Source organism: Blennius ocellaris (assembly GCF_963422515.1).
Source record: "Blennius ocellaris genome assembly, chromosome: 6".
NCBI classification, from domain to species: Eukaryota; Metazoa; Chordata; class Actinopteri; order Blenniiformes; family Blenniidae; genus Blennius; species Blennius ocellaris.
The window spans coordinates 18,964,532-19,107,175 of record NC_137655.1 but is presented as its reverse complement, the minus strand read 5'-3'; the positions used below and the strand labels follow the sequence as shown (position 1 = coordinate 19,107,175).

At 40.1% G+C, this 142,644-nt stretch overlaps 1 protein-coding gene across 2 annotated transcripts; it reads right to left on the bottom strand.

Moving 5' to 3' along the window:
- Positions 1 to 43,801: 43,801 nt before the first annotated feature.
- Positions 43,802 to 134,594, bottom strand: plcl1 (phospholipase C like 1; the record flags this gene model as incomplete). Of its 2 annotated transcripts, none has more annotated exons than XM_080497723.1 (12): positions 43,802 to 45,505; positions 46,265 to 46,374; positions 47,181 to 47,256; positions 51,978 to 52,181; positions 56,657 to 57,019; positions 64,971 to 65,147; positions 66,017 to 67,157; positions 68,835 to 69,226; positions 70,540 to 70,836; positions 71,143 to 71,430; positions 73,183 to 73,257; positions 134,412 to 134,594. In XM_080497723.1, the coding sequence occupies 12 exons, from the start codon at positions 134,592 to 134,594 to the stop codon at positions 45,308 to 45,310; spliced, it is 3,504 nt and encodes a 1,167-aa protein (XP_080353849.1). In that variant the 3' UTR covers positions 43,802 to 45,307. The 2 variants fall into 2 exon arrangements, with proteins under 2 accessions (XP_080353849.1, XP_080353850.1); XM_080497724.1 differs by lacking the exon at positions 134,412 to 134,594 and adding an exon at positions 133,226 to 133,284.
- Positions 134,595 to 142,644: the final 8,050 nt, after the last annotated feature.

The following is a 142,644-nucleotide window of genomic DNA, read 5'->3' as shown; positions in this document are numbered from 1 at the left end:
AATAAAATAGTGTTGATCAGTAAATAAACAATACAGAAAAAAAGTGGAAATGTGTTTTGAAGTCTTCATAATTGGCATCAGGAATTGGTATTGGGAAAAAGTGACATCACTTGTGTTTTTATGTTTTGTCCGTCTGTGGTTGATTTTAATTTCTTTGGTGCTTTTATTAATGTGATTATTTTATGTTTCTTGTTGATATGTTCATTATTTGGTTACTATGTGACTCATTGTATAAAGTTGATCACTTTGTGATAATTGTATCCTTGTTTTATCTTTCTCTTAATATTTTAGTGGTCTCTGCTGTCATTTGGCATCTCATGCAGTTTTATGGTCTTTTTTTGTCTTTACTTGTACATTTTGGATCCCTTTAGTCAATTTCTAACTTCCTGTGGTCCTTGATGTCATACGTCTCTTGTGCCTGTAGTTTGTTTTCGTTATTTTGTTCATGGTGAGCTTTCTTTAAACATTTTAGTGTCTTTGTAGTTGGTCTGAATCATTCCGTTGTCAATATAAGTGTATTTAAACATTTGTTTTGTGTTATTATTCTCAGTATTAGCGATTCTGTCAAGTTGCTGTATATCTCTACGGGGTTGTGGTTGTTTAGAAATGGCTTCATGGATGTTTTTGTTCCTTTGTAATAACTATGCTCCTCCCTGGATGTCTAAGAATTCGTTTATGGTCATTTTGCTTCTGAATGCAGTCATTTTGTATCTCAAATCCTTTTTATTGATTGTTGTCGTTGTGGTTGGCTTGTGTCTGTTTGTGGTAGGATCACATAATTTTTATGTCTGTTGAACTATTTTGTGTCTCTTTAAAGTTGTTTTGTGCTCTGTGTGTTTCCGTACTTGTCAATTTCTTTTAAATTGCCACTAGGTCCATTATCAGGGGTTGCAGGAGCTATAAAGTCTGCCTACACTGGACTTGTTTGTACAAAGATACATTTCTCTATTATTATCAGTTGTCTTAGAGCTTTCACATCATTATATTTACATTAATAGGACTGGGTGGTCGTGGTTTCAATTCAAAGCTCTCTGTGCTGTGCGTGTATCCACAAGCAGGAAGAATCCTGTGGATCCATACTTTTTCCTGGTAAAGTCCAAAAACCAGAATTCAGTGTTAATTGGCGCTTTTAAGTTGCAAGAAGGCATACATTTGAATTGAGTGTGTGATAGTCTGTCTTTCTGTGTTTGTTCCGTTATGGACCGTTGACCTCTTTAGAATGAAACATGCTTTTGTTTGTAGTCAGCCAGGAATTAAATAAAGTGGTATTATGGATGGAGCGTTGTTTCAAGTCTCTTTGAACTAAAACTGTTTGGAGTAATTTTGCATGTCATAATGATTTTTGGTCCATTTGGGATTTTTTTTCACATCTTCGCACTCATTGAGTGGATTAGCAGCACTGTGTCTTTTTCTAGTGGGGACGTTGCTGGAGACTAATTTCACAGTCGACTGATCAAACGTTTGTAATGTGACCAGTTGAATACTATTTTAGTTCTATAGTATAAGATTTTGCTATGGGCGAAATGGGCAACTGCCCAGGATGCAAACTCAACAGGGGTGCACCATTCCAGAAGCATATACTCGGCTTTAGCATGTACATTTATTGTTAGTTTTTTTGCCGATAATTGTTTTGCACCATCTTTGGTTCCATTTTGTGTCTTTTTGAATTATTTAGGGACATTAATGTGAGACAACGGTGGTTATATCAATCACTTTATGTTGTAATTGCATTAGGCTGTGTGGTATTGTTTCTACATTGTTTGTATTGACTCTTGAGAGTTATTATCCATGTTTCTGCAAATCTTGGAAACTTATTCTGGTTAATTAATGATGATTTTACATTATATTTAATATTTTTGGTGGATTTTTTTTTTTTTTAAGATATACATGCCAGGGCCCTCTGATCTCTCAGGTTGATGTCCTTGCTGTTGGTCTGTTGATGCAGTTATCAGAAATCCTTATTGAAGAATACAGTGCGAGTGTGCGATGCATGAATATCGAGTCCATTTGTACTTCAGCCACAACAATCACTGCAATTAGACCAAGCAAGTACTCAGCATGGAAGCCATCTAACAGCCAGGATCCCAAGTGTGAGTGCCATCTCATGATGGAGGTGAGCTTTTCACACTTTTTTTTTTTTTTTAGCTTCTCGGTTGTATACTCCACATGAGCACGAATGCATCATCGTGTGAAATACTGAATGACTGACACTGGGGGAAGGAAAAAACAGAGAGCAGAAGATGAAAGAGGATAAAGGGGAAGTTAAATTGAGAAACAGAGCGAAAGGCAAGAGCCAGGGTTTAGAAAGAGAGGTTCAAATCGATGCAGAAACTAATGTATTCAATGCCCGGTCTGTTTACAGAGCATGTAGCAGAGCCTGATGATATCCAGACATTTGGCCACGATCGAATGAAAACCTTCCACCAACTGCTGCTCGTGCCTGAAAGCCTCTGCTTTACAAACTCCATGTGAACAAGATTTTTCAGGCACTACATTGTGAGCTGCAGGGGATATATGTCCACGGTAGTCTTTCAATGGAAAACTATGACGGCACATTAGCGCCACAATCCGAATAACAGGAGTATTGTCCTCAGGAAAAGAAAAAAAAAATCATGATCTGTGGACAACACAAGAAAAAATTTTTCCCCAGATTTTACTGAGTTACCCTTTAGACCACATCCAAATCTTCTTTTCAATTTAAGAGTTAAAATAGTTTTCATGTAAAGGTATGGTTGTTTTCTTTATAAACAGCTGATCAAAGTATATCAATGTCTTTTCTACATACATTTTAAATTATTGTTGTTGTATCCAAGCTTTTTCTCATCTCTCCACAAGGACTTACTCAATAATAATACCTGTTGACAAAACACATCTATATTTTTTCAATGTTTCATATGTTATAGTTTTGTCAGGCATTTTTTTGGGAGCAGAAATGAAGAATTTCATATATATGGAAAATGAACACAGGAGGTGACCACAGGGTGATGGCAGCTATATAAACAGTGTTGGTTGACTGATATGTATTTTGGTACAAAGTTCTGTTTCACCAATGGAGATTAATCGATCAGATACATCAAAACCATAAATTTTAACAGTTCAGCTCTTTGGTTAATGGAACATAATCCCATCAGCAGGATGAAAGACGACCTGAGACAAACACTACCTGTCAAATGTTATAGACAAACACGTTTGTGGTTTTAACCAAGTTTTTAATTGAAATTGATGCAATTCTATGTCTCATTGTACATCGAAGTAAAAAGAATACACTTTTTAAGTTTAAAAGAAAAATAGCAATCATAGAATCAATTTAAAAACTCAAATGTAATCTGGATTTGTGGCTCATTAAAGTGGCCACCTTAATCACACTTCTGGTATTCTCTCCATCATGAAATCAGACTTTTTCCAGAATGTTCTTCCCAAGTATTTTGCAGCGGTTCCAAAAAATGCAACTTGTGAGTTGCACATCTTTCACTCCAGTTCATATCAAACAGAGTGGACTCCATGTTTTCAAGTGTACCATCTTGGGTTTTTTTTTCTTCCTGAAGTAGTTCTGGTTCAGTAGCAAGACTTTTATTTTTGAACAATAAGATGAACTCCGGCCAATATAGGCATATACAGTACCAGAAGACACTGCATGGTACATCAGGAATTAATTAATCAATTTCTCCCTCTTCTCGCCTTCAGTTGTCCATTGGCAGTGCCAGAAAAGTCCCCCCCCCCCCCAATACAGCCTGTCTAACCTGTAGCACAATTATTTGAGTAGTTTCAAGTTTACTTCTTAAGTTGTTATTTAAAAAAAATGCAATGAATAGTATCATAGTACATCAATGTTGTCATCGTCATGATGAACTGTGTTACCTTGTCAGACAAAATCCCACTGTCTCCGGGTAAACAACGCCAAACTGCAAGCAGTAGCAGTAGCAACACTAGCAACAGCAGCAGTCCTTCAGTGCAGGCTTATATCCAAATGCTTCACTTGAATTTTGTTTTGCATTGCTCCACTGGAGTGATTATATGCCAGGTTATATCTGACACCACTTACATTAGTATGAAGATTCAAGACTGACTTTTTACCACTTTCTTTCTAACCCTCCATCACATTCTTCACCGTCAGAGAGAATATTATTTCGTGGCCAAACGACCGATTTGATCCCGAAAACATCAAAGTGACTCATATAAAAAATAAATGACAAGTAGAAAATGTAAACAGGATTGGAAAAATAAAAGCAACACTCAGTCAAAAGGTGAGTCGGCCAACAAAGCTCTGTAATCCAAATGGATCCAGGAAGTACCTTTCAGCATCATTAGCTAATTGAATCCAGTATTGATTCCATATCAGTAATAAGTGATATATGGAGCTCATATTAGTTATATTAGGTTAAATAGGCAGCCATAAGGTCATGTGCATAAGACATTTCGCATTCAGTCATAAATTGATCTGCCATGTTTTATTACATTGGTGCGTTGCAGCGGTGTGTGGGATACTTATTAAAAGTACAGTGAGAGTAATGCAGTGCAGCAGGAGGTGGAGGCGTTTCCACTCTATAAGGGGCAGTATCGGAGAGCAAATGCACCTTAAACTATGACAACTGTGGGGAAAAAAAGCTACATTTAAGCAGAATTTTATTGAAAACTAGATTCTATATAATCATATGATCCCTTTCCTGCAGGCTTTGTGTAGTTTTGAACTGATCTTTAATGCTCACGTTTAATGCCTCCCGTTACCTTTTGTTTGACGTCGCGTTGTGTCTTTTGTGGGTTTTCATGCTTTTCTTTGCTCATTCTGCTCGTATGTTTACATGTCATTTATTTTCTCTATTTATTGTTTCCTCTGTGAGTCTGTTGCTTTTTAGTTCAGTTAATTACACCTATTTTGAAAGGTCTGTGGTCAATGTATGTGTACTGTATATGCAGTAATATTTTGTGTCGTAGGGCGTACTTGTGTCTCTGTTCTGTATTAATTTGCTGTAATATTGTGTCATCGAGTCATTTTTCCATGTTTGCTTTAATACAAGTGTTTTCTTTGTGATTGAGTGATTGGTTTGGGCTCTTAATAAATGATGATTAAATTTACTTCTGGCCATCTTGTGTCTCTTTGAGGCCTTGTTCTATATTTGGATGGTTTTGTGTTTCTTTTTGTTCATATTTTATGATATTTATTTTCTGAAAGACTAAAATTCAAATATTTGCAAATATATGTAATGATAAAAAAAAGGGGTTTGCATGCGGATCAGTATTAGCTCTGTGGTTTTAAGCCTTGTGTATTTTGTCTGTTTCTAATATGTGCAATAGAAATCAACTGCATTCAGCTGTTTACAAAAAGTAGGATTTCACTTGATGTTTTATGCCTGAATGTACTGCATTGATCCAAGCTGTGAGGACTAAACTTTATTTGTACAACTTACAAATATCTGACCATCAAAGAAAATGATGTAAGTAATAATTGCTTCCAGTCCCGCTTTGTGTTTTCCATGTCCTCACAGTGAATCAGCAAAATCTGCATGTGTGTTTATAACGTTTACAAATAACCCGCCTTGTTTTAAAGCGTCAGTGGTTAGCACAAGTGAGATTGTGAATTTTATATTTGTATGAAACTGGTAAAAGAAAAAAAAATCTCATAAAAAAATAACTAGGCTGATACTTCCCTTGTAATTTCATTCATTTTTATAGGCCGGTCAAGGTTTAAAGTGCATAATAACCACAGCAGTGATGTATTTTCCATGTTTTTTATGATGCTTGAGTGTGATGTATTGGCAAACGATGCCGTACTTAATGACAGCGCTGTTTTACGAGTGGTGTCACTTGTCAATGCAGAGTGCAACCAAACCCACACTTTGACCCCTGCTGCTGCTGGTGTGTGTGTGTGTGTGTGTGTGTGTGTGTGTGTGTGTGTGTGTGTGTGTGTGTGTGTGTGTGTGTGTGTGTGTGTGTGTCGACGTGTGCATCGTCGCACCCATAATGTCCAACACTGCGCTTTAATCAACGCTGCTCAGTGTAATCTGACCATTTGTAAGCATTACCAGATTAGCACGGCCAATTATCTGCCATCTTCAACGCTGATATGAACAAATGCCGCATCCATAACGTGCGCCTAACAGACCTAGGTTGGGTTGATGTATCGCCCAGCTAATTTCTTGATTACATTTTCAGTGACCAGACCTTTTCCTGTCTGCTAATTGCTGCAGGTTAAGTAGCATGCAAGGCAATCTATTGGGTCATGTTGCAAACGCAGGTCTGCTCTGTAAATGTGTGCAGGCTCCCATCAATCCTCAGTGGTGTGCATTTTGTGGTTCTTGTGTGTGTGTGTGTGTGTGTGTGTGTGTGTGTGTGTGTGTGTGTGTGTGTGTGTGTGTGTGTGTGTGTGTGTGTGTGTGTGTGTGTGTGTGTGTGTGTGTGTGTGTGTGTGTGTGTGTGTGTGTGTGTTTGCAGATCCATTCCCCATGAACTCTTGCCTCATCCTATTGACGGCTCTCACATGTCCACCGTCTATAAAGCAGCATATCCATTAAAATGAAATACACAATCAGCAGGTACTTTTTTTTGTTTTATAACTCCAGTAAAAATAAAAGTGTTTTACGGCGTTATTGTTTTCAGGCCCAGCCGGGTAATGGCGGACCTGAGGATGCATTTTATGGATATTTTATGGGGGTCTTCTTTATAGAGAATCTGGTCGTTATGCATGTAATAAAGGGACTGATTCTCACGCTATGTCCTGACCTGGCGCGACCTGGGGTGACAAAATTCATCTAATTCAGGTAGATAAGGAAATCCTCAACACCAAAAATGTTGGGATGAGGTTTGAAATGGAAATTAAGCTGAAGTTGGAATTCTTAAAAGGACAAAACATTTAGAATGAATGACAACAGATGTCTGGGTTGAGATTTCTGGAGTAGGAATATTGAAACAAAAGAAATGAAAAGCTACATTGAAAAACGTCTGTTGAAGAAACGTTTCTCAATGCAAAACTGCAATCAACTGCTTGTATTATCGACAAAAGATTCAGGAACTTTTTGAGCCCGATGTTGGTTCTCAGACTATGTGGCAGCGCCGCAGTAAGAGAAGCCTTCCTCCTGTCCTGGAAATGACTGCTTGTATTCAGAAACACTGGGAAAACACTGCCTATGATGACAGGTTGCAGGGCAATCTACAAATTGAACTAAAAGCTGCATCAGAGCGCCATCTTCTCTGAGCAAAATGTTCTCAATAATGGACCTGAAGAATTGTTCTGTGGTCAAATGAATCAAAATGTATATATATTTTTTTGGAACCACATGTCCTGCACAATAAAGACGAAAACGGCATCCTGATATCAAACAGCCTGTATGAGGTAGCATTAGTGGCTACAGTGTGGCCAACTTAGATGTCTGGGAAAGCTCTTTCAATGCAGAAAAATAAGGAAATTTGTATTTGGTAGATTTCCCTGTAGTATCAATGCGACTTGGCGATAAATCTTGCCACTGGGAAAATAAATCATAGCACTGGGAAGCCTAATTATTACAGTTTAAACCCTTCAAGCTCCTTTGAAATGACACATCAAATCTTCTTCGAACTTAACAAAAGTTGTTTTTATTTATTCACCACTAGTCAAAAGGATTGCTAGTTTTTTTTCCAATGAGAAAAAAGGTGCAAAGTACATTATTTGCGATGGTGTTGAAAAGTTGAAATTCATATCATTAATTTATAATTATGTGTGTGAGCGAGATGGAGAGAGAGAGAGAGAGAGAATACAAATCCAGCAAAACAAATTATTCCCTCTGACCGATAGATAGAAAGTATTGTTTCAGGCTTTTGTAATGTTTTAGGGGCTTTGTTGTCATGAATCCTTTTTTTTAATGCCAGAAATGATCATATTTTCTAAAAATGAGTTGCAAACTAGATTTATTATGATGAAGATAGTGCAGAGTCATTTGGTGCAATGACAGAATAAAGTGTTTCACCTTTATGCCTCCTCATAAAAGTTTCCTAAAAATCTAATAATAAATGTAATAATATATTGAGATTTAAGGAGAAAAAAAATAAGAACACTCAGGTCCCAAGATGCCTCAAGGGTTCAATGATGCCACACTGAGAAGAAACAGTTTCTCTGATAGTGGGATGCATATGTCACGAAGACCCTGTTCCATCCCACACTGCATGGCTTCACATTAGAGGAGTCTGGCCTTCAGAAAAACCTTCAACCTTCTGGCACAGAAGACCCAGGGCTTGTGAACAATTACAACATGACCTCTGTTGCTACCCCCAAATGTATTTTAATAAATACAAAAATGTCTTAAATTTGTCCATCTTGTTTTTCTGTCGTGGTTCAGGCTGGTTGAACGAGGGTGTGTCTTTAATAAGAGCTTATTATCCAAAGGAGAGGACGGAAGGTTATTTGGTGAAGCAACAATAGCTCGTAGGTGTGTTTGTCTCTCTTTATTATCTCTGTGAAGCACTGATGACCTGCCCAGGGTGTATCTTGTTCTTGAGTAAAGACAGGGATAGAGCCTGATTCAAATAAAGTGCTATAGAAGAGCGGTGGGCGATGTTTTGTGAATAACTTGAAGACCACTGAATCCTCTCTCCATCACATCACTCATACCAACAATTAATGATGTGTGGGGGGGGGGGGGGGACACCAAGGTTGCGCTGCATATCGCAAGTGTCTCGTTATCACAATATTTAGAAGCAGGATATCCATATTATAAAAAAACTGACCTGCAATAAATTACATTTGATGCTCTGCACCTCAACATATCTGACCAGTCAGTAACAACATCATCATCAACTGCCCTCCTGTTGGACCCTCTCAGTATATGTGAAGTGTCTAACTGTACAAAGCTGGTGTAAAAAAGGGGGCAAGAGAAAATTATTATTATTATTTTCAAAGACTAATCTGGAAACACAAACACGCTGACATCATGTATAGAAGTGCTTGTATTTTTTTTGCAAATGATTTTATCATAATACATTATTGCATGTTCACTGGATTTTGTGCAAAGTTCCTTCATTTATCACCACCCTACTCCTTCACTCGGAATGGAATCTTTTAAAATGTTTGCAAAAACACCTTTACATTATTTCTAATTCAACTATTTAATTTTCATAAACTGTGATTGGGGTGATGTTCACAGACCTTCTCTCCATTCACAGGTATCCATCTGCTCTTTTCCAGCGTTGTCAATAACTCCAGTGGTTGGAATAGGGAGTTCAAAAGGAATGAAGGAATGGCTAATGCTGCTATTAATGAATTTATGTATATTTCATCATGAGCATACAGTATTTAAATAACAGGAGTAAATAAGTGGCTGGAAATCTGCATGAATTAATGACAAGCATTGACGCTCAAAAGTCAAATTGAAAGAGAATGCATTAATCGCTCTTAGTTAATTCATATTCATTTATAATGTAGAAAACCAATAGATGATTATGAGTGTCTATCATTAGTTGCTTTTTTTTATTAATTCTGATCGACAGTCATTCATTAGACATGAGAGATGGAGTTGGAGAGAAAATCCACAAACTTTCACTCAAAGATGAAGATCGTTTTTTTTTACTGTAGTTTATGATAACTTCTGTTTCTTTCACTTCCAAGTGTGATGTCTTCCTATTTAAAAAATTTTCAGAAATCAATGTGTTTTGAAATACAGTCATAAAAAGTGATTCTGGTCTTATGGTAGTTTAACACAAATTGAATATTTAGAAATTAACTTTGTGGATGAAAAGCTGTATTTTGCACAGACAAACCAACAGAAGTGATTCACTTTCAGCCTCAGATTTAAATAATCTATTTCCACACTATGTTTGAGTGATTCAGTCAAACCGAGACAGCTCACTAGTGATTAAAATCTAATAATAATTATCCTGGGTTAGACTTTCCAGAGAAAATCATAGTATTATTTAAGTATGGTCTCCTGGGGCTCGGCAAATAAACGTTTTCAGAGTGACCACCAGGTTTTTTTTAAGTGTTCTTTCCATCCGACGGGTAAATGACAAGCGGTTTTTATTCTCAGACGCTGAAGCCGAGGCTGAAATATGAAAATCATCGCGGCTGGTGTTACGAGGCTTTCACGGCATGCTGGTGATTTGTGTGTGCTTGTGTAGCGGTGGGTGTGAGCAAATGCCAAGCGGCACTGTGGTCGGCCCCCTCCTCCTCCCCCTCCCCCCCCCCCCCCCCCCCCTCCCTGGCTCTCCCTCTTTCTCACTGCCTTGTTGTCATCCAGCGTGTTTATGGTCCGCGGGCTGCAACAGGCCAGGAAAGGCCAGCGGCTGGCCCGGACCGAAGGCGCCTCTGTGGGTCAGCCATGGTTCCTGTCCCCAACCTTCATCACACTGACCACAGCCTTCTGCCCTGCCCAGACAGGCCGGGCCTCAGCCGCAGGATTCAGAGACCAGAGCCCGTCAGACCAACATCTGGGAACAAAAGTGTGCTGGTAGGGACAGGGCAGAAGGACTGACTGCTTTGTGTTGAACGTGAAATCCTTGTTTTCACTTTTTTTGGAAGGATTTAAAAAAAAATTATTATTATTCTTACAGCACAACGTTCTGACTCAACCTGACAGACACATTTCACACTGATCCAGAGTGTATGATTGTGCTGAAAAGCCCCGTCAGCCATAACAATATAGCCACCTGCCTCACACTGTTAAAGTCTCGTTCTCGCTGTCAAACTCGCCTTGACCCATCGAGGCATGAAGGCACCAGAGCACTACTTGCCACACATCCTTTACATCCAGTTGGTTTATGCTTCCAGGGGTCAGGAATGTTTGTCCAACACACAGATGGTTAATTAGATTGAGATCTGGGAAATTGTGGGCCAATTAGACACATTAAGCTTGTTATGTTCCTCAAACCATTTTTGTGGAAGGGTGTATTACCTTACTGCCACCAAAGAGGAATATTATATAAGTGATGTGTTCTACTTTGCAGCATTGCTTAGGTAAGGTCGTACATGTCTAGTGCCATCCAGAACCAAGGTTGTCTGACTACAGCTAATAATCTCCATACACAACTAATTGTGGTGCACTGTGTATTCTGACACCTTTCTACAAGATCCAGCTTAAACCTCTGCAGCAGTTTGAGTTACAGTGGCTCATCTGTTGAATTGGATCACACAGGTCAGTCTTCAATCCCCATGTTCATGTTCCATGTGGCCCTGACACCAGTTCACTGCTTTTCCTTCATTAGACCACTTCACAAGCGCTGCAGTTGAGCAGATGCTCTGACACAGTTGTCTATACTGTACATCACAAATGGCTTTCATCATATTTGTTAAAATGCTTATGCTTATCCATTTTTCCTCATTAAAACACATAAAGTATAAAATATCTCCTTTTGCAGAATACGTCCAACCCAATAGCAGATGACTTTCTCAAAAAATACGCTTTCCACTTCCTTTGTCAGTCATAGAGTTATGGTGAATTGATGCAACTGGAGTTAGCAAGTCTAAACTATTAGGCAGCGATTGTGCTTTACTTAGCTATGTGGTGCAATTACTTATTTGAATCTAGTTGATTTGATTAGTTGAAGAGGTAATGGCACAAAGAGCTGCTTTTTCAAGGTTTATTAATCTCATGGGACCGTGTGCTCACATTTTCCTTTTTAGATTTACTCTGACCAGGAAACTTGGCCTCCATGGCCAAGAGGAACTTTTCTCCAAAAATCACCTCTGGCACTCTGTTCGGTTCTGGTATTCTATCTAACAAAGTCGTGTTTGTCTATGACTTCAGAGACTTAGAAACAAACCTTTCAGTCAATATCTATATAAACTGCATATCAACACTTGACAGTGTGTTGTTACCAAGTCAAGACCCTACACAGAGTTAAACAGGAGGGGGAAAAAAACCTTGTATGACTTGGTAATAGTTGTAAACATATTTCTACCATTGTATTTCTATCAAAATTGCACACCACAAGAACACTTAGATAAACAATGGCTTTTTCACAATTTATACCACCATGTCTTTCTTATACCAGATTGGAGGATTTTGTAGGCTTGTTACACAATACAAGGGGCTAAAACCAAAGTAAGGTCTTTTTCAGTTGTCGCCATATTTATAGAAAAAAAAATACAATTACCATTTTTAGAGCTCTAGAATTTTGATTAATAATAATAAAATAAAAAAAACATAAGAAAAAAACAACACTGAATTTAACTTTTTAAATTGAATCTGTAATTGTGCCACTTTAATTTCCAGAATATAAACTGCATCAAAGATGTGTTTCTTAAAGTTTGGCGATACTGATCAGGCCACCTCTGCACATTAATCCCCACTGCAACACAAGCAGGAGACCATGACACGCCTGACAGAGGGGGCAGGCGTCCTATACTTAGCAGGGTAATGACGGGTGCCGTTTTACATGGACATGTATCCTGATTAGACATTTGGAGGGAAGACTGTGGCAGCCACGGGGCCACAAGGAAAACAACAGTGGAAGAAAACAACACATGCTTACTGTCACTCATATACTCACACGTCCATCCGTGAGAGACACCGTTGAGAGACGCCTCATGGTCAACCCTCAAGCCTTCCGCCTCCTTTTCTCTGTCTGCGAGCCTGATTGGAGGAAAGGTGAGAGTCAGGGCAGCAGTGGTGAAGAGGGACAGAATTCTTCCTCTCAGGCCTGGGTCAGTTTGCACAGAGAGCTGTTGTCAGACCTCTACTGCTCCCTGTTGGTCACTCAGGAAACCTTCTCTTGTGAACTCAAGTTTTGGTCAAATCTCATGTTTAGCCTTCTGAATGCTCTTGCTTCACTCATCTATTTCTGACCTATTTCAATAATGATCAATACTATTCATAATATTTGTTATATCTTGCTCATTTTCATATGTTCACTTCTATACTGTATCTTGAGCCTTACTTGAATCAACAGCTGTTATTGTTAGCATTAGAAATAAATATAAATGATCAATAATAACAATATCAATACTAATACTAAAGCTGGTAATAATATCAATACTATCTCTAATACACATACACAACCCTATTCTATGTTTGTTTAACTATTCAGTGGGAACATGTTTACACATATTTCTGAACTGTTCATTGTACTTATGGGGGGGGGGGGGGGGGGGAAGAAAAACAAACAATAGACAAATACAAATCTATCCATTTATGATCCCTGATGACTACAGATGAAGGTGGGTTATACCACCCACAGGTCACCAGTCCATCACAAAACAAACACAAAGAGACAGACAGTCACAAACACACTCCCAGATGAAGTCTCAGATGAACCTAAAACAAATGGTATTGGAACTTTGGAAAGAAACCCAAGTTCTCAAAGAAAACCCACAGACAGGAAGAAAGTGCAATTTCAACACAGAAGATTTGTGTGGAGAGTGATTGTGAGATGTTGAACAACTTTGTTAAAAGTGACAAAGACATTTCCAGAGAAGTTACATATTACCCGTTTTTACTGTACAACTCACAATGATCATACACTACAGATCAAAATGTTGACCTCCCCACAAAAAAAGTCACAGATTTCTTTTGGAAGCAAGGCATGTTTTTACCAATTTGTAACCATATAACTGCTTAAACCCCTGAACACCTGATTGTGTCTATAGGAGGTGTCTAAGTGGAGGTCATCCACAGCGACTGTTTCTATCGTTCCAAACTAGGAAGTACTCACAAAGTTATGATCTGAGTACCAATAAAAAAAAAACAGTCGCGCTCTTCCATTTCTCCAAACCTGTGCAATGGAGAAGTTCATTAATTCATTTAATGGAGGGTTGAGGATTATGAGCAGCCTTTAGAGTTTCAGTACGGAAATGTGAGCATTGTCTGCCGTTACTGCAAAGTCTAAATGTACAGCAGTGGTGTCAGACTTAATTTACTTCAGGGGCCTAATACAGCCTTATTTCACTGGAATGGACATGTCCGTTGGAATTTTAGTATCACAACCAATAAAGAACTCCAAATATTCCTTTGTTTTAGTGCATAGAAGTACCAACACTGTCTGAAAACGTCCTCATTTATTTATCATTATTTAACAAAACCAAGACAAATTGATATACAATTGAATAATTTTGCCAATGTCAACCATGTAATTTTGTGTAAAATAGGGCAAATTTTAAAGTATGTTTTTTGTTTTTATTTTTATGAGTAGCTTTTTTTTCCTCTTTGAATTTTGGTGCATCCACATATGCAGCACATTAAAAATTTTAAATAAATAATAAAAATAATAATATAATTTTAAATAACTGATTTTTATAACTTTTGGCTTCATCTTGTCTGTGTGTTCATATATTTACCATCTGAGTGCAAGTAACTACCAAAGGATTCAGGAATTTAAGGTCTGATTTTGTACACGTTCAAGTTTCATCACAGATTTAAATAGATAATAAAGCTATATTAGGGGTAGGGCTGCATACACAAGCTGCTTCTCCTTACTCCTTTTTAGACAGCAAATAATAATAATAATAATAATAATAATAATAATAATAATAATAATAATAATAATAATAATAATAATAATTTTGAAAAAGAACATTATTGGTATATATTTACGGTTGTATGTTTGTTAACAATAATAATATTGAATATTAACATTATTATTTTCCTCATGTTATGTTGTTTTAGTGTTTTTTATTTGTAAAATGTTTGAATGAAAGATAAATATAGAAACCAAATCAAAAATTCAAATTCAAATTGATTAATGTAAATGATTTCGAAGGTGTAGAAAACGTGACTTTTGCTTTACAAACATACTTTCTGTAATAGCCGGAATCATTTGATGCTTGAAGCTAAATTTGGAGATGATTTTCACTCAGATCCATCCAATCTTGTTTAAATGCCCCGTAATTAAAAACACTTTGTGATGAAGAAATGTCCTCAGGGTAGACGATAAAGCAGTCCAACATAAAAATCAACAAATTACCTGTTCAAGCTAAGATATCAATGATTACTTCATGTATTTCCTTTTAAGCACAGTTCGTTGATTCTCGTTTGCTTCCCAACACGATATTCCCCCAAAACTGAAAACCTGCGGCGCTTGTTCTTCAAAGGCCCCCCCAACAACTGGAGATGCAGTTTATTTGATTGCTGGTCCAAATATGTGGTGTCACTCTGGGGAAACAAATCCTTGTAACCCTCACTGCATCACAGAGAGCTGCACAACACTGCAGATCTGCGTCCACACAAGCAGCTCCGGTTTCAGCTGCCGACCGCCACAACCTGTTATTCAAGCTTTTCTCCTGTAAACACGCCGTGTCTCGATGGCTTTGCCCTCTTTCATCTTGGCCTCCCTCTGATTGTTGTGGAGAGGTGCTTGAGAGACTACCGCCACCCCCAACTCGCACAATAGGAGACATTTATTCCTCTTTGTCTTGAGCAGTACACAAATATATACACACGCACGCATGCAAACTCAACAGGTCGCAGACAGCTGAAGCTACAGTCACATAGTGTGTTTAGACTCTTATCTATCAAACAAAACAACCATGGAGGAGACCGATTGTCACCGTGAAGACGGGCCACTGCACCAAACTCCCTCCCAGAGAGATGAAGACACGTCTCCAACGCACCGCAGACACTCTGAACATTGCAGATACGTACGATTAATTTTGTAGGTTTAAAACAAGATACTACAATTAAGAAAATTTTGTATTTGTGTAGTTGATTTACAAACCAACCATGTTGCTCTCCGTACTTCCAGAATGACCCCAAGTGGACAAAACGGGACTGAGGGTGGACGGACGGCTTGATTTTTTTTTCCCACTGTCATAATGTTTCTTCTGTTGAAGAATGGTGTGATACTATTTGATCATAAGTATCACTCAAAGTTGTAAGGTTCAAAATATAGGATTGTAAAGGTATCAATCTCCAATACCTTTTGGATGATAGATAAAGATGCTTCTCTATTTGTCTGCTCAAGCCATCACAGATAATTCATCTGTGTTGTCCCTTAAGTTTGCATCAGAAACTGTCAGTCAGATCTGGCAACCCAGAATGGGTAGAACTTTCCTTTTGTACAGACACCTTATGTCACGTAATGTATGTTAGAGCTGAATACAGAAGGCAGGATATGAACTGGACAGGTTAACTGTCCAGGTTTTTAGTTTGTTTGTTCTTTTTTAATGGATAACAATTAATATAAAATGTAATAATATTGAACTGCAATGAATTATGTTTCTCTGCATTATGGATTCACACTCCACAAATTCAACATTATACAATCAGGCCTTGTATTGCGCAACATTTTCAAGTGACACACAAAACCTCCGTTGTGTTTAGGGTGTCCATTTATAACAACTATGGAGCTCACAGCCACTGAGAACAAAAGTTTTTGAAAACGCTCCGACTCCGGAATGCGCAACTTTTGTGAAACACTGCAACTGTGCATGCTCACCATGGCCATTGTAAATAGTTCTGCACATGGACTCCAAGTCCATATTCTCCTGGGACTTTGTAGTTTTATGTGTGAGAGTCACTGTGACAGCAAATTTGTCACGTGCCCATAAGAACGTCTGTCTACTCACCATGTTTATAGCATATTGTCCTCTGTGCACATGCATTCGTGGCTTCATTACAAAAGCAAACAGCACCTACAAGTGGACCTACATAAAATTCACACATATTTTAGAAAGTTGCAGTGTGAATCCGAAATTAAACTTGAGTGTAGCAAAAATGCAAAAACAGTGTATTTTCACTTCAAATGCCATGTAAACAGGGACTTAGCTGCAATTAATAGTACAATTTTTGTGAATTACCTACATGGTTGAAACGTTGGACGAGTGCTGTCTCTAAATAGCACATAATCAGGCACAAGAACATTATCATGTTGAAAGACTAAACATTATTATCAAGCATCCATAGTTCAAATACAGTTTTCTAGCCAAGACAGCAAAAAAAGAGAGCTTTTTTTTGTTTTCATAAACAAAGGAATAAAGACTTCACAGCACTTGATTCAGTTCCAAAGCTGAATTTGGTCGTCCTCTGTTGGCAGGCTGTGATTTCTCTCCTGCCTGCTGTTCATGTGCAGCTCTGATCTTATCAGAGGGGCTATCTGAGCGCTGTGTGCCCACGAGAAGAAGAGGGAAGAGGTGCAGGAGGAGGAGGAGGAGGAGAAGTAGGAGGAAGAGAAGGAAGAGGAGGAGGGATGGAAGGTATGACACACTGCCTGGTCTCAAGCCCAGATGCCCAGCTCCTGTTACCAAAAGGCATGACGGAAAGGCACAGTGGAGGTGGCGGGCTGCAGAGAGCGTGGGAGCGCAGAGCATTCTCCGCAGACTCTCCCACAACAGTTCAATATCAGAATCTCCAACTTTTGCATGAATCAAATATATGCTGATCGATCAACGCATTATGACCTTTAAATGTGGATGAATGCACGACCACTCGTGCAACGGCTGTGCTAAAATCAGCAGGGAGCTGCAGGAAAACCATCAAAGGAATAGAAGGGGGGGGGGGGGAGCTGAAAAGCAATGACAGTTCAAAAAAAGAAAAGAGAAAATGAGGGGAGGGTAAAAGGAGAGAGATGAAGAAAGAGAGGCTGAGCGGGAGGAGGAAGAAGATGTCGAGCCGGAGCGAGGCGGCGACATGTGTTATTTATTTCCCCCATGTAAACAGAGAGAGAAGGCAGACATAATCAATTGGAAACTCCAGATTGTAAATAGACGGCTCTAATAGCCTAAACACTGGCCGCTATAGTTACACTCACACACGTATCAGCAGCACTTAGACTGCACACACAGACCAGGAGCGAGGAGGAGATGGAAGAGCTGGAGGAGTGAGAGAAAGAAGGGGCCCGGCTGGGCGGGCCGCCCTTATTTACCAATAAAGAGCCCTGATGAGAAGATAAACACACAGGAGACAGTCTGGGCAGAGTGAGAGAGGGAGAGCAGGGGGGGAGGAGGGTGAGGGATGGAGGGAGGGGACTTGAGCTTTTTATCCTCCACTTTGTTCCACCAATAAATAGGCAGCAGCGGGAGAAAGAGCCGGCGAAGAGGTGTGAGGGTATAGCTACAACACGTAAACAAGGTTTTCAGCTTTAAAGTTTGATTACGTTCTGCGTCAGTGCAACATCACCACCTTCCAAATTAAGAAATATTGGGTTTTTGTCATGTTTCCTCTCAGCAACTTGTCTTGTTTACACTTATATTCATATGTTGGCTAAATGTTTAGGAGCATTTGTTTCGCCAACGTTGTAGCCCGAGGTGGAACAGTAGTGAAACATGTAATTAAAGTACAACTACAATTATTATGCTTACGTTGAACTGAATTAATTATAATTAAGTAAAAGCAATTAATAATCTCAATTTAGATCATTGGTCCTCGAACTGTGGTACTCTATAGAGCTCCCTCTAGCAGTACACTGAGGAATTGATACAAATCAATTTTAATATACAATAAAATAAAAATCATTACAAAAAATCATTATTTCCATCCTTTTCAAAATTCATATTCACAGTATTAATTTATTTAGTTTTGTTTCAATATCGACATGAATGTTCATTATTGTTTCAGATTTGGAATTGTTTTGTTATTTTTGAATAATAGTGAATGTGTGGATGAGTGAATGAATAAATGAATGACAGATAGTTCCCTTCATGCTTTGACTTGCTGTTTATAAGACAGAGATGCTGCACATTGTTAGGGTGTCATAACCCCAGTAATAAGTATCCCTCCAACAAAGAAACATTTCAAATTAAACAAAAATATGCCAATTAAATCTTATTAGAAATTGTGATTTTACTCAAATTACATCATGTAAAATGTGCTTAATATATTAAGCCACATTTGCAATGTGTTAACTTGCCAAGTTTCATCAAAATTGATAAATGTGACTACATAACATTCATAGAAAATATGGTTACATTGTCATGCTAATTATTGAGATAAATGCTGCTGTTTTAGTCGAAATGATCAATTTCATTCACTGCCCTTCAAAAGGTAATCTGGGGATACACCATTACCAATGCCAGTATCAGGTCCGATACCACAGAGTACTCATACTCATGAAAGAACCCTGATACCACTTGACGAAATACGTCAGCAACAACGGCCACGGGTCATAAAGGATGTCCACGATTTGGAGATCCTTTGATATTAGTCACAATGACAAACGTAGATAAGTTTTCCGATGCATGTAGCATGGCTCGGCGTACTACATGTAAAGAGTTTCGGGGTTCACATTTCTTCGATGCTACACACTAAACATGATTAAAGTAAGACTGATATGCTCATGAATAGTGATCTTGAGCGGGTGGTGAATAGCTAAAGGATAGTACTCAGACTTGTTCGGAAATAGTGGTATTGATACATCCCTTGCAAAATACCTACAAAAGCTCTCAAAAAACTATATTACAATAAAGTAAATATTACTCCTGCCACTGCATTTAGTATTTTTTAAAAGATGGTGTTGTATTCAACAACAACAACAACAACAATAATAGTTATACAATTTAGTAGTAACTTCATTATATTTATATATAAATAACAGGGTTAGAATCCCAGTTGCAGAAGGAAAAGCATAAAAACAAGCCAAACCTTGGCTTGTTTTTATGCCAATGCCAACATTTCACCGGTTATAAGAAGGGAGCAGGCAAGGAGACAATTTGACTTCAGCTATCATCCTGACATCAGTAGTATTTCAAATATAGAAGCCACATTTCACAGAGTTGTTCCTGTATAGTTGACTTGTTATGTTGAAGTTTTGGTGGGATCGATATTTTCATTTTGTATCATCGTCTTGTCCTGTTTTCCTGATCTCACATTCTGTGGTTACACTTACCTGTGGAAATTCATAGTGAGTTTCCTGCTGTGATATATAGTTTTTTTTTAGTGTCAGACTGGATACCAAAAATCTTCCACTAGTTTTTGAGAGCCATCTGTAACCTGCTCATTTCACTTTGTTTACCATGTGTTTCTACCACCAGACATTATCAGACATTAAAACGGTCTGGATCGCTGTTAAAAACATGTATTATATGTGATTATGTATCATTTTTAATTACAGCTTGTCTGCGACTGAGACATAACTATTAAGTAAAATGGGACCAGTCTCACTCGGAGAACCCAAATTACTGCTAATTTGGCGATGCGATTAGAGAGGAAACTTCCAGTAAACAGTGTGATGTTGACCCATTAATTGTTCAGCTACTCTAAAACATCTTATCATTTCGGACGGAGTGCGTCTCTGCTCTGTTGGATGGATCCTGACGCGATACTCCAATTTAAATGTATCAGTGCTGCAGTTATCCCCGAGGATGTGGCTTGGTGAAGTCAAATCTTTTTGTATGGATGCGTTTGTGCGTGCACTCATGTGGTTTTGGTTGCTCAAGCGGTGTCAGAAGTCATCAGGGTGAAGCCGAGCTGCGACCCCGTGACCCCCATCAGAGATCAGAAGTGAGGCACTTAGCAGTCACCCCTCCCACCCCCCCGCCCACCCTCCTTCCTTCCTCCACCATCCGCGCAGACAGGCTTCTCTGATTCCACCGCTGCTGCTAATAAAAGCAGCGGGACGCTAATTCAAGGCAACAGTTGAAGGGGGCGTCCGTGAGAGGAGGAGAACAGTTCAAGGCGGCGCTGTCACTCACCTCGCTGCTCTGCCTTGTGTAAACGGCGGAGAATACAGCCGGAGAGATTTATTCTGAAGGGACAAACGTAAAGATGACATCCTTCATTCTTTGACACAGAAGAATGGAACTTTCTTCTTCCTTCCATGTTGACAGTTTTCCTAAAAATTTTTTATCTTCGTTAGGCTTTGTTGCACACGGTCCATAAAGTTTAGTCAAGTTTTCTTCTGTCTGTTTTTTTTTCTTCTTTCCCTCGAGTTTACCCGATGTTACATCAACAGTTTAATCAAACATTATGATATACTTCTCCTACATTGTTCTTAAATCCAACTCAAGTTGTATGTGTTGGTCAGTGTTGCCACAGTTACTTTAAAAAAACGAATCCAACTACTAGTTAACTCCTTTAAACTACTTCACTGATTACTTGTTCTCAAAAGTAACTAAGGTAGATCAAACATTACTTCTTTAGTTACTTTCAGCAGCTGCTGACAATACCCCCTATTGTCTGAACATGAAGATTACAACCGGTTTTATCAAAACTGCTGATCCCTGCCTCCTGCACAATGTTTATACATATTTAACCTTTGACCTTTATTGTATTTATATCTAACTCACTCACTTTTATCAGATGTTTACCATTACTGGTATTTATTTAACCAGAGATGTCGTTGTAGTCTGTTGTTGCATTATTTATTTATTTGCACTGCCTGCTCTATGCGACTTTATTTTCCCCTCTCCCCACAAAAATAAGGTATTTCATTGATTGATTGATTTAAAAAGAGGGAGCTTATTGCAATGTTAAAGTTTATTGAGGACAATGGTTGGTTCCAATTCTTAGGTGTCACCTGAATGCACTGAGAGAGCAGGTTGGCCTGTGATTGGCTGAGAGTGGAGGAGGGGGCGGGTCAGGTGATGCATGTGCTGCATGTCTGTCTCAATTTGGAGGAGGATGGAGGAGCTGCTGGTTCTGTTTGATAATAAAACGGCTTTGCAGACAAGATACTGGTCTTGCAGGACACTACAACAGTAACGCACAGTGACATGTACCTTTACTCTGATTTACTGGTTTGTAAATAGTAATGTGTTAGATTACTCGTTCCCTTTTCCGTTTTTCTGTGTAGGATTGTAATCCAGTTTGCTTTCATTGTGTTTCATTGTGTTTCATTCCAGGTTTCTTTTGTTTTCATGTTAAACATTTTTACATTTGTCTTCATAGCTTGTCTATAAAATTTTATGAAAAGTTTCCAATCATGTTTTGAGTTTTTCTTCAACTTTTAGTTTAAGTTTCAGTTTTTTTACATTTTCATTCTTACCTTAATTATGTTTTCGCCATTATGTTTTTATGAGGTCTTCACTGGACTGATTGGTCAGTATGCCCATGTTACATACTTAATGTAGTTACACTGGGTTTTGTAGCATTTTCTTCCGTTACACTTTGTGTTTGATTGACCATTAGATTGACGAAGAAGTCTTTTTCTGTTATTCTTCTCTGACGTTTATTCTGTTATGTTTTTGTTATCTATTGTAAGATTTGCTGAGATACCTTGCAAATGTGTTTCACTGTTAAGTGTTTATCATTTTCTACTAATTTTGTCAAGTTACATCATCTTTTCCCACTGTTGCTTAAGCCACAGGTTTCTTATTAGTATTTTGTTACCATCTTCAATCTATGTTTATTGAGTTTCCCATCCCCATCTTCCTGCCCATGCAATAGGTTTTACTCTTCATTATTATCATAAGTCTGGTTACCCTCAATTGGGTCTGTCTACAACATGATTGCATTTGTTTTTGGTAACAACTGTGGGAGTTTTACTTTATAATAGAAAAAAATTATTATACGACGCATTGCATTCAAACCCAGTCATTCACCCTCAACCTTACATCGACAGCACAGCAGAATATTTACGATCACTTTGTGACAGTAGGCAGTGACGGTACAGATGACGGTACAGCGAACAAACAAAAAAACAAACATCTGTTGCAATAGGCCCATCTGCTGTAAGAAAATCCCCTTTCTGCTTCCCGGAGGTTGTTGTGTAGGACCATTAATTGCTGGTCTTGCGTGGGGACTGTGGGAGACGCTGTTCCCTCCCCTCCATTTTGAAATGCCTGCTTCATTAAAATCGCCTGAGCAGGACGGCTCCGAGGAGAAAAAGATGATAGTTTCTCAGGGTAATAACAGGCCTCAGGAGAAGCTATGTTTAAGAGGGTACCGCAATGGCTACCCAGCGCTCCCGTGACCCTGGCTGCTGCGGACGGCACTGGCCAGACACAATTAGTGGTCACAGATACCAAGGTGTGTGTGTGTGTGTGTGTGTGTGTGTGTGTGTGTGTGTGTGTGTGTGTGTGTGTGTGTGTGTGTGTGTGTGTGTGTGTGTGTGTGTGTGTGTGTGTGTGTGTGTGTGTGTGTGTGTGTGTGTGTGTGTGTGTGCGTGCGCGTGTGGTGGATGCTTGAACGAATGGTTGAACTTGAATGTGTGTGCATTGTGTGTATTTGTAAAACCCATAAAACCAACATTCCACATCCAGTATCAGTGTCAGTGGGTGTGTGCAGCCCGTCTGTCTGTTTGTCAACGTGTCTCTAAATAACAGCCGGTTCGAACGCGATGAAAATCCATCAGCCACCTGAAGGTTAAAACACACTGATACACTGAACATATTCCTTCAATCAACTGCCGACTCAACTTTTGATTATCACTCACTATAGTGGTGGCAGTTTTCAGGGACGTACAATGTTTCACAGATGACTATTCAAGTGCTGTATTAGTATATTTCCTTAGGTCAAAAAGTGATGCGGTTGCTGCAACAGAAAAGTTTTTAGCAGATGTAGCACCGTATGGAGACGTGAAGTGCAGACGTTCAGACAATGGCACTGAGTTTATGAGTAGAGTTCCAAATGTTACTAACAAAGAACAAAATGAGACATGAGACACCGGCGCCTTACTCACCACACCAAAAAGGCACAGCAGAGATACCAGAGAATACAACACAGAACAGAACACTTCCGGGTTAGAGAAAAAAGAAAAATGCACTATAGGGCAAGACATCGACAGAATTAACACGTGGAGTGAAAAAGAGAGTACAATTTGAGCTTTCTATAAACAAAAAGAAGCTCTGAAAGAAGGTGGTGAGTAGAGTTGGGAATCGAGAACCGATATAGACTTAGAACTGGTTCCAATTGATCAATTCCATCAGAATTGTACACCTCAAATGTGATCAATTCTTCTTTCATTTCCCAGCACGATGTCAAGTCGTGTTGTGGTACGTTGCATTACGTGGCACACTCTGCGAGGCAGACCTCCTCCAACCACAAGAAAACATGGAGAGGAAGAATAGGACTTGTGTGTTAATTGCTAGTTATTTGCTATTTTAGACTGATGGAGACGTTGCAGTCTGACAACTTCAAGAAGGCAGAAGAGTTTGTCCAGCGGGTGCGTGTGCTTTACACATCGACTCTTCGAGTCGATCTCTTTCGAGTGAGAAAAAAATCCAACCAGCAGTCAAATGTTTACCCATTTTGAAGAAGTTGGTGTGTCACTATTCCATCAAGACGGGGGACTTTGCATTTGCAAGAAATTTAAATGAGAAGATCTGGACTGATCTCTCCACTCGTTACCAGGTACCATCCATGACTGATATTAATTCATACTTCATACTACATCAAGATCAATTTCAGACACTTGCAGAGGTGGTCACATTTTTCCCAGGTTTTTGAAGATGAATGTTTCTTTGTTTCCAAATGAAGGATAAAGAGATCCAGAAATTCCTGCAGGAGGCGACAGTGACGTACTAAAGGTTCAAGCTGAAAATGGACAATGATGTTGCCATCTGGGACAGGCTGAGGAGTGCAGCAGCAGCAGCAGCGACGGTCACAGGAGCAGAAGAGGTATTCGAATCACAGTCTGTGCCACATTTCCATTTTGAATGTGATGCTTATATACTCTGCTTCCATGCATGGGATTCACACAATATGTTTCTATTCAAGCTACCAGTGCCAGAAGACACACGGAGCTATGAAGGCATGGAGGAAGAGGAAGGGGAGAAAGTCTATGGAAGCAAAGTTTATTATAATGACCATGTGGTATATATTGATAAGTTTCTATCAATTCAAAACACATACCCAAAACTTACATTCATGATCCTTTTTCAGTTTGTTTTTTTTATCCTTTTAATTTCAGACTGCATGTAAATCACCCTGAGATGGCCTGAGAAGAGCCATTTGCAGAGAAGGAACAAGACAGGCAGCAGGTGACACTAGCCTGACGTTAGCACAAGACCTTAGCCTCAGGAAACCCAGAACATCGGTGGGCATCAAGCCTTAGAAATCTGAATGTAAAGAAGGTGGTGTGTCATTCTCATCTCATCTGACCCGGTTCGGTGGTGGTGGCAAAAGTAGGACAGGTTGCCACTTTTACAGGATTTAGCACAAACGTATTTGTGCGCGCAAGCATCATCCACTCCATCAGAAAGGGTGTTCTCCACAGCCGGAGATACCATCATGGTGGAGCGCTCAAGAATCCTCCCTGAAAAATCTTGCATAAGAATTGTTGTTCATTCTGTGACTCTGAAATACAGTAACAGTATTCTGAAAATGTCACCTAGGCATGCATGCCTGTTTTTCTAAAGAGGATTTGTATATTTGCACGGTTTTATCGCTTTTAGCTTCATTTCATTTTAAGTCCAGTGAAGAAAAGGAGAGTTAAGCATTCATTTAGCATGTTCAAGTGTTAAGAAGACAGTATATTCCGTATTGGGTGTGTTTTTATTTATTGTATCAGTCTACTTTTATTTAGGCTGTATGTTGTTTCAACCTATTCAGTATGTTCAAGTTGAATATGTTTCATGTTCAGGACTTTGTCTGCAATGTAATTGTAGAAACCCGGCCAATACAACCTTGACTTGTGACCAAACTCAAGACAATTATAGTATTTAACCGAAGAAAAGTTGAGTAAAAGGCAATGACAAAAACTGGACTGTATTGGAAATGAGTAAAACCATAATCAAGCATAACTAGGATGCATCCGAACCCTCACGTAAATCATAATTAGCCAAATCTTCAGTTACTCTAATCAAGGAAAACGTCTCTGAAAAGTCACTGGGAACAGCTTAGCTGCAATTATGACTGAGGAAAACTCAAAAGCTGAACCCTGCACTGCACTGTTCGGATCGCCTCCAACTACAACTCATCTACCTGTGAAGAAACCTTGTGTAATAATAACCTTTGCAACATTACTGGCCCGACGCCTGATCCTGTTCAGATGGAAACAAGCTCTCCCTCCTACACACAATAACTGGCTAAAGGAGGTCCTAATCAATATTGAACTGGAGAAGATTCAACTCTCACTCACTAACTCAAATTCTATCTTTCATGAAACCTGGCAACCCTTTATAGAACACCTGTCCAACATTGCGCATTACTTGCAACTGCACAAACATTATTGAAAGATAAACAAGGAAAAGACATTTGAAGCAACCCATAAACACAACCTATAAGAGAGTGACCATAATATACTCTAATGATTTCTCACTGTAATAAACTCATTTTAACTGTAAAGAAAAGTAAAGTGAAAATTACTTAAACATAAAAACTGAGAATATAAAGCATAAAATAAACATTAAGAGTTAAGAAAAGAAAAAGGGACATAGGTAAACTTGATGTTGCCATGAAGTCCAGAAAGTGAGAAAAATAAAGAAAAAAATTGGAAAAACTCAAAATGAAGTGGGGGAAGTATAAGTGGCTTCCTGGATTGAAGCACAATGAAAGAAACTGGACCAAAATACAAACACTTTGAGGAAAGCTTGACTTAAAATTCACTGAGAATTAAATGACTATGACACAAAAAAGCTCTGTGGAAAAAAAACAAAACCCAAAACCATCTGAAATGAATGTAACCAAGAAGAATTTGACTAAACCATTGAAGTGTAACCAAGGTGAACTCCACCAGATTAAAACTGAAGGACAACTCATTTAAAATATGTTTTATTTACTAATATGAACCATTTTGTATTAACATTTTCTTGGATTTCTTTTTGCCTTGTGACACAATGTATATTTACACAGAGAACACAATGACAGATTGTTGGTGGCGTTGATGGTTTGTGTTTTCACCTCCTCAGATGAGGGAGTTCTCTCTCTGGCCCACAGACCTCCTGAAATCAGCGGCGTGGCAGCCATGGTAGAGTCAGCTGCTCCATCTCCATCTCCTTCTCCACACATTAAAAAGGAGGCGGAGTGCTTCATCAATGGATGATGATTCATTGTTTAATTCTGAAGCATCTCAGTGGCACCGGCTTCTTCCAACAATTGAACCCGATGTGTGCGTCACTGTATAAAGAGCTTCGATGCAAAAAAGAAATAGTGAAAAGGATTATTTTGCATATTGATGTCTTTGATTTGTCTCTTCCCCTCCAAGGTGTAAAATACCTAAAGCATCTCTTTTTCTAAACTTTAAAACTATTAAAGTTGGTGATTTTTTTCGGCAGTAATCTTCAGTGGAGAGAAACCACTTCCCCTCAACTGCGACAGCAGGGAGAGACGATTATTCATCATTGTGCATCATTACCGCTAAATACTTGCATTCATCTACTTCATACTTCCCTAGGCATTGTTTGTCTGCTTTCTCAGCACCGTGGGTCTTTTTAGAGCCTTTTGCTTTTCTCTCCGATGAACAAAAGGAGAAATCACTTCACTTCATTGCGAAGGAACAAGAGCCGACATGGAGCCGAGTGTGCGCGAAACAGGAGGCCTGACCTCGCCAATTTCACCCTGCGTGACGCCTGGAAACTGTGTGTGTGTGTGTGTGTGTGTGTGTGTGTGTGTGTGTGTGTGTGTGTGTGTGTGTGTGTGTGTGTGTGTGTGTGTGTGTGTGTGTGTGTGTGTGTGTGTGTGTGTGTGAATTTTTATTTGCAAGTTAACCAACAAAGAGGAACAAAGACAAGGCTCTTCTTTTTGTACTGATGCAAGTTTTTCTGTTTGAAACTTCTCTTTGTAATCCGATTACTTTATTATTCATCAGTGAGATGTGAAGTTGCGTCAATTCTAATTTTTTCTTTTTCCCTTGATGCCATTACGAAGTTTCCACATTTACACAAAAAAAAAAAAAAAAAAAAAAACCCTCTAATAATCTCTTCTTTTTTTTTTACTTACTGGTTTTGTGCATTTTGGTATTTGACAGTTTTGACCAAGCAATTCATGATTTAACACTTCACACTCTATTTTAATTGTAAATTATGACACAAACAACTGTCATCAATTTAATTCCAAAATTAAACTATTTATACAGACATTCCTTCAATTTTTACAAAACATGTTTGCCACAAGCTTTCAGTATCGACTCAGTTCATGTCTAAAATAGCCTAAAACAAGAAACATTTCTTGGACGCTGCAACTTGGACAGAAAGAGTCAATTAACACGCATCAACAAGAATAGGAAATATAATTTCTACAATGTAAAATCTGCATACATATCATTATTTGACCGGATTTACATTTGCATGTTTTCTTATGGAATACAATGTGGATTTCAGGAGCTCCTTGTACCATGGCAAGACTCGTGAAGGACTCTGGATAGACTCACTGTACCAACAGGCTCTCTGAGACCTCATACACACAAATAGCATGGAGAATGCACGCACGCACGCACGCACACACGCACACACACACACACACACGCACACACACACACACACGTATGGCAGCTCTATTGGGTCTCTTCACATTGTCCAGACGGCCTGGTGTCAGACAGCCAAATGAATGGTTGTTTATATTAGAAGGCTGGTTTAATGAATTAGACCCACAGCTCCTTTGTGTCAGCACCAGGCACACAGAGGCCAGACCCTCTTTCCTCCTCACCCCTCCTCACCCCTTTCGCCAGGTACGAGGAGGGGAGACACCCTGATTGCGTCCTCCGGGACGGGTGAGTCTGGACGCCCGACGGCGTCCCTCCGAGGGCTCCCCGCTTATTTACAGAGGGCATCTGGCAGAGCTCGTCACCCATCAAGTCGTCTCCCCCCGTGGCAGGCCGAGGTGAGCCTGCCTGTTTATACACATGCGTGGGAGGGTGAGGCAACCGGGGGAGGATTACCGTGCAACTCGCACATGTTTGAGCAAATATGTATACAAAATGAGGTTTGCCACCCAGCCGTACGTATATACAGGCTCTGGATCTGCTCAGTCCCTGCGAGACAGAGAGGGAAGGCTGTTGACCCATATCTACATCATCTCAGGAAGAGGACCAGCGGCCAGCGCTGAGGCTCAGGGGTGAGAATTGACTGATGGAGATGAACAGAAGGGAGCCTAACAGCATCGCCACAGAACAGCAAAGTTCATATGAAGGCAGGTACAAACACAGAATCTTCAGGGAGTTAGTTCACCTTAAGATGAGGAAGGCTGACACTCAGCTAATGTATCGACTGAATCTTTGGCTCAGTTTCCTTGGTTTCAACCTTATGAAACCCATAATACAATGTGAGGCTTGTTAACACTGAGCTAAAAAGAGACAGAAAAAAAAAGAAACCTCAACTTGTTAGAAACCACTCTTCCCCTACAAAAGCTATGCTTCACAACCTTAGAAATTAATCAGTAAAACCACTTTTAGTGCTAACGACATATCAGGAAAACAGATTTCAGGGAGGGAAAAGAAAGCAGAAAGGAATATTATCGAACTCAGTGAAAACAAAACCAGAAAGACAAAGAAAGCAAGAGAGTGGAGATGGAAAGAAAACTAAATGAACTGACTATTGAAATAAAAAAACAAAAAAAAAACTAGAAGCCCAAACACTAAAATACATGCAAACACAACATAATGACACGAAACATCTTCTGTAATCAGCGGCTTCCTCTTTTCCTCTACCTCCTCTTCGTCACAAGGAGGCCTGAAGAGGAGGCGTTGTGTTCAGGCCTCTGTGAAGAAGAAACCATCCTACTCCCTTCAAAACTAACAAAAATATACAAAAAAGTAATCAATTTTCATACACATCTGCCCTCATTTTCGCTTTGTTGTCTCCCTCGCTCCCTCTTATCCTCATCTCTAATTTACCCAGCATGCCGCGGTGCCGACGTGCCTCTCAAATTGCCTTTGTCCATTTGAGTGTCTATTTGTGATGCGTCTGTTCGAGTGTGTGGAGGACGAGTATAACAGCGGGGTGGTGGGTTGAGATTGCTGTAATCATGGAGTGCTACCTGTTCATTAAACACACAGTGGGAACTCTGCTTCACTGCGTTTAGTAACCAATTAAAGCAGCACAGGCTATTAACATTAGCAACATTAGATGGAGGAGTGTTTGAGAGAGAGAGAGAGAGGCAAGAAAAAAAAGGGTTTCGATTCATCTCTGAAACAGTGACCGACTCCAGGAGTGACTGACGAGTCCAATCACCACGGAAAAACAAATGCAAAGGATGCAGAGTGATGATTCCGAGGGATAAACTCTAACTTGTACAAACGTCTGTGAATGCCGGTGATTATAATACAATGTGTCGGAAGGCAGCGGTGGCGGCTGATTGCTCAGGTAAACAGGGAGGGGTGGTGGTGGGGGGAGGGACTTGTCGGGTCCTCGGGAACTGGAAGACTCTGACCGACTATCATTATCCACGTGCAACTCGCAACAAAAGAGTGTGATTTGACTGATGCGAGACACCTCCACGGGACATTAACTCAAGAAACTGATTTACAATTAGAAAGTTGCTGCGTGTCAAAGTATAACCACTTCATTACTGCACTTCATGGAGAGTTTTCAGGTCTCTGCATGTAGTATTTAGTTCCCCAACAACTTCTAACTTTGACATTCTTGACACAACTACTTTTCACTCCATCATACATTTAGACCGGATTTAGACTTTGTTTTGTTTTTTGTTTTTTTTACAAAGTTGAATACCTTCATACTGATCAGATTGAGTCTGAAGTAAGATTGTACAGGTTAAAGACACATTTTTTCAGATTGGTTTTTGACCCGTGTATAAACTGGTTTTGGACTGTTGATTGAATGAGATTTCAACAGGCTGTAGACGGAGTTCACACTTCTTTTTGAGCAACTAATAAATTGCTGCTTCCTCGCTGTTTGATCGGAGTTCAGGCGGGTTTTTGATGAACATTTCTGAACAGAACAGCCTGTATATAAACTGATTTATAGACTAGATTTAGACTGTTCACTTCTTTCGACCTTGCCTGTTGTTTGGTTCTGAACTAGACCAACTGGTTTCCAGAAAATGTTTAACCTGTGTATGTATTAGTTTTGTATGAATTCCTGACCGTTGTTTGAAGTGGATTTGATGCAAAATGATATTGATTTGATACTGTTCAAGCTGTTTTTGCTCTGTTTTCTGACTCACCTTTCTGATTGGTTTCTTGCTTGTGTACTGGTTGTCAGACTGTTTTTGGTTGAGGTACATATTGTTCCAGCTGTGTAAAACTGGTTTCAGACCAATTCTTCGCTCCATGTCCTGGATTTTGCTTTTACTGGTTTTAAAGTGGGGTAAAACTAGTTTTTGGTGAGTTTCTGACAGTTGGTCGGACTGGTTTTGTGCCAGATTCAGGCTGATTTCTGACTGGGTTCTGCTGGCAATCGGCCCTCTGGTTGATCAAACCAGAGTGTTCGGGTCGATGTAAAGTTTAAGACACATCGCACAATGGCATCTGTGTATAAATCAAGTATTTATTATTTGTATTATATTCAGTGTTTCTCTAATTCCAAGTTTCTGTGCTACTAATGAAACTCATGAAGGACAGCAGATGTCTACAAATGACTCCCACTACAAATAAACAACATCAACAAGAAAATACTGAACCTTTAGTGAATATGAATGTATGAAAATATGAAAAAATATGAAACCTCTCAGGGATAAGAGGATTGTAGTCACAGACTATGCAAGCCTACGCACCAACTCTCATAGAAATAGCATGTTTATGAAATAGGAATAAAGCTTGAAATCTCTGCCTGAATTAAAGGGCAGATGCATACACGCCTTTGGCGAAAAGTATGAAACTCAAAATCAAAATGCTTGTTAGCATCTGTGAAAAAAAACTAATAAATCAAAGCAGTATTTTTTACTTTCTTTCATCTTAACTTTTCCATCAGGGCCTCACTCTGTGTCATCTGCTGGGTGCCATATTTAATATCCATATAATGATAATGTGTGAAGTATAATTGTTCTCCAACAGCAGACGAAGCATGCAGCGCCATTGTCAGTCTGCCTTTTGTAGTTAGTTAAAAGGTAGATAAATAAGATGCAATTTAGAGACTTTTAAGACGTGATTTTTTTCCACTCCTGCCTTAATCACTGTGAAATTACCTCTGGGTGAGGGCTGTCATTAAAACAGGAGAGGCGTATGCTTCTTGGATGCTCAGGGTGAGCGTGAAGCCCTAATAGCAAAGTGCCTCTGTGGTGCAGACGATTTTTAACGCGCTCTGTATTATCCCGCTGTGCGTGCAGCCGAGGCGACGCTGTCCGCGCTTGGCGGACGTCTTCCTGTAGGTTTATCTGAAGCTCGTCAGAGCTGAGAGAGGTGCTTCGTGGCATCTGGAGAGCGATTACCTTCTAATTTAATGCACATTGTATCTCACACTGCGCAGATGACCCACTTAAACTCGGTTCTGCTCTCTCAGCTGAACTTCAGCCGGCTCACCATCACACAATCTCGCAGAAGGAGTGACTCCTGCCGTACGAGCTCCATTAGTGCTGCAGTCGCCCGGGTGCACATCCCACAGGGTGGCTTGTGGCCCCGGGCTAGAGGACCCCGAAGTGACGTGGCCAACAACCTCCAGATGTTATCCTGCATTAGGGCCTGACAGCCTGTCATGTCTCCGCCTACACTACCACACAGTTCCATCACCTCCCATCTGCTGCCCGACACCTCCTCGGGGAGGAGGAGGAGGAGGAGGAGGACGACGGGGAAGCAGATACAACGACTCAGAGGCTTCACTGGCCTTCAGTCCCGATCGGAGGCGGCTCGTCGTAACGCCGGCAGACAGGTCATGTCAGAATGCCCAGGGCTTGCTGGGATGCAGGTACAGATGTTTACACTGCTTTTCATCGATCAGCAGAACCAGAACTTATCAAACAAGTTAGAAAAACACACAGTGAGGAAAAAGGATCACGTAAACCCAGAAGTTCAAGAAGAGTTGCAAGGTTGAAGAATTTTGTCGTTAGGTTTGATGGCAAAAGGTTGAAACTGGCTCAAAATAGTTGTTTAGTTGTTGACAAGCTTTAAAAACAATACCCAGTTTAAGACCTCAGTGGTGGTGGGACCTGATTTTAATCACATCTCAGTATTTCATACAACAACCAACATTTTTCGAATGCGACTGATTTTATTATATGAATGAATCAATAAATAAACTTTCATATTTTTGAGTAACAAAATCATGGTAATTAATTTTTAAACTGTGGACAGTTGGATTCTTTTACATACAACACTGGAAATACAACCCTGGAACATCAGCTCAAGCACTTATTTCTGTGCTCTTATCTACACCTCCATCACACAGTTCTTTACAATGAAAGTTTCCATTCACTGGACCTACAAGTACTCTCATCCATTTCATCATCACATCCATTTTAGCATGTACGCATAAAGCACATTTATAAATCACACCTAATCGGACCAATGTGTTAATTTGAGATATTAATATTAGTCGAGTAAAACTTTTTTAGAGAAGTATCTTCATTTGACAAAATCTGCAATATTCTACTCTACTTGAACACACTCGAGTGCACATGTATTAAAGAGAATACCATTGTTTACAATTCACATTGGCTGCTATGCAAGGTCTGTAGAGAGACACAGATGGTGCGGCCCCCATAATTGCAACAAAGAACACATTTGACACCTTTTTTTGACTTTTACATGCCTGCAACTAACTAATACATCAGTAGCTTGAACTGTATGAAATATCTCCTACTGTGTTTGATTAGTTATCCAGTTTGTTTTGAACAGTCCACATGTCATACCTAATAATGCTGCTTCCAAATTCATTCCAGAGCGAGAAAATCCTCTTTATAATGTCGCCATTTTCACAGGTATTTGATCACTACATATTCTTCATATTCAAAGCTTTAGTTCTATTTTTATTGCAAGTAAGTAAATTGGATAACTCATTCTATCTTTCTGCGATCACAGGCTTTAATCACAGTCCTTATTCAACATCACCGTTTCTGGTTCAGCTTTCTCCATAAAATCTACCTGACAAACACAGTGTCAAGAGCAAATACTTACTCTACTTTATATTTTGAATCCACTGTATGATGAAAACATCCATCTGATTGGCTTTCTCTGTCCCTTTCTCCCTTTCTATGTCCAAGCCTCTTGTCGTTACTATGTTAATGTTACTATTTCACATGAAATGTCTCCATCTGCAGGCCAACAGGCGTGAAACCACTGTAAACTAAAGCAGATCAAAACTAATAAAACAGCAGGAATAATCATTAACAGTCAATCTAAAAAAAAAAAATGGTACCAAAAAAATATAGACATACATTTTAACATTTGTGTGCTTGTATAAATAAACAAATTACAATGAAAAAAGAATGACTACTTGTGACACTTAGATGGAGATATATAGGATTATATGGTTTATCTATAGATTGAACATGTCTCTGGAGCCAGACATTATTAACTTGGTATGTTGTTTAAAAACTGATATACAACAACCTTGAATACACTTTTCTGACAAATCTGGAGTAGTGAATCTTGAATAAGCAATGACATTCTGATAATAACTGAATGTACTAAGTATGAAGTGACAAGTAAGAAGAGATTCTTCACCCATGACAGTGATTTATTGAGATGAAATGTACAGATGCATTAGTGCTCATTTGATCTCAATAGCTTGACTCAACTTTAAGCTTCAAATGTGACTCAAACATTAAATATCTGGATATTTGGCTCCCTCTCCTGGAATTACAAAATATTATCAAGTCCACAGACTGGCTACTGTCAAATACTAAAAGTTTCTCGATGGACTTGTGCATTATTATTTCTTTATGTTCTTCTTTCCTTGTGTTCAGATATATTCTCTGTCATTATTGAAACAGGTCACATGTTCAACTATGAGCCAATGTTTTACCTAAACCTCTTGATGGCCACGCCCTTAGAATTTTACATTTTTGATAACTTTCCATTTTGAGAAATTTTCATTGGGATGGCCTGTTGTACATACTCGCCCAGTTTCAGGTCTCTACGCTTCCTAAGAGAAGTTTGTTTCAGAATTTTCACAGTTAATGCCAAATGTTAGAGTTCCTCTTGATCTGACTGTAATGACAATATCCTATGTCCAACCACTGATTGTCATTTCTGCACAGGTGCTATGGAGTGAACACACACACACACACACACACACACACACACACACACACACACACAAACTACAAGATATCAAGTCAGTCTTCTTATGGTTCAGTTGATGGGTTCTTTGAACAGAAGCAAATAATAAACATACCATGTTTTCCAATAGAACGTTGAATCCTCCTCCTAATTGTCTGCTGGTCTGGTCAGAACTGTTTGCTCTCCCCCTGCCTGTGCCTGAATCTTCCTGTGACCTCTGCCCTCCATGAGGCAACCTGTGCCTAACTACTGCCACCCAGTGTCCAAAACATGCATAATTGGAAGTATGTCCCCCAGGTGGCGCTGCCTGTCATCATACATGTACATTTTGAGGCCAGTTGGAGCATGTACAGGACCGGAACAAGTCCTTTTGATCCCATTACTTTGAACACAGATGAGGCATGAATACAATTTAAACTCTCTAACATAAGCATACATGCTCATTCACATGCGTAAATTCCATATGTATCTGGTTGCAGTTGTTCTGAACATTCCTGCAGGGTGGCAGAGTTGAAGCTGCTGGATAGCTGATGTGATGCTTTACCAGCTTCAGTCACAGTGGCCTGTTCAACCAGATTGTATCCACAGAAGGAATTTGTGCCTTTGCTGGTAGAGTTGACCTCTGCATCATGTCAACATCTTTCAGAGAATAGAAAAGACACACTTTAAGACTAGGATGCCACTGAAGTTAAGTCATCTACGTGTGAATGCAGACAAGCAAACACTTGTAGAAAATAGTGCACATTGGTTGTAACCTTCATCAGCCACCACCAACTTCTTGTTTGCATGTTTACCATTTATGGATCATCTGTGACTTCTGAAATTAATAGCCTGCAGGCGAGACATTTGGGAAATATAGATTAGCAGCAACCCCCCTATATAGTATATATGTGAGATGTTGAGGAATAACCTGGGGCAGCTATGGACCAGTTAGTGGTGCTGGTCATCGCTCACTTGGAAGGTTGCCGGTTTGAGGCCCACCTGTTCATACAATCAAGGAGTCTTTGCGCAAGACACTGAACTACAAACTGCTTACAATGAATGTACCTGACAGTAGCCTACATCTGTACATGACAGTCTATATAATAAAATAGATTTCTCGGAAATCTGTAAATTATTAAATCTACGAACGATTGGCATGTGAGGTGTTCAGGAAACATATTATAGTAAAACCTTTTATGTAATCTGCGAGTGAGCGCCTGTCATGAGACTGTCACAGCCCTGAGAGCTCTCACCTCTACATAACGCCTTGAAGGAATTTGTTGATCACTCACCTGCATATGAAATGTTTAGGGAACATCTGTGATTAGTCGCAGCTTTGCCCGTTATCCTGCATGTGAGATGTTAAGATACGACAATTATGTTTTGTTAACTCTGTATTGTTTTCACCGAGTCTGTAAGCTTGCCATTGACCTACATACTAATAAGATCTCGGTGAGGTATTTCAGGAACATTTTTAATGTGAGGAATCAACAGTCAGCTTGCATCTTGTGGGGTATTTTAAGAGCAATCTGTGAATTTGAGTGTCTCCATGCGAGTACTTCAAGGAATAACGGTAAATTATAAGGTTCAATCTGAACCTGTGATATGAGATGTTCAGTGAACTTCTGTAATACCATTACTGCTTTACATGCAGCTTACAATTCCAGAACATTTGAAATCTAATTCAATTTAAAAGCAGATTAAGGTTTGAAAAGCACATTGATTTCATAATTTGGGAGTCAACCTTGTCAAACATATTGATAAATAAGAAGCAGCACACATGTTTGATCAGGAAAAGATAACTTTATTTTGTCTTAGATACACAATCTTGTTATATTTGATTACTTGTCAGATAGAAAACACAGGAGCTTCTCAAAATAAAAGAAAAGTTTATTTAATATTCATTTATAGCTTTTTAAAACACACTTCAATAAATACTGTTCTTCTTTTGGTCTTTTTTTAAATTTCTTTGAGTTATACAAAAACTGAGTAGACTGTGATAACAGCAGAGGGCGGGTGGGACACTTGATTAAAGGTCAGCGGTGTTAACACGGACATTGCAGAGGCCACAGGAAATACACAACCTAAAAGAGCTTCACGTACATGTCCAAGAGTTTCACACACGTTTATCCACATCACGATGGTATAAACAACTCTCTGATTATACTCCGATGAATGCTAAGCACTATTTCAACTGCAGGCTGGCAAAGGTATGAGAGAGAGCGAGAGAGAGCGAGAGAGAGAGGGAGAGAGAGAGAGAGAGAGAATCCGAGGTCGGGACCCCTGGTGACACATACACAGACCCTGATCTTCAGTGTGGATCAATCGAACACTCAGCTGAAAGGATGATTCTGATTTATTAAGTATTTCTGTTCCCAAAGTGCCTCTGTGGGTCTTTCATTTAAATGAGGAGTCAAACAAAACAGCAGCATCTGTTCAGGCCGTTCTTATACAGTGTTGAAGTGAAAACGTGTTGTGGGTGTCCATTTATATGACAATGGTGCTCTGAAAACGCAACTTAAAAAGAAAAAAAATACCCTGGCTCTGTGGAAAAACAATTCAGCAATAGCACGGCCACCACACATGTACAACATGGCAGTAGTAAATAGTTCTTCTGTACATGTGTAGTCCAGATTCTCCTGGGGCTTGATACATTTCATAGCTGTGATTTACCTGTAATAGCAATCCAACTTTACTGTCTGTCAATACAACTGTCTGTGTCATCACCATTGTCAAAGTTTATAGTGTATTGTTCTCTGTGCATGCGTGTGGTGTCACTACAAAAACCAACTAACAGCGCCGACTTGCTAACTATGTTGTTTTCAGCGTTTGTGCGGTATCTATGTAAACGGACATTGTTTTCGAAACATGGGAATGTAAATGTGAATCTTCACTGAAAATGAAACACAAGTCACATGTTTTCACTTCTACTGTTGTGTTGAGCCATAAATCTTTATCGAGTGAGCGGCCGTATTTGCCAACTTTATTCTAAACTATTGTAAGTGACTGTCGGAAAAAAAAAACATTAGCCCATTACATCAAATTTTATTTGGTCAAATGAATGAAAAAAAAAAAAGGTTTTCTGTGAATTTGAATGAAACTAAGTCTAAAGCGTAAAGTATATTTTGACGGTGTATTGTTATAAATTACTCCATATGAAAAAATAATCTCAAAATGTAATAAATATAAAATAAAGTTCTAAACATAGTTGCATATCCAACTGTCCACATATATGCATATTTTTTTGAAAGCCTGATTTAAAAGAAATCTGGAATTACTTCCAATGCCTTATATATACTTAATCAAAATCTTGTTCACAAAAAATCTCTGATTAAGAAAGAAAATAAATTCCACTTCCCACACGGTCACTATCTGCTACAAAGCCACGCAGGTCTTATAGGGAGCTTTGAATCAGTCAGACTTCAAACTGGATTTTTCAAATAGTTTGTTCAAGAATCACGTTTCTTTGAAAACTGCAGAAGTTCTGGTATTTTTCTCGTAAATGTGCTGTTTTGTGTGACTTCTCCTACAAAAAAGGCAAACACAAGAGGCTGCAATAAGCTGGAATGATCCTTTAAAATGAAATCACAGTGAGTTTTATGTACCTGTTCCTCTTCTGAGGGAATAAAGGGATCAGACTTCAGAGGTACAGGTAAAGCACTGCAGTGAATGGCAGTGCTGTCCGCAGAGGTAAACACTCGTTTTTTTTGATACTGCAAAGTGAACGTACCATCATGTTAAAAGAAAAACAAAACAAGAGACACAGAGTGCGAGAAGCCCGGGGAGGCTGGAAAGTAGAAGTTTAAAGTTTCCTTCTTTCTTGACAAACCTTTCTAGTTTATCGTTTTCATATGTGTTTCAGTCAACATCAAGCTCAGCCTTATAAAAGTTCTGCAGCAATGCATCAGGGAGAGTTGGAGTTGGCAGTGTTCACACTTGTGTGTGGCTTCCTGTAAAGAAAAGAGTAAAGTTTGCACTTGGGTCTGGTTGGCTTCACACTGACTCACCGTATAAACATGAACTGCTCCCCTGTGTAGGCTGTACCCCGCGTTTCCCTTAAAGTCAACTGGGGTAGCCTCAAACACCCCGTTCTCATCAGACTTCATCCACACGGAGACAAAACTGGTTTCAGTTTACAAAAGGTTTTCCACATGAAACCACAGAAAAGACTGCAGTGTTCATACAAGACCTGTAGGGGCGCTGTGACATCTCCACAAAAATACACCAAAACTAGAGAAAGTCAAAATTCAACTGCAATACTGGACGTGTGTGAAACAAAATAGTCGTTTGTGTGGATCTCCAAAGTATAACTTCTGTTTTGGGTCACACTGGATTGTAGAACAAACAAGTTACAAGAGATTGTGGAAAGTTTTCGTATTGTACTTTCAGTTGCAGTTAGCCTTCTTTATGAACAGTTCCTTTGCTTTTCTATTGCTTCTCTCACAAGTTTCCCAGATACTGTTCACATTTTTTGTTAAAATTTTGCTGTGTCGCTTCATCTTTGGGCAGCATTTAGCTTGTGCTGTCAATCTAATACAGCAGTAATGGGCATTTTTCGATGTTGCTGAAGCATCATTATGTGGTCATACAGTGTCATCTAGTGATCCCAATGGTAATTGCTTTAATAGCTTTGGTAGCACATGCAGTTTAAGTGAGAGGTGGGGTTATGATGTCAGCATTTCATCATTTCAACAGTTTTGAATTGGACTAAGCAGTATAATATAATGTAAATGGCTGGATGGAAAATGTGCATAAAACCCATACAGGAGATCTGCTGTGATTCTGTGACAAACTTCAACAATGCCGTTTGCGGCTCTAAATTCGACACAATGCACACCGTTAAAAATGATGCAGGCACAAGGAGAACATGCAAACGCCACACAGTAAGGCTGCATCCTGCAAATCAACCCAGACTCAAATCACTGCCTCACATACATTCATGATATGATAAAACAGAGGAAAGAAAAGCTGAGCATGATGTTCACTGAAAGCTTTGGAGCGGGACTCGACATGAACTTAAAGCTGCCTGGAAAGTATAATAGCACATTTAAACAATGGAGCCCATACTCTGCGGGATGTACCGCTGCTGCAGGTTTATACTAAAGGACTTGAAGCGTGAGGGTTAAATCAGGATTAAAAAAAACAAAAAAACAAAAACAGATGTGGGTTTTCTGGATCACCTGGTTGCACATCAGCAATGCTTCATCTCCACTGAACATCAACAAGCTGCGATTATTCTCAGTTTTAACACACTGACCTTTGTGAATACAGCGTGTACCTGATGAATTATTCCGAGAAGGAGCTCTGCCTTCACAGGAAAAGACCTAATTAGTGAAACACGACTCCCCGTGCAGGTAGACCGTGAGGCCCGCACCTCCTCAGGTAAAGTGAATCCTACCACTTGTTTTGCTCTTTGACCCAGTTGTGATCCCCGTGTTGCATGTATGTACACCGGAAAGCAGAAAGCTAACACTGGTGGTTGTTTTACTGAAGCTGGTGCATCAATAATGCAGACATCCTTCCTGCAGGGAAGCGGCTCTCTGACAGACAACGCCTTCCAACAATCCCTCAAACTGAAAAGAGAAAAATTAAAGTCTGTAAATTTTAGAGGAAAAGTCAGACATAAAAAAAAAAAAGAAAATCCTCAAGACATAATTGGAACAAAACTCTGGAACTCTCTGACCTCAAATAACCTGATCGTATTGCTTTAAAATAAAGCAAAGTAAAGTAAATAGAAAGCAGTAAATTAGTCAAAAACCACATTTAATAAAAAGGTTAAAATAATAAAATAACACATTTCATATTGATTTAAATAAATGTATCATTACAAACACAATGACAAATTTGTAAATATGGGGGAATGAAGAAAAAAAGATTTACCCTATAGACTATATCTTTTATAATGATAGATAAATTGCATATTTCCTCAAATAAAAGTGAAATATTTACCAAAAATATATATTTTTAAATCATTCCATTTTGAGGGAAATTGTGGAAGTCTAAATCAATTAGAATAAAATTAGAAAATATATCTTAAAATGTATGTACTTGAAACTTTTAAGACCTATCACGTCATGATTTTTTTAATTAAAGTTAATAATTGAAAAAAAAAGTAAATGTGCAAGTAAAACTTTAAAAGTCCCTATACAAATTTATGAAAACAAATGTTTTTTTAAGATAAAAAGTTAATAAAAGGAATTTATGTGGAAATTTATATGGAAAAAGCCTCATACTAAATTTAATTATTGTGGTGTAATTCTGGGGGGAAAAGTTGGAAAAAAAACCCTGAAATATTAAGGAAACATTAAAACAAAACAAAACAAACAAAAAATCCCCAAAATGTTTTTAGAAAAATACAATTGGAATTTATTAGCTGGCAACTTGTGGAAAGTTGTCGAAATTACTACGATAAATGAAAGTTTTCCAGTGTTGAGTAAAAGCCCACGTTTACATGGAATTTAATCCCGTCCCCTCCAAGTGGGCAGCAGCGTTCACATGCTACTGTTTGGCGGCGGCGGGGGGGGGGGATTAGCTTTCTGCTTTGGTGCATTTAAGAGGAACTGAAGCTGGTGGTGACTGAGAAGCAGGAAGGAGGGCACTGTGGTATCATGAGACATAAACATACATGGCGAAGGCCCCTAGCGGCTCCCAGTGTTATTTATAGACCTCAGCAGCAGGTGCTGTCTCTATGTTATCCCTCGCAGCCAATTATGAGGCTCCGCAGGCGTCCCCTTACATCAGCCCCTCTCTTCTACTTCCGACATCGTGCAACCTCTCTGTCTCTACCGTTCGAAGCCACACACACACACACACAGACACAGACACAGACACAGACACAGACACAGACACACACACACACACACACACTCACTGGAAATGTTATTAGGTCAACACCCTCCTGTAGCTGTAGGTCAGAGCATCAGCTCAGTTTCTCCTCAACCCGAGGACAAGACGACGGAAACGCCACAGAGACTTGGTTAGTACAGGGAAAAAAAGCTGTTGTACAGCATGAGGAGATGTAGAGGAAAAGCTCAGAACTTGGAAATGCCTTTAGCGATGACATGGTTTTGACCGTTTTTGACCAAAAGAAACATTCAACGTGTCTCTGGTTCAAATGCTCGCTGCAGAAGGCTCTCAGACTCACTCCAGTGTTGTTCAGGCGCTCGCAGCTGCAGGCCAAATGTAAAACTGATATCATTGTGCTGAAATCCAACATCACACACCAGAAACACCTTTGTTTTGTTTTGGCTTTTGTTTCGTTCCAAGACACGTTTGCTCGCGGAGTACTCCAGGTGTTGTCGCTCAGAAAAGAAAAAAAAACACACACACAAAAAGGAACAAAACTCATGTTTGTTTGGTTGTTGTTTTTTTCTTTGTTGTAACAATGCTAATTGGAAATAAATCTGATACGACTGGAATGCCTCATTATTTTCCTATTTTCACTTGTTTACATTTGAGGGATGAGCAGCAGAGCTGATCATATGAAGACGTGTTAAATCTCCTCTGCCAATATCATTCTATGAAGGTCTATTGTATAATTCATTACGAGTACATTTATAATGCTTTGGTTATACATGTTCATGACAGTGCAGCTTATATGGACTGAAGCTTATCACTCACAGTGTTCTGTAACTTGATATCAAAGTGACAAGAGTGGTATATGAAGAAATCTGAACTACTGGGTCGGATTTGATCTTATGGCTCATAGTAGAACTTCAAATAAATACAAATCTGAATCAGGATAATAAATTACTGAGATCGATAATCAGTTACAGATTTGTTGGTTTAATTCATCCCAAAAAACATCACTGATGTGTTATAATATGAGTTTGACAACACTGAGGATGGTAGTTATCAATACTTTAATTCAATTTTGAGTCAATCAGACAACCTCAAAGCTTCAGAAATAACATTTAGAGAGAGAGAGACTGAGAGAAAACAATGTCCATAAAATAAATCCCCCAATGAGACTTAAACTCAGTAACCACTGTGCTCTCCAAGTCATGACAGATTCCCTCATAAAGCACTGCTGCCACTTTACCTGCAGAGGTATGAAGCCATATTAATGATGAGTTTATAAAACAATATATTTACCACATAAAATTCTGTGTGATTCAGTTAAAAATCTGTATTAAAATAAAATAAAAAAAATTCTCAAATAAAGATTATAAAAAGTCAACCAAAGTATTTAATTTTACTTTATACCACATTATAACAGAAAATTGTATGTGGATGGTGTTTGATTATGAATGTATTATACAATAGACCTTCATCTACATTTACTGTAGCCTCTTTCTCACAACCACATAACTTTTTAGGTTTTCACCAACAAGTAATCCAAGTTTACTACAAATTTGCAGTTAAAACCAGTGAGCAAAAAGAGGAGGTATTTGAACTAGTTTGTGTTTGTTTGTTTTCTTAAATATTTTTAGCATCACATCTGTCAAGTTTGGTTAGTTCATATTCAGAATCACCAGAATACAATTAAAAAATATATTGTTAAGGTTTCCCTGTGTTAAGTTCACACAGAAAAGTTGAATAAAACACGCAAGCGCAGCTGAGGCTGTGATCGACAGAGGTGGCAGACGTCCTCTAATCCTTTACTTAAGTAGAAGTACAGATATTTGTGTGATAGGAGACTTTAATCATTGTGAAAGTACTGATTCATCTTGTTTAGTTAAAGGCAAGAGAATACAAGTTCTGATATGAAGTCAAGTATCAAGAGAAAAATGTGTTTTTGAGCTTTTCTTGGTGGACGAGTTCTGTACAATCGCATTATTATTGGAAAACATAAGGCTCGAGGGCCTAAAACAGGCTGTCGTAGACTTGAATCTGGCTCACATAATGAAATCGCATGAATGAAAATTACAGAAGCTGACAGGAATTTAACCACAACCATTTTTTTTTCCATATCTCGTTATAAAACTTATGGACTGTCCAAGAAACTTGACTGTTCTGGCCCAATAAAGACCGAATTGTGCTTTAAGTATTGAAGAATGTGAGGAGAAGAATGTCAAAATACACAGATTAAAAGTGTAAAGTAATGGAAGAACCTGAAAAATCTACTTAAGTACAGTGACTTGAGTACAAACACTGGGCTCGTTGCCACCTCTGATGGTCAGTTTGGAGCAGCTGTTTACGTCCCCGCTGGCATTATTGCTACATGGATACAGTGTACACTTCATCTGGAGCACGTCACACCACGTCTCGATACAGAGACGAGGTCACAGGATCCACACACGGACCACGACGCACTTGTACAGTGTCAACGCACATTGGCCAACTCTCAGGTTACCGTCCTTGTGTTTCAGCCGTCCAACAGCCTCTGAGACGACAGAAAAAACAGGAACCCGTGTGATCTGCTGATCTGTCACCAACACAGAGGAGACTGTCCATAAAACACCTCCACCGAGACTCCAAGCCTCCAAAATACTCTTCATCTTTTGGATTCTGTCCCATTTTTTTCCCCCAAACTGAGACTCATTCTGTTGAAAAGCTATAGAGGAATGTAACAGATGCTGCTGTGTTTTTACAAGTGAAGAGTCAGTACCAGGCCAGTGGAGGACGAGTACAGAGAAAATGAGCGTACGGCTTCTTCATCTGCGCCCGTCATTAGCGGGTCAACCTTTACAGGAGGCGGTCGCTGAGACGATCTTTGGCCTGTGCTGCCTTCAGGTCAGAACATAATGGTATCAGTATTTTTACAAGCAGAACTCGTTTCGACATGTGCGAACACAAACGGGGAAAAAAAACCACTCTGTACCGAGGCGAGGTGCGTTAGTGAAAGACCCCATAAAATGAAAAACACATTTCCTCAAGTTTTATCTTGTTTCCATGGGTCCGTCTGTCTGCATCCAATAGAAATGAGTCACGGCTTGAGGAGGTTCTCACTCTCAGGTGACCGCTGAGGGCAGGTGCGTTTCGCACAACCAGTGCAATTGGGTACTGAAACTATCAATCAAACGAGGACGTGTTCACCTGCAAACAATGTGGATATACTGACATTAAATAGCGCTCCGGCATTGATACACAAGGTCTCGGAGCTCCACATTTGCCATTTTCTCCGTTGGTTGCAGCACCTTGACACGAATGTGTGTGCCATCCGGAGGGCTGAGGCGGCTCTACATTCACGCCCCGACTCTGAAACGAAACGCCGACAGGACTGCACACGTCAGCTCCGCCTCATACGGCGGCCCCGTTGTCACAAGCTATTCCAGTGTCTTCTTCTTCTCTAATGAGCCAAAAAACCCGCTGAGTTACTAATACAAAGCGTTAACATTTCAGCGGGAGCCGTCAAAAGTCCAGTTTCAGGAGCGGCGAGTGCATCTTTTTTTTTTCTTTTTTTTTTATTCCTCTGCTGCAGACATTCACAAAACGCCTCCCCGCAGACGTCTCTGACCTCTAATGAACTCACCATAAGGCTGTGACAGACACATTGCTCTAAATAAAGGGATGACGGTCAGTCTGCTCGCTCCTTGTTCGATGGTTGGAGGAGCAGCGGGGAGGAGCATCAGATGCGTCCGTTGCCGTGCGTGCTGCCGCGGCGACCGGACAGCGGGTGGGATGAGTATTGCAGCTCGGTGGTGGAGAAGGTGGAGGAGTTTGAGGAGGAGGTGGTGGTGAGTCCGCAGGCTTCACATGCCAGAGCGAGTTGCCGCAAAGCGTCCAGAGAATCCATCTTGGCTCCACGTAACAGATCGCTCTGACCCTGCAGCAACAAGGAAAACAACTCATTTCAACACTTGAATCATAATTTAAAAATAAAATTTTAAATTGAATTCTTCTACCCTACGATATAATGTGTCATTTGCAAGAGAAAAAAAAAGAGCTTGAATATGACTTGACACATTAAGCACAAGTTCCAAAGTAAAGTTAGTCAATTGAACTCCAATGGAAGATTGTGGAAATGGAATATGACCACTTAATTAAACTAAAACTAAAAGATTAACAGGCTTTTAAAAGCCTGGAGGTTAAAGGTTCCCATGAATATGACAAGACAACTTTACAAATATGAATAATTACACTGAGACGATAATACAAGTGTATAGAAGTTAAAAAATAAATAAATAAATCCAGTAAAGTCAGTGGTTGGAAATGTACCAGTGACGTCCTGTTGGTTCGTTTGTTTTTCAACAAGGACAGTTTCTCGATCAAATTTAGCAGACAAACAGATAATATTTGAAAAAGGATCTGATTTAATTTGGGGTAAGTTGTGGATCATAGATTACATTTTGAATCCAGAAGAAAACTTTAATTTTTGAAATAATATTTGTTCGTTTTTTGTGTAAAATGTAGAAGGTTAAATGAGATCAGATTTCAGGAGAGATCTGGATCATCGTGTTGATACCACATCCATAAAAAGTATCAGATCCATGATATGATTCAGATATAGAAGTGTACAGTACATATGTGTACCGCGGGCAAGATGAAGCCTGTCCTTGATTTTTCATACTTTCTTCAAGAATACCTTGAGCACTGTGATGTTCCAGGTGAAACTCTCCACAGCTTTGCTGAGCTTTCGCCCCTTCAGCCCTTCTTTCTCTCCGAGCCGAGAAAAATCCTCATGGAAGTCCATTCCTGCAAACAAACAAAAAAAACAAAAAACAAGGCATTGGTTTAGAGGAAGAATGAGCAACTTAGATCAATTTGAAGGCAAAAAAAAAAGGATATTTATAACAATTACGGAAGCTTATTAATCGAAAGCGACTCATTTTGCGTCTTCAGATTCAACAAACATGCACACATTTGATGCATGCCTGGAAATACCCAGCAATACAGTCATTTGAAATTCTACTTAAATGTGTTCATTTGCTGCGAACCAAATAATTTGTGGATACTGGCATGTGGCCCAAACTAAAAGAACAACTTCCCATGTCGGAATGTGAGGCAACACTGCTGGGAATTCATGATAATTTGGAAGAACTATTTTGAATAGAATCACCTCCAGGCAGGAGTCAGCAGCACGTCTTGGTGGGTCCAACAGCCCACTGATATATTTACACAGAGAAGCAAAGCGCTGCAGTTCCTCGTGACATTTACATTGACAGATAAAGGTCAGGAGTTATTCGAGGAGAGGAAAAGGTCTAAATACACCGAGGTTTGGCTGATTCTTTTGCAACTAAATTCCAATGGTACATACAAGAGAAGCGAAGGTTGACAGTGAACAAGTCAAGCAGACGTACTTTCAAAAATGCATTCCTGTTGCTAATGACACACCCAGGTCAGGTGATACATGCTGTTTACAGACAGTGTGCTCTCTGAGGACTCATCCTCACTCGGTTTGCCTGTTAGATGCTCCAGCCAGACGCGAGTTTGAATGAATCCTGAGCTGTAGTGATTTCTATTCCCGAGCAGGGTTTGGAACAGTCTCGGCGCACTCTCACCTTCCCGCTGCACCTGGGCAATCCTCTCCTGAACACAGTCCGCGTTCTCGATCAGCTGTTTCTGGGCCGTGATCATCTGGAAATAGATTGAAAACTTTAAAGTAACCCGGTCTTTTTCAAAATAATTCTGGCTTCATGGGCTGCTTGTTGCTAGTGTGCAGTAATGCTTAAAATCACTACAGAATGAACTGATCCAGCAGTAATACATTGTATTAACATAAAGTGTTATAGCAGTGTTTAAAAATGTGCCTGAATTTGGGATTTCTAAGTTTCATCCTTTAGTTAAACCCAGTTGTAAAGATCCAGGTGATTAAAATAAGTTCATTGTCCACTGAAAGTTTGTGAATTAATTCAATCACTGTATTTTCAAGACACCCTATTTGGTGTTTTTAAGCTTTTAAATCACTATAAATGAGATAATCAGATATACACACATCATCCTTGCGTTGAGGTCAATCATTGTGTCAAATATTATTATTTTTTTAATTTTGTTTTTATGTTTTATGGGGATATGTTAAAGTAAAACATTTCGACACCAGTAAATGACAGCATCATTCCATTCCGTCAGTGGTCAATCCCATAATGCTTTGCACTGTGACATTCGCACATGATCCCACATCCAGTTTTAGCTGAAAGCCCATCAATACTAACCCTCCATACTGCTATTATATCAATATTTTATGCCACTTTACATTTGTATTATCACAGCAATAAAAGGAGAGGAATACATTAAAAGCTGAATAAATGAATGAATGAATTCGTAACACAGAGAAGAATGATGTGCAAAAATACAATAATGAATCAACTTCTTCATAATCAAATAATGTAAGAGAAATTATAAAAACTGGACTCGCATCTCAAACGTAATGAGAAGAAGTTCAAGAGGATACCAATCCGGAAAGAAAGCTGCTGTTTATAACTGCTGACAGATGGTCGCTGGTGAATATAAATTAGTACCAAAATGTGACATTTTATGTGCATGAAAACAAAACAAAAAAACAGCGTCACTGGTATTTCTGACTAAAGCATCAGTAGCCAATGTTAAAAAGCATATTGGAACATTTTCTGTCAGTGATTTCTCAACAATTAAAATATTTATAAATTTCTATTCTAAAAAATACCAAAAAAACAGGTGTTATGACCTCCAGAAACAGAATTTTCATCCAGTTATAGTCTGTCAATTCTGTTTTTTGTAATCCAGTAAATAAAGCATTACAATAGTCCTATTGTTCGAAGAAAAAAATGCAATCAGTTCGTCAGCAATACGGTTACGAAAAAGCTTTTGTTTCTTTTAAAAAAAACCCACAGAAGTATTTTCCTTTTGGAATCTGATCAGGAACAGAGATGTGCACAAAGAGATTTCTGCCTGACTTACAGGGACTCTTTAAAAATGTGGTGCACGAAGCATAACGATGGTATTACATAACAAAGTGGTGCAAAACTCATTAACAATCAGACATGTCATATACATGGAGTCTGACTAGAATGTAAAGACTTAAACCATCTCCTCCGAGCATTGATTTCAAATGCTCAATCTAATCAGATACAAGGGTTTATGTGACAAAATTCTAATTGGATGCAAATTTAATCAGACTATTTAAAGTCAACGTCGGCACTGGTAAAGGTACATACGTAAGCCATATTTTGATCAGCAACCTGCAGAGAGAAGTGAAAGGAAGACGGAGCGGCAAACAGAGAGGAGGGAGCGTGTGTGTGATGACTAAGCTCTCAGTGTGTGTGTGCGTGCGTGCGCGTGTGTGTGTGTGTGTTTGTGTTGAAGAGGTGTGATGTTCGACTGGAGATCACGCTGAATGTGGTGTTATAACAGGGACCTGCTAGAGGGACTTCAGCAGGTTTGCAGTCAAACAGAACGGACGGGCAGCTCTGTCTGGTCTGAGGTGTGTGTGTGTGTGTGTGTGTGTGTGTGTGTGTGTGTGTGTGTGTGTGTGTGTGTGTGTGTGTGTGTGTGTGTGTGTGTGTGTGTGTGTGTGTGTGTGTGTGTGTGTGTGTGTGTGTGTGTGTGTGTGTGTGTGTGTGGGCGGAAACAGGTGGGAGAGACTCAACCAGACGCAGAGCGAGGTGAGACGGAGGAAGAGGAGGAGGAGACGCAGCTGGTAGTGTGAGTGACTGTTTGAGGGATGCCACCTCACAGCGTCTCTCTGTCTCCGAGAGATTTCAGAAAGCTTCTGATGTCAAAAACCGCAGCCGTACGAGACGAGATAATAAATAAAAACGAGGGAAATGAATTCACCCGGAAAACAACGACGTGGAAGATGATGTGTGATAATAGATGACATTAAGTTGAACAATGACAGAATGTCACTGAAGACGAGGAAGAAGAGGGGAGAGGAGCATGTAGACCAGTGGAAGAGGGGCAAAGAAAGAGCAGAAAGGAGGGAGAAAAGGATGAGGATGAGAAGAAAACAGAAAGGAGTAACAGAAAAAAAGAGGACAGTGAAGAGAAACACGAAGGAAAGAGGTAAGAGGAATAGGAGGAAAAAGAAGAAAGCTGAAAAGAAATGGGAGAAGAGATAGAAAATGAAAAAGGAATAAGAGGAGGATGAGCAAAAGAAGAATGGGGTGGAAGAGAAGAGGAAAAGGAAGAAAGGAAACTGGGAAGTGGAAAAATGTAGAAGATGGGAGGAAAGGGGAAGACATGAAAAGAAAGAGAAGAGGAAAAAAGGGGAGGAAATGGTTTAGAGGAAGGGAAGATTAAGTAGGAAGATGAGGAGGAACAATGTGAAAAAGAGCAAGATGAGAGGAAGAGAACAAAAACAGAGAACAGAAAAAGAAGGAAGGGACAAGCAGAAAGGAGAGGGGAGATGAAGAGGAGAAGGAGGATGAAAAAGAGGAAGAGAAGCAACGGAAGGGGGGAGGGGAAGGGAAGGAGTAAAACACATAAAGAGGAAGAACAGGAAGAGGGTGAAAAGGCAGAGGAAGTGGAGGAAATGTAGGAAAAGAAAACAGGAAAATAATGAAAGTGAGTCTTTTCTCATCATAGTTCTAATAGAACAGATCATACATCGTTTTTAACAGATGAACGTGTAGTTTACAAACTTTACAGGTAAAAATCATCTTTCCCGTCACCAGATGATGTTGAATGATTTCCATCCTTTCTGATCCACAGGCTCGATCTTTCCCCCGTCTGTCACCAACTTTCATTTCCACCTGCACATTCAGCTTCGTGACACGGCCACCAGAGTATCTGATATGTTTGCGTTGTTTATTAGTCACACCCCTGCTGTGTAAATACCTCCAGTCTGCCTCCCCACACTTTCCTAATCTGTCTGTGACACAAATCCCTTCTCTCCCATTGAGCCTGGTTTCACTTTAAAACCGGGCGAGCAGCTGCACATTTCTACATTTCTATTTCACTATGTTCCTCCAACTGGAGCGCAGACACCAACAATATACAGATGCTTGTTATTACTTATTTGGAGCACTGGTGAGGATTTAGCCCTGCAAGTGGGATTTACTCAAGAACTTTTTTTTTTTTTAAACTATACAGCTTAATCTTTCATAAGGCTTATTAAACCACTCAAACGTCAGGTTTCTCTCTTTTTCACCATTAGTATTTCATGAGAATGAGATTTCTCTAGATAATATACCATTAAATTAGTTTTAACATCTTTCCAAACTATTTGAAAATGTAGAGCTACAATGAATAATTTTTATGTAATGCATTTTTGCTGGATGTTTACGTACGAAACAACAATGTAAATTCAATTATACTGGTAAAAAAAAAACCATTATGAACTAGTTTTACTAATACAGTTCACCTAATCAAATATTTATTTAGAATTAGATATTTTTTTTAATCTATTTTAAGCAAGTAGTGGATATGCAGTCAAAACTAAATAACAAAACACAATCAGTTTGTGATTATGAGACATTCAAAATGATCAAATATCCAAGCTTCACCTCTCTCAATGTAAAGCAAATCTATTTTGCCATAGTCATTTTTATGGAGTTGCTAGGATTAGTCTGAACATATTGTGAAGAAATTAGGAAGTTACCAGATACGCCCGGTAAAGGGTTAAAGGTGCATTATGTAGCAAGTCGTGCCACCTTTGTGCATTAGTGGCCGATATGAGTCTGTGTCGTACGCAGTTGGTTTTTGCTTCAGCTTTTCTGAATTTCTGTCAGTTCGGATTTTGTTAATTACAAAGAGGGCCTGGCATGGTGGAGTACTGGTTCGCGCTCTCAGCTCAAAGAAAGTATCTTTCTCATGAGGCTTTCACGCCACAATGAGCTGATTGGCTACAGCACCGACGAAATGCGTTTGCATATGTGAGCTGAACTTGTACTGCATCATTAAGAATGATTTGTGTGTTTCCACTCAGGGGAACTGGATATTTAACATGGCTTTTAATTGATTATAAATAAATGTAAGATCAATAGTCAACCTAATGAGATAAAATGATAGCCCTAATGTCATATCAAAGATTTTCTTATGTGTTGCAAGTAAACAAATTCAACATTTCAACTTGCAATGCAAGTTTGTGCCACAAGATGGTGTTTTGAGTTTGTCAAAGAAGCAATTTGAGGAACAGTGTCCGAGTCTCCTGGCTGTTACATAGAGCTAAAGTCTCTATGAAAGGCAGGATAATGAATTTCACCCATTGGACACAATCTGGACCACTACAACTAAAAACCGAAGGTCAAGGTAAAGTAACTCAACACTGCAAAACGGAATGTGCAATAGATACTTCAATTTGACATTGTGCGTCTTTAATGCAACAGTTTTTTTTATCTTAAAACTTCCCAAGTGTCGCAAAAAGTCTTCAATGGACTGACCGTGTCGTAGGCGGCGAGCAGCTTCCGGGTGGGCTCCGAGAGGGTGACCAGGGCTTCGAGACATGGGTAGCCCTCCTTCAGCACCATGGCAGCCCCCATGGTGCCCTCGGGGCTCTGCAGCCTTGTGGCCAGGCTCTGGATGCACTGCTTCAGTTTGGCCACAGTGGGGAGCCCACACTGCTCCTTGAAACTGGCGGTAGTGCTCTGAAATTTAAAAGGAGGAAGAGGAGGGGTTGGGGTTGGGAGTGGGGGTGTGTGGGTTAAGCAAGTATTTAGATCCCATGTGCAGTTCCGGCTGAAAAAACTAAGCCGGGAGAGGTCAAAAACACACACCCATTTATACACTCACGCGCACTCACACACACACACGCCGCCTGTCATCTGCTGTCCCTCTTGTGAATTAAATCAATATGGCAGTCATTGCCACTTTTAATCCAGAGAAATCAGCCTTAGCTTTAAGCACATTTTTGGCTGAAGTGGAGACAATATGGAATAAAGCTGATAACACACAAATAACAGTGACTGGAGGGTTTTTATGGACTGTGCAGGTGTATCAGGTGAGAAAACTGGGTTGGGTCACAGAAAATAAAAGAACCCCATCGAAATGTCTGGGTCACTTCATTATTATGTCTCCATTCAAATAGAGAAGAGAACTGTCTGTTGCCTTGACACTTGGCAGAGCACCAACTGAACCAGCCATCATCACAGCCCACCTGTCTGCAAGTGCATGAGACGGGCGTGCGGCACAATGAACGATAACCGAGTGTGTGGCAGATGAGCTCACAGCTGGACTCACAGGTGACAGAGAGAGTGCAAAAGAAAGGGACAATAAGACATGAGGCATGAAGATTCCGTGCAATTCGTGAAACGTTTGTGTGGGAAGAAGCCTGTCTCCCTGAATAGGAAGAATTGGCTGACACAGGAGACGGACATTGGACCATTTGCAGGAATTTGTCTTATTTAATTTTATTATCAGCACGTTGGCTGATACAACAGATCAGTTAAATTAAGCATTAATGATTTGAAAATGCTTGATTTCTAATGATATTAATTAGGCAAAAATACAATTTAAAACAAATAAAGCATTATATTGCATACATCGGTTTCATGTGCTGCTTTGTTCAACTCAGGCATGGTCGAGTAAGATCATGTATAAATATGTTGAATTGGATGCTAATTAAACATATTGTGCTTGTGTTTTGTTGGTTTGTTTTATGGAATAAAACAATAACATTACACAAACAGGACTATTCAATGAGGGTTTCGGATGCACTGTTGGTTGCCTTCGCCATGGAATAATCGTATGGATGACTGAGCCTATACTGGCACAGAGTAAATCAACTCATCGTTACAGAATATAACAAAGAACCTGTATTTTAGTTGTAGAGAGTGTGATGGGGTTGCCAAGGTTTACAAAAGTTAAAAATATATATTTTTTGTGTCCCTCAAGAAACAGATGAAATCCTCAATGTGTTCAACTAGAATCATCCTTCAAGTGTGTGTATGTGTAATATCAAGTTTGAGCCTTTTTTTTTTTTTTAAATGGAGAAATCATTTGTGCATAAAAACACACCCTAATGGGTCGCCAGTTCTCCCTCCCGTATTCCTTCCATAGCAATCACCTATTTTAATTTCATCCATTCATCATCACTCATTATGCTTTATTACACCGGTGCGTTCATTCTCCTTCCTTCACCATCCTGCATGTTTTTAAATGGTGGCCCGGAAAACATTCATCCTGCCACATAGGAATGCCAGAAGAAATAAAGTTGGCATAAACTTTTCTCATTGGACATCAGCGTGTGACTGGATGATGTTCAAATGAGTGGACATATCGGGGTGAGGACCAAACTGTTGGCTGGACATCCAGATGACGCCCAACACAATTAAAGGTATTCAATCTCGCGGAGATTGGATGTAAATTTCATGATTGATCTTGACACTTCTGTGTAAAACCTGCTGCCAAAAACAGCTGAATGTGAGCACTGGCACTAAAGAAAAAAAACGGAAAATGCTGCGAACCCCAAAACACTGTAAATGTTCACCCACACACGAGCAGCCAGTTGGCTGCGCTCTGACAGTGGCGAGCCAAGAGTGAGCCGGCGCCGGTCCAGAGCCACGGCTGGCAGATTTGGCTCGGTCCTGTGCATGTGCGAGGCCGCTTCGGACTGAGAACTCGGCAAATTCACCCACATTTGGACCCTGTATAGGAAATGGGTGGGTCACCTGGATTTGAGCAGCATGCAGACCCAGTTGAGTTTGGCACCGATTCTCGAATCGGTGCACTCCACGCACCAGTTCTCGAGCATTATTCATACGACACCGGGCTTGAATTATTCCTTCTGGTTTGAGGTACCGAGGTACCAAATGGTTTGGGCTAGATGGAACAAGTTCTGGGTGGAGATTGAGATCTGGGACTTGGACTGCTCACACAAGGTTCTCATACAACATAGAAACAGAAATGCGTGTGTCTGCCAAATAGCGTTGTTCATTTTGAAGTGAATGCGCCTTTCTGTGTGGCCCGCTAAAGAATTCATGAGACAATCCCAACATTACAGCCGTATTTCCAAACACCGTCTGAACCATGCTTGGATTCACTGCTGTTCAGAAACACAGAGTACTGCGTGATGCATGAGCAATGACAATAAATAAACTCTGATTCTGATCCGATTCTATGAACATGCTCCTGTTTTTGTCGTGGTGGTCTATAGGTTAGAAAAGTGGACTTGGGAAGGAAGCTTGCAGGTTGGAATCCCTGCGTCTCTCGAGCAAGACCCTTGGCTCACCGGGCGTTGAACCGCGGCAGCCCAATGCTCCTGGCATATATAGTTAAGGTTAACTATAAATAGGGTAGGTTAAATACAGAGAAATAATTTCCCCCAAAGGGATCAATAAAGTATGCTTGCTTTCTTTTTCCATAGTTCTTAGGTCTTCATGAGTTCTTTTTTCCCCCTGCGTTTCCCTTGTGTGTCATCCCCTCATGGTCCCTCACTTACATTCATTGTTTATGGTCCTACATTTGCCACACATCTTCTTGTTTCATGCAATGTTTATGTTATGTGGTTTATTATCCCTGCTTTGGTATCTCTGTTTTAATTATGCTTTAATGTTTCATGTCTGTGGTTTGTTTGCACTTGTTCTGTGATCCGGCACTCTTTGCGATTTCCCATTCAATAGATCAACCTGAGTATCAACAAGCCTTTCCTCCTCAATCTTTCCATGGGTCTCTGTTGGTCCCATTGCACAAAGTGCTCCTTCTTCCTCTCGGTTTGTGTCCACATATTTTGGATGATCACTGTGTTCCCTCATTGTCAGAAAATTGTTGCCTGACATGGAAAGTACAGCGTTTTCAGCGTTCCTGATGTTTTTGCCAGTCGATCGTTGTCGTGTAAACAGGACCTCAAACAGTTGGGGACCTTTTCGTGGGACCTTTTCGTTGAACATATTTTGAAGCATTTGGATATTTTTGCACTTTTTGCCGCCCCACAGAGTCCACATGTTTATGGTTCATAGAATATGCTTCAAGAAAGATATTGACTACAGATGGTTATTCCACTCGAGTTGCCCACGTGTACGTGTTGGTATTCAGTGATGAGCTGGTGGGTGTTGTGCCACCAGGTTCTATTTTTGCCGGTATTTATAGAAGCTTCATAATCCTCCTCCACTCTTTTTACCGACTCCTTTGTCGCTGCCTCTCTGCCTCCTCCTCCTCCTCCTCTTCCTCCTCTTCCTCCTCCTCCTCCTCCTCCTCCTCTCTTATTCGCCTATCATGAAAGTCTCGGAGGGATTTCAGCTCTGAGCCAAACATCCTTTCAGCACAGGGTCACTTCACCACACTCATTCTCCTCCAGGGGCATCTAGTGAAAATCCTTTTGTTGAATGTGTCCCGTTTTCAGGTTTTAGCCTTTACCTTGGTGCAAAGTAGGTGAATGGAATTGGGTTAGTCACTCCTAAAATGATGAAAAAAAAAAAAAAAAACTTAAAATGTACCTTTCCAGGAAAAGCATCCTGGTGTCTACTGGATAATCCAAAATCCTCCCTGAGAACAGTTTTCATTTTCATTCTGAAAGAAATGTTGAGAACTCCAACCGTCTGTGGATGATCCAGCTGAGCTTAACAGCAGGCAGAGATTATTCTGGCGGTGCAGTGGTCGACACTGTCAACACAGCGAGATGATCGTGGGATCAAATCCAGGCTGGAGACATCTCTGTGTGTAGTTTGCATGCTCCACCTGCTTCTCCAGCTACTCTCCAAAAGTCTACTTTTGGTGGCGTTGATGTTTGTGAATAAAGCTTAACAAGCATAAAAGGAAGGTTTGATTTCCATAAGGCATTTTCTGGGAGAGTTTGTTTTCCATGCAAAATTTAAAAAAATACAAATAAAACATAATAAATGATCAAGGATTATGGAAAATGATTGATATCTGAGACATAAACAGTTGTAGTGTTTAATGTGTATATGCGTGTAAATCTGGTGCATGACTTCTTAATAACCTATGTTATTTAACATATAGGTATGTTAACATTTGGTAAATCTGGTTTACAAAATGCACTTCCTATGTTGTAGGATGATAGAGGGTGGTGGATAATAATAGCATGTGTTGGACTACATGTACCGTAAACTATCTACATAACCATTTCTCTGGTGGTCACATAGTTTAAGAGTGGATTCTGTCTTACCTGAGCTTCCTCCCGCAGGTCCGTCGCCTCCTTCAGAGGAGTAGCAGCCACTTTGAAGGTCTCATCCACCGCCTTGATGCTGGTGTGCCTCAGAGTGACGTACTCCCGCCCTCGCCGGCCCACCCTCCTCACCGACAGGCCCCGCCGCTGGGCCTTCCCGCCTCCCCGCCGGTTGGTGACTGCCACGTGTACAAACAGGCTGGTGTGGGGCAGGGGGTCTCCCGCCAGGCCCAGCAGGGGCACGTTGCGGTAGCCGGGCTGAAGGCACTCGAAGGCCACGCTGTACTGGCCAATGAAGTCGTCTCCGATGTAGTCGTCGTCTAACACCACGAAGCGGAGCAAGGCCAGCTCGGGCATGTTCACCTAGAGATGCGAAATGACACCAGGTTACTGGACTGACGCACTCTGACATTTCTTATCTCAGATGTCTTCAACATGAAAATACACTTCATGGTAAAGGCTCATTTCACATGAGCGGCCACATTGCTTTAAAAGTGTTGCTTCTATCAGGATCACTGGATCAATTGAAATGAATTGGGGGGAAAAAAACATCAGAAATTAATACAAAAATCAAGAGAAAAATCTTTCTTTAAGTAAATGATCCTAGAGAGATGATGATGGTCCGAAACATTGTTCAAGCTGTTTGTGATTTCATAAATTTTCAACTATAACCATAATGCGTTACCGTGAGCCAGATGTTCAACTTTAACAATGATTGTTTTTCTGTTGAATGATTAGTGGATGCACTAAGATGATCACCTTAAAATCAGCTTAAATTATCATCAGTGATTCACACTCCACATCACATTAGTTTCTTTGTCTAAATTTGACGAAAAATGTCAAAACTGTTATCTTCAGAAGATGTCCTGAAATTAGGATGACGGTTAAAGAAATTTGAGAAGTAAGATTTGCTATAAAAGTGCTACAAATAAGCAAGGAAATCTTGATTATGAAGTGTTAAAAACACAAAAATAACTAAAGATTGGAATAAAACTCAATATAAATGAATTTGGCAAAAGAAAAAAGAAAGTCAAGAAAATAGAGGAATTTGCAATTAAACAGAAGTTGTTGATGAAATATATGTATATGAAAATTCAACAAAATAATAAATATATAATAATAATAAAAAAATACTTAACTGAATGTAAACCCTGAGCCTAAACCTGAAAAACTGTGGCTACATAATAAATGCAGCTGCGAGGAAGGATGCCAGTGCAAATGTGAACATTTGTCTGAGGGTTTTTTTCAAAGAACACATGTGGAAAACATCCATTGTAAACATGCAAGAAATGCAGTGAAATAAACACAATTATTTATTTATAGAAGCTTTTAATTTAAATTGATCAGTGCACCTTTAAAAGTCCTCTGTGACAGCATCTTCATCACTTTGTTTACTTCACATCACTTTTAGACAAATTGCAAATCAACCTGTTTTTCCTTTGGAGAGTAAATCAGGCTCCTTTATATCGCGGAGGTTTGTGCCCGCGTAAACAAGCTCGTCGGTTTGTTTATTGGCGCTTTTAAAAGATGTTCAGTCTCCTGTGGAGGTGGCTCACTTTGCATTCAACCATATTTGTGCATCTTTCTGCCGTTTCCAAACACCAGCCACTCTACATTAGCAGGAAACAATATAGTGTATGTTATGAGATGTTTACATCAGCAAGAGGCCAGAGCAATTATAATCTCATTTCATGTTCCAGAGTGTCGCTCGCAGTGCCGTTTATGGTAATTGTATGGCACAATAACACGAAAGCCACCGAGGGGCCGCTGCAGACGATCCCTTTTTTTTTTTTTTTAATTACATCCAAATCATACCTTTGGAGACCTTCACCTTCCACTCCACTAATGATGCTTTAATTTCACACACAGAATAAAAGAAACAGAGTGTGTCTTTGCATAATGAGTTTCAGAATCAACTTCACAGATCTTCATGATTCTTTCACCAATGTATCTCATTTCTCTGTGTGTGCATGTATGTTCATGCAGGTCGCGCCATCAGTTTTCCAGTTGAATAGCTCTGTATCTGTTATTTCAATCAGTTTCAAACCGCATAGTTTTCTGCAAAGACGAACAGCGTGACATCAGGACTGAATTTCAGCTCATATGCAAACTGTCTCAAACATGATATTGATACATGTGCAGGGGGCAAAAACTCCCAGCTGTAGATTGTTTCCCAGCTATTTCAGGTTATTTATCATATCGGACTAAAACTCACACAAAGTCCTTTGATTTAAATGTGAATTGACATGAGATCATTTGAGTCGGATCCTCAATAAGATGAAAGAAGAGTTTATAAACCACAGATAGACCTAATGAAAAATCAGATTCCTTGTGCTATTAAATCAACTTCCTTTAGTTTTCTTGGCAAGCAGCATGTGATGTCTGACAGACAGTTCAAATTATTAAAGTTTTGAACTTTAAACAAAGCATCTGTTTCATCTATTGAGTAAATAGACAAAGTGAAACTCATTAAAATACAGTCTGAGGTTTTTCTCGGTTTGTTTGGTGGTTTACTCGTTACATTTGAAATACACTTCAAACTGATCTTCCCAAAATCATTTCAAAGCAGCGACCAGCCAGAAGGATCCGGAATAATGGCGACCTGGGACTCGCGCAAACAGGCATATACATACAGTAACTGATGCGTGTTTTTAGACTGTGGGAAGAAACGGGGGAACCAGAAGAACCCCTGCATACATCGAGAGAACATGCAAACTCCTCACGGCGATATCCCTCGGCTCAACCCAGACTTCAATACGGACGTTCTCACGACAAGGCAAGAATGGGAAACACTACAAGACTGTTCAGCCTACAGCACTGTAGTAAAACAAATCCATCCACATTTGTGAGGTGAATTATATCATTCTAATGCATTCGCTTTGGGCTGAAGAAACATTATTTGTTACTTGCTACTGTTGCTTGAAGAGAAAAAGTCAAGAACCTACAACATTACTCTTGAGCTGCATTTGGCTGTGATTTCCATCAGAAAGCAACAAGGCCAGAGATTGAAATGTTCTCGGCTGTTACACATGTATCATGAACAGGAAAGATTTAGTTACTGTAGTAACTTTGTTCCTTTGTGTATTAATATGTGCATCACAAGTGCCTAAGGTCATACAGTGATAAGCACAGAATATAAGGTGCAAATTCCACAGTGGCCTAAAGTTTGTCATTTAAGTGAATAATCTCTGTCTAATAATCTCACTACACCCTCTGATAAAGAAGTACTATTCCCTCCACTCATCCATCTATGTAAGTTTCATCCTTCTTTATCCAACCTTGATTCTGCCCTGTTTATGGGTGGAGGCAGGAAACACCCCAGGTCCATTGCATGTCAAACACAAACAAAAACAAACACGTAGGTTATTATAGATTAAGGTTCTGTATACATGCAGTTGAATAAGAGTTTGACGTGCTTACGGGAGGAAATTCAGCTCAAAATGGTATTTCTTCTGTGTTGGTTCGCATGCAGACAACATGGAAAACACTTTCGTAGATCAGTCCCTGGGTTAGGAAGCTGCAGTCCTTGAGAAACTTCATACACATCCACGCACGCACACACACGATATGAAAACACATGAAATCTGCCTAAAGCCTGAAATTGAATCTGGATATTTATCTTCCAATAAGCAAAGTTATGAACTACTACACCCACAAAAACAAAATATCATTTAGAAATTAATATTTATAACCCTCAGAGTCCAGGTGGAAATCATCTCCATTGGATGAGTTCATGGCTCATATTAATGTTAGTGATAATTTCAGTACCGTTTATCAGCACTGGTTTTAATGTTGTGTGACCTCATAGGAAAAAGATCAGTGTAATTTAAAAATTATTTCAAAATCATATTTACAACAGTCAAATGTGAAGTCATGAAGTAATTGTAACTCATCCAGTACAACCCAATTTACATTATGCACATCATTACAGTTTTGCACCATAATATACTGTCACTCCCAGTTAGGAAACACTTATTATGTGTTTTATGAGCCCAGACGGCTGAAGCAGCGCTTTGCAGTTCAATTCAGTGTGAGTGTGCGTGTGTGTGTGTGTGTGTGTGTGTGTGTGTGTGTGTGTGTGTGTGTGTGTGTGTGTGTGTGTGTGTGTGTGTGTGTGTGTGTGTGTGTGTGTGTGTGTGTGTGTGTGTGTGTGTGTGTGTGTGTGTGTGTGTGTGTGTGTGTGTGTGTGGGTGTCGGAGACCTGCAGGAGAACGATTAAGACATATGAGTGTGCTTCAAAAGGACGACACACTTACTTAACCAAACGGCACGACCTCGGTTCTGAACACGTCTGATTATGAGCCACTCTGTTTGCGTGCCAGTTCCTGTGTGTTGTTTCTGTGTGTGACTTTCATGGCACATTGCCCTCCAGCTCTCGGCTCGGCCTTGAGTTACAATTCTAATGAGACAAGCAGAGCCAGAAACTCACCTCTCGCCAAAACTGAGCAGACACAGCGCCAGATTTTTTTTAATAAGCATTGTGCATTTGGAGCAAAGAATTCTGTCCAACTTCTGTAAGCTGACAAAATCAATGAAGACTTAAGTGGACGACAAAACTCCTATGAACTCTTCTGCTACAAACAGAAAGTCCGTGCTAGAATTGCCATGCTCAGAGTTGCATCCCTCCGCCAACCAATCAAATTATACTTGAACCGATTGTCTTGTCTAGACCAGGAGTCTGCAACCTACAGCTCTTCAGTCGTTCTGTCCTGGCTCCCTGTGGCTTTCACAAAATTACATGCATCTTTATTGTTTTTGCAGAGCCAGCAGACAGTCTCTCGAAGGAGTTTTTTTTTTTTCACGTTTGAGGTGACAAATGTGATGTTTAACTTAAAAGATGTCAAACAAAATATGTCATATCCCTCTGTGTCTCCTGCATTTTTCAATATATTTACCATTGTATTTGCTGATGAGTTTTCTACCACAAGCACGAAAGAAAATACACTCCAATTCAATGTGTGCAGACCAAGTTGCCATGTTACCTCAATTCATCCTTCCAACCTTCTTCTATACACACGCATATTCGCAATTACAGGTGATTTACCATCACCAATTGATCAAAATTGCGTGACAACCCACAAATAGAGACCACTATTATCATAATATTCAGAGTTAAATGTATTTTGCAGCTCTGAATAAGTTTTACATTACGCTGGAGCGAGGGGAAAGAAATGACATTTGGATTCGTTAATGTTTCAGTACTATGATTAAATACATGATTTTGGTTTTTTTTTGGTTTTTTGTTCACCACCATGTTACAATCACTTCATACTCGAGTCAAAGTGAGCATTTTTCACCCCAAGTTCCACCTCGGTTGTGTGTACTAGTTGGCTGTGGGCATTTAAGAGGTTTTAATAATTAACTTTTGGGTTTTTTTCTACGCTACAAAATACAGCCTCTAGGCTGTAGTCGAGACATACATTTTTCTTCCAGATGAGACATCAAGAAACAATCGTTTATCTCAGCGAACAGGAAACAAAAGTCCTCAATAACTGCAGCAGGAAACTGTACATTTACTGCTAGACTAACATAATTTGCCAGACTTGCTCTCTATACCATAACAGCCCACCGGTTCCTCTCTCTTTCCTAAGATAGCACTGAAAGTGGAATGGGTAATTGATGATTTTCACTTAGCTCTTCATTAAAGATCCATTAAAATATTGCCCTCTAGTAAACACTGACATTTCGGTGGCTCTCATCATAATCAAAGTTGCCTGTCCCTGAGACTGAAGGTTTTGCTGAAATCTTTTGAAAGGTATTTGGGGGTAACCAGCCTCACAAAAATGTCTCCCAGCTCACATAATAGTGACAGTGGACGATCAAACTCTACCGACATATTTGTGAGCCATCAAATAAGAACAAAAAGAACTGTTGATCGCAATCAGTGACTGGTGGTTTTAAGACTCCATATCACCACAACGGCTTTGGATAATCAGAATCTGATTATTCTTGAGCAAATATCTGTGTCTGTTAAGGACACATTATCCAGAAATCCAGAAGCCAGTAGTGGCCTGGAAGTTAGGGCAGCGAGCTTGTGATTGGATGGTTTATGGTTCCATTTAAAGTAAAACTTCAAACATATGGTTTACGACTGCTGTGCTGAGCCGGACGGGAGCGATTGAAGTTCAATCCTTTGCAGAAAAGTTGAATACTTGTGTTTTATCTATTGAGTTTACTTGAAAAATGCACTCTAACAACTTGCAGGACTCGATGAGGGAGGAAGGGAAATGATACTACATCCTCAACAGACTGGGCATACAAATTGTAACATTGCTATGCCCGCAGTTATTATTGGTAATAAATACCTTTCTGATAACTGCAGTGTTGGCACGCTACTTTATATATTGGAAAAGCAGAAAGACAAAAAGAAAAAAAAAGTGCAGCCAAGCAATGTTTTCTACACATGAGAAGTTCCAAGCGAGATCATTGATGGAAAACTAGCACATCTGGTAAATTCAAAATCAGGCTGTTTCAGTGAGTTTTACCTCTTACCCTCCCTTTTAAAAAGAATGTATCTTTTATTCCTCCCTGGCAAATTTAAGTTAGTAAATAAATGTAACATTGGAATGCTGCTCATCATAATATGTGTATGGACATGTCTCATAGGCTGCACGGCTTGAGGCATGTTTATATATGTGCACAGTGAGGCACACAAGGCAAGTGCAGCAGCTTGTTTAAGCCGTTTACATAACTTCATGGCAGCTTTTAATAATATTAATCCTGTTTACACATTTCAAATACTATTTTAGTTTATAGGAGTCTGTTTTGGTGCTTTTTTTGTGTAAATTATTGATAATTACAGTGTTTGTGTGAGGTAAGATGAAGGAGCACTTCTCGAAAATTAAGTCTGCTTTTGGAGCACAAAATTGTGTTTTCATCTTCATTGTATTTTCAACATTGAATATTTATAGGAAATAGGAAATTGACAACAAATATAAGAAGCTTTTGTTCTTTCAAAGCTGTGATAATTAATCTGCTGTCGGCTTTGAACCGCATGGCAATCAAGCTTAGAGTATTTCACCGAAGATGCCCTCCAGATTTAAATCAGATGCTCCTATGAATACGCTTCAGTATGGAGTGAATTTATTGCATGACATGACGTGCTGCCTGGGCTTTGTCACCTCTCAGTGACAGAGTCCTGCGTGACCGTGGCTGAGTTATAAAGACAAGCTGTCGCAGCTGATCTGTACTCTCCTGTCACATCACAGCAGTTCCCCGCAGACATAATGTAACTCCACGAAGACTAAAAATGAGGCCGGTAATACCTGTAATCTAGAAACAGTAATTGCACTGGCAGTTTGGCAGGAGACAGATTTGAATGGATGATTTGGCCGTCTGACACAAATGCATGTGCATAATGTAATATTGTATTTCAAACTCCCTCTCAGACTCCAATTTGAGATTCTCTGATTGTGTTCTTGTTTTGATTTGAACCCTTTTCAATTTAAAATCAAAGCATTGATGTAGCGCTGCATTTTCATGCACATATTTCAAAGTCAGTGGACAAACAGCTCAAAAATCAAAACGTCTGATGGCTTCATTTCAGATCAAAGTTCATGCGGACGACTGTCAGCGAGGCAACGCTGCACATCAGGACTGCTAATGGCTTTATTTTGATTTTGTACTGCTCACAAAGAAACAGACGGTATAATATCATCTGTCACATCTGCATCTGGAGGTCCTCTATTACAAATACTGATGAGCACCAGCACAATAAATGAGATGGAATTGAGGAAATACACCCATGAGAGTGCACCATCAAAACACAAAGAACTGTATTGCATGACTGTGGCGCTTCAGCATCCAGCAAACTGGAATATTTGTTCACACAGAAAACAAGTGACGTGCAACCTGAGAACTTCTGTATGGCCAATCCCCCCAGGTTCATCTAAGGAAGACTTCAAGATTCAGTCTTAGGGTTCTTCCATTTTTTTCTTTTTTATCATGCTAGGTTGAATCCTCAACAAGCTCAAAACTAGTTTCTATATTTCGTTAGAATGTGATCAAAATCTTCAACTTTCACATAAAACAGCACAAGTGAATGGCTGTTCCATAGAGCAAAGCTCAGACATCTAAATAGTTGTTCAAGGCTCTTATTTGTCCTTCAGGTACGGAGCTCGAGGCCCCACTCAGCCTTTCACCGATCAGCACGCAAATGAACCATGCAAACACACAAATGTGTTAACTGGCAATGGACCTACTAAAATTTGTTTAAACCTTGAGACATTGAGCTGATGAAACAAACTTTGAAGTAGGTAAAGCCAGTAAGGAATTCCTCTCCCTATTTATTTTTTTGATCCAAACAGTGGCTTACTTGAAACTCGAAGGTCTCGTCAAACAGTGGGTCGTCCTGGTTCTGAGCAGCCGTGCGCGTCCGCTGCTCGGCACAGTCAGCTGGCACACCGTGCAGCTCCAGAACCACATATGGGTCGATGACCTCTCCTTTTGCCCCGGACCCCTGAGGCTTGGGCAAGTTGTGGGCACTGATTACCTGTGAAGGGAAAAAAGGTAATAATTTGAAGATGGAACAGAAGAATATCTGAAGATCTTGTTTTTAGGGTTTTACATCAGATAAAGTGTGTTCAGTTTAGTTTGGATCTTTTTTGTTTGTTTTCTTTGAGTTTAAATTGACAAAGATTTGACCTTTATTTATGGGTCTCTATTTACTTCTGTATTTACTTATTTTATCTACAATTAATACTTCCGGTCAGAGCTACCGTTAGGACCACATAGCCCCACTACTAAATACGCAAACGGACACAGATGGAGCCTTCTGTCTGTCTGCATTCATTCCATGCATATTTTTTTGTAGTGATTCAGGGACTTTATGGATACAGGGCAAATGGAATAGTGCCATTGATGACCTGTGGGGGCAAAGTTGAGCAGTACAGCTCATGTGGAACCAAAGAAAGAACAAAAAAGAAAACCCAAATGATCTCTTTAAGAAAAGACAGCCCAAATGTGTGCATGCAAAGAAGTATATCCATGACATTGCCTCAGCGTGGAATTCAGATAAAAATTTCAAATGATTTCTGTCAACAGATTATTAACATAAGTAACTAAATGATCCCCCAAACCAAACTTTTAATACTACTAGGGACTCAAATACTTATTTTAGCAATTTTGAACCCGTTTCACTGATTAGAAATGTGAAGCTAACAATGCAAACTGTTCTCTACTGTATCTATACAACCATGCCATAAAGTTAGGTTGTATGAGAGTATGAAAGCAGTGACATATGACAACATTTGAAATGCAAGTTATTTGCATAAAGAAAACATATTTGGGTCTTTTGTCATGACTTTTAGAAAAAATAAATGACAGACTTTAGTGTTATGTGAAAAAGAACAAGATCTGGACCTTAATGCGGAGAGTTTGAGGCGGGACTCCAGGTACGCAGCCATGTGTGTGGGCACTGAAATACGACACTTCGTCCCTCATCACGGCGGGCCGGAGGATATAACCGCACCCTCCATTCTGTGAGAAGCGACCTCGATGAAGGTCCAGCATGGCACCGGGAGTCTGCTGGTTCAAGGCCACAAGCTGGACCCCTCCCTTCCAGTACCCTTGAGGGTTGGGGTTGCTGGAGTCCAGACGCACCGAGCTGGGTCGTACCCGGGTCAGGGAGCGCTTGGTGAACACAACCAAGTCCTCGGGGCTCTCGCTGGTCAGCCTTCCAGCCTCTCCCTCGCCCAGAGAGCACAGCGTCCAGTAAGGCACCTCAGTAGGCATGGGCGTCCCGGGAGAGGACGGGCTGCCGGGGGGAGACTGCTGTTGCGCCTGTTTGCTGCTGGCCCTCTGAGCATAGAAGCTGCGGCTGCCTGTGCGAGCGATGGCCACCAAGTCCGACAGCTCCTTGTGGAGACGGAGCTTCCTGGGTTGAGAGGGTGGTGGCACCACCAGCACCACGCCCAGCTCCTCCTCGCCTGGGATGGTCATCCTCCTCCCTGCCAGGGGCCCCCCGCCTCCAATCTCCTCGTCCTCCTCAGAAACGTCCCCATCTGAACCGTCTTGCTCTGGGGGAAGCTTCTTCCCTACTAAAATGACGCGTCCCTTCAGCTGCTCAGGGGAGGGTAAAGTCGTGGCACGCCCCCCCAGGCTGACGGGAAGGGCTTCGGGGGTGTAAAGTCGGGATCCGAAGACCTTCTTTAGGTGTTGAGCCATGGTCCGCTGCTGGACTGGAGAACAGCGCTGACACAGGTACACCAGGAGCGGGTACTGCGAGGTCAGGAAGGCGTACTTATTGACCACCTCCAGGGCCGATCGGATAGTGACCAGAGTGTGGTGGTGGTGGTGATGGTGGTGGTGATGGTGATGATGATGATGGTGATGGCGAGGGATATCTGGTCCATAGTCGACACCGAGCAGAGGCTCCCCGTCCGGGCCGTCGGTGACTCCCAGCTCCAAACATCTGCAACCAGACTGCAGGGCCTTGATCAGCCCCCCGAGATCCGCTCTGCCATGGACTTGGTCATCCAGCAGGTAGGAGCGGTATGAAGTGCTGGGGAAGGAAATCCAAAAATATAATCATACTAATAACCATACATAATAATCATACAAAATAAGGCCTTTAATGACTTGACAGGGATTCCTTCATGACAATTACAGTAAAAGACAGCATTAATGGTGGATTTATAGACAATTATTAAGAGAAAGCAAAAATTCCCTTTTCAAACATCTTATTGTTGTTTGTTTTGGGGCCTTCCCATGTGGAGTTTGCATGTTCTTCCTGTGTATGTGTGGGTTTTTTCCTCCAACGGTCTAAAAACGTGTGTTTGAGTTTAATTGGTGACTCGAACAATAAATGTGTTTGTAGGAAAAAAAGGATAGCCCAAATGTAAGATATAAACACAAAATTTGAAAAGAAAGTTAATTAGAACTTGCAAATAGGAGTCATTATGGTTGATTGTTACAACAAAATTACTCCTAAGAGCCACAATATTTTTGAACCTTTATCAGGGAGTAGTCTCTTCATTCAAACACATGTTTCAAATCTTCTAATACTAGCTCAGGGATGACAAAATCCCTTTTTATGTATTATTCTTGTATTTATTTCTTAATGTATTGTTTTTATAGCTTTGTTGTAAAGCCCTTTGGGTACCACTGGGTTATTGTAAAGGGCTATACAAATAAAATTTGATTTGAAAATCCTGACAAAAAATGTAATATCTAAAAATTTAAAACAGGAACTGAAAATAAAATGAGGGTTGACGCCATTGTTTTCAAAACTATATCTGATATGAAAAATTAAAAAGTGAAAATACAAGTGAAGACATTGCAATCCTTAAACTTCTCAAGGTCCTGGATGTAGCCCTGATTTGGCCCGTGGGCTCCATGTTTTACAATTCTGCCTCATCCAGGCAGTGAGTGGGTTTTGTCAGATTGTATTTTTTAAAATGCTTGACATATTGGTAAGAGCCTTGAGAGAACTGTGCTGTAAGTATTGGCTATATGAATAGAAGTGAACTGAAAAGTACAGTGAAGTCTTTCCCGTATATTGAGGTAAAAACGGTCCATTTGACATATCTAGAAGTTATTTGTGTTCTTAAATGAGGCCAGGAATGTGGAATTTTTTCCACTTTTAATCTGCTTTGCCTTCGGTTTATTCTGCGTCATTTTCAGTGCTATGGCAACGACTTTTCCTCGTCACAAAAATCATATGCAGCTGGCGATATTTCTCCGTGTCCTCTGACCCAATAGGTCTTTTAATTATCATTTTTGTGAGTTCCTTTCATGCCTGTCATCAGCAAAATGAATTAATCTGCTCATAAAAGGCTCCATTTTCTTTTTTACATTCTATCCATTTGGAGGAAATTTTATCTTAATCTTGTAAATTAGTGTTAATTCCGCTCATATATAATGAAAAGTAAAATACATTTCTGGGGGGGATTTAAAAACCAAAATGAAATGGAAATATAATGTATCACATTTTGGGAATTTGGGTTGCATATGACATGTAAGTAGACATGTATATGACTTTACTGCATTTATTATTATTTAACCTTTATTCTTTTTGAATGTTAAAGAACAAGTAACTATGTACCAGCTATTTTATTTCATGACCTCTCCTGTATGTTTAGTTGCTTTTCTGTGAACTAAAAATTTGTAGTCCAAATAAATGAGTAAGAGTTGCACTTTTCTTTCGAGAGAACCTGTGGATCTCGTAAAAAAAGCCCACCTGATATAGTAGTGTGACAGAGGCATGTTCATGTCCTGGCAGACCCCCAGGTGCTCGGGGTCCAGGAGCTGGCACTCGGGGGACTGCAGGTAGCGGGCGAACCCATCCAGGCCCAGCAGGCCTCTCTCCTTGCCCTGCGCCGAGGGCTCGTAGCGCCGCAGAAGCTCCCAGCAGCCCTCCGTGGTGGCCAGGGACAGACCCTGCTCCGTCTCCAGGAAAAGGCGCAGATCCTGGGGGTCCAGACACTCGCGGTCCTTGGACAGCTGCACCAGCAGGAAGTAGACGTCGGGCCGGGTGCAGAGCTCGCAGAAGGCCTCTTGGAACTCCTCGCGGGTGACGTGCGAGGTCAGCTTCTCCTTGCTCCGCTGGATCTCCTTGAAGCGTAGACGTACCTGAGGGGAGGGAAAAGGAGAAATCGGATGAAGGTGAGGGGACTCAGGAAATTTGGATGGCTAATTGAGTGAAATCTGTAAAGTTAATTGCCAATATTCTCATTCAATAAAGCCACCAAATCTGATTAGGGTGTAGTCATCCCAACAAGGATATTAATATGACCTGCACTGAATTATTTATACCAGTGCAACCACCTACTCCTCTGCCTTTACCACATATTCTCGGTTTGGTCAGCTTTTTTCTATCATTTCCTCTTTGGCACTACGCCCAAGCTTGCAGAAATGTTCCTTTATCAGTTTTATCTCTCCACAAACATGTTTTCACAGACCACCCCACATCTCTTTCTCCGTCTTTCCAGATTTCTTCTGCTTAAGTGTGTGAGACCTCTGAAAACAGGGGCAATAAATTCAATCCAAACTATAAAAAGCAGAAAAGAGAGAGAGGGGCTGATCTCAAGAGAAAGGGGTGCAAACTTGACACACTTACAGAAGCTGATAGAAGCAAAATAGCACACTCTATACGTTCCGTGCCTTTATGAATATGAAATATACCATGTTTGTTTCATATCACATGAAGTGCTGGAACAAGTTTATGTGTAAAAAAAAAAAAAAAAAGATGTGCAATTTATAAAGTGTGATTCATCATTACATCTATACGGATAATTGCTCAGCCATCATCATCAGATATTGTGCCATTATTGTGGTGAAAAGCATTTCCTCAGCTGGCCCCCAATGACTTTCATTTGTGACTTTTTCTTACTATATAATCTGTGTTGTATCCTTTCTTAGGTTTTTTTTAACTTTTTCATAGCTTTTTGTCCCGAAGCTTTGACTTTGTGTCAGATTACCTCCCATATTGCTTTTCTACAACTCTTCCTTGAGCAACACGTCATCTGAATCCAGCCTATCACTCCAACTCAAGTAAAGAAACAGAAATTATAGCATTTCCAGCATATTGTTCTTCAAAGCTTTAAATCCCCGTGATGGACTGGTGACCTGTCCTGCTTCCCCCCTTAATCGGCTGTTGTGCCCCAGAACTATGAGTTTTATATAGAGTTGAAGAAGATGGAGTCTCTGAAAATACATGCTCGCTGTTTGGTGGTCTTGAGAAAATCTCTGAAAATTGCTTCCTGCTCTTGCTTGAAACTACAAATTTAAAGGATTTAAATGCAAGAAAACAAAAATAAATCATATCTGAATTTTCTTAAATGCAACCAGAAAATCTGCATTTATTTTCAAAACCACATTCTTTCACATGTCGCTTTCTCTTCAGCATGAAGCTTCTGAGGGGAGCTGTACAACTCTGCACACACCTTTGCTTCCTTGATACCGGGGCAGAGTTTGCAGATGGTGGAAACGGCGACATCCTCCGACACGATGCCGTAGCCATCCTCATCCACCTTAGCGAACTCCGCCTCCAGCCACTCGCTCCTCATTTTGGATCCCAGGCTTCCTTCCATGGCCACGCCTCCTCCTTCGCCGAGACCCCCGATGCCAAATCCCCCGCTGCCGCCTGCACCTCCCACGATGGAGGGATGAGCCAACAGATAGCGCAGGCCTGTTACCCAGATGTTGGCAACGTCTGCCGACAGTGCAACCAAATCTAGAGACTGTGAGGAGAGAAAGAAAAGACATTTTATACATCTCGCTTTTTTAGTCATCTTCTTATATTTTGTAAAAAGAACTAAGAGGAAATAATGTAGTTATTTAGAATAAATACAGACTATATTTATAGCTGTCCTTATATCACATGCAAAATAGATATAATGCATATGTAATAGTGTAAAAATCATAAAATTTATGAGAAACTGCTAGAAATGGAATACATTCTGCTTCGTGTTTAGAAGTCTCAGAACTTTCATTTCTCAGATTCACTCCTTTTGATTAGGTGTTTCTTGGTTGTTGAGCTCTTTCACCTGGTAGTCATCCCCGTGTATGATGGAGAAGGCGGCCTCCTCAGCCAGGTGTTCAGAGAGGGGCCCGTTGTGGAGGAAGGTCTCCGTGCTCTTCCCGGTGCGGACCTCCCGGAAGCTGGACACGTCCAGCCGAGCTCGGTCCCCGTCCTTCTTGGACGGCTCCCAGCGTAAGCAGCTCAGGTCCACGTCCAGAGTGTAGAAACGGCAGTAAACTCGAGAGTTGGGCCGGATCTTCTTCAGTTCACACCCACCTTGCATGAACGCCAAGCAGTCGGCAGCACTGCTCACCTGAAGCAAAGACCATCATCAAAACTAGTTTACTTCAGTGTTTTGTTTAGTTTTTTTCAGACCACCGATTCTTCAGCCTGATATATTTCCAGTCAACAGGCATTTGAGTCTTTATGGGCAATGTAATCTTGTCAATCTCCACAACTAAGGTATATATCAAGAGCTAACTGAATGTAGGGATTCACAATAGAAGGAATGAACCAAATTACTGAGTCAAGCTGCTGTTCAGTGTCCACATTCACATTATTTCTCCTTTTTAATAAATATAGTCATGACCATGACAGTGGTCAACGAATTCCATGAGGAATTGAACAAACTTGATTAAAAAGAAGACAAATGCAACCTTGATGTTTGATCACAACAATCCTTTCACTTCATCCTCATATGAATGTCAGCATTTATGACCAATTTGAAGAAATCCCCCTCAAGGCCATCAAGAGATAAAATGCAAAACTCCTGCCAGGACAGCTACATGTCATCTTGAGTTGGAATTAACGTTTGCTCCAAATTTAACATATTTCCAGTTACGCAGAACATGAATTGCAGCAGTTTGAAGATGGTTTGAGTACTAAGATTCTAATCGTGTTTCAGTCAAAGTCTAATTGTTTTGGTTAGTTTTACAAAATTCAATGAAGGCGAAGATGTGACTGAAATGATGGGAGAAGCTGGAATTTGCATTGATTACTGAAAACTAACACATAACAAGCCCATATTTATATTAAATAAGCATTTGTGCAAGATGCGATTTGATTGTGTTCTTGACGCTAATTAGAATAGAATACAATGGTATATAAGTAATGTAAAGTGACAATCCACTACTGCAATCAGTTCAATTCTGTCTTTTGTCAGTTAGAAATCCTTCTCAAGACTTGTGACAAGCCTTGGAGAAGCCACACTGACGTTTCACTACATCAGTGTAATCAGGTCATCGTCGAATCAGAGTAAATATGTTTCCATTTCTGAAGGAGCACAAGAGGAACATTGAAAGTCTAATCAGTCTATTCCTGCATCGCAGTAAACGTTTCACAAAATGTTGCATCAATAAGTCACACGGATCACTGATGATTTAATCAGTTCATGATTGTGAGTCTGATGTCCTGATACATCACATTCAACAGGGTTTGGACAAACATGAGATTGCAGTTACTGTAATATCTGATCACCACCATCTCACCAAATCATCCCAAATTACATTCCTGAGATTTCAAATTTACAAGGATGTGACAAAGTGGGTGACCGCTCCCTTCCAGGGTCACCACGGCAGATCAGCATGTTTGATCTGGCACAAGTTTTGCACATGACGCCTCACCTCACGGGCCTGCAACGATAACTCTAGTGGTTAAACAAGGCTCCAGAAAAAGAATTATAGTTTTTGAAAATTGGTCATAAAGGTTGAGGCCTTGCCTGATGCAACCTGAGCAGTTGGATATTAAGTTCCTGGTCAGTAATCAGGGATTACAATGGAATTCCAACCACAGAGATTGCTGTTCCAAATTCTTCATTCTTCATTAACCTCTACACCATGACTTTACTTTTAGTTGGCAGCACGGAAAAAACGGAAATCCTATATCAGCAACTTCAATCAGTGAAACTAGCCTTTTTGTTGAGACCATTAGAGATCTAAATGAATAATTCCTGCACAATAAACTGATGTAATCAAGGCCCATGGAGACACAACAGACACAATAAGTAAAAGCTTTGGGCTAATTTATTTATTTATTTTTTACCCCCAGTGAATGCTTTTTGATCTACCTTTTTCTCAGAGGGCATGCTGCTGAAGGACACCGTCTTCTTCCTGCCTCCGCCCATCTTCTGCACCGAGGGGTCCTGGAAAAAGATGAAGACAGACAGTTCAGTTCAACAATCTTTGTTGTTATCTCATGCATGTTGGGATGTTCTGTGTTTTGCCTTTCATCTCACTGGCTGTAGAACAAAATGAACATTGGGGGATGAGAAAGAAAAACACCTGAAGGTCAAATTCAGAAATATTCTCAGACTGCTTTCTCCGACAGTCAAAGTCATGAAGTGTAAAATGGTCATAGGGCTGAGCTGAGCAGTCAAACCCATAAAATGATAAAAGACCACAACATTTTCAAGGACAACACATATGTTTGAGTTTCAGTGTCTGTCTCAGCATCATACACACTCAAATATTCAGATTTAGGGCAGATTTGGTATGATGATCTTCAATCTGAACAGGGTCCATGAGAACACTCTTACTTGAGTCAAATGAACGTTATTAAACATCACTGCGTGCTGGTTCACAGACGCTGTTTTGGAGAAAACAGTGATGTGAAAATGCGTCTGGTGGATTCAGACATACAGTAAAATCATCTTTCCAGAATCCGACTGAACGAGCACAATGCTTCTTTGGTGTGGCAGTTTTTTTTAAATAAACACAATGAGCCATTCCTTCTGACTTATGAACCAGCAGATCAATATGATCACTTGAACCAGACTTCATGTAAACGGGACATTTTAATCTGTAAATCAGACCGAGCTCAGCCAGACTGACAAAAGAAAGCAGCGATTGCTATACAATGTTGTTTCTATGTGAAATCAGGTTTGAAAACCTTCTCGACAGGCATACACTCTCGCACACACACACACAGGGGCCGTCACTCTGCCTCTGGCTTTGTGCAGATTACGGCAGATTGATTGGCAGCTTCGTCGATGTGAGGCTGACTTTGATGAGCGCTACAACGTCGGATTTTTCCATGAACTTTCCGATAATTAGCTCTGTGCCAATTCTTAATGAGCTTTGACTGAAGTGACAGTGCATTGTCTTAAACGCCTCCCCCCCCACCACTACCACCCCCATCCCCAAGGTCTCCATCTGCCTACATGCTTGATTTGTGCCAAACAGAACTAAATGCACATAATCATTATAGCGAATCCTGCTTCCCTTTAGAAATGGCTTCACTGCATTTCGATAAGTCATGAATATAAAAGAAATTCTGATTATAAAAAAGTTTAAAAAAAAAAGAACTTACCCAACATAACAGACATTCATCCGTTGCGCCCTATTTGCATAACACAACAAGCAGTTATCTACGCCTCAGACGGCTGCATTATCAAAAGCAGAAATAATCTATTATCATTAACGCCTGAAGTAAATAAATACCTCAAAGTTTTCACGTCGAATTTTGACAGTCTACATATCTTGTTTACAATAGCTGATGTTTTCTAGTTTTTAGCCAACATCAGAATGAACATTAACCATTTCATACAAAAAATAGCAAACAATGAAGACTAACATAGTCGTTAATATCTTTTTAAAGCTAATGGGCAATATAACATATTTGATGTTTGAACATGTGCAGCTGAAATTTGTCAATTCAATTTATACCAATGTGATCATTTTAACATAGCCACTGCTTGTTGCTAACAAATAGCACTTTTGTTGCAGATTTGGTCAAAATGTCAGTTACGTTGATATCTTTTAGGGAATGCAGCTGCTTGTGTTATGCATAATAATATTAATAAATGTATATCTGTTAGCATTATTTTTGCTAGGAAACAATCACCCAAGTGCAATGCTTCTGTGTATGTGATGCCAACACAAATCTAACAATTCGGTATCTGGTAGCTGTAGCTTTCCATCTTCCTTTGTGTTTCTTTAAGGGAAGGAAAGCCCTGATGAGGCCTGAACACCAGCAGCGGATGAAGGCAGGACAAACAGCAATTATTACCTCAGAGAAAAAACCTGGGAACAAGGCAGAGAAAAGGATGAAAATTGTTGCCTCATTCCAATCCCTACACAAACACATATTGATTTCCAATTCCAATATTTCCACACCTCCCAGCGCACGGAGGGATGCCATGAAGGCAGCAAGGTCAGATCTTCCAATAAAGGCCATTTGATTCTTATTCACATAATTGTCCCACACAATATCTGTCTTTTATCGAGTTGGGCAGCAAAGGCGGCCGGACAGGCGGGCTTACAGAAAGCAGGTCAGCGGGTATTTAGTTGGGTAGATCAGGGCGGGAGTGGACGTGCACTCTGCCTCTCTGGCTGCGTTTGAGTCACTCCGAGACCGACGTTCAGGAACGCTGATGTCGCCGTCGCCGCTAATCCAGTATCCAGTGTGTTTGTGCGCATGCATGTTTTCGCTGTCTCTTTGACATCTCACCACATGACACACAATGCCGTCCAGGAAACTGTGGCTCGCGTCCTTGCGAAAGCCTTTAATGCCGAGTTGTGTTTGGCCTAAAAAGGGAATCTATCAGTTATAATCCACAGCCTGCTTTAAGCTCTCCAGTTCGTTTGACTCTCTTTAACTCAGATCTGACCACTTCTCCACCGGTGAAGGTTAACAACTTTATACAAAAGCCTCAGATGGAGAAACACTGGAGAGAAAAGTGACCAAAATCTGGATACAATGGAATTTGATCATCCATATAACCGCAAATAAGAATTATCGTACAAGGATTGAAGGTGTTTTTCATTAAACCTGCTACCTGTTTGCAAGCTTTCCACCAACGTTCCATCCAATACAAGACCTTTAGCTTACTTTAGCATTTTTAATGGTTTTAGACTTTTGAGCACTGTTGAGCCATTTCAGCTTTTGTAGCCAATATTCCTTTTTCAGCAATGTCCCCATTTTGAGGTGTTTCAACTTTACAAGCCATTAAAGACATCAGTTATTTGTTAGTTTGTTACTTTCAGCCATTTGGCACTCTTACCATTACCCTTTGATGTTTGGTGACATGTTAGGATGTGATACATCAATTAAACTGCTGAGCCAGTCTTATATTCAGGAGTCACACGTTATTCTAATAAGATAAAAAATGATTGTATTGATGAAACAATGTAAAAGCTACGTGGAGTCACAACAAATGGGCTGGAGGCCTGGATCCAACTGAACCTACTTGAGTCAAAAGGTTAGATTTCGGCTGACCTTGAGTGCCAGAACTAATTACAACAGCAGCGAGGTAAAACATCGGTTATACAAAGGGTTTGTCCAGAATCAGCTGGGATCAGCTCTGGTGCCCTACCACTCTGGATTGGATAAAATCGTATGGAAGCTGGGTGGATGGATTATGTTTCAGTTGTGGGATGTTGTGTTGCCTGTATGACACAGCGGTCCATCCTCTCCTGAGGATTATGTGCTGCAACATTGTGGGTGGAGGCAGCAGTGCAGTAATTATTGCAGTAATCTACAGCTCATGTGCAGTGGGGATCATTAGACGGATCATGAAATCAGATTGGGATTGGATTTATGCCATTCATTACCAAGTGGTGGATCACTGTCCGTTTGCATGTGTGTGAGATTTATACACAACGTCAACAAGCCAGTCAGTGGAGGGCAACCATCGAGGTACAGGGTCAATATCGGGATGTGTAAAATAAGTCAAATAAATCAAATTGTGAAAAACTGTTCAAATGACAGAGGTGACAATGGCTAAATAGGTTAAAACAGTTCAAATAGATCAAAATGCCAAAATTGTTGAAACCACTAAACATTTCAAAACTGTTGTTGCAAAGTTTTATCTACTGAAAATGAATGACTAAATAGGCTAAAACAGCTGCATAGTTTAAAATAGCAAAATGATTTAAACCACTAAAACTTGCTACATAAGCAAAAACAACCAACTTCGATTAAATTGCGAAAAAGTGGCTGGATAGGTTAAAACAGCTTAAATGGCTCAAGCTACTAAAATCAGCTCAGAGGCTTAAGATTGCTCAAACTGCTACAGTAAGCAGTTAAGAAACTGGAACAAAATTTTACTGGTTTAAATTTCATAGATTCATCATAAGCTACAGTTCTGATGAACATAAAATTGTGTTCAAGTTAAGAAATCGTGGCATCTTCATTGTGATGTTGTGAATGTGATTTTTTGGCTCCCCTTCTGTGTGTGTGTGTGTGTGTGTGTGTGTGTGTGTGTGTGTGTGTGTGTGTGTGTGTGTGTGTGTGTGTGTGTGTGTGTGTGTGTGTGTGTGTGTGTGTGTGTGTGTGTGTGTGTGTGTGTGTGTGTGTCTGTCCTCTCTCCCCGTTTTACTTTGACCTGTCACCTGTCTTGCCACCGTCGCTACACACTTGTCCTCCCTGTCTGTCTGCTTGGATGACCCCTCCAGGATAGCAACACTTTGGATGAAACCTTTAATAAACTTTTGGAACTTTATCTCTGTGTAGGAGTCTGCTTCTGGGTTCGCGCAAGATCTGTGACACAGACAATTCTGCAATGTTATAGACCCCTGATTTCCACATGAAAATAGTTTAGTTATGTTAAATTACTTGGATTTTAAATGAAACACTCGCATTATGTTAAAGTCTTAAAAATGAGACACAAGACAGTTCAAGAAACAAAACTACTCAAAGCTGAAAATAGCCTTTCATAACAGTTTGAGAGAGAAAGAGAGAGAGAGAGAGCGAGACCAAGACTGTTTTTCAGCATGAATTGGCTTGTATCTTTGCTAAATTGCACACAGGCAGTGTCCTGACAGAGTTTGTTTCAAGATGAGATGGACAGACTGTGCTAGGAAAGACACAGTCAGCGCGAAGGAGCGGAAAGAGTCAACGAGGATCAGAAGTGAAAAAAAAATTAAAAAAACTGTGCGACACTTTGAAGTCGTGCAAAAGCAGAATGATTAATTGATATGTGTGACCAGAGTGTGCCTGCATGGGAGTGTGAGGGGATTTCAGCACAAATTCTGTGATTGTATTTTGAGTCACTCAATGCAAAGTGCAGCGTGTGCAGTTATTAGCCGCTTCCTGCACTGCACGGCTTGTTTGCTGCAACCAACATTGTTTAAATAATAATAAATGACCTGCAATCATCCCTCATTGTGTAGAATAACAACAAATGTTATCAGTCACTAAATGATCCATGCAATAGTCACGGACTCTCCTCAAGCTTTTCCGTGTGTGAACGCCCTTCATTCATGGGGTGTAACTTGTCACAAAAAGCACATAATGGAATGTCTTAGGAGTTAAAAATAAATTTTCTGAGCTTTCAGAAGCCCTGACATACAGTTAGAACCAAGTACATAGACCTCCAGTGGACCTTACTTTGACTTATAGATGGACAATATTTAACAATGATGGTTCCAAACTGATTGGTCAACAATGATGAACTGATTTTCGGATGGATTCATCCTGGACTTGAATCCCAGTAGATTTGAATACTAGTTTCTAGTGAGCTTTATCCCAGTTTGTGGCTGGTACAATGAACTGGTTTGAACAAGATGCTCATGATCTTATTGGCTTTGCAGAACTGAATGTAAACTACATAGTAAACTACAAACTACATAATAGGCTAGTTTTAAACCACTTTCAAATGGATCTATCACTCCATACGGGGCCAGATTGAGGCTATCACTAGTTTCTTTGAACCGGATGTAGACTCGCTATAGACTATCTTAACAAATTTGTTTCCGATTGTTTTTTTGCCGAGTTCAAAATAGATTTTAGCATCAGGTTTAATGCCTTAACTACTCGGCGTCCTCATGATTTTTAACAACCGCTGGGACCTTGTTAAAAATATTCATACTGTGTTAACAGCATTTTAAGTAACTGAAATGCAATGCTTATTAATGCATGAATCTCTTGCACAGAGTCCTGTTCGAGACTGTTTTTGTTCCGTCTGCGTACATAAGTGCCTGGGAGGTCTGATCACAGTACAGCTGGGCATAATTACAGGGTTTTAACTAACCAGGGTGTCTACATTAACCTGCTTCTTGGCGGTAACCCTGTCTTGGCGTTTGTGTTGGTGAAAGCTTGTGCCGTTTGGATGAATATGAAGGGCAGCAGAGCTGACGAGGACATTTTCACACACACAGACCATTAACGGGATCTGGCTGCTCTCTGGCCCGCCGCCCGTCTGCCCTCATATAATGAAGAGAATCCCTGATGGATTTCAACAAGCCTTTTCTGCCTCAGCTCGGATGATTCCCTACATACAAACAAGCCTTGCACACAGCTGCCGCGCACACACACACACACACACGCACACACGCACACACGCACACACGCACACGCACACGCACACGCACCACAAATAAAACTGCCACCATTTAATATAAATGTTAAAATATGAGGAGGTTGAAAGCCTGAAATTAGTGTGTACATGAAAACATGAGCCATGTTAATGGGGAAAATATTCATGAGTGAAAGAAACCGCATCAGACAAGTGTGACCTGGAGTATTTTGAGACACAGTTTTGCAGCGGTGAGCGCTCTCGATTTGACAGGCTTGTGGGACTTTTTGTGTGAAGTTTGCATATTCTCACTGGGCATGTTTGTTTTTTTTATTCCATTTCCCCACACAGTCCATGCATATTAGATGAATTAGGCTTTGTACTCACCCCAGGCAAAAGTGGACATGGATTTATTTATTTTTTTTTTTAAAGGAACACCTCCTGGCACAGTTTGGTAGGATCAGAAAAACACTGTATTCTGGGGGTTTTTTTGTTTCACAAATACATTTTTCCATGTTTTGTATATCCTCGGAGCATACAATTTTACAGATCTATTGATGGAACACTAAAATTTTGATATATAACTGTTAGCTTAAAGGGATCACATTATGCAAAATTCACATTCTAATGGTTTTCCAACAGTAATACACATCCCCCTACCTGGGAATGATGCCCCAGAAGTGAAGAAAGTTTGTCATCTCTCCCCCTGGCTTGTTTTTAAAAAGTGTGTTGCTCCAACAAGCGAATCAGAAATCAAATCCTAAACCGTGTCTTCGGGGGTTTAGCCAACCTCAATCAAATTAGACCCCTCCTTTGACCCTTCCACAGCTCTGCTCTGGCACATGGCACCAAGAGAGGAAGTACTCCCTCCTCCTCCCAAGATGGGCATGTGTGGGCAGAGCCAGTCCAGCTCACAGAGTCACAGCAGATTCTGAATGCAGCTCTTATGATTCAAAATTCGAATGGTGAAAATCAAGGAAAAGCTGGATTTGGAGCAATAAACTTTGAATAAAATGTTGGGATCAATGAGACCCACGTGAAAGTGTTGAAAAGCTGGATAATTTGAAAAAAAAATTATAGAAAAAAAAATTCATCCTCTGATGCCAACATTGCCGCCTTCATGATCACGACAGCCACGAGAAGTCACTGTGGACTTTACCTCTCCAATCTAGCAGGTGCAGTTTTAGCAGTACAAGCTCATGTTTATGGACTAATGATGATAACCAACAGCATTCGGCAGAACCTTCCATCCTCCCTCTGCAGGAACTCCACAGTAAAGCCAGCTCCCTTCTGCAACACACGGCAGATAAATTAAACTATTGTGGCATCAGAGGACGAAGCGACGCTGCTCAGTCAGACATGCCACAGCCTCTCCTTCACGTCTAGACCACTTCCAACTTTCCCCTCTAAATGTGCCCCATTCCCCGTCCTTCTCTTTCTACCCGTCTGTCTCTATTGCTTTGCCTTAATTCCTTCGATTTCACTTAGCTCCCTCTGAATGCCAGCAGCGTTAGACCCCTTTCGTATTTATCCTCTTTGCCCTTTTCTATCCTCTCAATTTTTCTCTATTGTTTTACCCTCTATCCACACCCTGCCCTCTTCTTCCCCCAACCCGACATCCAGGCATTAGTGCTATCAAGGGAGGCCTGGAAGGGCCTTTCGGGGCCCTCGTCCAAAGCAATGACACACTTCCAAGTCAAGAGGACATTTGTTACGTAACAGCTTACAGCATCCCGGCTTCCCTGGTGGGCCTCGCTGATATCTGCAGACGCATAAACACATACTAGTAGAGAGGACAGATTAAGCCCGAGCTGAGATCAAGAGACGAGAGAAGCAGCAGAAGGAGCGAGCAAAGAGAGGATGGGGGAGGTGGATGGAGAGGAGAAGACCAAGTCGGGCCTTGCAGAGGATTAGAAAATGAAATGAGCTGAGGAAAAGTAGGGAGGAGGTCAGGTAGGCATCTTAAAAGCACAATGAGCCTAAAGGAATAGAAAAAAACAATAGAAAAGAAAGGCAGCGTGAGAGCTCTTCCTCTCACTGAGGAGAAGAGACGTGGAAATAAAGATGAAGAGGAGAGCAGACAGTCGGATACGATGCGACTCTGACAAGAAGATGTTTAGTAAATGGCTCGATGAATCTTTCAAAGAAAGAGAAGAATGATGGTGAGGAGGAGGAGAAGGGGGAGGAAGAAGCTCATTTTGAATAATTGACTATAAAAGCTATCAAAGCCGGATAGCACATCTCAGGTGGGTTTTTTTTCTTGACGGATAATGAATTTCAACAATGCGAGCGCGAGGCGTGGGCTGTGTATGATGGATGAGACGTGACACAACGCATCTTTTAATGTTTGATTATCAACTATAAGAACAAGGATTTTTGTGCGTCATTAGAAGACACCTGGTAAATGGGCTATAATAGATTAGAAAAGAAATTACCAGCCCACGCATTTATCGTGATCAGTTACTTTCAGATATTCTCACAGCAACAGATGGAAGGAAGCTAACACACCACTCAGACCAATCCGGGGCTCAGTTTCTTCTCTTACTACACCACAGAAAATGAGGAATTGAACAGTGAGTCTCAGACTGTAAGCGTCATGGTGTTAGTAAATGATGGACAACTTTCATAACACAAAAGGTCATTATCTCTACCAGAGGGCAAAATTGCCAAACTTAATGTATGACAATTAGAGCTACTAATTCAATAATAAGAGCTAACTGAAAAGCTATAGCTTAGAAAATGCCAGACTTGATTAGTTCCACTCTGAAACGCATTTAATTTCCCAATATTTAACACGTTTACAACTGAACAGTGGAAATTATCGATCAGGCCACAAACATATGGTCCACATGCCCAGACCTGGTACAAGTTCTCCATGTACAATGGCTGTATTCTATTCACTCCAGCAGTGTGTAAAAATCCCTGTATGTATAGTCAGCCCTTCTCCTCCTTCTCCCCTGTACCTGGTGAACAACCTTTGTTTGCTCTTCTGTTTGAACTGCTTCACGGTAGGACACATTCTGAGCTCACCGTCAGTCTGCTCCAGTTTCACTCCACAGACAGAAACACTGAATGCTTTTAAAGTTGTAAATTTAGTTCCTTCCATAATTTATATTCCCACTCTCTTTGAAAACAAACAGGTTGTGGATGTTCCCCGGGAGTGAGTTATTTCATGTTTTGTCCATGATTTGTGATGTTTGAAAATGAACCAGATCAGTGATATTTAATGTTTTGACTATAGGAATACGTAGTGGATTTATGTGATCTTTGTCAATGGTGCTGTGAATTAACCCTAAGGACGCTTTTTTTGCACTATGGGCAGTGAATATAGTGTAAACTTCTTTAGGTACTGCCCTAAATCTCTACAAAGTAATTCAAATATGGCAATATTAGTGAATTATGATCCAGAAAGTGATTTGCCTTACCAATATTGAAATGCTTTGTGACCGCTTGTTTTGTAAATATTTAATGTAAGATTTCCAATTTATTTATCGATCCAGAATTTCACCAGGAAATTTTATTCCGTCAGTTCTTACAATTTTAATCAATCTTTGTCAGTCTAGCTGCATATTTTGTTTTTGTTTATATTCAGGTTCAAGCTGTATTCCTATTTCCAATGAAACTCCTGAAATTGTTATAACATGTATTTATAACATTTATTGATTACTGAAAGAAACTACATCATTAAGTCATTGACATTGCTAATGATTACTTACGCTTTCCAAAACAGGAAACCTTCATGTAACCACTGCATTCACCAGTGTTTTGCAGCTTTTTCATTGCTGCAAAATGGCCCTTCTGTCTGTATTTCAGAGGGAATTAGCATTGCTTGGGAAGTTTATCCACCCTCCATACCAGATGACGGTGATTATGCAGCCATCTGTCGTTCGTCAAACGTCTATGATACTTAGCACACTTTGTTCTACAACATAATCATTGCAATTGAATGCGTCTTTTATGATTTTGGAAGCGCAAATGCAATAAACCAAGTAAAAGTCGACAATGTCACCTAACAATTACATCCCGTGAAAAGTGTTGCCTTTTTGTTTACTTTGATATAATGTCTCAAGCAACCTCTGCAGTGAAATCGAGACGTATGGCAGCAACTCCCTCATAACATGGAAAAATAAGGTCACACTCACCAATATGTTTTATGTTGTATTAAACCTGAAAATGGACTAAAACTTTGCCCCCAGGTAGCAGGTTACATCAGAGGCCAGTATAAACTAATTTATGAGCGTTTCGTGGGCATCTGCAGTAGAGGGGCACAAAATATGGAATGCTGGCCATCTGAGGTCAGTTCATGAGAGGACTGCTGCAAATTCTGACAGTAACAATAGAACATGAAACTCCTGAAACAAGAAGGAGCCACTGAGAATGCAAGTTAGTGAGACATTCCACCTTATGCCCGTATGTATATAGCAATTGCATTTGAATCTTTGTAGACGTGGTAGATGAAAATGATTAAAACGAAGTTCATTACACTTTGCAATGTGTGTAATAAATAGCTCAACTTTTAAAAACCCAATATGGAAATAGAGAAGGTCTAAATCATAGACAACTTGCTCAACTGGCTCCTTAATGCGAAAAACAAAGTTAGGTACACTGCACTGATGGCAACGTATTAAAATCAATCCACCAGAGAATCATGTATGCTGCATGTCAGTGTGTAGTATTTAGTACTATACACACACACACGCCAATGAGATGTTCATATTTATCATGTTTATTAAGGCATACTTCAAACTGAATTTTTCTCTAATTAAAGTATAAACTTATTGGCTCCAAATTGTTTGCATACTGAGTGGAAAAGTCAGATTTTTTTTATAGCATCAACTACTACATGGCCATCTTTAGTTACTTTCACAAAGAAAACCCCAACAGAGCAAACAAAGACAAAAATATAAGTACTGTGAAGTGAATATTTTCAATTTATTCCATCACTATTGACTGTTTATCATGTTCTGCACCACATCATGTCTCTGCTTACACTTATATTGATCTTGTGCACATCAGCAGCCACATATGTAAGATAAATACATGTATACAGCCATAGGTAGAATGGTATGGAACCAAAGATTTCAGTTGTCTGTGCAAAAATCATGATTGAAAGCCAGTTAAGGGACACCCCCCAGTGTGTGTGTGTGTGTGTGTGTGTGTGCGTGTGTGTGTGTGTGTGTGTTGGAGGAAACTCCTACAGCAGCAGAAATGTCTCCAGAAGGCTCTGCAACAGACACTCAAATGCCGGCTCTGGCAGGCGAGGCCGACATTGGCGGAGACAGCTGTTATGCAACGCCTTCCAAAAAAACCGACATGCCCACAGTGACACACACACACACACACACACACACACACACACACACACACACACACACACACACACACACACACACACACACACACACACACACACACACACACACACACACACACACACACACACACACACACACACTACAGTTTTAAATACAACTTCAGCCGGTGCCTAGCAACCCCAAGGTGAAGGGCACCAGATGGGATGATGAAAATGGTCTCAATCTCCGTTTTCTGTACTAATCCAAAGCAAACACCGGGAGAAGGAAGGAGACGACTAATTTGTGTGCGCGTGCCACTCTGAACGTGCTCGTGTGCATAACGTCACACCCACTTCCTGAGTGAGCGCCCAAGCCCGAGGCAGCCCGACATGTGCATTTGAGCTCTAGTAATTTGCGGACACACAAAAAAAAATAAAAAGAGAGAGAGGGAGAGAGAGAGAAATCTGCACTTTTACTCTGCAAGAAAAGAAAGCTAAAATCACCACATGTCCTCCAGTGTGTCGTCACATTCGCATGCTTTCCAGGGTGGAGGACGTCACCGCCATGAGCAGTGGCGGGTACATTTCATTCAAAAATAAACAACTCAGATAAATTATTCTCCTGAGCTTTGAAATTCAGTCTCTCTGCAGCGGAAAGCTCGCTGCTTGTGTCTGCGCATAAGTGCATTTCTGTGTAAGAAATATGTGTGTTTAGAAGCTGGATGTACAAGCACAAGTGTTACACTGTGCATGCACGTGATTTGAGGCAATGTTCACATTTGTTGTACGCTCCACTGGTCTTTACCAAAGGTGGAAGAAATACCGGTACACTAAACTTCTACTTCACTTTGCACTCTGACACCTTTAATATAAAACTAAAGGACATATTCACATTCAGCTTCTCACTGACGACTCCTACAGATGCAATACTGGATAATAAAAACAGCATAATCTAATGTTTTTGCTTCGTTTTTTGGTCTAATTCATCAACCTACAGCCGACACTCTAACATCTTCTGACAAATGCTCATTCATTAAAAAAACCCAACTATGGGGCTGTTATAGTAGCAACATTACAAACTTGTAATACCTGAGCTTATTTCTATATGATTACTATATGATTACATAGATTTCTCAGTAATGCAATGCAAACCACAGCATTTTCAGCATTTCTTATGTTGCAGCAATTATTCTTTGAAACTTTTCCTTAAACAATTCCAAACATTGTTGTCTTGGAAACGGGAACTCAAATGTGTGTGTGCCTACAAGGAAGAGTACATGTCCTCGTCTCACCTTATGTCTTCATAACAGTGGAACACTTTTTTCAAACCAACTGTTGAGTGAACTTAAGCCTTACGTGCTACTTGAATCAACAGTGCAGTAGCAGTAAACCTAAATGGAAATGTAACGTATGGACTATACTGGTCCTTTCTGCTGTCGGTCACCACTGAATGACAGTTGTGAAAAATGCACAACATTTAAACACATTAAGTTGTATATTTTTCAACTTGACCTACATATTTTATATACATCATTCCTGCTCTGGGTCACCTTTAAGCCGTATCTATTAAGATAGAATTTAGATAGAATAGGCTGGTTCAAATCAAAGTAAATGGTTTTCCCAAAGGTGCTCAAATTGAACAAATGAACAATGTTGATTACATGCCAATGTAAAAAAAAAACATGTAAACCTTGAAAAATAATACACTACTCCCACTAAGGATCAGTCATCCATTTTAACGAAGTGTGTAAATTATAAATTCAAAAACAATTGGGGTGGTTAAAGATATTGAGGTAAAAGAAATGAACCTTCCTTTAAACTGAATGCTTTCACACTGAAACTGCACAATCATAACAGTCATGTTGCCACCAAGTGGTGCGCAGTTCACTGCAGTTCTGACACAAACAGCTCTGGGATTTACAGTCGTGTGAAAAAACACAGCACAAGGTCAAGCAGCAAGCCAGCTGCCCACCGTACAGCCTGTGATGCAGCTTCGACGCCATTTGTGCATCCAGCAAGAAAAGAGTGTCATGTTATTGAGAGACAGCGGCCGTGAGCGCTCCTGTTTATCAAACTGCAAGAGACACATGTGAGGCCTGTGAGGGCTGACGATGAAAGAGCAGGCCAACGAAAGCCAAAAGAGGCAGATGGAAGGAAATGGTGTATAAAGTCTGCAAAGCCAGCCTTAAACAACCGGATTTTAGAACATCTGAGTCTCTGTCAGACGCAGAGAAATCTTAAACTCTACCGAGGAAAAGGTTTGAGCCCAATTTCTAGAGGCAAAAAGGAGTTAGATTCCCTAATCTGCTTTAAAAAAAACAAAACAAACACATAAATGCTGAGCTCCAAGCAGAAAAACATAAATGAGGAGAAGCACTGGAGGGTAGTAAAAAAAAAATGTGATTGGCCCTACTGATACAAATAATAAGGGGTGGAGGAGGAAAGTAGCCTTGAAATGGCTGAAGAGCAACAGGGAGCAGCTGGTCTGAGCTGAACAAGAATAACAAGACTGATGCACGGAGGAAGCCGCAGAAGGAAAAGGAACCAACATCACTAAGATTTCTGACTGGAAACATAAATATGTGAGCTGTCACTCAAAGTTTACAAAACATGGAGCAGTTAAACCTACAATCAATCACCCCTATAATAGTCCAGTATTTCATAAGTAACAATAAAAGGTGACAGTGATGTACATACTTTGTTCAGTGACCGCCTCATGGAAAGGGACTCAAAAAACAAAAACATTTACAGAGCATCATAAACCTCTTGAAGTGGGAAGCAATCGCACTGAAAAGGAAAAGGTGATTCAATTAGTTGCATGACTTAACTGCTCAAGGAAACAGTCACAACCACATGAACATGACATGAAGTCATACTCAGGAAGTCATGGAAACATGACCCTCACCATGTCATCCTGCTTAGTAGCCATGGAAGAAATTACACCTCTTGTGTCGTCATGCTGAGTGGTCATGGAAACATTACCATCCTTCTGGTGCCGTGTTGGTATGCATGGAAACATGTGGTCTATATGTCGTCATGGAAACATGACACTGATCATGTTATGCTTCGTCGTCATGAAATAGTCTCGGAAACATGTAGCCTCGACGTCATCATGCCTTGTCGCCATTGAAACATTGACACGTACGTCATCATGCATAGTAGTCAAGGAAACATGGCTCCTTGTGTCATCATGCATTGAAGTCATGGAAAGACGTGGCCTACATGCCTATTGCCATGGGACCATGACGCTCCTCGTGTCTTCATGCTCAGTATTCATGGAAACATTGCAGTCCAAAGGTAATCATGACGAGCACTCACGGAAACATGACATTCATTGCATTGTCATGTCTAGTTGTCATGGAAACCTGATACTCCTGATGTCAGCATGATTTGTATTCATCGAAACATCACAGCCATTATGTCACCATCCTCAGTTGTCATGGAAACGTGACACTCATGTCATAATGCTAAGCCCTGGATTGTTATAGAGACATAATGTTCCCCCAGTTGGTGCAGTGATTGGACCAGAAGAGGGGGGGGGAAACTGTCAATGCATCAATTTAAATTGTGAATACTTTTAGTTGACTAACTGGTCTAAAAACTATCCAATGGCTTGTATTTACTCATTTTATTAGTTACTTATTTGTTCTTTACCAAATCCTGAAGAATCATCTGGCTCTTTCGCTGCTCGGCTCTCTGCCGAACTCGACAACAACACTTGAGAGATCAGAGAAAGCAAATGAGCAAGGAAAAAGTAATATTTATAAATAAAAACTGGTAAAAAAAAAATAATAATAATAATGTGAACACATGCACACAGGTAGTCAGATACGCTTTATAAAGGTATCGATCTACCAACTGCCCAGAAACACTAGTCTTGATTAAGAATTTGTTAATCACACTCCTACATTGATTCACACGCCTACACTTTTAACACCGAATAGAAAAATTAAGTTGTTGCTAAATTAATAGTCAGACCAAGTTACTGAACAAAGAAAATGCATTTAAGATGTATTTTAACATTATTTATAATATTCCAAATGCATTCTAAATTCTGATAGAAAATATACATTTCTATTTGAAAATATTTTGAAATTGCATTAAATAAATCATTTTAAAACTGATCCTGTGCAATGTCGCATTCTGAATGTTTTTCGGCTTCTTTCTTAGATTTGTTTGATTTCTGTTTCGTTTTCTTTGCTTCAGTTCAAGTGACGGGCAAAGGTAAAGAACAGGTTGAACGTGAACAAAACAGAGAAGGAAACCTTTGCTGGTTTAGTGACTCTGTAATATGAAACTGTGATCTCACAGTCATTCTCTGAATACAAAGAAAAGGGAGTTTAAACACAGAATTCTGACGTTAAAAGCGATTTCATGATTTTCTATGAATCCGTCTTTCAAAAAGAGAACAAAACGCTCTCAGAGGTGCTTGATACTGCCTGTGTCTCTTGTTGATGTTTACTCTTGAGGCGTTGAAGTCGAAAATAGTTTGTACACAAGACACAACAACAACAAAAAATCTTACAAACTGGAGAGTTGCTTTTTGGGGGCTCGTTTCCATTAAATTGATTTCCAGAGCGTCTGTGTGTTTGTGTGTGTGGGAATTAGACCATACAAACTGTTCCCATGTTGCTCCCTAAAGCAACACAAACACACACAGACATCCGGTGGGCTGACAGGGTCACAATGTGCGTGCGTACGTGCGTGTGTGCGTGCGTGCTCACGGTTTAAATGATAAGAATGAAAAACAGTGACACTGCGAGCCCAGCAGCTGTTGGTTTTAATGTTTCTAGATGCGTTTGCGTCTTTGTGTGTCCACCTCTGCTCTACGTGACCTTGTGTCCTACATTCATCTCTCGTGTGTGTGTGTTTGCTTAGTAATTGTGCATCTGTGCATTTCTATGGGCAGTGACTTCACTTTGTTACGTAAGGGATTAAATTATGTAACATGCGTTTTGTTTTGGTTTTTCCTCCCCAAAGAGAGCAAACAAACAGTAGTATTTCATGCTGTGCGTGTGCGTGTGCATGTTTTTCTATATGTTGTGGGGACTGACATTTGTGAATGGAGTCATAGTATGGGGACTTTTTCAGCTTGTGGGGAGAAAACAAAATCAATTAAATATTTAAGCATGTACATGTTTTAAGGGTAGACCAAGGTGAGAAGTTATATTGAGGTTAGGGGGAGTAAAAAAAAAAAAAAATTATAAAAAACGTTACAGCAGGGCTTAGTGTTGCTGCGTGAAACAGAATGCAAGACAATGCAAGGTTCCCATTGGGTAAGACTCAGACTATTGTTAAGGTAGTACTAAGCGGAGGCTCAGGTTTGATTCAGGTTAGACCAATTCTCAGGTTAGGTTGATGTTGTATTGAGGATCAGTTAGGTTAAGGTTTGACTAATGCTGTGGTTATGTTAAGGCTAGACTTAGGTTCGAGTTAGGTTAAGGTAGAGTCAAGATAGGGTTACGTTACGGAGAGACTAAAGTTACCTTGGTGTTGAGATTAAACAGAGGCTGAGATTACTTTAAGCCAAGTGTTCATCAAAAAGTATTCCCAGCTGTTTTTGAAGTCAGTCTTCAGGAAATTGAACCAAGACAAACCAAAGCCCCACAGAGGTACGCAAAAACAACATGTAAAGAATATAATAGAATAAAATAGAATAGAATAGCTTGCTCCACAGAGAATAGACCATAATAAATTGAATAGAAAGTTAAAATATAACAAAAGTAAAAATTAACAAAAATTAAATAAGCAATGTTATTTGTGTGTGTGTGTGTGTGTGTGTGTGTGTGTGTGTGTGTGTGTGTGTGTGTGTGTGTGTGTGTGTGTGTGTGTGTGTGTGTGTGTGTGTGTGTGTGTGTGTGTGTGTGTTCTATACTGGAGACCTAACCCCAGTCTCACACTAACCAATGAAGGCTCATGTCATGTTTAGATGTGTCCATGGTTAAGGTTACAAAGTTCACAACATTTTGAAGGGTCAGACAAAGCGAGTTCCAGCTGATTTCACAGGAAGTCAACAGGAAATAAATGTTCATACATGGGTGTACATGTGTGTCTGTGTGCTTTGTTGGCAAACCCCCAGCACCCAACTCCGACCCCCGGGTGTTTTTTTTCCGCTGCTTCCACCTCCCAGTTGACGCTCACACCATCCTGCAGCGAGTCCATGCCGGGAGCAGGGAGAGGTGCTCACAGCTGGACGCCACTGCTGTCTTCCTCTGCTCGTACCATCACCCTTCGCTCTCTTCTATTTTTAACCACGCGACCTTAAGTCTGCCCGCACACTATTACACCTTGTACTGTAGTTCCTTTTTCACCCCTTGTATTTGCATCTCTACTCACTAATCAGTTTAATCAGGCTAAATGTCTGCAGCACCATCATGTGCAGCAACAGATGTCCTGGTTAAATTAACATTTAATTCCTAAATGAGTGCAAAGCAGAGCAGAGAGATGACCAAAATCTGTCTAATTTCAGTCACAAATCTGACTCTAAGGGAAATCTAGAAAAGTGCAGCAAAGCAAATCTGAGCAACAAATACACTTACAAATCAAGTTGAATGCAATTATAAACTCTCTCAAATTTGCCTAAATCTGAGGCTGAAATCAGATTTAAGTTTGAAACTAGTCTAAAACAAGCTCCCACTCAAATTTCAAAAAGTGAACAAACACAAATGAAAAAGGTGTTCAAATAGAATCTAAAAGAAAGACTAAAGCAACAATCAAAATGACATGTAATCTGGAGCAAGCCCACATTTGATCGAGAAAGAAAGAAAAGCAACAACTTTGACCTAAGTACCCTTGATTTAAATAACCTTCACTCTTCCTAATATCAATCTAAAACTCATCTTCAACAAATCCATGATCAAATGTGAAACAATTCCAAACCTTAGTATAAAAACAGTTTGAAACTGACCAAACACTTATATACAAGGTTGGAAACCTGTTCAAACTAATAAACAAATGAATAAAAGTCAGGAAGCGCGTGTACAAACTCTAAATCTGAATCTAAATCTGGCTGTAACAAACAGTGTGTTAAATGACTGGGTGATAGTATTGAGTCAATTACTGAGTAATGCTATTTTATCATAAACATTTGTTTGTTCAGATAAAACAAAACCATGAATCATCTTTCAGCACCAGGACTTGTTTTCATCACAAAACATTGATGCTGCCCAGTGATGAGTCTGACGTTGAATCTCTTCAAGCAACAGCTTGTCTTCACAAAAAGGGTGAAAATGATTTTTTTTTTTTTTTTTTTTTTAAACAAGTCTACAGAAAGGTATAAACTGAATGCAAAATTAGGACTGGAGACCAAATGTTAAACCTTTCAACTCTGTATTCGACTCGACTGGTCCTTTTCCTTTTGAAGTGACCCAAAACAACTGTGACATCGTCTGTATGCGACACAAAGAACATAACGATGAGAAATTGAGATGTCTGTATTTTTGCTTTGCAGTCTTTGGCTTTTTGTCAGAGGAGTGGCACACAGCAGGACAAAACACTTCAAAAGTATGGGAGAGTTTTGGAAACCATACGGAAAGATGACGTCAGATTATGTACATTGTCAATTGTGCAACATTCCACCTGAAGTAAGTGCGGGACCGAGACTGAAACAAGACCAAAATCAACTCAAAGGAAAGTTCATTGTAAAAAGAAGATGAACGTGTGAAGCCATTATAAGAAAATTAATCCCACAAATCATGTTGAATCTGTATAAAGTACATCAGTCTGAAACCAAATCTAAACCTAAACCTCGAGTTTAACATGAAACCAGCCTAAAACAGAGTCTGAATCCAGTCTTAGAAGTCCACAACCAAGTTCACAAAGCCTAAAACTCAAAATGACTGTGAAAATAATTGTCAAATTAGGCTTGAAACCTGATGGAAAAAGCAATCAAATCCTCAAAACAACCCAAGAAACCACATTTTTTTTAAAAAGAAAGAAAATCCACAAGCAGACTGATATAGTTTAAGATTAAAACTAATAGTGACATCAGTCAATTCAGTGGTTTGCTTTGGTCAAATTTGCCCCAGTAACTTGTTTTTACACCAGATGAACTTCCTCACTCACAGTCAAGACATAATCTGATGCCCCACAAGATTTCCAGCTGGTTAATACACCAGTGTAAGATTAAATCTGAAATCAAAGTAATCAAACTAATCCCGTTGACACTCCACTCACACTAACATCAGTTATTTAGAAGCCATAGTATTCGAGTCACACCATGGAAACTTCTTCCCTGGTCAGCCTGTATTTGTCTGACCCTCCAATGTAAGAGCATCGCCACATCGTTCACACGCGGTGTCCTCACAGTAACGGGTCGCACTGAAGTAAAAGCAGGATGAGCAGAGACCATGTGAAAACCCTCCTTGCAGGAGTAATGAATGCGCTTCGACATGACACAACCCCACCGATCAGCTGAAGCCCTCGGGGTCGACGGCGCCTTCAGCCTCGCCGCGTCACCGGGCACGTTTCAGTATTTCAGGACACACTAGTGGACTTCCCGCTCTACTAACCCACCTCCTCCGTCTCTCTCAGTCTGACTCCGTCTCGCTGTCCCAAATCCTATTCAGGCAATAATAGAATGACATTTATCATAATCCGTTTCCTGAATAGCTCCCTCCCGCTCCCTCGTCTCGCTTTCACCACCCAGATATTCTCCGTCCATCACCACCTCCTCCACAACACACACACCTTTCTCATCCATCCATCCGTCCATCTCTCATTCCTGACATGAGTCACTGCCACTCCTCAGGAGCGTCGGTGGTTTGAGATGCAGATCTCTGCAGCTTCTATCTGGGGAGATTAACTGAAAGATGATTAACTTGTATACGATTAGCGTCGCTCCCCTTTAATGAAATCCAGATCCAGTGAAGCACAGATTGTACTGTCATGCTCAGAGTCCTGGAGAGACAGGCCCACAGGGTGTTAAGCATAAACCAAAACTTCCTGCACTGGAAAACATTAAAAAAAAAACGTAAAAGTCAAACAACCTCTTGTCTTTGAATTACTCATGTTTGTCTCAGATCTTAAAGCCAAGCTTATATTCTTAAGAATAGCTAACTGCAGATCTAATTACATTTTCTATGTCAATAAGAAAGATATATACTGTCTTCTTTTCATCAATTGAATTTGTTCCAAATACCATATTGGTCCGAATATAAAACAAGTTGCTTATTTTTTCCAGGAAATAGGTCTGAAAAATGGAGGTTGTCTTAACGTTGGGGTCTCAGGAAAAAGAGATATTCGCTCTTCAGTTGGTGTCCCACAAAGAAGAAAAAGTCTTCCGAACATCCAGATAACCTGTGACTACAGAAGTGGAGCAATACAGCGATCACCTGGAGAAAAGTGGCTCAAAAGTAGGTCAAATTAATCAACGACACCGGAGGAGTCATGATGGTAATTTTAATCTTATGTGGATCGATGCAGCTGAGACTTATAATAACTGTGTCATTTAAGGTGGAACATAAGAAGATAGGGAGCAGAAAAAGAGTGTAATAAAAAATTTAAAAAAAGACAGAGAGGAAAGGGAATGATTATTGACCGAGAAACTTTACGACAAAATGAACAAAACAGAGCAAATAAAACCAGACATGTTATTCAGATGAAGGATCGGAAAATCTCCAAAGAGCTCAACATTCTGGACACCGGGTTTAAAAGAGGTCTGGGCTGGTGGAGGAGATTGATGTGGTGCAACGGGCCGACTTCATGGAGAACAACTGTGGTCCAGCCGGAACTCAGACGACACTGCAGTGCTAATTTTGACAACAAATGTTGGTTCAGTTTTAGTCTTTAGTCAAAATATTTCAAGTCATATTATAGCCAATAATGGATTCGAAAGGCTTAAGTTGAACAAATATGTAGCGAGTTTAGTCAACAAAAGTACAAATAAATAACCATAAACATCCATTTCAAAATAACTTTTACAATACTTGGCTATTTCATAGGAACGAAAACTATGAAAACGGGACGCTGCTTCAGCCGACATTTTAAGAAATACAGCAATGAAAGAGCACTGTCCTAACTAACATTTTTTTATAAATGTCTGAAAATCTTCATTCTTAACACAACTCAAATTCTCAAACACATTTGAAAACTAAGACGATCAAGGCCAACCGCTATCAATCATGAATGTAAATCATAAAATGTCAGTCAAAGGGCATTTGGGCCAATAATTATAGAAAGACTTTCCTCTTCTGGAGCTTGAACAATGAACCAAGTAACTGACAAAGGCAGGCAGGCAGGCAATTTTATTCAAATGCTTTGAACTATAAAACAGGCAACTTGAATAATATACCCAGTAGTAGCGTTAACTGTAGGGGACTGGTCTTACAACAGACCCTCTCCCAAACCAACGCCTTGGTTCTCGGAAAAAATACAGTATTCTCAATATTCGACAAATCTTTTCTTGTGACCGTGCCACTTTTACATGACTGAAAAGCTAACAAATAAGATGATGGATAATTAATCACAGGAGGAAGTAACACTAACATGCTTTACTTCCATGTCACATTCAATTGAGTTCAGCAGGAAACTGCGGGAGTGAAAATCAAAGGAAGCTCTTGTGATTGCTGAAATCCGGAGACACGGACCCCTGAGGGCCTCAGAAAATCAATTAAAATCCCGGCTCATCGCTGCCGCTGTTTTTACGAGAAACGTATTCGCCAACGACTCGGGTTGTGGCTGACCGTTTCTCTCCAAACAATATGTTGTGAGACACTTTTGAGGAATCTGGTGGAATCTGGTGAATAGGTTTCTCGTAAAAACTGAGAAATTACAGAGATTAATAAAAATCACACGTCATCGATTTGTTTTCTTTGATTGAACGGGAGTATCGGGCGTGTGTTGAAGATCAAGGAAAAGCTTGGGAGGAGTTTATTAATAGAATAGAATTCAGTCAATTCCAACACAATGTTAATTGGAATGAGAGGCTTTTCCTCAGCTGACTCCCTTCGGCTTTTGCTTTGAAAATGCTTTATTAAAGCTTTTACAGCTTTCAAGTTGTGAAAGATCTCAGATTTCTTTTTTCGGTTGAATTGGTTCAACACCCCTTTATGTTCGATTACTTTCTTCAGCAACACATTTATCTCCACATTAGAGGGAATCGATGTTATATCCACTTCCCCCAATGGGGAACACAATAATGCATGCAAAAATCCTTTTTTAAATACTTAGTTTAGTTTAGTTTAGTCTAGTTTAGTTTAGTTTAGCACACAAAATGGTCCAAGGAGAGAATAAAGCCTAATGGGCTTGAGTTTCAGCCTTTTTAAGTACCAGAAGGCTAATAAATATAGGTGACAAAAGTACTAGACAAATGGAGAAAAAGGAGAAAAAGAAAAAAGAGCCAGGCCAGAATTATCATTTTCAGTGGATGACAGTGGAAACAAAATTAATAATTGAAAAAAAAAAAAATAAGGAGAGAAAAATGCACACTGCAAAGAAAATCAGCGAGGGATTGTCATTATGGAGAAATGGTATAGAATTTTTATCTATTATCTTGGGTCACGCAGTTTATTTTCTCAAAAACTATGAACGTCAAAGTACCCATAAACCGTTAAGTCCACTATCTACATTGCAAATGAGAAACATTATTCTGTGATGATTTTGGAGCTCCGGGTTGTTTAATTCAACAATGTGCCTCGTCGCAGTTATTCGAGAAAAAGCAGCTTTGATTTGGCTACGTGAAAGGAGACATTTTCTTTTATTCTTAATACTGTAATTTGCTAAACTACTTCAATTCAGACCAATTACCAAAGTTTTTGTTTTCCACAATGAAGGCTGTGATCACAGATGGCACAAACGTGGGCGCCTGCATCCAAACAGACACACTCGGAGATCTGAATGCATTAGTGCGGGACCACTTTTCATGGCGGCCTACATTTGCGTCCCGCTCATCAGCTCCATTTATCACTGCAACGACCTCCTATCAGCCAAACACTCATTAGCTGTATGTTTTGTATATATATTGTCACACAAAGTACAGTCCATATGCAACACGTGCATGAATAATGATCATATAAGCAGGCTGTATATAGGCCATAATAATCAATCTGCTTCAGCAGACACGGAGGCGTGTCTTAACTTTAACTGGTCATATGAGGAAATGACTTTGGCCAACAGGTACATTCACAGAAACCGCCTTAATAATAAGCATATTTAATGGCAGGGCTGCAGTTTTCTGTCCTCTGTTGAGAGGGTAGAAGTGTTCCCATTACCATCTCCATGGAGACCACATGAGTCTGTATTTACCAACTCTACTTCATCTCCGGGATAAATATTTTTAGTCTACATGTTTGAAAGTGAACGTTTCCATGAAAGCACAGACCCAGAACAACACCTGCAGCTCAGGGGCAAGAAAGAAAATGAGAAGTTGAGAAAATGAGAAGAACATGGCTTTGGGGTATTAACTACTACCTGCATGCCAAAGAAGAAGAAGTTGTATCTATGGTGGTGAATCCAGAAAGCCTTAAATACTGACTGAGATTTTCTTTTAGAATAGTGCCCAGGAATTTAGCCAGTTTCTATCGAGGAACTGATTTACCAAAAAAAAACCTGCATTAAATCTGTTAAATCGCACACTCATGCAAATAAATTGTGTTTTGGGTTTGAATGCATTTTGAGCTCAGTTTACTGAGAATTACACAATGAGTGACAAGCATGAACACAAGTATTCCAATTAGGGTTTCTTGAAAATTAAATGTTGTTTACACAAAAACAATCTACCAAAAATAGTTTTGCTTCCCTGTTCATTTTTTTGAGTATAGAATGGAATGATTGGATGGATCGGTGAGCCTCTACAGGAACAAAAAATGTAGAGATGTTAGTGGAGGATGTCGAGGTACTGCACAGAAAATATCTTATAATGTCCACAAGCAATAGTTTTGAGCCAGCTGAGTCTCTCACCACAATAAAAGCAGCATCTCTGCTTAAGGTGGAGCTGGTTCACACCTCCTCCTCATACGTGTTAAGAAAAGAAGAGTGAGTAAATCACATTGTGTATTGTACATTAAGTAGTTGCCATGAACTCCTCTCAGTATGCCGTGTTATCTGAAGTAGAGTATGGGTGTCAGGGTCGTGCTGCAGGTCTACCAAATGTCATGGACGTGGGTGAAACGTGTTGCCAGTAGTAGAGGTTACAAATGTGAAAACAATGTAGGGGGCGCTGTGGAGCCATTTTGGCAGACACATGCGCACAGAGGATGGATAGCTGGACAAAGAGATGTGCAGACAGAGAAAGTTAAATGAGAAGGTGTTGAGATAATGATGAGACTGACAGACAATGGAAGCTGCAGTCAGGATTTATTATGAAAGAAATTATGGTGGGAGCTCGACATGACTCACATGATATGAAGCTCTTAATGGCACTCCTCTCAGTCTCTTACTTTAGTGTGATAAACCGTGATAACGGATTTATGTATCACTGCAATATGAAGCAACTGGCTGTTGAAATGCGAACTCGCTTCACTGTTACGTCCTTTAAAATAGATTGACAGAAGACCGACTTCCAAAAGTACCTTAATATTGTCCTTCAGTCTCCCTCTCACTTCCCTCTCTGAATGCTTACAGGAAATAAATACCCGGCTCACTCAAATTAAACAGCAACAAAACTGAGGCCCTCCCCCTTGGTACTAAATCTCGTCTTTCAAAAACTGACAGTACATCCAGCGATATCATAACTCCTCTTAAGAGTCTGGGTGTCATCCTCAACAGCTCCTTAACATTCCAATCTCACTTCAATAACAACACTTTAATATCACAAAACATTTCAAAAATAGGAAATAAATATCAAACGACACACTAAAAATCAGATTGCTGCTGTTGAAATGCCGACTGTCAGTATCACAGCCACGACCTCCTCTACATTTTCCTCATCTCTCAGCATCAATTGTCTTGTCGAGTGTCTCTCCCGAGGAGCCCTACAGCACTATTTCCATCTTTGGCGCATTTGTCGCTCCTTTGTGCTTCCATTCTTCGCTTTATTTCCTGTTCTTACATCTCTCCGTGCCTCCTCCTCCTCCTCACTCAGCTGGAGAGGACACACACAGGGCGGTAATGAGAGTGCACCACCACGTCTGCAGGAGGCACGCTTTCATAGCCCATCCTGCATCCCCGTAACCATGGAAATGAGCGCCACCATTGTGACCACAAGGCCATTAATTCAGAAAAAAAAAAAAAGAAAAAGAATCAACGGCAAGCTGACACGACCTTGCCCTATAGGTTTTGGCTCAACTTAAACCCCTTACAACAGCCTATCGATGGAAACAATGAGCACATATACAGTCTAGGACTCGTCTAGATCCACAGACTGAATAATAATAATATTTGTGAGCTTTCTGAGCAACAAGTGGGCTGCAAGCTGCACACGCAGATGACTCAAAACTTGGATATACGTCACAACATCCACGATTCTCATCCTGCTGAAGGCAAACCCTTCTCATAGCGTTCAGAAATACTTGGGAATTACAAAGATACAACCTTCTGTTCCAACGAACAGCACATTTCTTTTTAACCATTTAAAACGTTAAAATGTGTCTCTCTAAATTTCTGTAAATGTTTCGACAATCCTATGGCAACAGGATTCTTCTATACAATGTTCACGACGAGTCTTACCACCCAATATAATAAATAAGGGTCAACCATAACATTGAGAACACCTCAACACACACAATAACCTGGGTTGCACAGTGTATTCTGACGCCTTTTGGGTACAACCAGTACCGATTAAAGCAGCAGTACAATCTTCTGTTCAATCGGAAGATAATCTAAAAGAAAACATGTTTACTTTTCTGTTTAAAATTGTCTGAGATATTGGGATTACAAGGCTTGTTTTAGATTTAAAATAACTAACTCCAGGACACAGCTATAAGGTTGGTCGGGTTTCTGGAACATCTAATAAATCGAGAATCATCGCAGTTCAAGAAGTTTTAGCACATGTCTGAGCTGTAGAATTTCTCAGAGTTCTAAAATTTGTAGGAGTTCAAGTTTTTACATTTTGAAAAAGTTTTAGAAATGTTAGAATTTGAGAATTATTGGAGTTCGAGAACATGTCAGAGCGATATAGTGTCAAAACTCTAGGATTTCGCAGACTTCTAGTAATTAGCAGTTATAATTTCTATCAGACTTATTATTATATCAAAGGGCTCTAAGACAGCCAATGCACATTTAAATAGACACGTACCTTCAGGTGTTTAGACATGACAATTTAACCCAACACTTGCACATTTAATATAATTATGATTCATGGAGATCATCGCTGAAACGATAAACAAATATGGGAGCAAAAAGCTCTGCTGTGGCAGTTTGCATTGCAGCGGAACTGGAGCCTGAATATGACGCCCCATGCGCCACTGCACTGCTAATGGTTTGCCTCGACCATGCTGTGGGTCACGCTGTGCCGAATTTCAATTACACCGAGGGTGAAGACACACAAACGCACTCTGTATCTGCCTGGTGCTGCTCTCAGGTGTGCCCTATCTGCGCTCAGGCCGGGTTTCATGCCTCGGTGGTGCTCCTATAACGCAGATAGGACCCGATGTCTCTCAGCGGGTAATTGTTCAAAATGAAACAACAAAATAAAGATAGGAAATATAGGAATGAATTATGTGTGTGCCAACAAGCGCCCAAGTCCCCTCACGCTTTCACACATCTCCACAGAAGGGAGAACTGCCTGCAGGTATCTCTGTAATAGTCTGTCCCGCTCGCTCCATGTTATTGACTTTTAATAAGACGTCTAGACGAGACATCCCCGAGCATGAAAGACGGAAATATGGCGACAGGAACATGCTGAAAGGAAGATGTCAGATATTTCTCCTGTGACAGACTCTGAGCTGAGCTGCCTATCACAGCAACATATTATCAAGATGTAAATATGTCTAGTTTGATGTTTGAACAGAACATTTGTATTTGTCTGCATCTTCATCTCTGCCCGCTTTTTGAGGATATCTCGATTTTAAAATCAAGAAATTCTGGGAATCAATTCAAAGTAAAAACAACATCATGTTTGCACTTCATGCTGCCAGGACTAAACAGGCATATAATGCTTTAAAATATCGATCATGCAGCACTGTGCATGATTGAATCGGTTGTTTCAAAGCGTGTATTACAAAACAAGTGTGCATTGAAAAATTAAAAAAAAATTAAAAAAAATCTGCTTGCAGAAGGGGTCCAGCTGTGCTCCCACAGGATTTCCACAAGAAGTAATCAAACCAGGAAACAAGTGAAGGCAAACAAATGTGTGTTTGCAAACAGTCCTGCACTGTAATGGGCCACTTTTTTCTTTAAACGTTAATATTAATCATGACAATGTTGGAAACATTTTTTTAAATAAGATGAAAATTAAAAAGTAAATAAGAACATTTAATTAAAGTAAAATAAAGTAATTGTAAAGTTTTTAGTAACAAATGTGATATAAACACAAGTAATTCTGTCAGCAAAATATTAAAAAATCTGTTGAAAATAGCTTTTAAATAATTCACATACTTTTAATTATTACAAAAACAACTATTTTCAATAATTGAAAATATAGATAAATAAAAATCTAAGCTGTAACAGTAATATCGACCTGTTGACATGCTTCAAGCGAAACGGCATCCTATTTGCATTTTCCTCTGAGAAAACGTTTGTTTTTACACTGCAACGTTTTGAAAAAGATGTCCATTTACACAGGAAGGGCAGAAACGCTGGGATTTAGCATGCCAGGTACAAGTTGGCGCTGTTGGTTGTTTTTGTAATGAAACCACACACACATATGTGCACAGAAAACCATACAGTATAAACATTAACAATAGGAGTATGCAGACCAAGTTGGATTGTTCTTACGGTGAGGCTCTACGACAAGTCTCAGGAGAATATGGATTGGGTGTCAGGTGACACAAAAGAAGGATTTAGAGCGGTAGGAGTGCTTCAGCGAGTTAAAGTCACAGCGTCTTCAAAAAATCCCACGTTGGGATTCAAAAAGTTGCGTCTTCAGTGGAAACGGACACCCAAAACACAATAAAAGTTTTCCATTTTCACATGAAAACGTAGGTGTAAACTGGGTCTAAAGAAAGAAAGGAGTCATGCTGTTTTGTTTTGTGGGGTTTTTTTTGTGATTTTATTTCAATAATCTGATTTTAGACACGAGAGATTCTGAATGAACGCAAGACGCCTCATAAATTTGCAGAGCTGGATGGAGTTGAACAACTACTGCTCACAGAACGACTGAAATATGTGACTGCTTGTCTTCCTTTTGCAACATTGAGAAACAGCGTCAATATAAATCACACTGTAAAGAGCTTTAACCTCCTGGACGAAAGTGTGACGGACAGAAGGTCCCGATAAGATAAAGCTCCGGGGCTAAAATAGGAAGGCGGGACACAATAGGATCAGACTTGCAGGAGGGTCCAGGTGAAGATGGAGGACTGGAGTGTGTGTTGGATGATAGCTGGAGATTGAGAAGGAGATGAAAGCTTTGTGCACCGGTTGCAACAAATACATTAGCAAGCGCCGCAATCCAGTGTGGCTGAAATGTTGACAATTCAGCGGCACAATGCAGAAACTGATGGAGGTGGAGGAGAGAGATCGAGGGAAAGCCAGTTTGCAAGAGAAAGAATCAAGAGATGCTCTCCCATGGCTACGTTGTATTTTTTTCATATGAAAAACCACTGAGATGTCAAAGCAAAGTTTGTGTTTAGGTGGAAATAGAAATGTAATTTATCTGAAATGAATGGCCTGCTGACCATTACTGTCCTGTGATTGCTCCATTTAATGCTCCATGATTAATAAATCTAGTATTAAGTATTTGTTTTGGGTCCAGGTGTCACTATCACAGTACATTTTCACTACTATGGCTGCAGGATATTAGGTAGACATGCGATACGTCGTCGAGTTTTGCAATAACTGTGATTTACAATGATTACAAACCAGGTGTTTTGTTGTTATTTCTTCCCATCACATGAACTCCTCCAATTCTCTCTGGCATCGTTTCAGAAGCGGAGCAAGTTTATCGACTTGTTGTAATTTTTTTTCTGACTTCTCTCCTGTGGCCAGCGGTTGGAAATGATCAAGGCTGTTTATCAATTAAACATGTATTCATTGGTTGGTCAATTTGTATGAGTTATTCACAATTAATTGCACTTTTCTGTCATATTGAAGATTGTGTCTTTTGGAATTTGCACAGGATGAATGCGCATTGCATTGAAATACAACTTATCACTGTTCACTCAGTCAATATGTTCATTCTCCATGTTAATACCATGATAACGATAAGCTCATGATATAGCAGCTCCTCTCCATCTTAAAATGAAAGTGTAACTTGTTGCATCACTTAAAAGGTAATGGTGAATAAAGTGGTGAATGGTTCCAATGTTACTGGTGTTCACTGCTGTGAAATTGTCTTCTGGACTGTACTTAATTCTTATTCAATTTGGTACGTACATGTCTCCTCATGAAAGAGTCTGAATTTGTTCTACAGACATCTGAAGCATAAAACAAAGAGTGAAATGGCTCTTGTGTGCATTGTAGAGATTGTGAGATGTGGTGTGGTGTTAAAAATATAGTTTGAGAGGAACATCTTCCAAACTCCGGTAGAAATGGAGGAGCACTGCCGCTAAAACATAAAGGTCAACAGTCACAAATATGCCAACTTATAACTACTAATTGGCGACTGTATGTCAGCAAGAGTTGCTTTTAATCTTTGAATTATGACCTTAACTGTGCATTTCATCAATGTTTAAATAAAAACCTAACTAGTGTCCTTACAATCAAAGGGTGAAGGGCTCGAAACAAGGCCACACATACATGATCTTAAAGTCACACCTTTCATCTGCATCCAATAAATAAATGTGTTGTATTCTATGCCAGATGGTTTTTTAGCAACATCAATTTAAGTTGCCCTCTGGTGGACAGGGCAATAATAACAGCAGCAATGTAGAGAAGCAGGAGATCGGACATGGTAGTTAAAAGATGACACTTGTTTTGGACTCGGAAACACTGAAAACTTACTCTGCTAATAACCTGAGGAGTTTGGATGCTTTATTCCAGATGCATGTATTTCGTATTTAACAGTGAAATCTACCTTCTGACAGGCAGAAAGCAAGTGCAATGGAATGAATATAGTTATATATTTCTTGTAATTTAATAAAACCATGAAAATGCCAGCTCGTGCTGATTTTTTTAAAGCAATGTTAAATCTTAGGTCATTCTCCTATTTTAAAAACTTGATACAATCAATGCACAAACCTTGTTCCAATTACTAATCAATTCATATCTGTCACCATTTCTATTATTACCGTATTTTCTGCCCTATAAGGCGCACCGGGTTAAAAAGGCGCACCTACATTGATTGACATAATTTACAACTTCATTCATATATAAGGCGCACCGCCCTATAAGGCGCATGGAATAGACCAGTGGTCAGCAACATTTATAGCTCAAAGCCATTAGGTTACATTTTCCACTGATTCTAACACCCAGAGAGGTGCACATGCTTTATTTTAATAGCCTACCTGCAGCCTATGCCAGGAGGACACTACACACAAAACCTTCTTCACTACTGGTTGACAACTTACAACTACCGGTAATAATAATAATAATAATAAACTAAACTACATGAACTAAGCAACAAAAACACAACACAACACAATTATTACCGACACCACAAACCAAATATAACCCCCAATAATTGTATTTAAAACACCACAAACAGCTGCAATGAATTATGGGAGTTTCTATCGGCTGCACTGAGGAGCTCAGGTTGAATTTGTCGCTGCAAGGCATGATGTCCCATCATGCCTTGCAGCAACAAATGTTTTGTGTTGTTGGAGGTTATTGTGGCTCGTTGTTGGGCTTGGTGTTGTGTTGATTGTGTTTATGTGTTTTTGTTCCCCAGTTTAGGGAGTAATTATTTCATCTAGTTTATTTTGGTTTGTTAGAATGTTGGTGTGCAACCATGAGTGATTAAGGTGTTGTGCGGAGTGTCATCCGCTCTGAAGCTCCGGTTGCGAAGTTAGAGTTGTCAAAATAAAAGCTTCTGGTTGTTCAGCTGTCAAATAGCAGTCTTGAGTAGAACAATTGTCCATATATAAGGCGCACCGGGCTATAAGGCGCACTGGCAGCTTTTGAGAAAATTTGAGGTATTTAGGTGCGCCTTATAGGGCGGAAAATACGGTACTCATTTTTGAGATTGATGTAACAGGATTCAAAACTGTATTTTGTTTTTCTTTATTTCCTTAGTGTTTTGTATCAGTCCCTTCTGCTGCTCTTGGCCGCATCATTGTGAAAGAGAACTTTGTGGTCAGTTAACCTACACCTGGATTAGAAGATTAAATACATTGTTTGTGACAGTGTTTCACAGCACCTCAGAGAGGAGGAGGAGGAGGTGGAAGAGGAGGAGGATGAGGAGGGTCCACGGGAGTCTCACTCAGTCTTTAATTTAACCAGCACAAAACCATGCCACAAGGGGAAATGTTAGTTTGCGACTATAGAATGTAAACGTTGGATAGTAAAATAACAGCAGTGAGAAACCCCCCTCCCATTTATCATTTCTACCAGACACCTAAGAAGTTGACACTGCAGTTAGAAGTGATGTCACCAAAGACTGCTCAAGCCTTCACAATCAGATAAACACTGCATGAGAGAGGATGATGACAAGTTACACGTTTTTATGCACAATTTCTGCATGTGGTGTAAAAACTGTGGAAATAAAGCCATTTAGATCTGAATCAAAAGAAGAAGCATGAGCTCTATAAAAGCACCTCGACTTCGTAAAAAATTTAAGCTCAACTAAAGACAAGTGAACTGTGAAAACAGTTTACAAATACTTTTGAAGGTTAATATTGTAAGGCAGCGTACCACTCTCGCACAATCTGTCCAATAAACACTCATCATCACAGAAAGTACTGCGGTAAGATGGAAAAAAAAGATCAAACTGTACAAAGAGATATAGACTTGTAGTTACACTCATTCAGCTTTTACCTTAATTTCACATAAAGAAGATTTGATGTAGTCTTTGGAAACGATGGACAATCAATGCTTTCCGAAAGAGTCTCTGTATGTGAATTTGGTCACGACTTTAACAAAGTTGCATGTGATAAATAGAAACAGTATACTCAAATAATTACAAACTGACACTTTAAAGTTTCTTATAAACAAAAAGCAGTAATTACCTTTAATAGACTGTGACGTCTCATTTGCGTTGCCATCCTCTTCTTACAGAAACACAGTTGGTTTCACAAGTGAGAACATGAAATGGAGTCGGAAAACAGAGCGCATAGACGTTTTTGTAATATTTTTTTTGCAGGCTGAGGGTCTAAAACTGCTCGGTATTATCTGTGTGTGAGGTGTGTCAGAACCCTGACCTCTCCTTCCACGTGTCCCTTTCTGATTAGGCATCGATGGCAAATGAAGAGAACAGAGTGCGGAGTTAATGCGACCTCCTCCTGGTAATCCTGTCAGAGTTGGAAGCGGCAGATTATCTCTGCAATACCATGACAAATCATCAATAAATACCCCTCGGGTCAAAGTGCCAGAGGAGAGAGAAGACTAATAGGATTCCCCAGTCACAGACTGCTGCTGCGTTTAGCCCGCTCTCACGTAGCAGGGCCTACTAATATAGATGCTCTTATGACAGAGCCTATTAAGGAGAAGTGGTGTGCAGCAGGCGCCGTAATCACTCCGAGCTCTCGCAGACTCGGAGCAATATGTCTCTGTGATCTCATGTCTGCTGGATGAGTCCTTATGTCTGTCAATCTGTCACGAGGAAGGAAACACGGAAATATGTATTTTTACATCCAGCGAGCTGCGACGTGGCTTCGGGAGCTTTCTCCACAACTAACTCAACCCAACAGACTGACAAAGAGAGGATCTCTGTCGACGGAACTGATCAAATTGTTTACCTCGCTGTGGAGTGACTCATTCGGGCAGAAGGATGCGGTCAAAAGTTACTGGGGGTCCGTCTACATTTGCCTGACAGGGGTATGCGTGCATCTACACAGAGAGTCCAATAAGAGCAGCTATGAGTCACCATGTGCACAAAAAAAACACTATAGTACAGAATATTCTACCTCTTTCATCCAAGTAATTAAAAGGTACTTCACCTGCAAACAGAACAAAATTAATCTCTTTAAATTTTAAAGTCACTGATAGTGGAATCCCCAGCAATTAGCTCCACACTTACAAGGAGTTCATCTCACAAAATATATTGTTGCAGAAGTTGAGGGTCTTTCTGTGTGGAGTTTGAATGTTCTTTCTCGATGTGCTGGTGTTTTCTTCCAGCTACATTAGTTTTCTCTCACAGTCAAATAATTAATTGCCTGTAGCTGTGAATGTGATTGTCTATCTTCCTTTGTTTGTGCTGTGACTAAACAGTATATACAATAGATGGAGGGAAGCTTCTTATCTGTCTCATAGACAAGAGGTAGTATGGTCCAAACCCACCTTCATGTTTAAAGGAGACAGTTGATTGATCAAGAGCATTCCTTCAATCAAAGATAACGTCCAGATAGTGCTGGAGTTCAATGGGGAAGAAGAACCTAACAGCTCATTGTGAATGTGACCTTTTGGCTCCATGAGTTGGAGATGAACCCTAAATCCTCATATGTGGTGATCCAGGAGCAAAGAGGTGGCTTTGTGATCGGAGTGTTCAGAGATAATTTCACCGATGACGCTTCACCACTGATTTACAAAATAATTCAATATAGAAAATGATCTCTCACAAAGCAACAGGGAAAAGATCTACACTAATAAAAGTTGAGGGGAGCCAGCTGAGGAAATGCCTCTCAAAACAATGACTGCAGTGTCTCTGTTAAAGGCTCATCTGGTTTTCACCTACTTTTCAAAAGCATGAAAGCTGATGAAATCATGAACAGTGTGAATATATGTAGCAAATTCAATTTCAAATTGTAAATTAGTCAATCATTCAATAAACTCTTCTCCATAGTATCTGAGTAGCTCAGTATTATAAAAATGGAAAAAAATGGAAGATATTGCATATTCATAAAAACAAATGCATTAAATAGATAGTATGCGTTATGTTGCATATCTGTCAGACTCAATCCTCAGTGTTTCTTGTTGCCTCTTCCATAACTGGAGCTCCCATATGAGCAAATGGGCAATATTACGATTGTGCTTGTTTTTATAACATGCAAACCTTATGTAGTGTCTGCCCTCGACGTTGATGAACACAGAAATGCACATTCATCTGTGCTTCTTCTTCCTCCTCCAGGTAAAAACCATATAAAGCTGCCAAAACACTTAAACATCCTTTGATAATGCATCACTTGAGTTCTGTACAAAAGCTGAGGTTTGAATGTTCTGGCCGGTGCTCCAACATCAGAATTCTGCCGAAGCTGCAATTCCACTTGAGGATAGCCGAGACACACTTTGGACAGGTCTGCTGCGCAAGTACACGCAAATACGAGGTCCCCACATCTGTTCTGCAAACCCCTAGATTTGGGCCTCTATTCAGGTTTCAACAAGGTCTAATTAGTATAATTACTACTCTTCGAGCAGGAGGAGACCTCCCCCTTCCTTCATCTCCACTTTGTGCAGTTTTTTTTTTGTTGCCGCTGCAGGAATGAAGGCATCATTAGGACTCTATTCACTCCTGAAATAGTCTTTGCCTCTCTATGAGAGGCTCCCCGGCTTTTCTTTCCCCGATTTATTCATCCAACAGCAATTTCTTTTCTCCCATGAAGTCTTACTTCCAACGTGGGCTTTGTCACAGAAATCAGACTGTCGTTATTTCCTCAAGGTGAGTTAGCTTTCCATTTCACGGCGTCGGGAAAACGCCTCAGTTAAACTAACAGTTATGTAACTGCAGACATCAGACAGCTCTGTGGAAGTCCGAGTGTCACACGAGGCAAAAATTACTTTTTTTGTTTTTTCAGATCTTCAGGTTCTTGAGCAGCTGGCCCTCAGCTCCCTGTGGATGGAGCCTAATTGAGGAAGTCAGCAAACAAATCTCACGATCATGAATCATTCTGTTGGAGCTCTGTGAATATTTTGAATTAAAGAAGAGGAAGTAGAAATTAATTAAAACCTTGTGTTGAAATGGTGCCGCAGACATATCCAAATAGATTAATAAGATTAGTTAATGAGGTGCCTGATGCACTAAGCTACTGAGATAAAGCAATCTCAATTGCATTTTTATGGGCAATCACCTAAGAACAGCACTATTAGTCGCACCACATGCAAACAGCGACGTTCAAATGAGACTTTTGACTTCATCGGTTTCTGTTTACACGACAGCAATCTGCTGGAGCGTGAACCACTTCCACGTTACAAAAAAAAATTAAAAATCAAAAACTCAAAATCAAAACTCCAAAACTAATAAGGGATGCAGCACAAAAAATATCTTGAAATAAGGATAACAGAAAAAAGTCGTGGTGAGCCAAAAAGAAATGCGACCATAAACATTGACAGACTTGAAGATGTGTCGTTGTCAATCACACTGAACATTGGAAATAAATTAGCATACACTGCTTTGGAACACAAGTTGACATTGCATATTGGCAGCAAATACACTATATTGATAATGGGTGTTATTCTGACCCTCAGCACGTCACATGAATCAACCAGCCTACACAAATATGTGCACACAATAATAAGTTTGAGCTCGTTTTTTTTTCATGGAAACAATTAGTTGATCAGTGAGTCGAGTAACTTATACTAATAAAAGTGTTGTACAAATCAGTAGGAGAAACACCGTGTTTAGCACTCTCACAGTGAGGTTTGAGTCTGGGTGGCAGCTTTCTGAGTTTTGGTTCATGTTCTCTGCTTGTGCACGTTTAGTTGATTGTTAACTGTGAATGTATGCGACAGTCTTTCTTTCTGTCCTGTGATTGACTGGTGATCTGTCCAGGATGCATCTTCCTTTCTCTCATAGTTTTAACCTTGGACTGGTTATATTGTGACCACATGTTGGGTAAAGCGAGGCCCTGAGCTGGAAATAGGAAGGGGGTTCTCTTGCTGTGATGAAACACCATCATGCAAAGGATTTGACAATAACGGCAAATTTTGTATAGTTCCCAGTTTCGTATAATTTTAATGCAATCCTTCATTCATTCTATTCTTCTTTGATTATGCAGCTTGAGTACTACAAAGCTCAATCAATACATAATTGTCACCGCAGTTAAACCAATAACTTAATTGATTTTTGATCATTATTTGCTTTTTATCACACTTTTCGTTCGTGTTATAAATCGTGTTTGAATATGCAAAGCACAAATTATCCCTATTCAGTCAGTCTTTTGCACATGTTGCTATCGCGATAGCAATAATCCTGGGAAACACTGTGCAGCCCCAATCAAAAGACATCTGGATGGAAACTCCCTCACGCTCCTCACAACGAGACAGTTTCCCTTCAGACGCCTGCTTGTTTTCACAGCTGAGACCCTCCGAAAATCTACTGAGGGAAAAAATGAAGAAAAGGGACGTCGGTATGAAAAAAAAAAAAAAAAATAGAAAGAAAGATTAAGATGGAGAAGAAGTCAAAAACACTTTTTTTTTCCTCCTTTCCTTTGAGTCACCAGGGAAACCAGCCAAAAATGTTCTCATTCAAGGTCACGGGTCACGAATGACATATGAGGAATTGTTGCAGGAGTGAGAGGAGTGACATTAAGCTGAAGTTGGTGTGACAGACAGAAAAAGGAGTGTCTTAATGAGGTGGCTTTTATGTGGCCACTCCACAATGACCTAATTCCCCACAGCAGCACCAGAGTCACCCAGCGCACACACACACACACACACACACACACACACATACACACACACACACACATACACACACACACCACGCAAATTGCACTTTGTAGCCTCTGTTTGAACTCAGATCAGACTCTGCTCGCCTCTGAAAGGTCAAAACCAAACCAATCCTCATCTCACTGTGTAAAGCGCTCAGATGGAAAATTAATCAGCCGCTAATACAGCAGTTCTTTGTTTCTGCAGCGGAGTTTATTGTAAATGATCGCTAAATGAATCTGTTTTCAAAAGTAGGGAGCTGCACAGTGGTGTATTTGGTTCACACTCGTGCCTCGCAGTGAGAATATCCCTGGTTCAAGGCCTTTCTGGGTAAAGTTTGTAGATTCTCCATTTAGGCCTGGGTTTGTTCCAAGTTTCCTTCCACAGTTCAAAGACATTCATTTTAGGCCAACTGGTGACTTTAAGGCCCTGTCCACTTGTAGCATTTTTAGAGACCTGTAACTTCTGGGGGGATAAACGTCAAAGCTTTACAGGGTGAACACAGTGTTCATGCTACAGAAGCAGCTGAGATTAAAATGGGTTTACAGCAAAAGCTTCACATCTTCATCTCTGTTTTTGGTACATTTCAGTTTTTTTTCTATTGCAGTTACAGCACCACTATAGGCCTGGTGTTAATACTACGTAGAAGTGTGATAGCCCGATAATTGGCACATATTCTCCGCTCACCATCCCGGTCTGCCAGTCCCAAGGTACTGTTACCCGAGGTCCATGCAATACTGGTGAGTGGCGTCAACCAGGATGGCCCCACAATATCCAGGGTCTTCCACAGCTCCGGGCGTATCTCATCCACTCCTGGGGCCTTGCCACTGGGGAGTATATTTTGCTCATGCAGCGCATGAGAGTAGGGAGCCACGTGGTGTCATGGGCCCATGCAAAAGAATTTCAACTATTCCTATTCCCATGCCCATTATAAAATCGGGAAAATGATCTGGCTGCCAGCCAATACTAATATGTACAGTCAGAAGGATCCAATATGAATGTGGTCAAATGGCAGTAAAGTACAAATTAATAAATGCACAAAGAATGTATAGTGTGTTGTTGTTACAGTTCATCACAGTTCGGTGTTGATGTCATAGCAAAACTATGATGATACACCCATATGAACGTTAGTAAAGAGAGGCCTGGTTGGGTGGGAGAGGAGTTGATTTTTCAAATAAAGACATCCATCGCTCCTCTATTTATCAGTGGATTGATTTATCCTACTTATGATCTACTTATGGGAGGTTAGGACTGTGGCTGAAGACAGGATCTACCCGGTCAATCGAAAACTCTTAGTTAGTACAACAGCATACATAAGACACCTATTTCTATGACATGCTTCAGTGTGATAAATGTGTTTGAATGTATTAACGATATTATTGAAAAAGTTGGAACACTCCGTTGAATGTATGACAACGGTAACAAAAGTCTCTTTGAGTGTTTTTAGTTCGAGTTTCAGTGTAATCAAGCGCATCATAATGTCCATACACAGACGACTGATGCAAAGTACATCGTTACAAACTGAATAATTGCATTTATGCGTGGTTGGACTAGAGCTTATGTAGTATAAGAAAGTATCTGGTTAAATGACAAATTATCCAAAGAATGCATGTTCTAATTATCTTTACTTGTCAGGGAAAGCATGTAAACATTGTATTTGTGATTCACAGCCTAAACAATGATGTGTAAACCCATACTAAACCTTCAGCAAACATACACCCACAGTTTCCTAAATGTGTATCGTCCTCATTAAAATGGTTTCCTGATGAAGGAACAACTCCAATTAAAAGTTATTCACAACGATTTCTTCAAATAATACAGAATCCTTCTTGAAAGATATGCTTCTGTTGAGGTGTCCACATTTAGTCTTTTGCTTCATATCTGACTGGTTTCCGAATTTGCATATAAACAGTTTATTCCAATTGCTTCAACTACAGCTATACATTTGCAATAAGACCATGGCAATGGCCATTTTAAACACTTAGATTCTTATTGAATTGAGGCAGATGGACAAACAACTAAAGTTTATATGGTTTGGAAACGCAAACTTGACATTTCAAGTTGGATTAGTTTGAAACAAAGCACACTTTTAGCCCCAGTTGAGTTCAGTTGAGTCCACTAAAGTCATTTAATGTTTTATAGGACTGACTGACAAACATCTTAAAAACGCAATCTGATATATTTTCGGATAAACAGGAAGACTTTGACCGAACTTTTTTGTGATTATCAAAGACTATTTAAGAGATATTGAGGCAATTGTCAAACTTTGCATCTGAAACCCACATGTTCACCTTTCGAGAGTGGTTTTATAATAATTTTATGGTAGTTGTCTGATTCTACAGTCAGTAGAGCAGTAACACACATTTGTCTTCATAGACGATACCAGAATGTTCAGAAAATGTCCGTCTTTAGTTCGGGCTTGGCACAAAACATTCATATTTTAGGATTAATTTGTACTTCAGTACAAAAACCTTTAATTTTTCATGTGATTGTCAAAAAATAGAATAAATTAGGGCTGCACAATATCAGGTGAAGATAGGATGGTGTGCTAAATTATTCCAATAACAATATGATTTTGATTGAATACTACCACTTGGATAAAATTAATGTCTTTGTGTTTCCAGGTCTGTTCCTCCAAATAACAGTGCTCTTCTCTTGCCCTTAATTCCAAGAGCTGTGGCTCAGAGGTGCTGTGTGTGATCACACAAACCTCCACCAGTGAAACCTTCTGGGTTAAACTGCAGCTGTCACTGCCACCGCGCTCTGTCTTATCCAGCTGTGTACCCGACTGCGGCCCACGTGCAGAGAACATATATAGAAATTATAAATCATGCAAGATTGGCCGAGGCAGAAATGGTGAATTCTTGTACAGCAATGACATTTTAAGCAGCAGGAGGCCCCGGTCAGAACGGTGAGGAAACGCTACATAACTTCTGAGGTGGCTGATAATTTTATAAAGATTTTAGAGAATATCCCAGCTGAGGTTTTACCCGCTCCATGTGATTTTATTGTTGACGATTTTAACAGTAAATTAAAGTCAACTCTAGACCTGGTGGCTCCAATTACTACAAGAATCCTTAATAAATCCAAACCACCAGCACCATGGAAAAACAGGGAAACTCACCAATACAAAATAAACTGCAGGATTGCCGAACGGAGGTGGAGAAAATCAAAACTTATGGTTCATTATCACATTTTCCGGGCCCACCTCAAAGCCTACAATAGAATAGTCAGACACTCAAGATTTTCATATTTCTCAAAACTCATCAGTGACAACAAAAATAACCCCAAACTCCTCTTCTCCACCTTCGACTTTTTAACAAACACCAATTTTAATAAAAACTCGCTCCCCTTTCCCTCCTTTTGCGAGGATTATGCCCACCACCTCAGAAGCAAAATAAATGACATCAGATCCAGTCTTTTACCTTTACAAACTGTACCTTTTAACTCACCTGGACTGGTGTCTTCACCAGAGGAATCACTGGACTGTTTTGCTCTGGTTGATGCAGGAACACTTGGTCGAGTTTTCTCCCAAGTGAAACCAACAACCTGTCTTTTAGATCCGATTCCTACCTCACTTTTTAAGTCATTTTATGGGTTCTTTGAGGAACAGCTTTTATACATGGTCAACTGCTCTCTTCAGACGGGTGTTTTCCCCGCCGCCTTTAAAACGGCGGTGGTGAGGCCCCTTCTGAAGAAGAGCAGTCTAGACCCCAAGGTTCTTAATAACTATCGCCCTGTATCCAACTTACCATTTTTTAGCAAAATTTTAGAAAAAATAGTTTTTAATCAATTAAATACATTTTTACTTACAAATAACATTTTAGAGAAGCATCAATCTGGTTTTAGGAAGAACCACAGCACAGAGACAGCCCTTTTAAAGATTTTAAATGACATCAGGCACAATCAAGACTCCCAACAACTCACAGTCTTGATTTTATTGGATCTTAGCGCTGCTTTCGACACTATTGATCATTGTATTTTACTTGACAGACTTAGAAATCTGGTCGGCATCTCTGGTAATGTTTTTAATTGGTTCAGTTCTTATCTCACAGATCGACGCTTCTTTGTAAGTTTGGATACACGTTCCTCAGGTACCCATGAAATCCACTATGGGGTTCCCCAGGGGTCGATCTTAGGCCCAATCCTTTTTAATTTATACATGCTGCCACTAGGGGATGTCATCAGGAGACACGGTGTCAGCTTCCACAGCTATGCTGACGACACACAGCTGTATGTGGCCGTGTCTCCTGATGACACAAGGCCGATTGATGCCCTTTTTAACTGTATTTTAGATATCAAGTCATGGATGGCAGCAAATTTCCTCCAGCTCAACCAGGACAAAACAGAGATTTTAGTTGTAGGTCCTGAACACCAGAGAGAGAAACTTTTACCAAAACTGCTAGATTTTAACTCATCTTCATTTATAAAGAACCTGGGCGTAACTTTTGACTCTGAGCTTAATTTTATCTCACACATCAAAAATGTCACAAAGACTGGTTTTTATCATCTGAAGAATATAGCCAGAGTCCGCCCATTTCTCTCTCAGGCAAACGCGGAGGTGCTAATGCATGCTTTTATCTCTTGTCGAATTGACTATTGTAACGCCCTGCTCTCTGGTCTCCCCAAGAAAACTTTAGCACCACTACAACTCCTACAAAACTCTGCCGCACGAGTGCTGACGAGGACCAGAGGGCGGGCCCACATCACGCCTATTTTAAAATTGCTGCATTGGCTCCCCGTTCGCTTCAGGATCGATTTTAAGGTTCTTTTACTAGTTTTTAAGTGTCTTAATGGTTTTGCACCCTCTTATTTATCCGAACTACTTTTATCATATCAACCCTCGCGGGCCCTGAGGTCCTCCGGCACCGGCCTTTTAATTGTCCCTCAAACGAGGACCAAGACTCACGGGGAGGCTGCGTTCAGCTCCTATGGCCCCCGTTTGTGGAACAGCCTGCCGGGGAACCTCAGGGCTGCAGAGTCCATTGAGGTTTTTAAAAAAGGGTTAAAAACTCACCTTTTTAATCAGGCTTTTAACTGATTTTATACATGTATGTGTGTATATAGTTATGTATTTGATCAATGTATTTATCTACTTCTATTTATTTATTTCAGATAATTATCTAATTTTCTTTTTTATCTCCAGTGGTTCCTCTAGGGGGCGCTACACTGGTGGTGGCCGGTTTTTGCCACTGGTGGAGCCGTCCCATGGGTTTCCCTGCCCGGGCACCTGGCAGGTCCCCCGCGTATGCGGTGGGATTGGCTTGTCTGCCCGGTTGGGGGGGGATCTGTGGGGCGGCGCCCCCTGTGGTCGGAAGTTGTGCCGCCCCCAGTGTGGACGGCCCAAATATGTCCCTTTCCTCACCTTAGTCCTCAGTGTCCTGCCATGTCTCCATATCACTCGGCATGTCTTCATCTATGATGTGTGTCTGCATGTGTGCGTGTGTGTTCACCTGCTTTTTATTCATCTATTTTATCTTTGCACTGTTTTTAATTTTTGTGGAAGCACTTTGTGTTGCTTAATGTATAAAAAGTGCTATAGAAATAAAGATTATTATATTATTATTATTATAAAAAAGGCCACTTAAAGCAGAGGCACAGCTGCAGAAAAAGGTTTGTCATTCAAATGTAACTGAAGTCCAAACGTATTTAAAAAGATGTAAACGATGGATCTGAGGAGCACAAAGGCAAAGATTCTGATCTGGACACAAAATTCACGTAATACAGTTTAATTTGACATCAACTGCAAGTCTACGTATTCCGCTTAGGATATTACCAAATATAATATTTAATTAACTCAAACTAGTGTTGACGAGGACATTTCAAGTGAAAATGGATTGTTTTTGCATTTTCATTTCAGAAACACGTCTGTTTATATAGAAGCTGCAGAAATACCGAAAACAATGTGGTGAGCATGCCAGGCTATGAGTTCGGGCTGTTGCATTTTGTTAAGAAACCACTCGCACATGCAACAATACGCTACAAACAATAACAATGTCGAGTACACAGTCATCCGTTTGGACACAAACTACCAAGTCCCAGGAGAAGACGGACTGGAAGTCATGACACTCTGGAAGCCGCCATTGTAGTTATTGTCCATCTATCAGTGGCAGCGTTTCTGGAAAGCTCCATTTTACCCCATTTACACGGAGACGGACTCGGATAGTTTTCAAACATTTCCAGTTCACAAAAGGTTCCATTTTCAGTAACTCACAGCACCGTTGACGTGTAAACAGGTGCCGAAAACACAACAAAAGTATGTCATTTTCACTTGAAAACGTTGTAAACAGGGAGCAACATAGCAGTTAACGTTACCATGTGGAAACCAGAGGAGTAAATTATCTTAATGAGGGTAGCAGCATAACTCTACCAGCCAAAACACTCATTTCCAGTATTATTTTTATGTTAAGGCTTAGCATCTCTGCTAAAAACTGAGCTGCATCTCAATTCCAGTGCCTGAAAAAAGGCGTAACCATAAAGACCATGTTTTGAATCACATTGCGTTCTGTCAAATAATCTACGAGCATAAAGTAGTTTGCATGATTTGCAACACGCGTCTGAAAACACGTAAACTGGATTGCATGTCAGACAGATGTTATCCTCGCTGCATCCCGTGAGCAGATCAGCTTCTTATACACACAATTTCTGAGTAGATAAGACTCACTATGTGAGCTCTGTCCAACACATGAAAGAAACTGTATAACGAATACATGTTTTCAACTTGATTTCGAAATATCTTCAGTCTGATTTTAGGTAATGATGCATTTCCAGTTGGAACATCAGCACAGTGTATTATCAGAAAACCTTGGTTCTGTGTATGTAGAAGGTTGAAAACCACTTCAGTCCGAGTTGGAAACACCTACGCTGATGTATGAGGTGTTTACTACCTTATAATTGATTGCAGAGAAAAACAATTGCAAACGACTTGAGGCAACATCAGCATTGGGGGGGGGGAAAAAACAATAACAACTCAGGAGCAGGAAAGAAATTCAATTATTTTAGATAAAAACAGTCTTTCTGCCACAGCTTCAGGTTATATTATGTGAGGATACAGCAATATAGAGGCAGTACATTTTTGTTAGAAGATGAACACGGCCTCTTTTGTTCTGACATTTCAAATCCACGGTCTGCTCCTCTTTTCTTCAACTCTTCCCTCCTTCTATTTCCCACAATGACATGATGATTCACAGCAATTTGTGCCTTTAAAAAGCACCTGATTGTCCCTCTCCACATGCGCCTCGTGCTCTCTGAATCTGCCATCCTCCCCGTCATTACCATTTCCCTCTCTTCTTCCACTCTCCTAAGATTCGTTCTGCACAGCTGAACAAGGCTGGAGACCAAGAAATCGACCGTGAAGATAAGATCAGAGAGAGAGAGAGAGAGAGAGAGAGAGAGAGAGAGCAAAAATAAGAAGTCTGCGGAAATACCCGTGATTGCCACAGAAAAGTTCAAAGCTACAAATGCCTTGTTGCATTGAAATTTCAATAAATATATTGCTTCAGAATATCAAGACATCAGCAAAACTGCCAGTATTTCTCACGTCGTTGATTTTGAACGTTGACTTGTGAAAATGCCCATTCCGTCTCCTGGAAGAAAAAAATACCACGCAAAAGAATTTCATGACAGTCAATTTAATATGTGACCAGAATTAAGTAAACAATGACAAGTGAAGAGAGAAAGGTCTGTCATCTTTCAAAAACACTCAATTTACTAATGACTAATTAAGTCTCAAATTAAAAAGAAAGCCATGCATATTCATATTTGGTCCTTTTAATCATTCAATAGCTCCAACTCCATTTTTGGAATGGTTTCACTATCTTTCAGCATGCTCATCAGACACTATTAGGTAGACCTTGTTTGAACAAGGTTTCAACTTATCAGCTGATACTATGAAGTTTAAAGTGTACCAATAAAATCTCCCCCACACATTTCAGCACTTTCAGAACCATTCTGACCATTCTGCTCTCTCTGACCATGTCAACATGCTGAAAAATACTGAGTTCATCTGAAACCCATATTGAAAGACTTTCTTTGCTCTACTTAATAAAATAAATAAATACAAATTGAACTTAAAATGGTTTTAAACCAAATATAGGTCATTTATGGACGCTACAAGGTGTGCCTTATCAGAGGGTTGAAGAGCTGCATCTTGCAATAGCAGGGTTACACATCATGGGGGCGCTCTTAATGGAAGTCAATAGATTTTCTCCTCACAGTATGAAGAATACAAGCTCAGACACACGCACATATGTCACCATAGCAACCGCATGCAGACATGAAGAACCTCTCTAAACACTGTGTGTGTGTGTGTGTGTGCATGTGTGTAGCAGCCGAGTCTGGCAGGCACACAACAGCCCGCCTCTGAATGAGCTGAGAGATGTCTGACATGCGCATGCGCATGCACACACACACACACACACACACGCACACGCACACACAAACACACACCTGAAGTCTGTTTATTCTGACACACAACATCAACAAACACTTCTCAGTGTGAAAGTCCAGGCACACACACACACAACCTGAGTCTTTTTTCTGTTAAATCAGGACAGAGCAGCTGTGAGGATGCAGAAATAACTGAACAACACAGGATCATAACAGCTGGACAGGCTTCATCCCAAATAAACTACAAATAAGGACAAATTCACCCAAAACACCACAATATTTCACTTGCTTTTTTTTTTTTAAGGTGCGAGTCTAATCTAATGGTGGCCATTGGGTCTTATCTCAGTGATGTGGGGTAATGGAGTCCATGTCTTCCTACTAGTCTAGTCAGTAATCAGCCACATATCTGAACATTAGGAACTACTGGCAACAGGCATGCCCAGTGAGAAAAACTTTTTTATGGTTTCCATGGCGTCAATAATAAACACATGGAAACATTCACACACACACACACACACACACACACACACACACACACACACACACACACACACACACACACACACACACACACACACACACACACACACACACACACACACACACACACACACACACACACACACACACACACACACACACACACACAGCTGCCGTTTAGTTCAGGGCAGTATTGTGTTTTTATTCTGCCAGCAGGACTCTGTCTATGAATGTGAATGATGATATGTGGATATGTATGTACATATAGTAAATGTGTATGAGGTCATGTACATAAAGTATGTGTATATGGAAGAGTAGGTCACATATTGGGCTTTTGTACATAATGCATGTATGTATGCATGTATGTGTATGTAAATATATATGCATATACATTCAAGTTGTTTTTATGCAAATTATTTCATAGAGAACCTTGTATTCGCCGATGGTCAATGTAGGAACAGCTCTCTAGAAATGAATATACTCATCAATCCTTCAAGTGAAATGCATGAGCTTTTAGCTTTCTTACTCTTATTATCTTGTATGGAATAATCAATTTTCAATTGATTCTAGATCAACATAAGTATCTAATAATATGTCATTTTATTAGTAAGTATTCAGAGTGAAGGATTAGGACTAAATCAGTTTAAACTTCCTCCTACTCTATTTCTGGCATGTGGAAACATGTTTGGTTTTGGATGTGTGTGGATTTTTCTTCTTTTTTTCCCCCCCTTCTTTTGTTGGCCTGTTTCTGGTATTACATTTAGTGATTCAAATTTGTACGCACACACAAATTGAAGTGAGTAAAATAGATGTTTTTAATGAATCAATCAAGATTAATCACATTTGTCTTTCATATTTACACGTCTCGCTATAAATTTCTTCTTTTTCCAATATGTACGTTGCATGTTGGTAAAGCAAGAGTCATATATTTGTGATATATTGTGCAGCTCTCGCCCTGAATCAGAGAAACAATATGAAATCAAGCAGGCTGAAATGTCAAAGGACAACCCATGTGTGTATCTGTGAGATAGACATCAAGATCAATAAATATACATCACTTATACAACTACTTTTAGTATATATGTTGATATCACTATCACAATAAATGTGATATGCTGTGTGCCTCAGTGTGCAGCAGAGTTTTACAAACACTAATACAAATGTAAAAACTACTAGAATGCGTCACCTCTGTATACCTAAAAAGCAGCTGACTGGTGATTTAATGCATTTAAATGAGCAAATGCAGAATAATACAGACTCTGTTACATCATCAGGTCCCATGTGTGTGTTTGCTTGTATTTGTGTGTTGCTCCCCCCCCCCCCCCCCCCAGGCCTGAAGCCCAACACAGCAAAACAACCCGACGTGCAGTCTCTCGAGTTTCCCCCCGGATCCATCCGCCGCGAGGTGAGTGCCACGCACCGCCAAGCCGACACACAAACACGCGCTCTGCCTGGGCGACTCTCCTGTTTCCTCCTCTGTGCTGCTTTCTCAGCGTTTCCCCTCACGTTCGCTCTTTCACTTTCTTTCTATGACCCGTCCAAACAGTCTGAGCCGCCGTCTTTATCTGTCCGCTCAGGAGAGGCTGCCTCCACACTTTCTGACGTCTCCTCTCCTGCCTCTTTCTTTTTTTTTTCTTTTCAACAGAGAAAAAAGTCTGAGACTGACAGTGATAGAAAGGCCCGGCAGCTCTGCAGCCCAAAGATGTGTTTATGTGGAGGCAGGAAGTCATTTAGGGATGTAAACAACTCTCTTCTATCCTCAACCGCGGCCACGAAGCTGATGCACACTACTTACTGTATGTCATATACGATTATTCCTTTCCTGTTGTGAATTGCAACACGGTTCTAGCCTTGGAAAAAAAAACAAAAAGGCAGAAGAGCTAAAAATAAATAAATAAATAAAAAAAGAAGGGAAAAAAACTGTCGAGTCTGATTTTGATTATTGGTTCCCTTTGTGGAAAATTGGTAAAGAACAATGAATATCCACATGCATGAAAAAAAAAACTGCTATTCTAAATAGCTAAAGTGGAATTCAAACTTGGGAGGCAGAGCTTTCAGCTATCAGGATCCTTTCATGTGGAAAGAAGTCAGTTTCAGTTTGGGAGGCTGACATCTACACCCTAAATCTAGGGCAAGTTCAGGCCATTTTCTAGTTAAGCTGCAGTAGGTTTGGACAGCAGGAAGACCTTTACTGTACGGAGCTTTGAACTTCTCCTGCTAAAAGGGAGTTGTTCCTTTCCACATCTGTTTGATCATGTGGAATTGTTGGGTCTTTCTCTGTAAATGTGACTTCAGATGACCGTCTTGCTACTGGTGCTATAGAAATAAATTGAATCGTATTGAACTTGTTTACTTGGGAAAACGTGATTTTCTTAAAGCCTCGAGAATGTAGATGAAAAGTTCAAAGTCATCTTCAATCACAGAAATAATATGAAGTCATGCATGCTGCAATAAACAAGCGTGAGGATAATTTCCTTTAAAAGTATTCCATAAGCAGTTTATCTACTTGCTGTGAAATGTTATTCTGTACTGTGAAGAGACGAGACTTTATTTCTGGCACTTTCATGTCTGTGAGGTCTCCAAGGCTGAGAGACGAACACGTGTGGAGAAACGATAACAATAATAAATGTGTTTCTGCAGAGCAGCGTGTGCTTTGTCTCTTTCACAAACTCCTGACCAGCAGCTGTGATGAGGTCTGTTCCTGGACAGATGTGGCACCAGTAGCTGAATGATACTGGGAGGACAGAGGAGCCCTCAGTGGTCGTAACCCGCTCAGACACGACTAACCACAGAGGGACGCTTTGTCGTTACTCTTGACCGGCTTCCAGGAGCTCGCCGCCAACAAATCACTGTTCCCTTCTCAGGGAGCAGGACGGAGAATCAGAGCAGAGTGAGAACAATCAGACCGGAGAACGCAACTGAAATCATTGAAACGGAGATGTGTGAACAAAAATAAAAAGTTAGGTCGGAAAGTTTCGTGTGCCGATGGGAAAGGAGAAGGAGGAGTAGGAGGAGGAGAAGTGGGTTAAGGAGCCCTAATGGCTCCAAGTCTGAGGAGGGACAAAAATAACCTTGTATCAAACATAAACATGTCTCCCACTGTGGCCTTCATATGAAATTCCATGACTTTTCCATGACTTTCCATAATGGATTAGAGGCACATCTCTGCAAGTTGCATTTTTAAACTTGTGTTTTTCAGCTTTTAATGACTCTTTAAAACACCTTTAGAAAAAAAAAAGCATTTATATTTTGAGAAATAAAACTGCTCTGAATAGGATTTATAACAAAAGATAAACTGAACTCACGCAGTCCCGTATTGGGAGGTTGTGGTTCGCGCCCTCACCTCACAGCAATAATGTCACCAGTTTGAGTCGGTTCAAACGGAGTTTGCAAGTTCTCCTTTTGTGGAGGTTTTCTTCAGGTACCTCGGGTTCTACACACAATTCAAGTTGGTGCACAAGATGTTGAGTATTGATTTGCGATATATACAAACACTTACAGGAAGTATATGATGTTAATTTCTTTCAGTTTGAAATTTGTTCTTCCAAATAACAGTGCTCCTTCTCTCTTAATTCCCCATCACATATCCACCTGCATTTCACAGTAACAGGACCACCACTCGTTTCAGTAGTGGATTGCTTGTTTGTTTGCGGTCATTTTTCATTCTTTCGTGCATCTGATTACTTCCGCGCTATGTATATTGCACATGTTAATACAGTGATATCTATACGTTTGCAATATATTTTTGTTGCCCTAATGATTGTGGTTAATTGGTGGCTGAAAGTCCTCAAGCTTCCTCACAATCCCAAGTCGGATGAAATGGTATAGAAGATGGATAGTTAAGGAGGAGGTCAACAAAACACTTGAAGCTTTTCAAAGCAGTGGTTCCCACTTTTTTTTCCCCCCTGAAGCCTCTCAGTGTGGCTCTAAGAAGGTTGTGGTTGCACTTGAGAAGAACTCAACATACACAGTAAATCGAAGCCACAGGAAGCGGGAAATGATTTTTGTTCTCTTTTGATGACAAAGACTGAAACTCCAGTTATGACATTGACAGTAGTTGAGGTTGATCATGCATCCGTTTCCGTTCATCTTTGGTCATGTCTCGGCATCCATTACTGCCTCTACAACAGCATATGCAAGATCTACTACATATCTATAAAAACAGGAGCAAACGAGCAAAATAACATTGACTATCAATATAGTGAATTTACCTTCATAAATAGAGAATATCAGGAATGCGTTAGAGGGGAAATATGAATAAGATGGGGAAAGTCTCTCAGGCTTCAGCAGAGAAGTTGCAGTTATTGTGATGAGAGGCATTTCTATGGAATCACAGGAGTGCCAAAATTAAAAGGAAATAAATGTGAAAATATAAAGATAATCAATAATACAAAAAAATATACAAAGGTAGTCATATTCTTTTTCTATCTTGTCATTGCTTATTCCATTTTGTCAATGCTTCTCCCGTTTTGTTTTTTCATCATTGCATTTACTGGATGAGTCAAGTCATCTGGAAAAGACAAAACAATATAATGGAAGTCAGCAAGGGCTGTGGGCGGGCCTTTCTGTTCAGGGTGACTCATCCATAGTGGCTATGTAGTAACAGGAAGTCAACGCATATGCACGTTTATCTGAAGTAAAAGAGAGAAAGTTAAATATGACGGACATGGACAAATTCAGAAGGGGCTACTTCATAGCCACTGTATGCCGGCATTAGTCACACAGCGAATATATGTTTCCTCTCAAGTCCCAAATGCCGTGTCTCGTTCATCGTAAACCCGGAAATATAAATACGACGAGTGGACATGCCCACATTAAACCCAAAACCAACATAACCAGCGCATTCTTAATGAAACAAAATACTTTTGTTATCAAAATAAAAATTGTATTTACAATATTGTACAAGAAATAAGAATTGTGTAAAAGGAAAAAAATTAATTAAGTACTTCAAACTTATTCTTAATGCAACAGTGCCATCTATTGGCATGAATAAAAATTGCTCAACGCAACGTCCTTCAAGCAGTAACTCGACTCCATGAACAGAAAGACCCGCCCACAGCTATTGCTGATTTCATTTGTATTGCTTTTGTCTTTTCCAGATGGCTTGACTCATCGAGTAAATGCAATGACAAAAAGCAAATGGAAAAGACAAAGACAAAACAGGGGAAGCATTGCACATTGGGAAGCACAATGCGTTTGCTGTTGGAGCTCAGGATTCTGTCTAATCACTACATGGTGACTGCTAGCTAATGAACATGGAAGCAAAACCATCTCCAGTGGTTCATTGTCGTTAGCTTAAGCACACAAAACACTCATTTAAACACTTGTGTTTGCACAAGATGCCACTCAAGGTGTTTGTCTTAGCAAATCGCCCGCAAAAAGCATGCAAGGTGAAAGTATTTGCAGAAGCATGCAATTTAGAGGGACGTTAGTGAATTGGACTCTGTGGATAAAAAGATGGATAGGAGCAACGCAGGAGCCAAGTGTCTTAACAGAAGGAAAAACACACTGTATATTGTTATAATTCCAATACAGCCCAATTAAAACTTTAATTTTCACTGTAAAATAAACGCAAACTGCAGTGATTGAGTGAGTCATTTTAAATACAATCCAGTCAAAAGGAAAAAAAAATGGTTTCAGATGCCTCAAGAAATTTCAGAAATTCCCTTCTCAAACAACCGTGACATTAAACAAACTCAAAAGCTCCATGGAAACCCCACAGCAGCGCTATCTGGCAGTGAACCTGCTCGCCGCGGCTCCTCAACACAGCAGAGACGCAGAGAGACGGCGTCCGTCAGAGACGAGCTGCCAGCTACCTCACCAGCCTGTCAGCGAGCTGTCCACGCCGAACCGTCTCCTGAGCCCCATCCTGTGTGTGTGTGTGTGTGTGTGTGTGTGTGTGTGTGTGTGTGTGTGTGTGTGTGTGTGTGTGTGTGTGTGTGTGTGTGTGTGTGTGTGTGTGTGTGTGTGTGTGTGTGTGTGTGTGTGTGTGTGTGTGTCACATTCATGGGTAATCCCACGCCGAGTGCATGTTTGCCTTCTGGGCCGGTTACGCCGTAATGCTGTAAAGCTAATTGCTGTTGGGTTGCCGAGGGAAAATTAATAAACCAGCCCGAAGCTAATGTGTTTAACATGATTGAGATTAACGTCCCTTTAACTCACTCGCTATACATGATGGAGCAGCCACTCCTGCTCCACTGCCCGTGGCCTGAATTACAACACATTGATGAGTGAAAAGATTGAATCACGAGGGAGAAGTGATTTTCTGTATTTGTGGGGACACCTGCTCGATTATGGAAAGAGTCATAATCACGATTATTTTGGGCAATATTGAAATCACGATTATGTCTTTGAATTTGGAACAGCACTTATTGAACATGTTTTAAAAAAAAAAAAAGACAAATCTGGCAAGAAATATCAAAGAATCCTGTAATGTAGTCGTAAAAAATAAACTGCTGTACTGCACTCAAGCTTTTGAAAACAAGAAATATATAAAATGCAATAAGAAATAGATATACTTCATTAAATAAGTCCAACATAAATACTTTGTGGTGATCAGTTAAGTTCATATTTCACCCAGTTACTGTAGGGTGGTGAGGAACTATATTTTTTTAGAGAGGTGGGGTTTCCGGTCAGAAGTATTTTGGTGTTACACAGCGTGTGGGCCGCGCTCTAGTGTTGGAGGGAGCGAGAGAAGAGAAAAGAGTTACTGAGAAGTGTGGTTGAATGGAGAATAAAGTTTGAGTTCCTTGCTGAACACTCCGCCGCAGACTCCTGTTCATCGACTCTGCAACATAATCGTTTTCCCTCGATTATATGAATTTTGAGATCGTCTCGAGCCAAAATCATAATTGCGATTAAAATTCAATTAAATGAGCAGCCCTATGACAAAGCATCACTTTACCACAAACATAATAGCATTTTTACTACATTGGCTTCATTACACATATTGTAATTTAAAGTTTTCACTTTTTTTCTTTTAACTTTACCATTCTGCTCTCCTTTCTGCACTCCGACATCATTCCTGAGAAAAAGAGATTTTCTGTGAAGCTCAGTACATCCAATTATTTACTTATTATTAAGCTGGAGAAAGAGTTATTTCTGGCAGTGCGGGTCAAGAGGTGCCGGGATGCTGGAGCAATTTCAAGGCTTGGATGGACATGAAACTCTCCAGGATGGATCACGACTGCAACGCATGAAGAGTTGTAAGGAAAACGAAAAAGCGAAGGTAATGAAGTTGATCAGAACGAGAGAGAAGCCCTGTGACCAAAAACATGGAAAAGGCAGCAACTAAAACGTTTGGCTTTCTTCCCTCATAAAGAAAGGCTGCAACTTCAGAATCACCATATAAAAATCTGATAAAAAAAAAAAAATGTCTGACAAGTAATTGATGACACAACAAGATAACTTGAAAATCCAATAGTTGAAAGTGCAGCTAAAATGCAACAGACTACCTAAAAAGGCAAAGGCATGGCTGCAATGTAACAATGAAAAGCCTGACTGGAATGTAAGCAATGACAAGCAACATTTAACGGCAGAAAAGAAACTAAAATGTCACCAGTGAACCTTCCGTCCTTGAAAGCAAAAACAGTGCTGAAATGTGAAATTGTGATCAAATCTATTGTGAGGAAACATCTCAAATGTAATGGTGAAAAACATTAAAGTATTAAAATGTAACCAAAAAAAACAAAAAAAAACAAGTCAAAAATGTTACAGGAAAAAAATGCATCTACACTAAACTAAATATTAACTTAAGGAAATGCAACAAAAACAATTGTGAATAATATATAGACGACTTGGGAGACAGAAATGTGGGAAAACACAATTTCTACTCCAAGTTACACAGAATTTGTACTTTGTGCCGTCAAGAGTGCTGCGCAGTGGAAACAAATCTAGAGACTCTTTCAAGAACATCTGATGACAATCCCTCAAAATTCTTCCTATAAAAAAAAAAGATTTGCACGACGCTTTCTTGAAATTTGAACGACGCGCTCTTTACGTTTGCACGATCCACAACTTTCGCGCAGCACTCACTCGACTCTTTCGACAACATGCGCCAGGCTCACCTTCACACCTTGCTTTGCTTAACATTTGCGCTACGCTCGCATGACATGCACGTGACATTTGCGCGACACTCAATTCAACATTTGCGCCACACTCACTAGAGAGTTGCACAAAATTCACTCAACATTCACCTGACATTTACTTAAGACATTTGAACGGCGTTCGCACGACACCCGACTGACATTTTCACCACGCCTGAGCAGCACTTCGCTCGAATCTCACCGGACAATCACGCGACACACGACATTTTCAAGGCACCCGGTCGACATTGATTTGAAGCAGCTGTGGCTCAGCTCGTAGAGCAGGTTGTCCCTCAATCAGAGAGTTGCAGGTTCAATCCCCCATCTACCCTATGTATGTCGATGTGTACTTGAGCAAGACAGTGAACCATAAGGAGTGGACTCAGTGCCTTGCGGCCTGGTTGCTGTGTGACTGGGTCAATGGGTTTGGAGGTGGTTAAAGCAGTAGAAAAGAGCGATTTAAGGGAACTCTTTTACCATTCATGCAATATTTACTCGTACACCCCTCAATCAATATGTGCAATGGTCTGCCTTGGCATTCCTTCAACATTTTCACCAGACTTGCACGGCATTTCGACTTGATCAAGGTAAAAATGCTGCTCGTGCTTTCAGCGGTCTTGTAATGGACCAAAAACATTATGCGGTAAATTACAATCCCTAACCAAATAAAAACAAGGGTTTTTTTTTTGTCCAGTTCAGAAATCCTTTCGTCTGTACTGCAAACTCTGTTATACCGAGAGTCTCATGGACGCGACTACTTCACCTTGAAGCTGAAACAAAACAGGAACTACGTTCAGCCTCTGGAGCCGAGGACACAATTGTCACACGCACGCCACGCTTTGCAGTGTGGAGACCCAACAAAGGCTTGCATTAATGACGCGCAGACGTACGTTTTAATGGGGTGAGCTGCACAAACCGTGGAGTACGTTGTTGTGGTAACGCGAGCTGCGACCGAAGCCACCTCGGCTCGCCCCATCATTATAACCGGAGGTGAAAAATCACAGAAAAATGAAGAGCTGTGCTGCTTTAATCATGTGCACCATCGAAAACTTTGACACACCAACATGACATTTGGGAATAATTTATATGCCAACCACCAACGCAGCACCTTCAGAAATGAGATCGCTTGATTCTTGTTGTGGGGGCGCTTCGTCTATTATGGCTTATGTCAGAAAATATATATATAGAGATAACGATCACTTTATTAAAGGGGGTTTTTTTTGGGGGGGGGGGTCAGTGTCAGTGGTTACAATCTGAAACTGGAGTAAAAGTATCACCGTTACAAATGTGTGATAAAAAGTCATCACTCCACATTTTTTGTGACTGTGGCCCTTTCAGTTTCTTTAACTACATTTTGAATTTTTGGGTGTGTGTGTTATTTTCCAGGCCGTTTTTGTTTTGGTTTGTGTATTTTCTGGGGGGGGGGGGTCAATACGTGTCCCCTCATAGAAGCTTATGTCTGTTTTGAGTTGGTTTTGTTTGTTTTAGTTACTTTTTTGTGTTGGTTTTATATCGGTTGGTTTTGTGTCTTTTTTAATAATTGTATTTATTTCCATCATTGTTTTGAATCATTGGTTGTTTTTTTGAATATATCCTTAAGTTATTGCAGTATTTCTGTATTCGAGGTGTTACCTTGGCTCTTGATGGATGTTTTCTGACTTTATTTTTTGTTAGTTTTGGGTCAAATTTATTTTTTTGTGTTTATTTTCACTCAACTGTAATGTTGTGGTGGGTTTGAGGCCCTTTTTTTTTTCTTCTGTGTATTTTGTTTTTGTGTGAAGTTATTTTAATTTGTTTTATTGTTTTTTTTTTTTTCATCCTGGTAAGTTAAAAATTAAAATTATGTTTTTGTGACTTTTGAGTCTCTTCATGATTTTTTTGGTCACTCAAGTTTAATTTTTGTGTTGTTTTGTAATGTTCCAAATTGTTTTGGGTCACTGTGTTTTTATCTTTTGTGTGTCTGTATTTAATTGTTTATTTTAGTGTTGATAATATTTCTGAGTTTTCGCTAGCCTGGTATTACTTGTGTGCTGATTTTGTGTCTCTTGTTCGTCATTTTAAAGACTGATAGTAGTTTGTGGTTCTTTGATGTCCTTTCTTAGTTGTTGTGTACATTATTCCCTGATCCAGTGAGAAATATCAACATTGGCTTGAAACCTATAAGAGGGTCTGTTTAGCATCCCGCGGCCAGCTCAACTCCTGGTACGAGAATGTTTCCTAAACAAATACGACATTTGCAATAGTAATTAGTCATGGGTCCTGAAAACAATGGCTTCATTGCGTCGCACTCAATCTTAAAGAGATACAGACACATTTGCCGCCCCATGTCTTAAAAGGTGACGGGAAAAAAACCCACAAGAGGAGTTGTCATATCCATAATCAGATGGTTGTTTCTCTGACCAGGTGACCAAAATCAGAATATTTTCTGACAACAATAATATAAACCAACAATAAAGTGCTCATTTTCACATTTTGGGACTTTTTATAATCAGGGAGCCTGTAGTTCTGATTTGAACAGGTTTGTGATCATGTGGCACCTCTCGGTGTGTGCCCGCTGGCTGCCGGGGGTGGGGGGGTGGGGGGGGGGTAGCTGTGCCCGTCGCCGACATCGCTCCTCTCATCCGTCCGCCGTTTCATCCGCTTCCTCGCCCGGCAGCACTGAAAGAACTCAGTGTTCGGCTTCCAGATGGAGCCGAGTCTCAGCGCGCACAAAGCAGGATCACCCAGAAACGTCGCCGTCTACCCCCACCCCCACCCCCTCCAACATAAAATATTGAGGCTGACCTGAACATGTCAGATGGGAAACGGGTCATAAACCTCAGCGGCAACTAAAGCGTTTATCTGATCATCCACTGGCAGGTCTTTAACGTCACTGAGATCTGGCATGATTTTAAATGAATGGTGCCTCAACTAAAATATACCTCAAGCCCCAACCATGTGCAAAAACTAGTATCATGCCGATTCCGTTGGGAAATTATGAAGCATCGCTGAGTGCCATAACTAGCACATTATACATAAAACATATCATTTAAAGTGGGATTCACAATGTATCTATTCATTAAAACAACAAATCAACTAACAGACAAAAATTCAAGACAGAAATTAATAAATTCCATATGAAGTGCACCCATACGTAGTCAATTAAATGCAAAATGACCTTTCTTCCTAATTTTATGTCTCTTTGGGTTCTTTTCAGAGGGTCTGTTGTCCTTTTAAGTCATGGTTTTAGGCAGCGAGCCGTCCAGCCACCAATTGCACGGTCAATTTTCGCAAAAGACAGTCACAACAATTGCGGGCGAGTTGCTCAAAGCAGTCTAAAATATGTGTATAATGGCCATCGCCATTTGTCACTGTCTAATATTGCCTGAGTTCATCTTTTTTTGTCGAAATATAGAAAATATATGGTTCGTGCACACAACCGACAACTGACTTCCGGTTTTGTGTTAAGTCCAGTAATAAGCAAGGTGATTGGTCAATTGATACTATGTGGCCTATACCTTTTGAAAGGCGGCCTCTGATTGGTTTGTCATTCTCTGACTCATCCTGGCGCATTCAAATGCTGAAGCAGAGAGGAGGATTTTCCTTTCCAAGATGCTGAAGAATTACATCTGCAGAATCCACACAGGTGGTGTTAATTACAGCGACCTATGATGTGTCTAATTTGTCACTGCTAAAATAAAATGAGAAAAAGAAATTATTACTCTTAAGAAGCAACCCCCCCCCCCAGACCAAATACATTTTGGATGGACACCCAAAACACCAATTTCTGCCTAAAACCATGTTTTCAGTCCTTTTTTGGCCGTTGTGTGTCCCTGTTACTGTACAAAGTTGAGAGATTTTGCACATTCTCAAGTTTGCACAATGCCAAATATTGTGTTTTGAAACTTGTTCCAGTGAACAGATTTTTCTCCAGTATTGAACTTTTTCATAAAAAGTCTTTCATTCAGCATGACGTTCATTGTATTGGGACTTTACTTAGTTTTTATTCTGAAATCACCTCCGTGTGCACAGTCTTCCCATCAAGCCTCCAGTAAAGGACTATTCATTTTGATGTTAACTTTGTGGTCAAATAAAAAAACTGCTAATCAGTTCATTTAATATACAAAAGATGCACAAAATCGCGCCAATGTCTTTGACACAAGTATGCGTCACTCACAGAAGTATTTTCAATAGAATTTGTCATTGTTCACTGGCTGCCTTATCTTTGAGGCCTCTGTTTTTAATCTGCCTTTATCCAGTTGACACTAGGAAACCTTTGAATCCCCTCCCCATTTATTTTCCAAAGCAAAAATTACAATAGCAACCAGTTTCAGCAATGATTGGTTGATTAGATCATTTCTTTTTCTGATAAATAGTCCCATATGGATACTTTTCTAATCTCTGGTATCCCAGGACAAACACATCAGGTGATGTTTTCGAGTATTGAAATAACATGTTTTGGCTTGGCAGTATCAGATCAGGGCCTTTTAATTGGCTTTTTTTTTTCATTCTTTTTTTTTTTTTTGCTCGAATTGATTATCAGTGCAACTGATTTTTCCTGCTTCCATAAATTCAGTCATTTTTGCAACATAAGGCTAAATCTCACCGCAATTGATTTGGACACTTTCCAGTTAAAATCAATCTATGTTACATGCAAGGCTCTTTTACAGCAGATCGTGTGAAAGAAGTCGTCCAGGAGACGATGAACACTTTGGGAATAAACAGATACCATGTGCATGTAATTCTGGATACCACATACCATTTGACAGGTCAAAGGAAATGTATTAGATATGATAGTGTCGGGGTTGGGTTATATTTAATTTTAAAAATTCGGTTTGTGATATCCTTAATTCGTATCGAATATATTTTTTGTTTGTTTTTTGTCATGCATCTGCAGTTCCCACCTGTAGCATTTGCAGAACATAGTTTTACTTTACTTTTTGGTCAGTTTTTCTTGATTGTTGTGCTTCTGACTTCAACTCGGTGGCCACTAGTAATTAAATAATTTGGGCTACTAATGGCTTTCACTTTAATTGGTCACATTTTTCTTCAACATTTCAAATTCTATCATTCCGAATTTGCAGCAAATGAAGGCTCATGTACCAAATTAGGTCCATGGAAACCTAATTCGTCACAGTTCATTCAGTCTTTTGTTTATTTGGCGTGTGGATAATGCGATACAGGCAGATTTGCGATACATTCTGTACTCTGAGGCCATTATCATTTTCAAGTGAAAACGGCAAACTTTCGTTGTATTTCGGGGGTCCATTTAGACAACAGTGGTGCTCAGAGCCACTGAAAACATAACTTTTTGAAAATGCTCATTCTCCGTGTAAAAGGGAAAATAAAACGTTTATGAAACTTTGATATTGCACACGAGTACTACAGTCGTAGTAAATAGTTCAGCCAAAGAAGGACTTATTTATAACGATGAATGTGGTGTGTGCTGTTTATTGGAGCATTACTGTTAAAGTCAACAGTAAAGTCTACAAATACAATGCAGGAGACACTTTTTTTTTTTCTTACAAACCGCCGATAAACGCCTAAACGGCAACGACAGACCGTTTTAAAGAAGCTATGTTCACAGCGTCCTGCTCTCTGTAAACAGTTTTATTATGCAAAAACAGCAACCACCAGTGGCCCTACAGGAAACCTACAGGAAAATAACAGAATTTTCAGTTTAACTGCAGTTTTTAGTGCAAACAGACATTGTTTTCAAAACCTTGCCTGCTAAACGCAAAGCTTTTCTGAAACAAACTGAATTAAACGGTTATATAATGACATCATTGATGCCAGGTTGATGTAAATGTAAACTACAGATAAACTGCAGCCATACTTGTGGAGTATGGCGTACATGGGAAGCTTCACGGCAGCAGATAATTAAAAGTCTGAAGTCAAACAGAAGCTGATTAAGAGGCGACTTAAGCTGCGACTCGCTTACGTTTCACAGTCGGCCTCTGCTCAGCGGATATGTTATACACGAAATGTAATGACCCGTCCTTCTTGGCTGGTGACCTGCAACCCGAGCACAGGTGAGGTTGGAGAAATCTGATGTCACAGGGTCAGAGGATCCAGAGGAGGGGAAATCATGGAAATGACTTACATTTAAAGGCAGATTAAGCACAAAAATACAGTTGTTCAATCTATTTAACGTGCAAAGTGCTTTAAGGCTCGTCAGTCTGACTCACTCGGACGGCTTTCTTCGATATCATCTGAAAAATGTGGTGTGACTGCTTTGGAACTCGTCTGGAGGAGCATGCGATGCATGTCAAAAGGTTAGATAATGAAATTTAAAAAAAATAAAAAACTCCTGCATTTGAAGGATTCACAGACTGAAGTCGATCTCTTTTAACCCTTCATCAGGCACGACACGGTTTCCAATGACTTCAACATTTCTTCCAACCAATGGGACCATGAAGACCGTCACAGAATGGATGCTAACAACAGCTCTGCTATACGGTGAGATGGGAGCTGCTTGTGCATGAATTTCAAGAACTATTGAAAATGTTGACAGTTTATGACATTTTGCTGTACACTGTCATGATAAACAGTATTCAGCCTCTGATGCATATGTTTCTTTCTCAGTGCACCTGATGGATGATTTTAAGATATGGCAAGAATGTGACATAATGACAGAGTACATGCACTTTACACATACAATTCAGGTCAAGTGGTGGTATAACACTTTTAGAAGTACCATTAATATGTCCATATTTAATGTACCTGCTTGTAATTAACACCTTTTAACCTCTTTCATTAAACCCCCACTTTTGATTATACTTGTCTTTTCCTCTTTAACTGTTGAAAGATGTTTTTCCTGAAGTATTTAAGAGAAACTTGTAACAGTCATTTACCGTTTTATAGCAGTACTCAGATGCATAAATGTTTAGTGAGATTTTAAAGCTGTAAAAGGTTAAATTTGTATTCTTTTACAAAGTATTTCAATGGAGTTTATGCAAAACAAATCCATATAATTCTCATATGTCCCCTTCCAGTAACTGCTGGAACTGTAAATGCTTAACTTGTTGAAACAATTATTACAAAACTTAACCCGGTCAAGCTACTGTCACCTCTTAAAGTAACCCGGTGTGGTAAGCGCCTGATATCCAGGCAGGTAAGTTCCTTACCTTGATGATGCTGCTCCGGCGCGGTGCCGCCTTCACGGTCTCCAGCAGGATGGCTTCGGAGTCCTGGCTCCCGCCGCCGGGGAGGATGACACCGCTGCGCCGGCCACGGGACACCCTCGGCGGTATGAAGTCCGGCGCTCCGTCGCCGCACAGCGCGTCTCCACATCCATCACGTTCCGACATGTCGGCCAGGAAGAGAGGCTGTCCTCTGCTTGACGCTGAGCGGGAGAGGCGAAATTAATCAAGTCGTCGGATCTGACCCGAATAAAGTTTTCCGTTGCGGCCGTGCGTCGATGCCATTTAAAGGAGAAACGGCTCGCAGCTTGCCTGGAGCGTCAAGCAGCAGATGTGGAAACTTAGAACCCCGGTCTGGTGCTCTGAGCTGATCTCCACAGTCCAGCCGCGCCGCGTGAAATCAGAGCATCGCACGCAGGTACGTGCATGAAAACCAGACTGGTGCGTAAAAGGAGAGAGAGAGAAAAAAACCGGAGACGCGCAACAAGTCCTGAGCGTCTGCGAGGCGGTCAGAGCGCCGACGCGCAGTCCGGATGAGGAGCGACGAGAGCTGCTGGTGGAAACAAAGTGTTTGAAAACAATCCGACGCTGCCTGCGAGACTCCCGAACACCACAAACACGCGTCTTTCCCACACAAAAACACCGATGTCAAAGTGCGCACAGGAAGCGCACCGCGGCTGCGGAGTGCGTCAGGGGAACCGGGGACCTGCAAGACCTGGGGGGGGTGTGAGGCGCAGCCGCTGCGGCCGTCTCGGTTGTCCACTCAGAGGAACAACAGACGACTTTTGACGAGAACAGGCAACACAATTGACAGTCGCGCCGCCTCCTCCGCCCCGCCGCCACCCCCGCCTTCGCCCTGCCACTCGCGGCTCCTCCTACACGACGCCCAGGCAGCGGGACTGACGCGCGGAGCGGCCAATGCGCGCCGCGGCGGGGAGATCCACAGGAAAGCCCGGGGGTTCGATAGGCGGAGGGTGGGAGTCCGGGGACCGAGGGCGGCTCCTTCAAGCTATTTAAGGTTACAGGGGCGGAGTTCAACTAATATGTCAGGAATAATGTTTTGTTTCATTTCGCTGATTCCCCAAATGACTCGAATTGGAATCGACGTCACAATATTGTCGTGATTAATGACTTTTTTTTATCATTTTAAATTACCTGTTCAATGTATTACAGTAACTTCACTTTTTTTTTCCATAATTCTTTTCTGTATGAGAAAAGAGTTCCATCTTAATACTACCTTTTCACACTGGCTTTTAACTGAGAATGATATGCACGTTTATTTACCTTAAATATTTGTGCCTTAAAAGGTTGCATCGATTTCATGTGATTTATATATTTACTATCATGTTATATATTATGTTTCAAATTTAGTTTTAATCTTTTTAAACCTAGGTTTTATCTTACTCTCGTCATTAAGAAATAGTTTCACGTGTATTTTTAACGGTTCATTTGACTGAATTTCATGTTAATCCTTTTTATTAATCACTCTTATCGGTACCAGCCTTCAAGATCAGTGCTAGAGAAAAATTATTCATTCATTCATTCATTCATTCATTGAGGTATTCCAAACAGTGAAAGGTTAATTCTTTGTTTTATAGATTCAAATATCAAAACATGAATTTTCAAAATAATATGTACATATTCTGACCACACAAGAGGTACAAATATTTACAGTAAAGGGTCCATGAAAAATTGTCGATAGATAGATAGATAGATAGATAGATAGATAGATAGATAGATAGATAGATAGATAGATCTGAGGTGTCTAATCTGGACACTTTTGACCTCTCCTTATCGGCCGGTCAAGCTGAACCGTCCCACTCGGAGCAGAAGTGTAATAAAAGCAAGATACATTATTCATCGCCACAGACGCACACTGGCCTCTCCTCTCTTGGGCCTCGTCCTGCGGGGTCAGGGATCAGGGTCAGGGAGGCAGCAGCACCCCGAGGGCTGGCCCAGGATTTAGTGCTTTGCTCAAGGACACATCAGCAGGTTAGACTGATGTTTGGAAGTCTGTTTGTGCTGATGACGAGATGAATCCTCCAGTTTAGGTTATGAGTTTCACCCTGAAGGGGACATGAACGTAAAGATTTAATTTACATACAGAGGACATCGTAATCGTTTCAAAAGGAGAGAAACAAAGACAAGATCTTCAAAACTTCCCAGAAAGATCAAGCCAGCATGATCCATACCTTGGGGAAATTGACTGCACATACAAAATAGAACTGCAATATGTCAGTAGTCTTTCTAAATTAAATATAAAAGCCTCTTGGTGACAGTGAAGATAGATAGATAGATAGATAGATAGATAGATAGATAGATAGATAGATAGATAGATAGAGTTACTATTTAAATTAATTATCATTTTTAAACAATACAGTTTGAGAGAATGTGTTGTTGTTTATGATTTAGCTGATGTGTCCACACTCACAAACACAGGATTACACACAAAAGTATGTGCAGATGTATGTGCATGTGACCACCAACAAAAGGCTAAATATGTCTTAAAGATATATTATGTATCAGCAAATTTTGAAAAATTAATAACTATTTTTCAGAAACTTCACTTTTTAACTAGGTAAGGCAGTTTGAATAAGTACTTTTTCTAAAATATTATTTACACAAATATCTGTAGCCACTTCTGCTTAAACAAATAATGTCAGTAATTTTGAGTGTGCTGGTGTAAAGTTTGGTGAATAAATGTATTTGGGTTTGGTTTTTTTATGTATTTTGCAGGTTTCTGAACAAAGCTACTAACTCAGCTGCTCAGAATGTGTCTCAAACATGCAGATCACATGACCTGCTGTGGCGACCCGGGAAGGCAGCAGCTGAAGCAAATCCTCAAAATAAGAACCCACTGAAACTCTCAGGCCCGAGACCCTCTCAGTCACAAGGTTTTATCCTCTGAACACCATGAGTCCAGCCGCAAAATGTAAACAAATGAGCATGAACACTGTATATTTCATAAATCTACCATGAATGCAAAACTTCTGGTTAAGCTACAAAGCAAATTTATGGTTCATCAGATGTTATATTTGTCCTTATAGTCCATACAAAATTCACAAAATATATGGAAAAAAATAAATCGCAAACACTGTGGGACAAATAATTATGATGGTGAAAGCATAGGTTATATAAGTGAAGAGGGCGGGGTTTGGAACCACCCCGTCATGCAAACTATTTTGCGCTCTAAGACTAAATCCAGCAGAGAGAATATATTTATTGAGTTCACTTGAAATAATATACTTTTATCCTACAAGAGCCGGGATGAAAGTGTCTTAAATCCCAGCTGAACTCTGAGCTGCCTTTTCATATAGTGGAAACACTTTGAAGGGAGTCGAGATTTGGCTTAAACTCACCGAATCCCCTAAATTATTATTGTAAGGCGTTCCTGTATGTGTGTGTGTGTGTGTGTGTGTGTGTGTGTGTGTGTGTGTGTGTGTGTGTGTGTGTGTGTGTGTGTGTGTGTGTGTGTGTGTGTGTGTGTGTGTGTGTATGTGTGTGTGTGTGTGTGGACCTTGAGCCACGCAGCTGTGGAATGTGCTCAGCTGGTGAAGCCTATTAGCACATGCAGCTCGCCAGTGGCACCTCCCTGTCAGAGTCGGGGTTCATTTGCAGAAAGAAGGAATTTTACACTGTTCATATTTCTCATGGGGGAAAAAAAAACAAAGAAGAAAACTGTGGCTTTACATTTTGTTGATGCGGTAAGGCGAGAACATAATCAAACTGAATGAAGTACTGTCCATGCTGAACATGAAAGTTCCGACACTGTCTTTCTATTTCTTTACACTCCATCAAAAACCTTCCTTCATTGCGGTTGTCATCCTCACTACAGCCACTAGAGGCCACCAGAGATATGACCTTTGGGCTTCAGTCTGTGTGACTGGTCCCTAGCATACTATTTGAATGGGACTGATCATGGACATTTATTGTTAGGCGTACACCAAATCATGGTGGTTTAAAATGTGAACATCCAGGATTTCAAAATGGGACATTTCTCAATGTGATATTTTAATGTTCTGATACGTAGATTTTTTTTATTTTATTTATTTTTTTATTGGACTGGTATGGATTGTTGGATAACTCATCCACAGACAACTCATCTACAAAACTGCAACTGTGGACAACTCGTCCACAGACAGCACCCTCAGTGGACAACTTGTCCATGGATAAGATTTCAGAATTATTTTGAAAAATTAACTCCTATATTGTTATATATTGTTATTTCTAATTGATTCAATTCAACTTTATTTTTATAGCAGCAATTACAACATAGTCATATCTAGTCTATTTTTTTGTTTTGTATATTTTTCATATATCGAGTATATGTCCATATATATTTAGTATTTTATCATATGGCTTTGTTTCTCTTGAGAATTGCTCAGATTTAGCTTATCACACCTCCCTCACACTTTCACTTACCTGGTCACACCTCAGATGTGCTCAAGAGCTTATCAGAGCTCCAGACATTTGTCTATTTATATCTACTGTGATATGCAATAAAGGCTGCTTCATAATGAAATATATATCTTGTGTTCTGTGTCAAATATACTTAATAATCCTTCCAAATGTGTCAAATACACATTGAAATCCTTCAAATCAATAATGGTGAAAAATTCATCTTGGACGAGAGCTCTGGATCCACATGGACGAGTTGTCCAGGGTTGCAGTTTTGTGGACGATTTGTCCCTGGCTGAGTTTTTCCACACACTGGTATTCACATTGCGGGCCCCCTAAGTTGCCTCTCACCTTCATTCAACCCCTCGGTAATGCTCTTTAGTTTGGATTTAGACATCAAAATACCATCTTAAAGTGACAAGAAAACACTTTTCTCTGGTGTTCTGCAACTGCTGCTGTTCTGAGTTTGTTTGTTTTTTTTTTTGCTTTGTTCCGTTTTCATGTTTTGTATTCCTCATGTTCTTCTGGTTTTCCTTTCTAGTTTTTAGGCCATGTTTAAACAACACTTCACATGAAAACGCATCATCTTTGCAGAGTGTTTTTTTTTCTTTTGTTTGTTAAAGAAAAGTTGAAAATGAAAGTTTTTCATTTTTACTTGAAAACAGCGTCTTGATCCATCTTTTGTTTCACACTTCCGGCTGGTGATCGGCGTCTTTCGGCCCCAGCCGCTCTCGTGTATTCCCCTGTGCTCCTGCTCATCTGACCAGCCCTGATTGCTGCCTGCTGTGCTTTGATTCTGTATGTGCATTCAAGGGTCTATTTCAGCTTTGTGATTCATCAGTTCATCTGTTCTTGCCTGCATTTGATTTTCACTTTCATTTGTGCTTCTTCTGTGCGAAAAGACGTTTTGTTTAACAGTCTCCTTTTGTTTTCATCAGTCTGTATCTTGGATTAAGTAAAAACCTTTAAAGCAATGTTTTGCTCTTACAGTATTTGTTTTGAATAAATCTCCACATAGCTGATGATGCTCGCCCTGAAAGATCGGTGTCAATTGATGTTGAGCTTCAGGGTTTAGCTGCAACATATGAGAGCACGTACGAGAACCTGAGCACATGATTAGAGCTGATACAGAATACTGCTATTGGGTCTTGGTGAAACAATAATAATTTCAGTACTGTTTGGAAAACCAAAAACCATCTACATCTGAACAAATGAATGCCTCTTAAGGGATTAACGTTCAGTCCACAAGGCTTTATACGGATTTTATTGCTGTCAATTGCCAAAACGTGTACAATCAGTGAAAGCTTCAGACTTTACTTCCAGTAAAACATACATTTTCAATATCTGGCAGTTCTTTAATAGAACTGTTTGGCATGGAAGGTACTAAGAAGTGCATGTAAATGTGTATGACACAGTGATTGCCTCTGATTGGATGCTTGTACTGAGAAAATCCTGATGTCAACTTACTGTACTTGTATAAAAGTGATGAGGTCCATGTCTCTGCTCTTCTGGTTCGTGGGGTTATGACCATGAGGATTGTGGGAATCATCAGAATTCTATGTAGCGACAGGGGAGGAATATAAATATGGTTACTATGTGCAGATTTTGAACCAAAGAATATGCTCATGAATTTCCTTTTTTCTTGTAATTCCAGGGGGAAAAATAAATACAACTGAAAATTGATGTAAAGAAACAGACCTATAGACAATGGTTCTAATGACCAACATGTTGATTTATGACCTGAACAGAAAAAAAAAGATGGTGTGGCTTAACATTCACTCAGCTGTACGGACAACAAAGGGATTATGTTTGATCAGCCACCCAGGCAGTGGATTACTGCAGCTTGTATTACAGCTAAATGTTTTGATAGCCGTCTGTGTAAGCAATGGCGGAGTAAACAATGGCTGAACTGCTACTCATAATATGTTTAACGAGCTCTATTAAGCGGTAAAAGTAAAGCTAAGCATGAGCGAATTACTCTGAGAACTGTGTTTGGCTTGTGGAGTGGGATAAGCCGTTCCCCGGCTCATCCCGTCAGGAGTTTGTTTTTTCAAGGTCCAAAGCAGACAGTCAGGAATGGCACTCACCTCCTGCCTGATATTTTACACATCTGCAAAAGAAAAGGGCCCGAGCCATGAATTTCTCACACAGTGGTGGCAGCGTAGCATGAAGGCACGAGTTTCAGCAGAGGAGTGCTCGCAGCTGAAGTCAACTTCTGACTCTTGGAACCGGGATGCTGATCCACCATCAAAAGATTGTTTTTGGTTTTTTTATATTAATATAATGGAGCTGTAGACTCAACTTGAATCCTTTTATCACGTGGCAGCAGTGACGAGTGAAGTGGCAATCAAATGTCAGAGACCAGTGCAGGAAATATCAGGAAGTATTTACAAAAGCGCAGAGTGAAAAACTGTTTAAAAAAAATTACCATCCACAATCATTTGAAATAATTGACTAATTTCCTCTTGATAATATTCGTACAGATTACTAAGGAAAAACTGTAAAAGAACCACTTTTTACAATCTTTAATTAACTTTGATAACTTTGTTACAACTGAAGTCGGACGATAGGATTTACAGTGACCTCTAGTGGTTGGAGTAGTTATGAATGCAGCAAGGTAGGGAGGCAAGAGATAAAGTGCATTGATGGAGAGCTGTGTTTCTCATGTTGTATTTTTGATAAGTATTCTAATTGAGCAACTTAATTTTGCTTTGTTTAATTTGGATAGATAATCTTCTGACAGTCATTTCCTGTTCATTTTCTCTTCCTGATATGTTGGAACTAATGCAGCCATGTTACACATGTGCTGAAGGTATTCTACTGCCGTCTAGATGAATGCATAAACAAACATTCATTGCTTAAAATAATGTTAAAAAATGTAAAGTGCATCATAGCTTATCATTTTTCAATAATGTAAGTTGGGGAATAAGGCACAACACCAACTTTTATTACAACAACCAATACGTATTATATGTATTTGATTTCAAACGGTTATCTTTCATATGAACAGAAAAAGTGTCCATATGTTGATCATTTCCATGACAACAAAGGTAGATCAGGCAACTAATATGTCCATGTCTGAATTCTGTGCACAGCTGGTAATTCACAGTTTCCTCAGCTTTTTCCATTCTCATGGAGTATGTTTTCCTGCATGTATTTGTGGGAGTGAAATTTGCATTTAAAACACAGATGCTGCTGTGTGCTGAACTCCTACATCTCCCCGAGAGTTCAGCAAAGTCTGTCTCCTGGGTCGACGTGACGGCAGCTTCATACACCTGCACTCTTAAAACTCTGCAGGGTCACCACGACTCACAGGAGAAAATCCTGCTCACGTTCCAGCGATGAGCGAGAAACAGATTCACCAAAAGTGTAACTGAACTCAGCAAAGTTGTTTAAAAAAAATTGAAGAAGAAAAAAACAAGTTATATTTTGTTGAAACCAAAACTACAAACGGAATTCGTACAAGGGACACAGTCAGTACCTGTCTTCTCTGGTCGCTTCTCAATATTCAACTCAAAGCTTCCTGAACCCATTTGGCAAAAGTTTCTGATGCAACCATGATGCCTTCAGGATCCTTTAAGTTTCTAGGTGTATTTTCTTCACAGCAGATCTGAGCATCCCCCAAGGACTTGGAGTTGGATTTAGGTCAGGAATGCACTGAGGTTGCTAACCAACTAAAACAGTGCATCTTCCTCTCTTTAAATGTTTATTTCCTCCTCTTCAGGCACAAGAAAACACAGAAAATATTTTCATTCTGTTTGTGAACCTGTTTCTTGTTTTTGTCTTTGGTGTTGACGTGTTCAGAATAAATACATAAAAT